The sequence below is a fragment of the Ruditapes philippinarum genome, unplaced genomic scaffold, assembly GCF_026571515.1.
Source record: "Ruditapes philippinarum isolate M1 unplaced genomic scaffold, ASM2657151v2 ctg4183_1_1_1_1, whole genome shotgun sequence".
In the NCBI taxonomy this organism is placed as follows: Eukaryota; Metazoa; Mollusca; class Bivalvia; order Venerida; family Veneridae; genus Ruditapes; species Ruditapes philippinarum.
The window spans coordinates 92,684-236,862 of NW_026860215.1; the positions used below are offsets into that span (position 1 = coordinate 92,684).

Here is a 144,179-nt window from a genome sequence, read left to right on the forward strand (position 1 = left end):
TTGTGAAATCTTAACGCTCTTGATAACCTGACCCACGTGGGTCAAGTTAGGAAACCACAATTTCACTCTTTATATGGATAAAAGTTTTGTTCATTTGACAGCCAAGTGTATTTACAGAATAATGAATAAAAATTTTAAAACTAAGAAATGAAAATTTTGCCTGTGTCTCCCTTTGAAGCTTTCAATAAGAAAATTAAGCATTAGCCAATAATGATCTAGAACATATTAAAACCCTCTCTATTATATTAACTGCTCAATACATCAAAGAGAGAACCTTTAATATCATGACAGATTACGACTTAAATATTCCATAACTTTCCAAATATAGCCTTTCATAGCATTTTTAAAAGTTGGTGGAAAATGATTAATATAAAAATACATATTAATGGCATTTTGTTTTCAGTTAATCACTCTCATCATGCTTTGTGTTATTTAAGGAATTTTGATACATTTGTTGTCAAAGCTAAAAAGAAAAAAACGACGACGCGAACAAGTATTTATCAGGTAACATTCTTAACGGAATGTGATTCTTTTTATTCTAATTCATGGATGCATTAGAAGTTAATATTATATGACTATGAAGTGAATATCATATCATCTTATTTGTTTGAAATTCCCTTTTCATGAGCATTTTATCTTTCAGAATCATCGACAGAAACGTGTGCATGCATATTCAAAGAATGATGTAATGTGTTGATATAACTGTACTGGTTGAACTGGTTGTAAACAATAAACACTTATCACTCCCTTCTCTTCTTACTCAGACAGGGCTTTATATAATACTGTTATCCAATTTAAAGAAGCTCTTAAAAGAGTGTACGTACAATCCTGTTTGAGATATACATCAAACTAATTGGATTTTGTTGAAATAAATCAACATTTCCTAGTAAAGGTAAGTGTACTTCTCAGTTAATGTTGTTGTTTTGGTTTGGAATATGCCTAGAGGTAGGCTTCGTTTAATATGATTAAAGAATTAAAAATAACGGACATTACTCTCTTGTAAATAGGTATTTCATAAAGGATTGAATAGAACATTTTATTTTTACTATTAAAACAAATAGTTTTGGCATGTCGAGTCTGTGTGGCAACTAAACTTTTTGATAAAAACAATTTTTTTGTTTTTAAAAATAAGTGTTAAGCTTTTACAAATGCTATTTTTATCTGATGCCAAACAAAGTTAATCGTTTTTTTAAAGTGTACACCGAGAATGAATCGTTATTTATACTATATTATAATATTAACCATATCAGTTCAAAACATGTTAGTCCTGTAAGAAAAATTAGCATGCTCAAAATACTATTGTATTGTTAACTTAACATTGAAATATCAATTTAAATCTAATTCTTAAAAGAATACATTAAATGTGCATGAATAAAGTGATATTGATTCAAATTAAATAGCTAAAAGGAATGTATTATTGATGTAAATCGAATAAATGTCAAAATGTTTAAGGTCTAAAAATAAATGCAAGTCAATATTCAATTAATCTTAAATTCATATATAGTAGAATTATACGATTTTTTTCAAACAATAAGTAGCTTAGGTTGGAATATATGGTCGATCACGTCAATTTTATAAATCGATATTGTTTCCGAATGAATAACATTTGGAGGATTAGCACGAAAGAAAAGTCTTTTTCATTCATGCCATGATTCTTATGTGATATTTGACGTAACAATGCAGACTAATCTGTTAAGCTCATGTAATTCATCTAATCTCTGACATTCTGAATGTCGACAACTTATTACTATATCTGATAATAGAGCCAGAAGCAATCAATAGCTAAAATCAAGCAACATGGAAAGCTGAAACTAATCGTTTGGCTTCTGAAAATATCATATACGGCAGCACGCAGAGTTGAGTTTGAGGCATTTTTGATTCGCTTTAAAGAACCATTAAGTGTCAGAAAATGATACTATTTTTATTTCTCAAAACCATTTTTTGTTTTTCTTTCTGGTGTTCTGTCACAGTTTGGTAAAATAACTTACAGCTAAACCAATTTTTTTTGCGAATTTAGTGCACTTTCGTACACTGTTATTTAAAATCACATGCAACGTTGTTTACTTCATATGGATGTCAAAGTACACCGTTGGTTTCATTTTAGAACTGCCTATTACAAATTTAATCTCATTATTTACTTCTACCTTGTGATAAGCGTCTACGATGTTCAAAATCAATTATTGAGACAGAAAATGTTCGCTCACTTTTCATGACAATTAACCTACACATTTTGCGGGCTTAATGTGCCTTTAAATTGTTTTGTCTAAACTTATCAAAACATTGAATTTGACTTGTAATTGCTTTCGGTCGAATAGTTAAACAGAAAATGGGAGCGAGGAAATAGCATCTTAAATCTTTTTTTACGTTTCTTTTTATGTTATAAAGGAAGACATTCCGATATAAACCAAACGATTTGAAGACGAAAATAATGATACAAAGATAATAAAGACAACTAGTCTTGTCAAATACTATCTATTAACTAATTCGCCGTATAATTGCAATGAACATAACATCTTGATAACTGACTCTGCATTTGAGCATTTTATTACATGATATCCTGCAGACTGATCTTAAAGAAATAATTATATAAACCTTACAATAATATAACAAAATTTATCATTGTTACTTTACGGCCTAATAATCTCCAGCAATCCTTTTATATTTATTTTTTAAAGCTTTGTACGTGTTGCTGTGGTCGTTTTTGTGGGCCCTGTTAAAAGGTTCTGGCCAATAGTGATCACATAATTATAAAGCCTTTTCTATTGCATTAACTGTTCAATCCCAGCTACATCGAAATGCCTCAAACAAAAAACCTTTAATATCTGGGCAGATAATAACTTTAAAACTCCACAAAATTCTAAATATAGCCTTACAAAGGATTTGTAGGATTTGTGGAGACTGATTATGCAATGATAAAAACACAGCTTAGGATATCTTAAGTTATTGTCAGCTTTGTGGTACTTGTAGTAGTTAATTTTTTGTAACAATTTTATGCAGTCTTATATAGTAAGCTAAAACGATAAGTTAAGCAAAGTTAAAACGACACGTACATGTATATATCAAGCAACAGTCTTAACTGAATATGAAATTCTGTTTGTGTACATTGATTCTTCAAATCATCGACATAAATTTGTGCACGCATGTTCAAAGAATGCTCATGTGTCCATATAACTGTACTGGTTGAACAACGAATAATTAACCACTTACTTCTTCTTTTTAAGTCAGACAAGGCTTTATATAATACTGTTATCCAATTTATAGAAGATTTTAAGTGAATAAACTGGCAATCCTAACTTATTGGCTTTTGTTTAAATAAATCAGCATTTCCAAGTACACATAACTTTACAACTTAGTTGTTATTGTTGTTGTTTTGTTTGTTTGGAATATGCCTAAATGATAGGTAAGCTTTGCTAAACACGATTAAATAAAAAACAGAATGGATCATTAGTCAAGAGTCTAGAGTATTTTATGAAGTTTTTAATTTTACATTTTTTTTTGGTTAAAGATGCTATAGTAAAACCAGGCAGTCTGAAGGACAGCTTAATCCGCCCTTCCGCAACAGGCATGGATTTGTCCTTTCTGACATTTAACAGAACAAGAACTTGATGTTGTGCCATGTTAGTATAAGCCTACAGTCTCATGATAGTTATTATTTGTGCCAAGTTATTTAAAATCATCCTTAAAGTCAAAACATTTATAGAGAACATTTAAGCTTGACCTTAGGGGTAGCAACCCAATTATTGCACTTTGCACATTGTCTCATAATGCTAACAAATTCAGCTGTTTAAAAGTTATGGGGCGGACACGAAATGTAGACTTTTTAATATTTTCCTTTAAGTGTGACATTGACCTTGGTGGTAGCAACCCAATTATTGTGCTCTGCACATCGTCTCATGATGGTGATTACATGTGCGTTTTTTTTCTTCAAAAATTGTTCAGCCGTTTAAAAGTTATAGAGAGGCACGAAATGACTTGTAATATTTGACATATCAGTGTGTGCTGACCTTGAGGGAAGCAATCAATTTATTGCGCTTTTCACATTGTTTCATAATGGTGATCATTTGTGCCAAGTTATTTCAAAAACACTTCAGCAGTTTAAAAGTTATGGATCGGATACGAAAGTGTTACGGACGACAGACGGACGAAGGCCATTCCTGTAATTCCCTTCCTGCTATGTGGAAGGGGATTAAAAATTAATTTGGCACATCTCAGGTGAGTTTGTTTAACGACTTCATTATTTTTATAAATAAACCTTTGTCGTAAAGATCTAACCAACAACATTTTTTAGCAGTTGGCAAACCAAATTTTAACATTTTATTTCAATTTTAAAGTGATGGAACACAAAGAAATATGAGTCTTTATACAACAATGTCAGTTTAGAATAAACATGGCATGCTTAAAATTCAAATGCTCAAATAAATCAAATAAGTATCAGTATGATCAATGTTTACGTTTTAAATAATACATGCATGACAATTTTCATTTAATCTCAACTTCATTTATAATAATAAAATGATTTCAGTTATATTAAAATAATATGATATGTTTTGTTCAAACAAAAAGTATCATAGTAGGTTTAAATGACCGGTTGCGTTAATGTCATAAATCGATTCTGTTTTCAAATATATAACATTGGACGATAACCACGAAAGAAAAGTCTGTTCATTTCCTGCCATGATTGTTATGTCATATAGGACTGATCCACGCAGTCTAATATGTTAAGTTAAAATCTGACATTCTAAATGTCGACAACTTACTACTTTATTTTATAAAAGAGCAACACGCAATCAATAGCTAAAATCATGCACCATATATAGCTGAAACTAATCGTTTGGTTTTTGAAAATATCTTATAAAAGCAGCACGCAGAGTTGATTAAAAAAATGCATATGCTTCCAACTGGAAACGTTTATATCAATTTAATTTGATAATAAAGATCTGCAGGTAGAATGGTTCATTAGCGTATTCAAAATGAGAGTCGAATATATTAATGAACTACTAACATGTAAAATTGCCAATATTTAATATAACAAGCTTGTTGATACCTTGTTGGACACCCAACCTTTTATTTTGTAATGTAGTTAAATATTTCTAGTATTTTGAAGTTTTTAAATATACGTCGATGGATCAATATGTAAAACAACATGGTTAAAATAGAGCAACTATTTTACAATTTTTGCTATGTCAACTCCTTCCACAGAAATACATTACTAAAGACGTTTAAATGCCCATTTAGCCCATGAAATGCTTTTATTAATACTATTTCTGACAGGCTTTTTAATTTTGTTGTTCTGTTACAGTTTCACAAAAGTAAAATATATTGCCAATTATCTGAACCATCTTTTGTCACTTTTACCTTTTGTTTATTAGTCAGAAAACTATGTTATTTATATTCTTCTACTTGTTACGACAACTTATTTCACATCTAACGCATCTTTGCTCAAGAGAAAAACATGTAAGATGCTCTAAGCTCAATATCTAAATGGTATAAAACCTTTTTGCCATTTCCTAAGAAAGACAATTTACATTAGTTTCTGTAGCATATGAGACCTTAATCCTATTTCGTAATGCTTCAACATTCTACCTTTTAGGTTTACAATTCAATGACTGACAAATGATCTCCAAAGTTCATTTCTATTCTTTATACGACGCCCTGTTTTTTTAGTCTACTAAAAGGGAAAAAGTAACATGGTGCTTAGTCTTGAAAACCGATGGGTGTTTAAGAACAGTCATTCGTTGCCCTGTCCATTATATATATTCCATTTAAGACCATCAGTTTATCTCAGTATATAAAAATTGCGTAATTTCACATTATGTTTAGTGGATTTTTTTCTCTTTATTACTCTTGGAATAGGTGAACAACTTCGCTTTCCCTTTAATATGAAAAAAAGCCGTTATAGTATTAAATTAGATTTTGAAACCTATCGCAATACGAAAACAAAACACAATTTGAAAAATAAAACGATATGTAACTGAGAGTCATTGCTGTCAGCATCTAAACTTTAAAAGAACTGTTCGCCTAAAGGGCTCACAGAGATGTCAACGTATTGTCAAACAATGGAGAATTAGCACTATAAGGCAAAACAGAATATTCTGAATCCTTTAAATATAATCATGCCATTTTACCAAGTTTCTGTTTTTATCCCCCGACGATAGATCGGGGGATAGTGTTTTGGTGTTGTCCGTCCGTCTTTCCGTCCGTCCGTCCGTCCATTCGTCCGTCCGAATTTCGTTTCCAGACTAGTTGCTGGAATTTAACGAAACGTTATGGGAATCTTCAATACCAAAAGATATGCGCATATCGTCGGCTTGTTCCGGTCCGACTCTTTAACTCAGAGTTATGGCCCTTGATCAGTTATGCAGTATGCATATAGAGTAAAATTTCGTTTCCGGACTAGTTCTCTGCAACTACTGGCTGGAATTCAACGAAACTTGATGGGAATCTTCAATACCAAGAGGAGATGCGCATATCGTCGGCTTGTTCTGGTCCGACACTTTAACTCAGAGTTATGGCCCTTGATTAGTTATGCAGTATGCATATAGAGTAAAAATCGTTTCCGCGCTTCTTCTCTGCAACTACTGGCTGGAATTCAACGAAACTTTATGAAAATCTTCAATATCAAGAGGAGATGCGCATATCGTCGCCTTGTTCCGGTCAGACACTTTAACTCAGAGTTATGGCCCTTGATTAGTTATGCAGTATGCATATAGAGTAAAAATCGTTTCCGCGCTTCTTCTCTGCAACTACTGGCTGGAATTCAACGAAACTTTATGGGAACCTTCAATACCAAGAGGAGATGCGCATATCGTCACCTTGTTCCGGTCAGACACTTTAACTCAGAGTTATGGCCCTTGATTAGGTATGCAGTATGCATATAGAGCAAAAATCATTTTCGCGCTACTTCTCTGCAACAACTGGCTGGAATTCAACAAAACTTTATGGGAACCTTCAATATCAAGAGGAGATGAGCATATCATGACCTTGTTCGGGTCAGACACTTTAACTCAGAGTTATGGCTCTTGATTAGTTATGCAGTATGCATATAGAGCAAAAATCGTTTCCGCGCTACTTCTCTGCAACTACTGGCTGGAATTCAACAAAACTTTATGGGAACCTTCAATACCAAGAGAAGATGCGCATATCATTGCCTTGTTTGGGTCAGACATTTTAACTCAGAGTTATGGCCCTTGATAAGTTATGCAGTATACAACCAGAGCAATAATTGTTTCCGTGCTACTTCTCTGTAACTACTGGCTGGAATTCAAAGACACTTTATGGGATACGAAGAGGAGATGTGCATATAGTCGCCTTGTTCCGGTCAGACACTATAACTCAGATTTATGGCCCTTGATTAGTTATGCCGTTTGCATACATCGCATTGGCATTTCCAGATATTGCTATTTAACATAGAGTTATGGCTCTGTTATTGCCCTGAATATTTATCAAGTTCAAAGAATGTTACTGTTTATGCCATGATCAATATATAAATAAAGCCTTATGTCTTCAGTTGTTGTGTTAGTAATAACCAGTACTCGGCGGGGGATATAAATTCAACGAATTTGCTTGTTGTGTATATTATTGACCGACAAACGAAAGATATATGTTACATTTAGTATTCATTGTAATCCAATTCCTTAGATTTTATGCATCTTTGGCATTAATTTTAAATCAATGATTTATCATTACACTGCTTTAAACTGTTTTTAGCTGAGGAAAAAAAGAAAAATAATTACTAAGTGCGCGTCAGACTGTTCCATTAAATGTCAAGACACCTACATAATCAGTAGTTGCAAATCACTTTCCCAAAGCATTGAAATTTATCGACACATTGAAGTTAAATTTATAGCCTTTAATATTTAAATCACGTCGTCCAAATTAACAAGATAAACATATAACCCTCTTCGTATTATAACAAATATTTTGTAATGGATTTTAATAAACAATCCATGGTCTGGTTACACGGTGGTATTTGTATAATTATGCACCCCCACCCTTCAAAGAAATGGGGGTATATTGCTTTGCATTTGTCTGTCGGTCGGTCTGTAGGTCCGTCGGTACTTAGACCAAATTGTTTCCGAGTGATAATTTAAGAACGCTTAGAACTTAGAACTTCAAACTTGGTATGATGATTGATATGACCAGTAAATGACCCCTTTTAATTTTGGGGTCAAGGGATCAAAGGTCAAAGTCACATTTACATTGAATGTAAAAACGGTTTCTGAGTGATAACTAAAGACAGATTAGGCCTAGAACTTAAAACTTGGTATGGTGATTGCAAATGACCCTCAGATGAACCCTATTTAATTTGGGGTTAAGGGGCCTAAGGTCAAGGTCACATTGACCTTGTACGTAAAAACGGTTTCCGAGCCTAAAGAACGCTTAGGCCTGGGAACTTCAAATTAAGAATGATGATTGATCATGACAAGCCAAAGACCCCTATTGATTTTGGGGTCAATGATTCAAAGGTCAAGGTCACATTAACCTTGTAGGTAAAAAAAGGTTTCAGAGCAATAACCTAAGAAATCTTAGGCCTAGGAACTTCAAACTTTGTATGATGATTGTTCATGACCAGCAAATGACCCCTATTGATTTTGGGGTCAAAGGTCAAGGTCACATTGACCTTGTAGGAAAAAACAGTTTCTAACCAATGACTAAGGAATGCTTAGGCCTAGGAACCTCAAACTTGGTATGATGATTTTCCATGACCAGCAGATGACACCTATTGATTTTGGGGTCAATTGGTCAAAGGTCATGGTCACATTGATCTTGTAGGTAAAAACGGTTTCCGATAAATAACTAAAGAACGCTTAGGCCTAGGAACTTCAAACTTGGATTGATGATTTGTCATGATCAGGAAATGACCCCTACTGATTTTAAGGTCCTTGTAAGCAAAAACAGTTTCTCTAACCAATGACTAAAGAATGCGTAGGTCTAGGAACCTCAAACTTGGTATGATTATAATCCATGACCAGCAGATGACCCCTATCGATTGTTGGATCAATGGGTCAAAGGTCAATGTCACATTGATCTTGAAGGGAAAAACGGTTTCCGATCAATAACCAAAGAACGCTTAGGCCTAGGACCGTAAACTTGGTACGATGATTGTTCATGACCAGCAGATGACCCCTACTGATTTTAAGGTCAAAGGTCAAGGACACATTGACCTTGTAGGTTAAAACGGTTTCTGATAAATAACTTGACAACCCATAGGCTGTTGGCCCTCAAACTTGGTAGGTGCATTGAACTTGACCAGTAGATGACCCTATTGATGTTGGGATCAAGAGGTCAAAGATCAAGGTTGCATTGACCTTGAAGGTAAAAACAGTTTCCGATCAATAACTTGACAAGCTATGGGCTGTTGAGCATATGAGCTATGAGCATAACCATTTGTAGGTGGATTGGTCTTGGCAAGTAGATGACTCCTATAAATTTTGAGGTCAGGGGTTCAAAGAAAAAGGTTGCATTGTCCTTGCATTTCAAAATGGGTTTCTATCAATAACTGGACAACCCATGTACCCTTGACTTTCAAGCTTTACAGATACATTGCTTTTGGCCAGAAGACGATCTCAATGGATTTTTGGCGTTAAGGAGTCAGAGGTCAAGATCACTTTGACCTTACAAGTAACAATTCTTTCTGATCAATATACTAACTCATGGGCCCTTTACCTTCAAACTTCACAGGTGCATTGGTCTTGGCCAGTAGATAACCCCTATTGATTTAAGGGTCAAACGTTAATGTCATATTGACCTTGTATGTAAACACTGTTTTTGACAAATAACTCAACAACTCAAATTGCCTTGATTGATATTTTTTATTAAAGTAAAAATCCTTTTGGTATACATTTCAAGGTTTTATGTAATATAACAACTTGGCTGTCATTAATAAGGTCTACATGATTCATAAATTTTATGCATATATTATTTGTTAAGATCTGTAATAACATTGCCATAAAATTGCTGCACGCAACCTTTGCGGTCACAATTACCTAGTGACAAGTCATGACCAGTACTTAACTCTTATTGATTTCTGGTCACTATGTCAAAAGTCAGTCATAATAACCTGACTAATTGGCTGCTGATAGTGGGAATACATGTTTTACAAACATATCTTGTTTTAAAATAGGTTTTAAATAATTTTATTCACCTTCTTTTCTCCAATGCTTTATTATACCAAATAAGCAATAGAAATGAATTTTTTTTCATTATAAAACAAAATATGAAACGGTTACGCATTATAAATATATAACCTAAATAGGGGAAAAAACTTAAAATCGTAATACCGATTTTAATTTTTAATATACTCAAAATCAATTTTTATGATGATTTATTTTAAAAGTTAACAATGACCGCGACAATAACAAAAAATACAGCAATAAAAAACACATTGTCATTCTAAGAAAGTATTTAAATCATAGTAAATAAAAAACAATCTATAAGCATATATCTTAATCGTCTTTTTGTGCACTATTTATAACCCTCCTAATATTTTTATATATTCGAGTACAAAGTGGTACGCTTTACAGAACTGTCGGTAACATTACAAGTTGCACATAATGGCATTTTGTCAGTAAATGTCTGACAAGTTTTGACAGGTTTGCACCAATAAGGAAGTAAAAACGAAATGTTAAACATAAAGTTAAATTACACTTGTGATAAAAACATACCCTCCTTCTGAATAAATACTGTTTTTGTCTAGAAATAGATTTAAGTCCTGAGGCGGTTCTTTTACTTTTCCATTAAATTGCCTTTCAACAACACTGAAATGTCATTTACATGTGCAGGGTTTGGTAAATAATTTAAGAAACTATATTTTGTTTCCATTATACATTCGTTTAATGTTCTCTTTTGAAATACAAAATAACTTAAAGATTCTGTATGTGGTAATTGAGGTTGTTATTACATTTAACTGAAGTCTTATATATGTATATAATTATGCTAAAAACAATTTTCAAACATCTAAGAATATGTTAAATATGTACAGCAAATATTTTTGCACATTATTTGCAATCATTTAAAAACATGCATTCATTTCTTATTAAAACATTTGACTTAGACTTTATATGAAATAAATTTCTAATAACCTCCCTTTATTCTCATGAAATGTTAAATTCGGTAATATCTTTAAAAATAATGCTTTTTGGAACTTACAATATTGATAAATCTTAATTTGAGCATCATATTTATGATATTAAACCATACAAAAATGTGTAACAGGATCGATCTTTAAAAAAACTAAATGCCGTAGAATGTATGTCGATAAACGTTTTCATAAAGCTTTCTCTTCTAATTCTCTGGATTTGTGTAATACGCATGCAGTGCATTTGACTTTAACGTTTAGATTGTTTACAAATTCCTTGTCAATTTATAAACTTTACACTGCATGACTACCTACTTCGTGCGAGTAATTAAAGCTTAACTGACTCTGAAGCGCAATGTTATGAAACTAACTATAATTATGTTTTATTTGAATCAGATATGAAAAAGATATTAGTTACTGTGTAAATTTGATAACTTTACACAATATTTTATATATTTTGCATATGATCGTACATTGATATACATTGTGTGATATGAAAATAGATTTTGTTATCAAACATATATACTTAATATATAGGAAGTTTTGATTTTTAATCATTCACATTAATCTTGTCAATATCTACAAACTAACAATTGACATTTTTTTATATTGGTCGTTAAAGCTGCTCATTAGATATACATGACTTAACAAACATCGTGAATGACATAATGTGTCTATAGTGCTTTTAAAATTAGAATACAAATGAGGTACAAATGTATTTTGATTTTGTAGAGATTTTTATTCTTTCGAAAATATAATGAGAACAGTTGTAGTCACTTGGATTTTGTTTAACCACTCAATATCAAATCAACGAATATGCGCATTATCTTAGTGTAGTTACATTCCCATGCTAAGAACTCATTATTACAAAGCCTTACAACGAGGCAATGTACATGCTAAAATCATATTACATTGTTCTGAAGTTACTAAACTCTAACCAAATAAATAGTTGTGTTATACAAGCATAATGTTCTTATTACCTGCAGTGTTTATTGCCCTTTGTATTTTATCTAGCAACTTGTTAAGTCAATATAAAATAATTTCTAAGATACTCTGTCCCGCCTGTCTGGCACATGTAGATCCGCCCGAAGTTTGTTGTATAAAAATGCGTATCAAAATTTGAATAATTATTGTTCAATAATATCTTTCAATCACAGAAACCATTGCATTATTTGTAATGTGCAAATGTATTGTTTCATTTTACAATGAATGCTGCTATGTAACTTTCGACCGATTTATCATAAAAGCACTCGCTGTTCTGATAGCTGATTGGCTAATGATCTAGCAATTACTTTAGTGACAAAATGTACAATTTTGTTTGGCTCACTTCTACATGTGTAAATGTCCCTCCTTTATTTAAGCATGACCAAACTAAATATGTCATATTAAAGTGACATTATGCCCATCCAAGGGTATATAGTGAGTGAACGGGTGAAGATCAAAATAAGTTTTCATTTTGCAATAATTCCTTTTAATTTAATAATTAAGTTTGCATAAACAATAAATAACGCACAGATCCAAACGAAATTTCTGTAAATGTCCATTAGAATTTACCTATAGCGCTTAGTTTATAAAAAAGAGTGGGACAGTCTTTTTATATTTTAGGCAGATTTTTAATTTTATCCTTAACATTTTCCAATATCAAACACTATTTTGACAGTCAATCTTTTGAAATATAAAGTCAAATCAGCTCATCTTGACTATGAAAATATGAGCATAATGTCACTATAATAAGTCAGTTGCATAATAACACGATATTTTTCAATGGAGATCTTTAAATAAAAGTTTAAATTGATCGAAAATGAAACATAAAATGTTTGGATTTATTTTGTTTGTTGAACTTAATTATAAATTGTAAGATTGGTGGGACAACAGAAATATTCGGCCAATAAACAGAATAGACGAATGCAAAGTACCAATACCGAAAGTATACAAGGTAATACAAGGTGATACACTAGGGATATCACAGTCTTTCTGCTGGGCATTTTTGTAAAATGTGCGGACAGGTAAATTGTCTCGGACAATAAAGTTTAAACTTTGTTATATAATACATTCTTCTTCCAATATAATTTCAGTGCCTAATATAATAGTTAAATATGACAACATTTATTTCTATTGAAAATAAGTTTCCTGGTGCGAGTTTTTTTAATCAAGCTTTTGCATGAAAAAAAATATTAAAACTGCAAAAGTATGACTTCTAATTTGGTTTTTAATCTTTATACTTTAAATACATTGGCCTTTATTTCTAAACCTTTGTAATAAGGTCGAAATTTTAGTATATTTTAATTGAAGAAAATAATGCCTTAGCCTCAAGCAGCGCATCAAGCAGTAATATCACGATCCAAAATGATTTTTTTTGATAATTATACATTATTTCCGATAGAACAAAATTGTATATTTATTGTAATTTCAAGTTTGTTGTATTTGAATATCTTTTAGATCAGCGGCTTATGTTACATGAAAAATTAACTCATGTTATGACCTCATTACGCTACTGTTACAAATATAACAAAATTTGTTCCTAAATATAAATCAAGACATGTGTTTTACTCTAAGTCCCTTACTTGTTGATGAGCAAACAAAATGTATCTGTTGTAAAAATAATGTATTACCAATCACAAACAAGATCACATGCAAAATAAAAAAAAACCCTTTTTTTTAATTATAATCAATTTATCTTTTTTTCTTTCACGTGATAAAACAATATCCAGGACACACCTAATCTTATAAAATATGTTAATTTATATGAAGGCGTTAGGCTTTCCAATTGATTCACTAGACATAATAAATCAATCGTTGTCTTAATCTTTTCAGTAGCTTTTACAGTAGCTGAAGAATTGTAAGTGTAAAAAAAATGTTTTTCCTACCAGTTAGTCAAATCAAAGTGGTATTTTCTTAATGCAATACTTCTGTCTATAAGCCTATCCTGCCTGAATATCATATTGGTCTGCAGCATCCGCTTATGATATTCTTAATTTCTTAAACAGCTTATTCAAATGTCATTATATATAAAGCTGAAATACGTGCACGACCATTTGTTTTGAAATTGTTCCGTTTTGTATAACTGCGATTTTTGGATACATACAAGTACAAAATTAACAAATCATTATCAAAAAAAAATTGCAAATGAAAAATGCAAATTTTACATCTAGCTATTGAAATAATTAAAACATGACAATGCATAAATTTTACGTTCTTGTAATGTAAAGCTATGGAGAAAAGGGCGATTCTTAACTTAATTCTCTGCTTTTTATTGTTCGTCATATAAAAACATTCAATTGTATCTATATTAACAACAATGTTTAAGCATTAAAACAATATTCAAGTTTCCTTAATGTAAGACTGTACTTAATTTGTCAAAAGCAATAATAAAACATCTTTACCTAGTTAATTACGATTTCAAAAATCTCTTTTCAATAAATATTGTCAAGTTTGTATCGTATGTGACGACACGATTTTGCAAGAGAGCAATCTAGGTGTTTTACCTCAGAGGCGAATGTGGAAAATGATCTTTGTTTATTTGTTGATGTATAAAAGATACATGGTTATGCTTAGAGTCAGCAAAAGAAAACATAATAAAAGTCTTGTTGATAAGTCAATATGCAAATGGTTTGCCAAATATTGTCGACTTTATTTTTTGCAACACGATTTATAATTATTGCATAAAATTTTTGTTAGTTATAACCGGCTAAAGTTAGATAACACACTTTCTCTATAATTTAGCATGAGTGTACATTTAAAAACAATTAGGTAACTGTTACAATGGGAAGTCACACAAAATTTAATTTGTGTCAAAATTACATAGAGGTACCTCTTAGTTCTGTCTTCTTGCTCTTTTTCTAATCATTATTATGTTTGTGCCTCTGTCCACATGCACTTTATGCTGATTGTTACCCTCTACTGGCACTAAATTCTGATTGTTATGTCTTTTTGCTTCAGTCTACTTACAGTTTACGCTGATCGTTATATGTCTTTTCCACTGTCTAATTGCACTTTATGCTAAGTGTTTTGTGTTTTTGTTTCTGTTGCACTTTACGATGGTTGTTATGTGTTTTCCCCCTGTCTACTTACAGTTGACGCTGACTGTTATGTGTTTTTCCTTAACTGTACTAGCACTAAATGCTGATTGTTATGTGTTTTTGCCTCTGTCTAATTGCACTTAACGCTGATCGTTATATCTTCATGCTTATATTTACTTTCACTTTACGCTGATTGTCATGTGTTTTTCCTTCTATTTAATTTCAATTGACGCTAACGTTATGTGATTTTGCTTCTATCTACTTGCACGTAACGCTGATCCTATTGTGTGTTTGGTTTGTTTTTGATAATTTCTTACTCATATGAGTAATGAGAGCACATTACAAATATACAAATATGTTTTGAGGCATTCTTGATTTGTTTTAAAGACCCATTAAGTATCAGAAAATGATTTTTAAAACAATTTTTATGTTTTTCTTTCTGGTGTCATGTCACAATTGGTAAAAGGCCATATAGCTGAACCGATTTTGTTTTGAGAGTTTAGTGCTCTTTCGTACACTGTGGTTTGAAATCATTTTAGAACTGTCTTTGACAAATTAAATCACATTTTCTTCTACCTTTTGATAAGCATCTAGCATGTTCAAAATCAATTATTAAAACAGAACACAGCACATGTTCGCCCACTTTTCATGACAATCAACGTATACATTTGGCGGGCGTAATGTGCCTTTAAATTGCTTTGTCTAGACTTATCAAAACATTGAATTAGATTTGTAATTGCTTTCGGTTGAATTGTTAAACAGGAAATGGGAGGGAGGAAAAATCATCTTTCATCTTTATTTACGCTTCTTTTTACGTTATAAAAGAAGACATTCCGATAAAAACCAAATTATTTGAAGGACGAAAATCTTGTTACAAAGATATTAAAGACAACAGGTGTCTAGTTAAATAATACCTATAAACTAATTCGTCGTATAATTACAATGAACATCTTGGTAACCGGCTGTGCTTTTGAGCCTGTTTATTAGTAATATACTGCAGACCGATCTTACAAAAATAATTTTTACCATGTAAAATTCACAAAAATTATCATTGCAACTGTTCGGCCTAATATCTCTAGCAATTCTTTTATCTTTTAGTTTTTATAATTTTGTGTTACTGTAGCTGTTTGTTGTGTGTCCTGTTACAGGTTAAGCATTGTCCAATAATGATCTAGAACATATAAAAAAACATATCTCTTATATTACCTGTTCAATACCTAAAAGAGGTAATCTTTAATACCATGGCAAATTAAGACTTAAAAGTTCCACAACTTTCCAAATATAGTCTTACAAAGGATTTCTAAAGTTGGTGGAGACTGACTTATATAAAAAGTACAAATCAATGGCATGTTGTTTTCAGTTGATCACTTTGATCATGTTTTGTGTTATTTAAGGTCCTTTTTGTTACAATTATGATACACTTGTTGTAAAAGCAATGAATGAATAAATAAATTAATAAACAACAAAAAAAAGTAAATAAATAAAAAAAGTAAACAAAAAATAAACACGGTGCGTACATGTATTTATCAGGTAACATTCTTAACGGAAAGTGATTCTTTTGATTCTAAGTCATGGATGCATAAGAAATTAATATTGTATGACAATGAAGTGAATATCATATCATCTTATTTGTTTAAAATTCCTTATTAATGGGCATTGCATCTTCAAATCATTGACATTAGTGTATGCATGCATAGTCAAAGAATGATAAAATGTGTTTACTATATGTAGATATAACTGTACTGGTTGAACTGGTTGTAAACGATAAACAATTAACCACTTCCTGTTTTGTAAGTAAGACAAGGCTTTGATATCGAATTTATGAAACTCAGACAGGGCTTTATATAATAATGTTATCCAATTTATAGAAGCTCTTAAAAGAGTGTACTTACAATCCTTTTGAGATATATATCAAACTAATTGGCTTTTGTTTAAATAAATCAGCATTTCCAAGTTAATATAATAATGCTACTCAGTTAATGTTGTTGTTGTTTTGGTTTGGTTGGTTTAAACATATTTATTTTTATGTCAAATTACTATTATACACATCAAACACGAAAGTTGTACAAAATAGTGATAAAGTGTTTTGAACTAGAAGCTCAAAGCTTATTGTAATTCTCTCTGTATACCCAGAGGATAGGTAGACTGAGATAAACATGATTAAATCAAAAACAAGAATGGATCATTAGAAACTAGTAAGTAGGTATTTCATGTAGTAAAACACATACTTTTGGCACGTCTCAGGTGAGTTTGTGTGACGATTTTAATTATTTAAATAAATAAACCTTTGCCTTAAACAATCAATGTAAAGGTCTAACTTACAACATTTTTAGCAGTTGGCAAATAAATTGAAACATGTTGCTTAAGTTTTAAAGTGATAGAAAACAAAAATGAATCGTTATACAACAGTATCAGTTTGTAGTTAGCCTTGTTATAAAAACGACATGCTCAAAATATTGTTATTATAATATTAACTGAAAGATATAAACTGAAATATTCTGCATGTATAAAGTGATATAAATTCTTATTGAATTCGGAATAAATGAAATAAATCGAGTAAATATCAGTTTGTTTAACGTCTTAAAATACATTAAAGTCAATATTCAATTATTCGTTCATTTACAATATAATAATAATATGATTTTATTCACAGCATAAAGTATGCTTTTCTTTTCAATCAAAATGTTTGAAATAAATAGTCGGTAACGTCAGTTTAATAATCGATATTGTGTTTAGATAAATAACATTGGACGGATTACCACGAAAGAAAGGTCTGTATCATTTCATGCCATTATTGTTATGTGATATTCGACTAATCTATGCAGACTAATCTGTTAAGCGCATTTCAATCATTTAATCTCTGACATTCTAAATGTCGACAACTTATTGCTTTATCAGATAAAAGAGCAATAAGCAATCAATAGCTAAAATCATGCACCATATATAGCTGAAACTAATCGTTTGGTTTTTTAAAATACCTTATAAGGTTGTACGCAGAATTGATTAAGAAAATACATATGCTTTGAACTGGAAACGTATATAGCAATTTTATTTGGTTATAAAAATTTGTAGTAAGAATGGTTCATTAGTATATTAAATAATGAACTGCGTACATGTAAAATGGCCAATATTTACTATAAGAAGCTTGTTGATATTATTCTTTGGCACCCGACCTTTCATCATGTCATGCAATTAAATATCACTAGTCTATTGAAGTAGATGGGTCGATATGATTGTAATAAAATTTGGTCAAAATAGAGAAAATATTTTACAATTTGCTATGTCAACCCCTTCTTCAGAAATACAATATAAAAGACGTTTAAAGGCCCATTTAGCCCCATATATGCTTTTATTTATTTTTTTGACAGGCTTTTCAATTTTGTTTTTCTGTTACAATTTCACAAAAGTTAAATATTTGGCCAATTATCTGAACCATCTTTTGCATCTATTACCCTTGGCCGTGTGAAAACTATTTTATTTATGTTCTGCTACTTGTTATGACAATTAAATCCACATCTAAGGAGAAAAATATTTAAGATGCTCTAAGCTCAATTTTTAATGGTATAAAACCCTTTTTTTCCCTTTTCTAAGAAAGATAAATTACGTTCGTTTCTGAGTCATATGAGACTTGAATCCAATTTCGTAATGCTTCAACATGCTTTCCTTTAGGTTTACACTTAATGACTGATAAAATTGCCGTCCCATGTCTATTTCTATTCTTTATACGACGATCTGCAATATTTTCTTATTCACAGTCTACTTAAAAGGAAAAGGTAACAGGTTGCCTAGTCTTGAAAACCGATGGGTGTTTAAGAACAGTTATTCGTTGCCCTGTCCTTTATATATATTCCATTTAAAACCATCACTTTATCTATACAAGAATTGTAATTTCACCTTATGTTTGATTGATTTTTTCCTTTACTCCAGGAACAGGTAAACAACTCCGCTTTCCCTTAAATATAAAAAAAGCCGTAAAAGTTTTCAATTAGATTTTGAAAATTATCACAATACGAAAACAAAATACAATTAAAAAATACAACGATATGTAACTGAGAGTCATTGCTGTGAGCATCTAAAATTTAAAAGAAATGTTCGCCTAAAGGGCTCACAAAGATAAAGATTATGAAGGCATTTTATTCATTTTGTACCAGGAACATTCACAATAGAATTATCAAACAATGGAGAATTTTCTGTTCTGTTCTTAATGAATCCTTTAAATATAATCATGCCATTTTGGGCGTCCTTATGAGTTTCTCTTTTGACTATATTGTACCAACGAAATGTATGTTACATATAGTATTCACTGTTTTCAAATTTGTTAGGTTTAATGCATGTTATTATTACCTAAAACATTGCTTGAACATTAATTTTAAATCACTGATTAATTATTACACTGCTTTCAATTGTTTTAATTGAGGGAAAAAGAAACATAATTACTAAGTGCGTGCCAGCGTGTTCAATTAAATGTCAAGACACCTACATAATCAGCATTTGCAAATCACTTTCTGAAAGCATTGAAGAGAAATCTATTGACACATTGAAGTCAAATGTATAGCCTTTGATATTTAAGTCAAATTGTACAAAATAATCAGTTAAAACGCATTTCCTCCTACGTTATATAATATTTGAATAGTTTAAGTTTTTATTCACTTCTTTCTCAAATGCTTTATTATACCGATTTAGCAATAGAAATGAATAATTTGTTTACATAAAAAAAAATATGAAACGATTCCTCATTAGAAATATATAGAGGATATTTGTTTGTTTGTGTGTAAGATGAAATTTTATTTCATCGAGTGGGCTTTAAAAACAGTATTCTCACGAGTGGCGTAGCCACGAGTGAGAATACTGTTTTTAAAGTTCACGAGATGAAATAAAATTACATCTTACACAACAAACAAACAAATTTTCTTTTTATTTTATGCTTAAAAACAAGTTAAAACGAAATTTCCATAATATTAACGTTAATATTAAAATCTGTTTTCCCCATTGAGAGCCCCATTTAGTCGGAATTTCTCATTAAAAACAAGAAGTCTTGAGCTGAAAAATAAGTCCGACAATCGACGTTAAATGACGGTAATATTATTCATTTTATTAAAAAAATATGAATGTTTGCTTGTTTTAATAATAAAAACAAACAATTCTTGTAGGAGAAAAAGTTCAACCATCCATCCATATTTCTGTTACATACTGCGAATTTATATTAGACCTGGCTTTGTAAAATGTAAGCGGCAGCCATTTTTTAAAGTTGTGTATTTCACGGGAGGAAAATAATTGTGTTTGATTCAGAGGAATATCATTTGGATTTGTTAGTCATACACCTTTTTAAAAGAAAGAAAACTTATTTGAGGATTGCAAAAGACAAAAAATAAGTGTTGACGATGTGAAAACATTCAAAAAAGCAGCTATGAAAATGGAAAACTTGGAAGCTGTCTCAAGAACGCTGGGTTGTTTTAACTTGTTCTTGGAGTGATGGCTGTCATTGTTTTTCAATTTTTCATAAAGCATACGACATTATTGCTCGTAGGATACTTTAATATGCCCAAATGTCATCAAGAGCAGTTTTGCATGTGGAAGGAATGTATTTTTCAGACTGTAAAAATGAAAACAAAAAAATTTAGAGACGAAATTTGGTGATTGGAATTTGATTGAATAGATGTAATTTTTGTTCTTTTTATTACTTTTGACATTTAAGTTATTTAACAATTTCAGCTTTGCTTTTTCTTTAAACAGCCTGACATTGTCAGAATTGTCAGCAAAAATAAAATTGAGGTACCACATGGGGAAAATCTTAAAAAAGTAGTTTCGTCATTGAAAAGTGTGAAATTATATTTTGATAATTTTCACTGTGAAATTATCAAATATAATTTTCTCGGATAAATCAGTAATCCACTGAAAAGCATAAAATAAATAACCTAAATAAGGGAAAACATGGAATCGTAATATCAATTTCAATTATTAATTAATTCTAACCAATTGTAATGATAATATTTTCATAAGTTATCAAAGACAGCGACAGTAAAGAAAAACGCAACAATTAGAAACATGTTGTCTTTATTATTAAGTATTTAAATCATGTTAGTACATGAAAACAATCTATGAGCATTTTTCTTGATACTTTTTTAAATTATTCCGCTTAACATAACTGTCGGTATCAGTTAAATCTGAATTGCACATGCTGTTTTTTTGTCAGTAAATTTCTGACAAGTTTTGACAGGTTTTCACCTATAAGGAAGCAAGCACAATACGAAATGTTTAAACACGAATTTGATATAAACTGGTGATAAAAAAACAATCACACTCCTTCTGAATCTTATGCAATTTTTGTCTAGAAATAGATTTACGTCTTCGAGCGGTTCTGTTACTTTTCCATTAAATTGCCTTTCAACAACACTGAATTGCCATTTACATGTGCAGGGGTGGTAAATTATTCAAGAAGCTTTTTCCATTATATATTCGTCTAATGTTCTCTTTTGAAAATTGCACAAAATAAATTAAAATAAATAAATGCCGTAGAATGTCTGTCGATAAACGTTTTCATAAAGCTTTCTCTTCTAACTCTGAGGATCTTTGTTTATTAATACGAATTCAGTGCCTTTGACTTTAACCTTTAAATATATTACTGCTTCTTTATACAATTATAAACTTTACAATGCATGACGATCTACTTCGTGCGAGTAATTAATGCATAATCGACTCTGAAGCGCAACTTTTATAAAACTTATTATTATTATGTTTTATTTGATCTGAAAAAGATATTTAAGTAACTGTGTAGATTTGATAACTTTACAAAATATTTTATATATTTTTGCATATTTGCGTACATTGATTTACATTGTGTGAATTGATAATAGTACCTTTTTGTCTGTAAAGATTTATAGTATCAATTCTTTTGTTTTTAATCTTAATACTTTACAATACATTGGCCTTTTTAATTTTTTTATAATAAGGTTGAAACTTTAGTAGTTTTTAATGGAAGAAAACAATGTCTTAGCTTCAAGCAGCACATCAAACAACAACATCACGATCCAAAATGATTTTTCTGATAATTATACATTATTTCCGATAGAACAAAATTGTAGTTTCATTGCAATTTGACGTTTGTTGTATTTGAAAATATTTTGGACCAGCGGCGGCTTATGTTTCATGAATAATCAACTTATTTTATGACCTCGTTCTGAAACTGTTACAATTATAACACAATATGTTCCTGCTATAATAATTTGCTTCAATGCAAATTCAAATTATCTTGTTGTTAACTCTCAGTTCCTCACTTGTTGGTGAGCGAATAAAATGGATCTTTGTATCAAAATGTATTACAAATCACAAACAAGATGACACTTCACTAATTATGTGCAAAATTTGACTGACCTTTCGAGAGTTATCAGGAAACGCCTACTATTTAACAGTCATGACCAGGCTTTTACTAAAAAAACGTATTTAGACAAACTGTAGACATCCTATGTGACTATCACAAATGCCTTGGTGTTATTTATATTATCTTTTCCTTTCACTTGATAAAACGCTATCAAAGAAAAACACATTTTTATCTTATAAATTGTCTGCATTTATCCGTAGGCGTTTGTCTTTTAAGTTGATTCACTAACCATTATAAATCATTGATGATCTTTTACAGTAGCTAAAGACATGCAAGTGTAAAATTGTGTCTTTTCTACCAGCCAGTCCAATCAAATTGGTATTTTCTTTATGTAAAAAAACAAAAACAAAGTATTTGCGGAAATACTTCTGTCTATAAGCCTATCCTCTCTGGTTTGCAGCATCACCTCACGATATACTTAATATGTGAAACAACTTATTAAGGTGTCATCATATATATAGCTTAAATACATGCACGAACGTTTGTTTGGAATTGGTTTCGTCTGGTAAGACTGCGATTTTAGGATAAATTGAAATACAACACATCATTATATAAGGTTAATTGCAACTGATATTATGCAACTTTCACCAAGTCCGCAATTTTCATGTAGTTTTATTGTGATCAATGCTTCCGAGGGATCGCCCTTTTTCCAGATTTGTTTACACCTAGCCAACAGCACAATTTCAATAACACAAACGTATCATGCTTTTACTTGACTGTAGTGTAAAGCTATCGAGATAACGAGGATTGTTAAACCAACATTTTGTTTTTAATTATCTACATTTTTGCTCTTATTTTCTTTCAGATAATTTTTTAAACGATTTAACAAGAATTCAGTTTTCATTAATGTAGTCAACACTGTTTTTCATTTTTGTTTTAAAAGCAAGAATTTCAAACTTTTAAAATTTTTTAAAAAAACAAAACAATCGGCAAAAAACTATCATCCCCAATAAAAGAAAACAGGGAACCCCCAAAGGGGGAAAAAAAAATGTAAATCCCAATTTTTTAGAATCCGTATGCAAATGGTAGAAACAGTTTTTGTTTTTTTTCTTTTTGGAGTGAAAATTTGTCTATTCATTAATGAAGATTCTTTCATTAGATCTTTCTAATTTTTTACAGTTTCTTTATGTGGAAAAAAATCTTTTAAAATTTTAGATCTTTAACAACCAACTTTTTTAAAACTGTGGGTGGGAAATTTTTAAAATTCCCCTGGGGCCAAATGCAATAATAATAAAGAATAAAATAATAATAAAATTAAACAAATAATTAAAAAGAAAAGGTTTGATATACTCAGATATCTTGTTGCAATCTGGACTGCCTTATAAGTTCAGTCTTAAAAATGTACAGGATGTTTCATGTTCTTGTTATATCCAAAATTCCACAATCAATCAAAGTATATAATGCCATTCATGAACTATATATGACATGAAAAGTATGGTTTTCTTATTAAATATTTCTATGTTTCAACATTAATTACAGCTAATTTAAAATTGACATAAAAGTAAACAACGAATAGTTTTTTTTTTAAATTAATATCATTATATTACTAACAAATTTAGGATAAAAAACATGGAAATGTGTCATACAACTGTTAACAGTTTGCTTAAAATATTATTTAATCTTTAATCATATGTTAAATACTTCGAGTGTAATTGGCATTATTTTAAAAAAATGATTTTTAAAGGAAAGGAAAAGGTCGAGATTGAGGTATAACGCCGCTTCATTGATATCCGAAAGCCCCTTTAGGTTCGAAGTATGTGATTGTAGCACCTTTAACCATCTATTCAGGTTCGAAAAAAAGGAAAAAACATTAATTAAAAATATTTTAACTACTCGTATTAATTTGATTCTAAAATAAAACAACATTTTGGGTGAATTATGTTTTATTCTCCCAAAATGCCACAGGGAAACATGATATTATTAGAATGCAAGATTTGTTTATACATGTATATAGTTAAGTGTTGCCCAAATCATTACCATTGCCAATCGCATTTATGTAAAACGTTTGCAGGTTCTTGTAGAAAATTGTCAATCGAATAACTTAAAAAAAAGGAAGGAATTTTTAATTACCTTATTCTTTTTTGAAGTAAATTTTAAAAAAATTTTATTAAAAACGGGCGAAAAAAGAAATTAAATACAGATTTTTTTGATTTGTGAAAAAACTAAAAAGATATTCCAATACCTTTTAAAGAAAAACAAAAAGTTTTTGAACCCAAAAATTTAAAAGCTCATTTTATATCATCCAGAACTCTATTTTACTTTAAAGAATATTTTTAAAAGCATATCCAAACGTTACATGTCTTTTCTTATTTCAATATTTGTTGATATACTTATGGACAATTTGCTCATTGTAGACTAATCCACTTTAACCATTTTTTTTGTATTTATTAGTATTTATTTCGTTCGGCTTCTTTCTAACGTGACAGAAAGGAAAATGATTACAGTTAAAGCCTGTGTGCTAGACAGTTTCATTTATATATAGCAGCAAGAGAATGTTATTAAAGCAGCATTAGTAATTTCCCTCCTACTTCTTTTTTTGAAAGCACTAATAATTTACTTTTAGCCATTTGGTACTTCAGTAAAACATTATCAGAGAAAGAATTGTGTCACTTCCTTCTTGGTTATAAACAAAACGTTTTCTACTGAATTCTATAAATACAACATGTTTGGCATAACAATGTCCATATCTCATACAATGAATGCATTAAAAAAAATTAGCCTACATTAAAAAACATTTTTAAGAGGGAAAAGTGTAAAAGTCGAAATTTTCAATTTTTTGGTTTTAAAAAAGATTTCAATTTTTCTGAAAAAATTGGGTTTTAAAAAATTTTCCCCTAAAAAATGCTTTATACCCCAAAACCCCCACTTTTTTCACTTAAAATGGGTGTAGAATAGCACAAAAAAAGAGGAGGGTTTAAGAATTTTTGAAAAATTTAAAAAAGGGGATTTCAAAAAAAATGCAGTTTTAAAACAGTAGAAAAATGATATTGTTTTCATAAAACTAAATTTAAATTTAAATTTTTTTTTCCCCGATTTTATTTAAACGGTTTGACTTTTTACTTTAAAGTGTTTTGCATAGTTTCATTGTGAAAATTTTAAAATTTTTAAAATTTAAAACCCGAGCTGCGGCCATGACCAATTTCCCGGGCAAAAAAGTCCCTTTTTTATCCAAACCCAAATTTTTAGTTTTAAACTATTAAAATAAAAGGCCCCGCCCGGGAAAATAAATTTTGTGAGCAAAAAATACTTGTCCTTTAAATTTTTTTCAAAAAAATCTCAAAAAATACGATTTTTAGGGGGATATTTTCCCATTTGTATTGTTTTCGACTTTGGTTTAATTTTAAATTTAAAAATACCTGTTTCGGTTGTTTGGTATAATAAAACAGCATTAATTCATTATTTAAAAGTTTGAACTTATTCAAAAAAAAGGGATATAAAAAATGTTTAAATTTTTTCCCCCTGGTTTATGCGGAAATAAACCAAAAATTTTACAAATATTAAAGATACGATTTACCTTTTAAATACAATTCAAATCAAGTTTAAACCACTGATAGTTTGATTTATTAAAATTGGATATTAATCTGTCTAAAATATAACCTACAGTAACAAATTAATCAACATGTATAATAACAGCTCATTAAACCTTTAAGTCGTTGTAAACAAGCTTTTTGCGGCTTTATTACATGATGGTTAATTAAGAGAGCAAGGATGTTATGTATTTAATGAGCTTATGTGTTTAAATAGCACGGATACTTTTAATTACAAATAAAGCAAGAGGTGTCCGTAAGCAAGCGCGCCTTACTATAATAAGTTATTAAACATGGAACCAGAGCAGACTTAAAGGGTTATTACATACTTTTTGTAAAACAATACTTGATTTTGAAAAAAAAAATTAATACATCTTTTGCATATATCAGTTTAAAGCGTATAAATCTATAACTTATGAAATATTTTAATAAAATTTATCAACAGTAAAATTATATTGGTTCCATTATTATATGATAGATTCTCAAAAATGTTATAACATAGAATGTCTCTGTTATTTAATACACACGAATAACGTACGTAAACAGAAATAAAATGTTCCGGAACAAAATATTATTTTGCTATTTTAAGTAGGGTTTTATCCGTTTAGCATTGATTTTGTGCATGCGCATTTCGCTTTTAAGGCAATCAATGACCATATTTATTTCATACAAGCATGTTGGGAGAATACTTCTTTAAAATTAAAACAATAATTTTTGCATCAGATATATAGCTTTATACACTTTAAGTACGACATTAACTCCGTCGAGTAAATACGTTAATGTATATTCTGTATTTTATTTAAAATGCCTGTCTGTGCTTCTCGCACAAATGTACACTTACCCTTATCAAAATTTTCAAAGCAATTCCTATAAGGGTTTGGAAATAAATAAGGTGATATAAATAAGCGTACATTTATGTTAAAAAAAGAGAGAAATTCTTTGTCAAAATTCTATGGTTATGCCCTTTTGCCTTAGAGAGGATATCGTGGTCACAAACAAGTATTAAAAGTTTCAAAGCACTATGTCAAATGGTACATTAAAATGAAGCGTGGTACAGGCCACATTATTTAGCACTAAGTTGTTGAAATGGACATAATGTCGTAATACGGAGTTGTGTCCACTTGCCTGGGATTAATGATTATAGTTAACAAATGCTTTACATTTTAAAAGCAATTACTTTAGCGGATGTAAAAAGAAGTTGGGAGGAACGAAAAGGAAACTTCACTAAAGGTGTGACGAAGAAGCCCATACCGTCGTCGAACCCCGATACATAGTTCATCTCTCTCTCTCTGTGTTACATAAATATGGTAGTCGAGCAAATGCATTTCATAGATTTTAATTATTAAACGTTATGTACCATGTTGATTCTGTAAGATTACTACCTAAGTTATATATAAATTTTGCCATTTTAGCAGTTGTCTACGAGATGAATATTATTATTTATGCTCTAATTCAATTCTTTCAACCGAGCATAAATCATTTACAAGCTTAAGCCCTTCAACTTACATATACTACACTACAACAAAACAAATAAACAATTTATATTCAATTGGCTAAGAGCGATTGTTCCAGCGTCGAATTTTAAAGTACGGGACAAATAACGCTATTAACTGAAACGAAACTGAATTACAATCCTAGATTTTTAGAAACGCTGAGAATCGAATTAATATCCTCAGACACATAACCGTCCTTCGCATGCTCACTATTTTTTTTTTCATCCCCCGTGCTTTTTAATAAGTCTATCACATACATTATTAACAGCGTTTTAAACTGCGAGTCCCATAATCATTAGCGTTTATGCCTACTTCGACAAGCATCTCACGTAACAGTTCCCTAACTCGAGTATAAGATAAGCAACCTCATTTCTTCAATCTAAAAGAGTTAGTTTTCTTACATGAAGGTAAAGACCGAAAAACATGCTCTTCACTATCGTTTGATAAATCAGCATTTGAAAAATAAAGTTGTAATGTTGTATATGGACATGTAACAACAGTTGATTTTGAAATAACAACTGAAGAACCACGACTTAACTGATCAGTTTTACTAGACCGTATGTACAATACATGTATTAAGTATGCGGATGCGCAGGCTGGTCTGAGTCCATGCTGGTCGCAAACCCATTATGTTGGTTTTGTCGTGACGCGGCTCAATTATCATCATTGAATGTAATAACATCAGTACATCTTAAATTTAACAGTTCTCCGATCCTCAAAATCCTGAAAACCCTATGATTATAATTGAAACTGATCTTAAATGATATAAAGAACAATCATCTTTGTCATGTAATAAAAACATATCTCCAATAATTTCTGCAAAAATAGGTTGTTTTTTTTTTCGTTTTTTTTTTTGCACATAAGCATATGTCCTGACCCTTCCGGTCATACTTGGGCCCTTCCGGCCATACTTAGGCCCTTCCGGCCAGACTTAGGCCCCTCCGGCCAGACTTAGGCCCTTCCGGCCAGACTTTGGTCCTTCCGACCGTCTACCCATGAAACTTAATAGTCCTTCCGGTAATACTTGATTACAAATTTAACGTGATAATTATTTTAATGATCTGGAATCAAGTTTGACTGCCAAAACAAATCCCTTTAACTTTCTAGAACCAAAAAGAGTTCTTTTGTTTTTACCATGAACATTTATTTTTCTGTTGCAAAAGTCTAAGACATCCTTAACATAGTTTTTCCCTGTAAAACTGTTATCTTCAAATAATATAGGCCAGTAATCAGCGGACAGCCACCTTAGTACAATCAGAACACCCATAGCTTTACACTCTTTCACGTGTTTAATTGTTTTGCAGACTCAACTGACTAAACTAAACTTACCATTTATGAACCTTCTGTTCGCTTTCTTTGCTTCATTGCGCTGTTTGATAATGGACGCAGCTGCTTTCTCAGCCTTTTTAATTCTCTTTAAATCCTCATCATCGCTGGCTAAATCGTCTTGCTCATATTCGTGTACAGTCAACCAACTACTAGGTGACTTGTCTGCCAGTTTTATCAGTTTATTGCGACGTTCAATCTTTTTCTTAGCAGTCTCACACAACTCGAGCGCCTCACTGTGTTCCCCTGAGTCAATCAGTCCGCTAATTTGAACAATTCAATCCAACAGCTCACAGTTATGATCCAACTGTATCTGATTCCCTTTGTTTTTCAAAACAGTGGATTTTTGAGTTTTGGCAACACTTCCTTTGCATATCTCTTTCTTAAAAGCTGCAAACTTAGCATCAAAATACGATTTTATGTCATATAAACTGTCCGAGTTCATTCTTGAATTTAAATGAAAAGTTAAGATAAAACTCGTCTGAACAGCCGAAAAGCAAATCCTCGAATGATTATTTTACACACCTCTAGTACATATACATGTATCATACTTTTCACGTGCACATCCCCGCCAAAATCAAACACAGGCGACAATCATAACCCAGCTCAACCATGTACGCGGTAAGTTGCCTGGCAACGTGTGTAAATACATATATAGATTTAATTTATATATTAAACTCTAAGTACAGTTATAAATGTAGTTGCTTCAAATTAAATGTTCTTATACTGTATTAGCAAGAAGTCATTGTATTTAAAGGTTTTGGCTGTCAAAAAAAGTATTGTTACACCATTTAACGCTAACGGCTAATGGATAAACAACATTAAATGTTAAAAAACATAATAATTATATTTTTATTTTGAGTGCGTTGTGTTATAATAATATAAAGTGTATTCAGTTCAGTTCATGATCAATTGCGGTACATTGTAATCACGAAGAATATTCAGACACACAATTGCGTTTTAAGAGAAGATTTTAAAAGCTAGTATATACAGAAGGCTGTTCCATTTGCTGTTAAACTGTCGATATTTTTTTTTGTTAATATGTTGAAAATGATTAAGTTTGAAAACCGCAAAAACGGTCCGCATTTTTTTTATGGAATTCTCGACATCTGGAAATCCGGGACAAGCCGGAATTATTCAAAACACAAAATATATGCATATTTAAAGGGAGGGTATAAGAACAGCGAGTACATTAGTTTGAAATGTCAGGTATATTGTGTCTACAAAGAAAGTACTTAGAGATACCTAGAGCTTTTAAGACCATGTCTACAAAGCAAATTGATAATTTCCTGGTAAATTTCTATATTAATTCACAAAACAGTTGTATCAACCGTAATACACTTCCAGTAGGGCTATTTATTTATATTATTGGTTATGTAGATATTAAGGTCAATGGATTTAAACTTCCTCACTAACGTAATAATTGTCACCATGTTATTCGATAATAATAGCCATTACAATTAGTTCCTTTCACATCTGTTTAATATAATAAACAATTAAATATGTGAAAAGAGGTTTTTGTTAATATCATGATAAAAACGTTATAACTACAAGAAGGTAAACGTATGTGGATTATATAATTAACTACTAACAGCTGATATTTAATAGTATATGGTTTTGTAAAAAACTGAAATTCACGATTTACCTTTAAAACGATGTTTTACATTTCAATACTGGCCTTTAGCGCAAAATGCTCTGACAATTCATATTAAACATAGAGGATATTAAATGAGTGTAGGTTTAATACTAATTTTTTTCAACGAGTTCAATAAATTTAGTATTAAACCTACACTTATTTAATATTTTAGCCATCACATATATAAAATAAGAATGGAAAATTGTTATACAGTCATTTTTGCATGTGTTAGTCTATAGTGTAACGCTAATACATGTATAAGCGCACTTTAACGCTATGTTTATATATAACGCAAATGGCGTTACGTCAAAGTGTTATTACACCAGTGTAATATCGTTTTTATTACACTCCTGCGCCGCTGTTTATGTGATGAATAATTATATTATTTTGACTTGTTCAGCCTTATAGTAATGGTAAAAGTATGTTACCGATCACTCACCGTAGAACCGGTTTTAGCTGAATTCAACATTTCAACAATAAAGAGATGAAATTTTGAACGTATAAACATCCGAAGATGTTTTCAGACCAACTAACCACGATTTTGTTATTATTTCAAATTGATATCATGATGGTGGATATATTAAAGAATATTTAATGCAACCTTGGCTAAGTGAATACTAATAACTTATACGTAACTAAACTGATTAAAACAAATGGTTGAGTGTAAAATCATAGAAAAAAGATACATGTTTTAGTTCCTACCTAAGTATTAATTTATTTATTCTATTATTACATAATATATATTTATTTCAAAGTAGGCATACAGTGTATCTGCATTCCGTCTTGTATGTATTTCATTCTTTTTAATTGTAGGTAGTTTTGTATCATTATTTTGTTCATAAGATTCATAATTTGATTCCAGATAAATAAGTAGAAAAAAATGTCGGACGTAAAAAACAACTAAGCCAACAACAACCTTGACATTAATAATATCATTAAAATTTTCCTTACACATGTTTAAGATATATTTGTAGCCCTTAAAGAAATTAATAATCATGTCAATACAAATGTCGTCATATCTTTCTTAATTGCATTCATATTATGTTTAATCTCATTAAAATAGCTCAAATACTGCCAAATTAATTACGTGAACTAACACTATACAGAGAAAGGATTACAATAAAAAATATCAGCGTACTTTTATTCTTGCTTTTGGTTTTAATATAATATTATTAATTGTCTAATCTCATCAGTCTTACATAATAAGCTCATCTAATTATCTTAATCCTCAACATTTCTAAAATCCTTGTAAAAAGCTGCATCAGGCAGTCGATTGATTTATAAGACACTAATGAAAGAAGCTGCTATCATTATGAGGCACCCTGCAGAGCAGAAATTATAATCATCTTCGTCTTGAAATAAGTACAGACCTAAACTACACTGCGATATTTGATGATGATTACTAGAAATATGTTAGTAACACAAGCTTGCATGCTGACTTAAGAAGTGGTCTTAGTGGTTTAAGTAGACTTTCCTGAACATCTTCATATTGTTATGATAAAAAATGATATCGCCTGTCCTCAAGTACTTTAATGTATGATTATTCAGCTCATTTTTCTTTGATATATGTTGAATATTCTGGCATATTGTAGAGAAAACATAAAAAGAACTACTACTATTTGATGTAAAAATGACCTGATTTCACTGTAGTATAATAATATCAAGTGTCTTTATTACAATTATTACAGAATATCAATATTACAATGATTTCATGGAAAATTAGTTGCAACAGAACGATAATGAAAACCAAGGCAGTGTCCGTCCTATTTTCCGGTTGTACTCATAATGTCATTGCATTAAATGTCATTTCATTAATCTAGATTTACTTTTTATATTACTTAAGCTCTCGGCATTTCCAAAGTCAATTCGTCAATTTCTTTTGGTTACTTCAACAGAACCAATGAAGCAAAAGGCAAATTAAAATCCTAAAAATTGATTTGGTAATAATGCACTGCATATAGCTGAAAACAAAGAAGCCAGAAATGTACTATTGCGATCAAAATTCGAAAGTGATTATGGTAGCTGAATTGTCCCATGTCGTATATCTAATTTACGGAGCGCCCAGCGAAAACACGACAATACAACTAATACATATTTCGTATTTAGTGAAATTAAATAAGACACCTTTGATACCTAGTTTAATTTTCAGTACGCGACTCTACTTTGACAATATTTTCAGACTTGTTAGAATGTTCTATTTGGATAAATCAATATATAATTTTTGACATTTTTCTTCGGGATAATTTTCACAGATGCATTAATTGATATGAGTGATAAAATTTTAAACAGAAAGATACCAATAAAGTAAATTTCTTAACACAATTCCATAAAAAGTAGCTTTATATTATATGAGGGATGATCACTGCACCGATTAAATCAATATATAACCTTAGTTTGTTTTAATTTTACTTCAAACACATGAAGAAGCACAACTCAAATTTTCAGATATAATATCAAGTAATTATATTAAAAGCTTACTACTAGTATAGCACTCAAACATTTTGTGCCTGAAAGAATTCATGCATCTCAGGTCTTCCTCTCTAATTAAAGCTGAAACAATAGCGTGACCTTTACAGTATTTCGGCGGAAATCCAAACAGCAAAAAGGGTTGATTATGCTGTGCATTAGCAATTCAGGTGGGATAGGACAAAATTTAATGCCTTTGTACTTTTTTAGAAGTTATGACAAAGGAAACTGATTAATAATAAGCTACTTACGATGTCTGTCTCATTATAAACCCACAATGATCAGTTCTTAACAGCACAGGTTAACCAGTTTGTCTGTTCTATGAAAAGGTTCTTGTCAATTAATTATTTGATAAATATATTAGAAAAGCTTTATCGGGAATTTCCCTCAAAGGTTAAAGATACAATTTCAACATGGATAAACATGTGAAACCACCATTGTCGTGCATATGACAAGCAAAAAATCATATTTTCTTTACATATTTATGATTTTCTTACTCTTATAATATTCACCTAGGAATTAAATAAAAACAACCTCATCATTCGGGTAAGGTATATTGAGAAGGACAACGGTTTGACTTTCGGCAAAATATACGGGAAAGGACTTAACTAAAAATGATGAAAAACCTTGGAATTACCCAAAAACTAGTTTTTCCATGTTAACACGTGCCCTTACACCTAATTTTGGTGAAAAATTGTTGTTTTTTGAAATTCTTTATTTTTCTTATTAACCTTTTATCCCATAAGCATATTGCGATAAATGACCGTTTTCATTGAAAAGCCTCCTGTAACAAGTTCAAACTGCTATGAAACTATGAAAAATGCTTCAATACTGATGAAACTTGACATAAATGTTGACTAGACTATAGCCACACAATATTATGATCAATGTGTAAACGCTTTAACTTTAATAATGGAATTGAAACATATATGAGCGTGCCCGTAAGACAGCTATAAACTTCATCAATATACTTATATTGGTTCTTCATATCAAGTGATGCGATGGATTTGTTTATTACTTACAGCAGCATGCATCCAGATTTATGCGCATTATCCTGAAAAAAAAATAAATAACCGCCTCCGTGGTCGAGGTGTTAGAGTCGATGACTTCTAATCCATTTACCTCTCTGGCGTGGGTTCGATCCCCGGGAGATGCTTTGGTAGTTTAGCGCGGAGGAAGGTAGTCTAGTACTGGTGTAACGATGGGCCGATGGTTAAAAAACTACCCGCCTTTATAACTGAAATACTGTTAGGAAAAGGCGTAAAATGAAACGAACAAACGAACTGAAAAAATAAAATGTATCTATAAGTAAAATATTGTCAAGTGAACAAAGTAAGTTATTTATACATTGAAAAAGACACTTTAAATCAACTAAGTGTACCAAACAATAAAGTTAGAATATGCAAAAAACAGTCCCTTATGCGTTAGTCCCGCACTTGATATATGATGATCAGTACTGCAAAGTCAGTCGTAAATTACATAATGTTTATAACATGTAAAGTTATTTCTGAAATGTTAATATGCTTACTTTTCGTAAAATCTTTTTTAATGTAGATTTTTTTAAAAACCTTTATCTCCTCTGGAGGCATGCATATTAAGGGATTTATTTTTAAAGGGATTTGGTTTAAAACATTTCTGTACCGTTTACAAAACCTATTGACGTATTCTGCTTTGTGTTGTTTATAATACAAATAGCATTTGCCTTTATCATGGTATGTCTAATTCAGCAACATTTTGATGATGTATAACGTCAATATTTACTAGCTTGTTTGAAATACCAATAGTTAAAAATAACCAGATGGGCTTACCGGCTTAGACTGTTAGGATTAGTCAAAAGGCGAATTATTATCATGGCAGGAAATGAACAAAAATAAGTCTCAATCTTTACAATGTGTTCCTTTTACTATGACCTTTAATAAAATCTACGAGACACTGATGAAACTATTTATAAATCAAGTAAAATTACGTTGACATTTCTTTCATGCACAATAATTATCTTTATTCGTGTTACTTCTTTTAACGATAACACTAGTTTTTATGAAAAGCACGTGACATTGATCGAACTATTAACATGTAGAAATCAGACAAAACAAAATGTAATGCTGATTATTATGATAGACATCTTCACTTCAATAAATCTTTCAGACCTCAGGCAGACACGTTTTCTGTATTTCAATCTCTTTAAAAATTAAAAGCGAAATAAAGCGAAATAAATCATTTCAAATATTAGAATCAAAGAACAAAAAAAATAAATAAACTTTACAATATTAGACAGTTCAGGGCGTCAGGACGAGAATGCACGTTTCGTGATAATTGCAAATGCAGACAATTCTTATTGTTTATTCTCGTCCTGACGCCCTGAACTGTTTAATATTGTAAGTTCTTTTTTTTTTGTTCTTTGATTCTCATATTTGAAAGAGATGATTTTAAGAAATTTAAAACGATTTGCCATTTAGATAACTTGTATCAATAACGGTTGTGTAAAGTGTCTTAAAGTTTTTAATTTAAAAGTAACGTTTAGTTTTCTCATACACAAATCAGTTTAAAATAAATGAGATAATATAGTTCATGCTCCTCCTAATGCTCTGAAATTTTTTGTTTTATAATATATTTGATCATCAGACTGTCTTATTTATTAAGTTACAATAAGTACAAATCTGCTTCATTTGGCATAGTAATATTCGCTTGAAGTTACTACTATCACTGACGGTAATTTGTGTCTGTAATACAAAATAAATAGGATTGTTATTTATTACATGTTTTGCAGTAGATTACTGAATTATAACGGTTAATTATATTCTGATAATTTCACAGTAATGATTACCAAATATAATTTCACAGTAGCCGAACTATATTTGGCGTAAAAATAAAATATTTATCATTAATGAATGTTTTTTTCAGCGGAAATGTAGTCAATCATAATAAAAAATGTACGTGATAACTGTAGTTCGTAAATATTTACGAACGTTGTGCTGAAAAACATCTAAAATCTAAAAATAATCATGGAATTATATTTTGCTTCAACATTGTGACGTCATAATTTGATGACGTCATGAAGTTAAGAGCGTGACGTAACGCGGCAAAAATCAGTAAAATGGTGTAAAAATCGTTAAAAAATCATGAAATAAACAGAAAATTTGTTTGTTTTACATGTAAGATCAAATAATATTTCACTCGTGAACCCCAGCTATAATATTTTCACTCGTGGCTACGCCACTCGTGGAAAATAGTGCATCTGGTGTTCACTCGGTGAAATATTTTTCGATCTTACACTGAAACAAACAAATATCCTCTATTAAATTAAGTATGGCGAAAAATATCTTCAGGGAATGTCTATACAGGACAGGAAAAGATAAATCATAAATGTAATTATAGTCGTAGTAAAAACAGTTTGTATAGCTGTCTTGGGTTAATTTGTTGAATTAAAATACATAATAACAAATATACTCGTATATAAAGTTTTAAGATTTTATAATTTATTTTTCAGAATTAATTTGTATGATGTAAAGTGTAAATATGTCTATTTATTTTCCTCATGTTTCAGCACCAAACTAATAGGCATGAATAAGAAAATATGTGTTTAAAACATTGAACATAGTACTATAATTAAAAACTGGAAATGAAATATATCTTGTAAAGTAATAACAAGACACTTTACATGATTTTACATACACTGTTATTATATCTTATCATAGCCTAATATTGTACAAAACACTAATTTATCAATAATTGAAATAGTATGTTTGTATTTATTATTAATTTTATGGCCATATGGCCGTTTTCATGGATAAAATGATATTTCTTTAGTTTTCCGAAAGCAAGAGAGAGAACAAGATGACATTGTTATTTACACAAGGGCTAACGTCTAATATTTTAACGAACAAGTTAGTATTGAGGTGTAATATGTCTCCTTAACAGCGTTAAAAGAACTTAACGGAGATATACTTGACAGGACTTGAAATAATTTCAAGATTATTATTCAATTTGTTATACGTTTAGACCAATAATTGTTGTGTAACACAAAGAAACCATTTTTTATTTCAATTTATGCCCGAACAAGAGTATATTTCTTAATTATCTTTTGCATATCGTTCTGTTTTAAGTACCCTAGTTGATATCTGTACGAAAATTCTGATTTTATATTTCAGTGTATTTTGTACCTAAGTGGACTTCCTTAAAAAGAATTTCAGTCATAAACAAAGTCAACTAACGATCTGTTTATAAGCATTTAAGCCAAATACATGTATATATGTATGTACTTGTAAGTATTAATGACATTATCTTATTTAAAGATATCTAAAAGTAAAATTGTTTATACAGAGAATTTCTAGTTATTTTTAGGCATTAATCGTGTTGTCCAGGAAGTTGATATTTCACTGACCATTAAAGTAATAGCATTATTGAACATTAGAATGAGAGCACTACGGTTCAATTCGTTTCGACTGTTTTATAGACTTTTTAGAGGTTGACATAATGCATGAGGAAAATACATAAATGGCTATTCAATCTCTCAAAAGCTTTTATTTCGCATGTTTTTCTCGGAAGTCGCTTTGAATCCTTTTTTATATTCATGGTTGTCCCTAGTTTTCTTGTCACGTTGTTTGAGTTTGGTCGTCAACAGCAAGCAAGTGAAACTATTATATCTGAAGTAAGGTCATCCATCTTATACCCTGTGGTATACTGTGAAACAAGATCATAGACCCTCTCACGACAATAAAAGGAATCAGATTTGTTATTTAATTGTATATGAAAATGACTGTTTAAAAAAATATCTTCTTATGTGAGAATTCGTAATGTAACCATCACCTATGCAAAATTGAAGTGAAAGGCACTGATTGTATTGCCTTTTTAGGAAGGAAATAATTCATGGGTCACAATCATCGCATGAATAAACTATTTGTATGAAGAACCCTCCTTTGGAAGCATCACGATTTGATTGTTTTCGACTGTTTAATAGTTTAATAAAATACATGACCAGGAAACTATCACTTTGTTTTGCAGTAATGGTTTTTATATTTTTAAGGAATGATAAAATGTTTTGTGTGAAACAGTTCGTCTGTCAATTAAAGCTTGAACAGTTTTCTCATACTTGAGCAATGTTAGGAAAGGGTTGCGCCATACAATTGCCTTGATGTCTCAGGATTTAATCACATTATGTTATGTTTTACTTTATAATGAAAATCATATCTCCGACCATTAGAACTTTAAATGCACATTATGATTTAGAAATCAATATTTTTTTAATTCTTTAAAAAAGGTCAAATATGTGTTAAATAAAACTTCAATAATGTATTTACAATATGTTAGATGTTAAACAATAGAAGAAGCAGGAATGGATGTGCAGTTATGTGTTTTAAAGATAACAAAATGTAAACAAAGTAGTATTTTGACTTCCATACAAAATATCATTTTAATAGCCAAAGAACAAAAAAGCAAAGGAAAGTTCATCTATATGAACCATGATTAACCTTTAAGGAAACTGTACCAAGATACCAAGAATAAAAGGGTTTTATGAGAATTATAACATCTTGGGCTTAATTAAATGGGCCTTTAAATCATTAGATGACAAAAATATTTTTTTTCCAAAAATGAAAGTTTTCAGTGTATATTTGTATCAATAATGACATTTCATATAATTTCAATATTTACTTTTTCATGCGTATCTCACAAAAAAATGTGTTTAAGCACTAAATGCATCAATATTTATTAAGTTTTCTCTTTCTAGATTGTTTTTGTTCCAAATTAAGCGTTAACTTAACGGAATTATGCAATTGTTAACCTTGCTGGCATGTGGTTTAACAGAAAAGCATGCCTTTGTCTTTTGTATGTTTGTATGTATGTCAGAAAATATCACAAATTTATCATGGGTATGCTATACTATGTATGACAATGCTAAATCTATAGCTTTTGCTTCAGCAGTAAAAATTGATGCATTATCTGGTAACCTCATACTAGATGTAAATTTATTTTCAAACACAGCCGCACCTACTTTGCAACCTTCTTTTGAACCGTCTGTATAAATATGTATAAAATCTTCATGTTCTCCCTTAATTGCTAGAAACTACTCTTTGAAATGTTCAGGTGAATTTGATGACATTTTTTTATATTTGAAAGGTTAATATTTATTTTTGGGGAATTATAAGTCTAATGTGGAATATCCTCATCGTCATTTTGAAGGATACTGTCTAAATAAATTTTAAGTTTATCTAAATCATCTTTTAAACGAGGGCCTAATGGTTTAATTTCTTTTGGTTTGTTAACAAATGTTTCAGTATAACTTGGTTTGAAAATAAAATTTTTAGCTGGATTTTTGCTATTAGATGAAGCTCTAGTTGCATATTGAAGTGATAGCTTTTTTCGACGAAGATGAAGCGATGGTTCCCTAGCTTCCGCATATAGACTTTTTGCAAAGCTTAACGTAAACCCTGGTGATGTATGGTATTTAGCATTTGAAGATATGAATTTCTTGCAGACCCACATACTACAGAACCATTATAATGTAATTTTGATCGGGTAAGACTTCGTTACGTTCATTGAACGCCGCCTTTCCTTGTTGATCTTATTTATCATATTTTGTATAATTTCAGTAGTGTGGAAGAATTGATCCCCAAATTGTACTTGATAAAACCTTTAGTAAGTTTAAAGCTTTTAGGCATTTAGTTTTCAAATGTTTGATATGTGGTATAAGATAAAGTTTTTTATCAAATATAATTCCTTAAACTTGGCGTCATCAACTACTGGAATTTAAGAACCAGATATGTAAAGTTCATGGTCATTGTCGAGTTTCCGCAATCGACAAAAATGAACACATTGAGGTTTTGACTTTTAAACCATTTTCTATTGCCCACTTTTGAATTTTATCTAAATTTTGTTGAAGTTGCCTTTCAATTGTTCTCATACTTTTAGATCGATAGCAGATAAGAAAATCGTCTACATATAGAGAACAATCTATGCCTGGTGTAAGAGCGCTAGCACAATATTTTGTTTATTTGAAGGCCAAAAAGTGTAACAGAAGGTATGCTTCCTTGAGGAACACCTTGTTCTTGTTGGTGGTCCTCAGAAAAAGTTGAACCAAGTCTTACTTTAAAGTGCCTATCGTTTAGAAATCCAGAAATGGAAAGAGGAAGTCTGCCTTTAAGTCCAGCATCCTTTAGATCTCTTAGGATACCATATTTGCAAGTAATATCGTAAGCTTTCTCAAGATCGAAGAAAAAAATTGATACCAGGTGTTGTTTATTTACAAAGGCTTCTCTAATAAAAGTTTCAAGTTGTACAAGATGATCGTTTGTACTTCGCTGTTTACGAAAGCCTGACTGCAAAATAGTGATAATTCCATTATTTTCTAGATACCAAACTAATCGATTATTTATCATTCTCTCGAATGTTTTGCAGAGGCAACTTGTTAGTGAAATTGGACGATAGAATGTAGGGTCAGTTGAATATTTTCCAGGTTTAGGGATAGGAATAACCAACGCATTTTTCCAAGTGTTGGGAAATTTACCAGATACCCAAATTTTGTTAAAAATTTCGAGAAGCAAGTCAACAGATTGGGGTGGTAAATGTTTAAGAAACTGGTAGTAAATTTCGTCTGGGCCTGCAGCACTATCTTTTGCAGTTTTGATTGAATAAATTAAGTCATCAATAGAGAAAAGGAAATTATAGTCTTCATCGTTTGTTGAAGTAAAATTAATATGCTCTTTCTCAGCTTTACATTTATGTTGTTGAAATTCATTTGAATAATTGTTTGAAGAGGAGTTCTTTTCAAAAGTTTTAGCCACATTTTCTGCAATATCCGTTTTTGTTTTGGCATATTGGCCATCACCAGTTTTTAAGTGAACAGTAGGACTCTTTTTATACTTACCACTTACTTTTCGTACTGCATCCCAGACTTTCCTAATAGGAGTATTTGAATAATAATTGAAACATATGATTCATCACGTTACATATTCACTGCGGTATACCGTACCCCGGATATTGCTCGATATTATGAGGACTTTCATCCCATTTCGCGACTTTGAACGAGGAAAGAAGGTAAGTTCAGTGACGATATTTAGTCATTTTGAATTGGTTTGATATAAATTTTATTGAAAAACAAATACTTCGATAATTTCTCTAGTTACTGAAAACCCAAAAATGTTGAGAAATAGCTTTGAAATGAAATTAGGAGGTAAAATTCGCCTCTTTGCTCACGTGATAAATGAGCTCGGATCAGTCAAATTTGATGTTTTTGAGCATATACTTGTTTAAAAGAAAAACTTGGATCGAGTGAAATGTGATAATGATGATAATATTTATGTTGTAAATGTTCAATCAACAATAGAACCTCAGATGACAGTGTATTTTCAGAATAAATACACATGTCAGTGTACCGAGTATTGCGTTGGAGTTGCCCGCCGGTGTCACGAGTATTGCTTTTTAGTGTAACGAGTATTGGTTATCAATATAGAGTAAATGCATGTAGTAAATACAGAGTATTTACCACATTTAATCTTAAATATTTCTTATCGTGTATACTTATTTACACTATATGTGCAGAATATGCATAGTGCAGAGGTACTTTACTGGAAACATCTGCGAATAATCCAAATTTTCATTCCTGCTCCTGAAAAATCTCAGTCGAACGAACTCAGCAATTTTCTGTGTTTACAGTTCTCGTTGATATCGCAGGATCAACCTTTCCAGAATTTGTTAAGTAATTATTGCATATCTTACTTTAAAAGTAAAAAAATGCATCCAAAGTGCATTAATGCTGCCTTAGGATTGTCAATATTAGACGGTATTGAGCAAGTGTGCCTACTATGCAAAAGTAATTTTCGGTCATTTGCACCTGCACTCTAGCAACGGCAAATCGTCTGCACGTGAAATTTGGTTACGTCATTAGCAATGAGTTACAGTATGTACTGCCGAGCGGGTACAGCTAAAAAAAAACGAATAATAGATTTTGATAAGATTATGATAAAGGGCAGCAGATGCAATAAAAAGGTTATGTTCCAGGACTTAGTTCCTTATAACCTTTTACCTTATAAAGGCGTGTTTTGAAGGCTTTACACCCCACCCCTTTGAGGCCTCAAATAGTGTAAAACATGCGCTATTTAGGCCCCAAACACTGTTTTTTGTTTGAGAAATGTTGTTCAAAAGAGGGATCACTTTTTTCGGCGCCCCACCCCAATTAAAAAGGTACACCAAGGGGGTGGCCACGGGGGGATGTGCCCCTTCTGTTTTGGGGTTTGAAGTGGGGCAGTAGCCCTCTAATCGTGGAGAAGATTAGGGGCTTGGGGGGAGGGGCTTAAATGGCCTCAGGTCGATTTAAAGGTACCGTGCAATCAACGCCGAAAAGCCTTAGACTTTATCTCAATCAATTGAGAAGTTGCTGCACCTTGAAATCAGTTTTGATGGAAAAAAACAACGCAAAAAGAGATTTTTGGCAATTTTGAGTCGTCCACCCGTTGCCATGGTAACTGGAAATTTAAAATTAAGCATGCTATTCTACAGGCTATGGTCCAGCCAAAATTTGTGCCCAGTTTGACCAGTATTGAAGCATTTTTTATAGTTTCATAGCAGTTTAAACTTGTAACAGGAGGCTTAATTCAATGAAAACAGCCATTTTTCGCAATAATTATATTCATGCAGTAAAAGGTTAAGACAATACCGGCATGCTTGGAAGGCATAAGCCCTCGGGCCAATATTTTACTAAGTGTGTCGATATGTTTCTTAAGGCAAACTTGCCCTGTAAAACCGTATTATTAATGTCAGTCATCTAAATATGTTTTTTTTATTCTTCTTCTTTTCAGAGATAAGTCTCATTGATCACAGTTTCTTGAGACATGTATATTAAAGATTTTTATCGTCAATTTTAATGGTTCTTCCTGCGCCCGACTCTGCACACATTTTAACTTTATTTCATCCATAGTGTGATTTTCACTCAAACGGGAAATTAAATCGTATTTGCCCGTAGAAAAAGAACTGTAATGACACAAAACATGCATTGTTGCATCTGAAATATTTGAATAAATATCATATAAACAGTTTATTATCAGCAAAATAAAATGGAATCGATAAACAGACGTAAAAATTAGACAAAAATATCGATTTTCCATACTAATAGTGCTCATTCTGTTTTGCAATACACTGTACACTAAAGTTGGGCTATCTTGCAATACTCTGTACACTTAAAATCAATACTCGGTACACTTTCTTGTATCTTTTTTTGGTCTGTATCTTTTTGTACTTTCACACTTTTTGCCTGAAATTTGGACAAAGCATTCTTGGATTGTGAATAAAAAAATTGCTCGATTCAATTTTTTTATATATTGATAATATAATTATTTCTAACGATTCTACAGTATCACGGTCAGTATTTTCTAGTGAGCAGCGGATTGTTTAGGGGTAGTTTAATCATTTTTTCAAATACCTGTAATACTTTTATGTCTTTTAGAGCTACAAAAATACCTCTACATATATAAAACCCGTTGAGATAAATGAAATAGCCATTAGTTTGGAAAATATCGTCGCTGAACTTACCTTTGTTCCCCGTTTAAAGTCGCGAAATGGGATGAAAGTCCTCCTAATATCGAGCAATATCCGGGGTACGGTATACCGCAGTGATATTTGGGTTTCGGCCGTCAACGACTATTTCAAGCTTCTATATTCATAGTGAGGGCAACCTGTTTTCATTTGTTAACTGTGAATCAAGACCATAAAAGACACAAGACAGTAAACGACAATTAAAGGTCTAAATATCGTTTCCATTGCGAAACCGTCTCTGATGAGCATTCGTAATGTATCCATCACCTATGACATTTATGTATTATCACACAAAAGTAATATGCACTGATTGTGTTAACTTTGATACTTTAAAGTAGGACAAAAATCATGTTAATCAGTACGGAAATACTTTATTGGCCATCAATATTTTATCGAGACAATATTTGAACTGAAGCATTAAGGTTCTGAAGCATTAAGGTTTTATTTTTATTGTTTTTCCGACTGTACTGATAAGTTGATAAAGAAATTATCAAATAGTTTTGCAGTAAGATCGTTAATGCTACCATAGATTGTTTAATTATTTGACCGTAGACGCAATTCACCTTGCATTTAAATTGTCAATAGTTTTCCATTTTTGACATCAATACCGCAGCCATGTGATTGCTTCATATGGTTTCATTAATGCTTGTGAGCTTTAATCAAATTCAGTCAGATCCTGCTTTTTTCGCCATAACTAAAAAAATCATTTTATTTATCTTCCCTACAGCAATTTAAAATTGGTTATTGACTCATCTACGAACAAAAAGGTGTTCTTTAGTGCATTCATGTAGTAAAGAAAATGGAAGTATTCCACATTTTTTTATTTTTTTTTTTTTTTTTTTTTTTTTTTTTTTTTTTTTTTTTTTTTTTTTTTTTTGTGTTTTTTAATTTTTTTTTTTTATTTTTTTTTTTTTTTTTTTTTTTTTTTTTTTTTTTTTAAAGTTTTTTTTTTTTTTTTTTTTTTTTTTTTTTTGTTTTTTTTTTTTTTTTTTTATTTTTTTTTTTTTTAACACAGCGATTATCGACGTCGGTTAAATATTCATTTAAATTCAAATAATTATGTTAACTTAATGTTAATAGTACAACATTTGACTTAACAGTAGTGCGAATGGTAACATATTTGTTCGTATTACATATTCATCATTTGTCGTAATTGCTATGTTTTCAAAATTTAACTCATGGTAATAATTAATGTTTTAACAAGGTAATTCCTTTTTATTATATGATCTAAATATAACTGCAATCTCATTGGTCCAAACAGTATTCAACAGAACTTTGTATAAAATCATATTCACTGGGTGAAGTATTATATTCACTGGCTGAATTGGATTTTCCCTGTCCAAAAATAGATTGGCACTCATATTCAATAACCATACACCGTAGACTGTTAATTACTCGTGCTCATAATTAATTGTTGCGTTTTGACATATTTCCCGTTTAAAATATCATTACTTTACTATCATACTTAAAGGCTAAACCACACTTTAAATACTTTTGTTTGAACAGCCTTCGCGTAGTCGTTGCACGTGCGTCTTTTTTCCCGCGCTTCAACGAGGCAAAAGTTGTACATGTATAAAAGGTTGTACTTTTATGTGATATTTTTTTAATTTAAGCCTATTTATATAATAAAACGAGTATTGACTAGTGAGCCATTGCATATGATGTCAATATGCCATCTGCCTGTGAATATCACAATATATTCAATGCCTCACTAGTCAATAATTGTATACTATCACAACAAAAGTTAAAGATTTACTATGCTCATCTTTGAGTTAAATATTTTTTTCAAACGAATTTAATGAAATCTATGAAATTCTTACTGAAAATGTCTTATTTAGAAATGAATAAACTATGTATTGGAAACTGTGTTCCCTATCACAGGTCAAGTAAAAGTGGCCTTTTCTTTAAAAAAGAAACTGCCAGTTTTTTGGGTTTTTTAATGACAATATATACATTTATATTCATATTGTGACTACCTATAGTGTAACGAGTTTAACATATAACATATCTTCTTTGTGTTAAGTCAATAACATGTTTATTTTATATTTATAAAGAGACTATGACGCAATTTTCTTTATTTTCTAATATCAAATTTAAGCATAGTATATCTTTAAATAAATTACGGCGCAGTCTAGTATAAACGCGTTTAATTATTTCTATTATTATTATTTTATTATTATTATTATTATTATTATTATTATTATTATTATTATTATTATTATTATTATAGTTAGACATTTATAATTGATAAGTTTTAACACTAATAATGACTATGGTACAAATTTAATCATGTTAATGGTGTTTTGTCTTTTTTCATTTTAGAAAAAAATGTCATTCTTTATGTCAGTACTGTTTTTGCAGATTCATCTGTCTGTGTTAGCTTTCGTCGATTTGTACACAGATTTACTGTAATAACAACACATAATTTAAGGAAATACGATGTATCTATTATATCAAACCTTCTTTACTTTCATGTTACAAAAAGCCTGTATACCTTTACACCATATTTGATTTCCTATTTGTACTGGCTATTTTAATAACATGTCTGATATTTAATGATATTATGCTTATTAGGTTATCTCCTATATCATCTAAGTGAATGAACTGTCACAAGTCTCGGTGCTTATAAGGCATGATATTAAAAGACACATTAGAGAACTCGGAATAGAAAAAAGAAAGTGAAAAAATTTGTTTTTTTTACTACAACCATAGCATATCCCTCAACGCCAAAGAGAACATAAGTATTGAACCACTTTTTTATTGATTGCATGTGCACATTTCTTTCGAGAACCACATTTAAAAATAATTTTACAAGTGACAACATAATATTTCTATTAATAGATTATCGCTGTTAGGCCAGTCTGATAAAACTCTCTGTAGCAAACGCAGACAATAGTTTGTCAAAACAGTGCCAGTATGATCCCATTTATATGGTATTGTTCGTATATTTTTTATATTATTATTAAACTAACTGTAGAATTGTTTTGTTTATAATATGATAAGCAAATTATTAAATATAAATCTAAAGTTATAAGGCAGATAAAGTTCAAATATCAGCATAAGTAAGAATATCGCTAATATAAATAACCTAAATTTCTTATATGAAATAACAGTTTTTAATGTTGCTAAGACGAGGTAATAGTCACTGATAGCATCTGAATCAAGCTCTTGGGACACCTTAATTTTTTAGTTCATTGATCGATACCATTAACACCAATTAACTAAAATTAACTAAAATTGAAACCGTATTTTGTAGTGCTGTTCATCAGACTGTTCATAATCCAAAATGACGTTTTAATATATAATATAAGCGATATTTTTCTTATTATTTCGAGACTGTATGTTCGATTTTATTGGCTTCTCCCTAAAAGCAAACTTGTTCCTGACATTTACATTCCATTCGTGCACTTAGTATTTGTTTTGCATACAGAACATAACAGAACATAAAGAGTTTGCTCGAATCATGCCATCTAAGTTGAACGTGCTTCGAGACAAGCTCAGCTGAAAGTTCAATAGAAGACCCATTATGCACAAAATAGAGAAAAACAGAATCCCTAACGAAAGCCCAACACGGCAAAATTGAAATGTTACAGGCCAGGTTTGATTGAGTCTGTTCATTGACGGTACTGGAAAGTGCAAGTTACCGCCACGCCCCCTAGCACTGGCTTAGGCAGAATTCAACATTTAAACACGAAAAATGGTGAAATTTTGAATTGATGTGTTCATACGGCGGTTATCATGGAACCTTCAATGTGACACAGTAGACTCGCTTTACGTTTAATTTCTAAAAAAAGCTTTTATTTTTTCCAGTTGCGTGATTTAAAGGGGCAACAAAATAGGTTCGAATAATTGGAGTCTATGTATCTCTTAGCTCCAGCAGGGGAGGTGGTTTTGACCCCTGATGTTGCTCTATGGTTTTAACACTGAGGTTAGCTACATTAATTCCATAATGACTTAAATTGTGTTCTTGCGCCCTGACAGAAAATAAAACGGATAAAGTTTAGTTTTGGGATCCTGTTCTTTTTTTGTAAAAAGTACGCATTGGCAATTACTTTAACTAGCTTTTGTTTCTGTTGCATTTTGGCAATAAGTATAGTTATAACGATTTAACATTTTTTTATGAAAGTCAAAATACTTACTCTGTTTACATTTTGCTTCTTTAAAGAATATTCCATTTTCATTTTAACAACTGAGCGCTACTTTCGTCGTGTTAGAAGCATCATATTCTTAAAACCAGTAATTAAACGTTATAAAACTCACGTTTGACTTTCTAATGAAGAAATATGTCGTTTCCGAGACATAATATGCCTCAAAGTTAAATGTAAGATTTTATGAGATTTCAGAATATTGGATACTGTTTCAACCCGGTGCTACGGTCATAATTTAATGTTTTGATTCTTTTTTGACAGATACTAATATGTCTATTTATTTTAGCCGTATTTAAACTGACTTCAAATAAAATAATTTATCACCCTTATACCAAATTATTTATGGTTAAAGAACATCATTAAATTCAATAAATATTACTGTTCTATATAAGGAAAATAGATTGAAAGATGAAATAGATGACCATCGTGATAGAATTGTTTACGTTTAAATGCGGGTTTAAACGGTAATAAACTGGCAAAAAAAGTTAGTACTCGATTAAATGTCTTTTATATTATCTAGACACACTAAATGGAGCATTAAATTATAAATAAGGAATACCACTGCCATTGCATTGACTTTAATGACCGTTAAATCGTTTGATAGTTACCGTTAAGGAAATAATAAATTGATATTGCAGACAATGTTTTGAAAACCTGTAGGGATTCGTTTAATGTATGTCGTTCTATTAATGAGTTTCGTGATAAATTCATTTCATAAACATTAATGTCTACACAATGACGCAAATAATGTGACGTAATCGTAAGCTCGGCTCAAATGTGTGTGTAAATTTGTTTTTAGTGAAAACCTTGGCCGGCAAGTCATGAAAAAAACACAAGAGAATCTTATGTGTAACACCAAATTAGGGTATATTTTTATAACTAAGACTTATTTCTATTTTGAATTAAAATTTGATTAATTCTCCTGAGAATCAGCATTGCTAATAAACCATTAAATGTACTATAGTAAATTTAAAAGTGCTTATACCACATGAGTTTTTGTAACATTCGTGGTCAGAAAATCAAATCAAATATCAGTACATGTATGCCAACAAAATAACTGATATTACATGTATTAAACGAATCTTTTAACAACTTAATAGCGGTACGTTTTACAGAAGATACAAAGTGAAAATTGCTACTTCAAGTAGAATAATATCTAGAAAATGCAGAAAAAGACAACAACAGAAAAAAAACAACAAAAGAAACAAAAGAAGAAGCAGCAAATGTACATACGTATCCAATACATTATTAGCAAACAAAATATCCTATAATTATAGCATGTTTTGTCTGTTTGAAAATGATTGATTTTTTTAGATGTTTGCTTATTGGTTTGTGTATTATAAGTGAAAGGTGCGCAATCCTTCAATTGAAGGATGACAACAAATCTTGATGATTTCCCTTTCTGTGTGTACTTTTTAGATTCTTTCTGAATTTTGTAAACGGAAAACACAAACAAGAAAAACAGATGCAATCTTGAACTTTAAACAATTGTAGGTTTCATAATGTTATGTAACAATTGTGATATAATAGTTACTTACCTAATCATTAGCCTAAGGTATCATGCCATAATAGTTCTTGGTTCACCTTTTGTTGTTTTGAGGACTTTAAAGGATGTTTGACATTACAAATAAAGGTCACCACATAAAATTAAAATTTCCCTAAAGATATTCATACAAAGTACAATGGCCTCTGACCTCCCTTTTGTAATGAACATGTTCGGTATAAACAACATGTATGTCTCAGTACCGATGAATATCCATGAATAAAATTCATGAAATTTCTTCTAAACGGTTTGTGAGTTTCTATTTACTATCATGTTTTTTTCCAAGGATATGGAATTACATAATTGATAATTAATGTGATACAAAGAGAAAAGACTGTTAATGAATTTGCTTCGGTATTTTTTTAGAAATCTTGTTTTGAGGTTTAGCCAGACGTGCTTTTTTAAATTGTATTTTATCCCTGACCTTAGAAAAATAATGTTGTTTTTTTTTCATGTAAAATCTTATTTATAAAATGAAAAGGCATTTTTCTGCACTATCAATCATTTAAAATAATAATTATAACTAATTTTTTATAATGTTATAACCATATTTTTCTTTAAATAAATGATATTTTAAAATGCAAGCTCGTATATTTGTAATATTTTAAGTTCGATTATGATAATTTTCCTAACTTAATGTAACTTTTTTAAATATCTCTATTTTACACATTAAACATATATAAAATTTTATAATAAAATTATTGTACTCTTTTACAAAACATATGTAATATTTTATGAATAATGCCTATATGATTTTTTCCACTTTTAAAGTTTTTAATGAAATAGGTGAATCTTGAACTAGTATCTAATGAACCTTATTGAATGGTTGCATGCATGCTTTATCAATTATTTTAAATCTATGTATACTTATATAAAATGTCATATTTGTAGAGTTAACAAACAAGAATAATCTAATAATAAAACAGATTATTCAAGGATTTGTACAAATTGACTTCGGGAACTGTCTTAAGAGACTATTTTTTCCGACATAGACAAATGTAATATAAAATAACAGTCCTTATATAAATTGAGATTCTAACTGTCTGGCGTAAATAAACCGTGATATTAAAACTGACGAGGAAGTAGAATCTTATAAGTAAAATAAATTAGAAAATGTAACAAGTATTGATTTTCAAAATTCAATTTGAACACATAGATCCATATGTCCTTATACACACACGTTTAATAGGCAATCACTTTCAAGTCCTAGAACCAATTATGATTCCTATTTTAAAAACAGTGCCAAATGTTTGGTATCTAAACGGAGAATATACGTAGGGACTTTCTGTAATGTGTATGATAATTTAACAGTAGCATGTCTTCTGATCTGATTTGTAAGTATTCTATTTGAGTGACCGAATAATTACACGTAGGTCAAATATTGCATTTGCAACAGTGTCGGCAACATGTCAGTATGCACATATGTTCAGTCTGAAAAATAAACGATTCTATACTGTTCGGTTATTTACTTATAATGTCATCATGATCATTGAAATTAATATATAATTATTTATTTTTTTAAATAAACATTCGACAAATTTGTTAACAAAGTCCAGCAGCATAATATTTATAATGATTTGCGCCACTTTGATAAGCGTGTATATTATCCTGTCAGCTCTAACAAAATTGGATTGATTCAGGAACCGGAATATATGCGTCTGATCTCTAATGACAATAAGTACTCTTCATAGGTTGTCTAAAAAGATATATAATCATATTCAAGATCCAGATGTACTATTAACACACTGTAGTTCTATACAAAGTTGTTAAACCAGAACAAAATGGCCATGGTTGTCTTTTTTTCGCTCACCTTATTTGCTTAAGTCTAATTAAACGTATATATTCCTACAAAATGATACAAAAGTGAGTTCTTTGCATGCATTTTCACATAATGTCCCGGTTTTGACCCAGGGTTACATAGTGAGCGAATTTTGACATAAGTTTACCTGTAAAGATCTTGTCACAAGTTTGATTTTATTCTTTTATTTAAATTATCTGTTTCCACCTAAGATGACCTAAAGTCTATCTTGAACAATATATTTAATTTAGTGAGATTTACATTTTCGAAAAGGTTAATGTAGATCAACTTTCAATATTATCTCCTCTAGATTATTAACATATTTTATCTATTTTTTTTAATTTTAATTTTTTATTTTTATTTATTTTGTTATCTCTGTAGATCACTTTTTTGCCCCAAGATGGAGCCAGTGTAAAAGTCATCCGATATTTCATTGAGATAAATGCTTGGAAGAGATTGATAAAGATCAACTATACAATGGTGGCCATGTATGTGTTAACAAAAGTTTTCTTCCATCAATAAATCTAGTAATTGTTGTACTGAAAAAATCTTATTGTCGATAATGTTGATATCAACATTATAATTATTACAAAGTAAGAAATAGTTTTAAAGCAATATAATTGCGACCTTTTAACTGTTGACAAGATTTTAACACAAATAAAATGTAAACACGTTATTTTTGATATATTTGACGTTTTGATAAGGTTAGATGAAGATCATTCAAAACATTGATACACCAAAATGGTCCCTGAAGAATTTATTCAAAACATCACAAACTTAAAAATAACCAGTTTGTCAAAGACCGAAGATGATCATCAATTAGCACCTCTAAAGGTTTATGGTTTCTCTTCTCTCTCTCCTCTCTTTGATTTATCTGGTAACCTAGGATTCATTTTTGATGAACATCAAATAGAAACTGAGACCTTTTGAGTGTCAAACAAGGTTTTTCTTTGTTTTAATATATTGACCTTATTTTGACCAATGTAAAATAGTGTCTTATTGTTCTGAAATATCATTAGTTGGAGCAAACTAGCAACAACAAATTGAGACCTTTAGAAAGTTATCAATGTTTTCTTTATATTTTTAGTGTTATTTAGGTAATTATTGAACGTAGTGACCTAGTTTTATGCAAAAGATGAAAGTTATTCTGAACGTTCTGATTTATTATTGAAATAAACATTCTGTCAAAGCTTGGACAAAAACTGAATATCATATAAAAGAAGAATAAATGTTCAATAAAAGTCAAAATAAATTTGTTTCCTTTGGATTGTTAATGAAGTTTTTTTATCTTTGATCTAATCTCGTGACAAGTTTTACGACCCGAGATATTCAAACTGATCCAAGGGATTATTACTTAAATCAATGTTCTTAAAAATGTTGACGAAAGTCCAATACAAATGTGATGTTATATGAGTAGTAATCAATGAAGCTAAATCTGACATTTCAGTTTAAAATATGGACATAAACTAAAATCTAAGATAGTTAATTTGAATGAAAGACATATTAGACTAATGTATTAAACCTCAACAGGGAAATCTATATTCCCAAGAAAATGAAATACTCCTGTAATTCTTATTATCGTTGATACTTCATTGCAGTCGTTAAAAAAGCTTTAGAGAAAAAAATATATAGTCCGAAGAAAACGAAATACTCCTATAATTCTTATTATCGTTGCTACTTCATTGCAGTCGTTAAAAAAAGCTTAATAGTAAGAAGGATAAATCTCATAGCAATTGCGTGCCTTACTGGCACATGCGGTGATTTATTTTTAATATCCAGTGATAATATAATATTTTTCTCAGTGTGAATGACCATGCGGATTATTTTTAAAAGCTGATATGATTCCACCCAAATATTAATCGCTGTGATATTCATCGATTAAACATAAAAAGTATATGCGAGCATGACCTTTGACGTAAGGAGCTGAAAATTGCACGCTTCAGATTGCCTTATAATGATGACCATTTGCGATGTATTTTTTCTCAGGGAAAGTATTATTTACAACAAGTTTCAATACGAGTATACATGTACATTCCTTACACGCATAATATTTTCCATTTAGTTAATATTTTTAGCTACACAAATGTTCTTTTCAGGTCTGTTTTAGGTTTATTTTATATATATATTCCGGCTTTTGGAACACAAAATCTAGCTGTATTTGTAGTGATCTCACAGCTCTGTGCTGAGGAAAGTTTATGACGCAATGGCGATGTCAAAACTAACTCTCAAAATCAATGAACAAGGTATGCTGCTATGTACACCTAAATTTTAAATATACTATCATGTACATTTCAGTGAATCAGACTGAGTGAAATAACCAATAACTCAGAATTAAAAACAAAATAAAAGACACCAAAAACTTAGGTTGATTTTCAAGTCTCATTTTCACAAGAAAGAGGAGATACTTCTGGCGTTCCATAGTTAGCATTGACTTTCTTAGATAAATGGTTACTTTGAAAGATTTAATATTCCCACTGGCATCCATGCCTAATTGAACTGATGTAGGACACTTAATAATTGGTTGTGTCACCATTCATATTGCCGTGACAATAAATGCAATTAGCTTTCTTGTTTGTGTGCAGAGTGTGTTGTTTTATGTCACAAACTAGGTGAATGAACCGAACACAATACCATTACTTGTCATTATCTTAATAGGGATATTTCAATGCAACAATATAGACGACAGCTTGGAGTAAAACAACAACGAGAACGCGTCAAAGATCCGAGATAAACATTTGTCTTTCAGATTCCTTCACCCTTCACACCTTCATCAGAATCAAAATTCCTTTTTCAAGCGAGTATCGCGGTTGCCATATTGTTAAGTTTGCATTTCGCCCGTTTCAATAAAAATTGCGAACACTTTACGTCTTGTCCCTGCCCTTTCCTTTGTCAAAAATAAAACAAAAGGATTATTCATGAACTCAAATTCCTCTGCCTACATGGCGATTTATTTCATACTATCGGTTAGTGACCTTGATCGGTCGGCAGTGTTTTCTACTTTAAACGAATTTCGAAAATTAAATTAGAGAGGGTATTAATCAAGCAGTATTTGATGTACTGAAGAACAAATTGGAATATGTTCACTGTTATTTGGTTTTCTTCCCTAAAAAAAAGATAGCTTACAAGAGCGTTAACCGATTGGTTTAAAGAACTATGTCATGTTGTTCATAGAATGATGCACAAGGGTATCTTAAAATGTTTATTAATTTGAGAGATTCATGGTGTGACACCTTATAAAATGTCAGGAAAATACGTCCCTGTGTGGGTTTTCTAAGGGGAAAAATAACGTGAATAAAATTTAATATATATTACAATTCATTTATAGCGACAAAAAATGTAAATGTAACCGTTTGAAGGAGATTATTTGCTTAGGAAAAGAATGATCTGTTACTTTGCTGACTATAACTGCTTTCACTTTATTTTAAGTTGTACGGTAGTTAATATGTAGACATTTCAAAGATGGTGGACTGCCAAAGTAGTAAAAGTGGATGTCTCACTTTATCATCTGTAACATTTTTCTTGAAAATGTCTTATTTTAATGCATATAGCAACATCTGCATAAATACACGCTGGGACTTGTACTAAATATTGACAAAATAAAAAACTGAATCGAAGATCTCGTACTGCTTTCAGTTATCATTTGTTAGATAGTTTTATGTTTTCGATCAAATTTGTTTACTGTAACAATGGTACATTTGCGGATGTTTCTGTGTGCGTTAAATTTACTACTATAATTGTTAATTATTACCAGATATTATTATGTATATGAAACGTGAAAGTTCTGTATAAAACTATTTTAGATATTTTCGGAATGACATACTATTATGCGGCCTATATAAGGGAGGAAAATCAAAACTTGGATGTCTGCTACTTATTATTCCAATTATCTTTTCTTCATCGGCTTTGGAGAGAAAGTGAAATTGTATGTTTCCTTAAAACCGCGGATTTGTTCGATTTAACTTAAATCTTATAGACTTCACATACTTCTCAACTGTTCTTTCTTTATTTTCACTGATCATGATTTGCATTATGATGTTCAATTTGAAACACATAATTGCTTTCTCTTGTTACTGACTGATGAGGACGTGTCCTTGTTTATTTTTCTTTTATTCTCTTTTTTCTTAAATTAACATGTCTAGTTATATGTGTTTTAAGGTTTTACTATACATTTTTACTATACACAAAAAAATATAAGAAAAATCAATGACCCCTGGGGCAGGGCAAATGTCAACCCAAGGGCCCCTTATTTGAACAAACTTGGTAAACACCCATTAGAAGATGTTTCATGCTAAATATCTTAGCTCTAGCTCTTTGGAGTTTTTAAAAGAAGATTTTTTAAGTTTTTACTATAATACACATATAGGGAAAAACAATGACCCCTGGGGCGGAACAAGTTTTTACCCAAGGGCTTTTATTTAAACAAACTTCGTAGACACCCATTAGAAGATGGTTCAGGCTTTATATCTAAGCTCTAGCTATTTTGTTTTTTCTTTACAAGAAGATTTTTAAAGTTTTTACTGTATACAAATTAGGAAAATCAATGACCCCCTGGGGCGGGACCAATTTTTACCCCAGGACTTTTATTTGAACAAACTTGGTAGACATCCACTAAAAATGTTTCATGCTTAATATCTAAGCTCTAGCTATTTAAGGCTTTTAAAAGAAGAATGAATTTTTAAGTTTTTACTATATACAAATATTTTTAAGGAAAATCTAAGGGCATCTGTTTGAACAAATTTGGTAGACAATGGCTAGATGATGTTTCATGCTAAATAGTTAAGCTCTAGCTCTTACGGTTTTCTAAAAGAAGATACTTTAAGTTTTTTCTTTCGGTTGCCATGTCAACCAGAGTTCTGCTTAAAATTAAAGTTTTCAAAAATTAAATTTGGCTACCAAAGGAACATTTCTGTGGAGTTTGGATGAAATTGGTTTAGCGGTTTATGAGGAGATGTCGTTTAAAGTAAAAGTTTACGGACGGACGGACAACGGACGAAAAGCAATCACAAAAGCTCACCATGTCACTTTGTGACAGGACAGGTGAGCTAAAAAAGGAAAACAATTAAATGACAAATTACAAGAGAAAATAAAGAATATATACTAGAAAAAAACACTATTCCTAGTAATAAGAAGACAACAACAACAACTAAGAGGAAATAATACTTCATTCACTTGAAAGCTATGCTATTGTAATTGGCCAACCATTAATAAATTTATATCAATTATGCAATCTTCGCGAAAGAAAATAATTGTTAATTTAGCTAAGTTTATCTATTGTGCTATGTATAAGAGAACATCAAACAGTTGATTTTATGAATGTAGGTATTTGTTTCTATATTAATATATTCTTTATTTTCTTCTGTGACTCATACTGACATTTTGATATTTTGTAGTAGTTATGTGAACTGTTTACCATACTTTTCTTATGTTATGTAAATATGTTATAACCGCCACGGTAACTTGGCGATGAACATGTATTTGTTTTTGCCAATAAAATATTTGACTTGACTTGACTTGGCTATTAAGATCATACATTTATCTTCGAGTTTAAAAAATGAAGGCATATACCGTCAATATTAGTGGCCACTATTCGTTTGTTATCAAAGGCAGTAAAACATGGACACATCAGCAGAAAAAGATCACTTTAAACAGACGTCAATTCTTTTAAATTTTTAACTAGTCAATGATTTAACGAATACTTTGATTTGATAAAATGTGATAAGTCAATAATTTTAGTTTTAATTGGAGTCTAATTAAAATATTACATGCATTTAATTTGGGACTTAGTGTTCAGTGAAGAACAATCTATAAAATACTTTAATAAAATGACTTGCGTCTAGATGAATGGAACTCGATAAAACGGACTGTTTGCTTAGAGTACGATCAGTATTCATTTCATATATAATAGATACTTGAAATGGAATGCAACAATAGACCGAAAAAGATAACAAATACATGATAACTGACAATCATTATTAAGGTTACATTACTATTTATAAATAAATAAACAATGAATGTAGACCGTCAAACGTAGAGGTACGGCCTTATTGTTGGTATATATTTTTATATTGAAAACTCAACTTGTACTCTTTCGTGTTTTGCTTACTGTCATCATTTATAAAAATACACGAGAATCATTAGAGCTCAGACAACGCATGTATTATAATATGTCAATGTAGACTGTTTCTTTTTTTTAATAATTTTGAAAATGCATTCATGCGATCATGTTATCATGGACTTTAAGTATTCAAATATATTGTAAATACATTAAATCATTATAACCCGCCATTACTGTACAGTTGAATCCCGTTCCGATATCATATATGACCAACAAAGAAGGTAAAGTGATAAAATCTCTGACCATGAAGAAAGCAGGCACTGAACGTATGGCATCAAATAGCGTAGCATTTATTTATTCTAGACTGTGTTACTGTGTGTTTTTTTTAAATAATTTTTGTTACTCATGTATGTTTATATAAAGAAATTATCTTAATTAAATAACATGATTTCCATAATTTAAAATGAATCACATATTGAAATACTTTTTACATTTAACAAATAACCTATTATTAGTAAATCAATTTTAATAATTCTAGCCCGAAGTTTCCTGGGAAGAAAGCTTTATAGCCGTTAATTCGAATCCAAATAAACAAACTACTTCTTGAGTACAAAGCCGGTCAACGTTAAGCTATTCTCATTAGACATTCTAGCGGTATTCTTTAATAAGATTCCTTTATTTTAATCAATGAAATGTAGTGTCAAACCTCATGTCTAACTTTTTCAGAGAATTTTGTTTTGATGTAATTAACAAAAATGGTTGAAGCTATTGTTTCAAATAATTATACTGTACTTTTCTATAATTGATTGTATAACAAACATATAATTAAGTAACCATAATTATGTCTTGACCTAAACTGAATATTTAATTGAATTTAAGTGTATATTTTAAACCAATATATGTACGTTCATTAAGGTTTTATTTTAGAGAAAGAAACTTATCTATATTCAATGGAGAACAAATATAACAATTGCTATAACATTCAAGATCATAAAATGTTCTAGTTAGGTGTTCTGATATGTAAATATCAAACAATTCGAAACATATCAACGTTTTAACGTAAAAACATCAGTGTCTCTTATATCACAAAAAGTTAATTCAGAAAAAAAGTTATTAAAATTGTTGTTTTTAACCTCTGTATTCAAATTTAACAAGAACACAATAGAGCTATTAAAAAGGATAATATTTGTGCCGGGTTTTTGCATTACATAACTGTCAAAAGAAACGTGTATCCAGCAAAAGTAAGGAATAACACTTAACGGAATGATCTAGATATAACTCATACTGTGGAACAAACCGCAAGCACTGGGTAAAATTTAGGGAAACCTGTCAGAAATTGAACAAACGCCAACACACTGAAAAGTGTTTCTAAATTTCAAATTTTACCATTTCATGTTTAAATGTTGTAATCTGCTTTTGACGGTGCTGCGGATGTGGACAGTAGTTTGCACTTGACAGTACAGTCCATAGCCAGATTCAATCAAACCTAGCCTGCAACATTTTCAATTTTGCCATTATTGGCTTTCTTTAGTGATTCATTCTTTTCTATTTAACCGTGTTTTTTTCACTAATAAACACCTTTTGTTTTAAAAGAAACACTGCAATTTTGCACAAAGTATCATCAACTCAATAAACAGTTTTTTCTGTGTATAATTTACATATCAATCATGTACTGCACATTGTGCATTATGTTGTATTACAATTTGATTTATAATCAGTTCTTGTTTATGTAAGTAATTTGCTATGTTGTATAATTTAAATTTTGAAAAGTATTAGCTTTATTTCAAGACACAATATCAATAACAAACAAAAGAAAACATAACGATTTAGACCACTTTGTACAAACACCGATTTTTTGCCCAAATAAATGAAAAAGTACCACACCTACACATGCAAGTAGACAATCCATTCATAGGATCTATTCAACGCTTGTGTTGTGTAATTTAAGACGTTCAGCGATCGCCAAAGTAAGTTGTTTAGGATATACATTAGCTGAAACAGCATCTACGATTAGTATTAAATGATTTTTTAGATAAATGATAAGTCTGTGTTTATCCCACGCCAACATAGAAATCCATCTGTCTAGAATGGAGAATTTATACAGTTATTATTAAATTAACCTTTTTTTTAAGGATCAGTTATTTCACAAATTTCCATACGTATTCTGCTTGCAATAACGGTTAAGGCATTTTGCTTTACAGATGAAAGGTTAATCGTTTTCGTTTGGTCTGGACACTGTAATGAAAATGTTATTGAATAAGTATCTGTTAGTATTAAATTGCCAATGAGCTTAACCTGTCTAATTCAAATGTTTAGCTAAATGCGGTACAAAAACAATTTACAATAACCATTTATCTAACAAAAGAGCAAATATCAACATTTTCTTATATAAAATATATTTTATGTATATCATAATATAATATATATTTTCTTTATAAAAAAAACTTGTAGAAACAAACACGAGCTCCGTTATCTAATGTCAAGATTTAATGTTAACAATTTTGTCAAATTGACCCAAAATATCCGCCTTTCTGAAAGAAATAGTCGAACAGGTTTTGTCCAAACGTTATGAGTTGCACAAATCATTGAAAATATCAAATGTTTTCATTAATACTATCAACACTATTCAATGCATTGGTAATATTATTATTATTACCTTCGCTGTTCGTCACGATAAGATACATACCATTTGATATTTGAAATTGACTTTTGAATATAATTCAAATATCGCGAGTGTAAAATTTATTGAAAAGAAAATCTAATTTCCGATTTAATTCATTTTACTTTATCTGTATAATCTATGGAAAATATTTGGCAGCATATTCATGAAGGAATATAAAGCTTTGGATGCTCTGCATTGATTTGTATAATATCTTTCGGAGCCTATTATTTGAAACATTAAAGTGGATCTTAGATAACACGTTGGTTTGTTGACGTTCAAATTCTAAATTCTGTTTGATTTTGTATAGACTCTTTATTGAACGATTTTTGTTGGTTTGTTGACGATCAAATTCTCAATTCTGTATGATTTTGTATATTAGACTCTTTATTGAATGATTTTTTGTTATGTTTAATTTACATCTACACGGTATGCAATGGTCATTTGATGATTTTCAAGAACTCAGAAATGAAATGATCCACGGTCCTTGTCGGAACTTATGGCGAGGAGAGACACGTGGTTCTATCAAATGACTGTATAAAAATAAAACTTATGAGAATTTATCAAGTAATATGATGTCAGCTCTTGGCTACGTATATCATAGATCTAATAGACGATTCGATTGATATGATATAATAACGTGTATTTCATCTGGTAATATCAGCAAATGCAATATAAATGAGACCCGATGAAAAAATTGTAGTCTGTTGTTGAATTTCTTTTTAATTGTCCGCTAGTTCTAGTAAAATTAAACTAAAATGTAGGTAAAATATTATCTCATTTTACGTAATGTTTCTGACTAATGACAATATGGTGTTTGTGTTTTATTTTTTATATCAACAATTATTAATTTATTAAGTTATAACTATGTTATATTGCTGTAACAAAACACAATACCATCACATGTCAAATATATCTGATATGTATGCTGATTAATTTCCCGAATGGCAAATAAACAAACTCTTTAGCCTTATGAACAATTTCTCTCTAAATTCACAATTTCCTCCAAACCGTTACATGTAGCATGCTCAAGCAATATCTTGTTAATGCAAAGAATAGTTAAAAATTGCACTAGTGCCAGAGGAAAGTAACATTCCTGCTATGTTTAATTGTTTCTCCGAATTGCAGGCAAAAGAAAGAAAAATGATAGAGAAAATGTATCCTGAAAGTAGATTGTACAGATGTTTGATTTCAGTGAAGGAGAAAAATACAATGTGTTCTTACACTTAAAAGCTAACATCAAAAATAGGTGGTAGAAAATCAATCATAATGGTTTTGATTATAAGTTCATTTTCACCAATCTGGAAATAATGAGCAGCAATATTGTTTTGAAGCACACCTTTATTCCGTTTATCGAAATGAACGAATTCTTTCCTAGTTTAAATTAATGGCAATCCAAAACTGTAATTTAAAACCTTTTCTGCTAATTCTCCTTAATATTATTACTTGTGCTAATTGTCACTGAATATTATTGTCTTTCAATAACAAACAAAGCCTTTTTCCACAATATTACAACACGATTTGTTTAATATTGAAACTGCTTGTCTATGATGTCCATTGTGGAGAAAAACTTAAGTATTAAGAACTTACCTTTATAAAGGCATCAGAAACGATTTTTCTATCTTCAAGAATCAGGGGGTCGAACGTATAGCGGTGCGATACTCCTTTAAGCGAGGTGAATTCATGCGATACGCCCTTATGGCGGACGGGAGCGAAAACGAAAGTGGGTATGAGCATGTTTTTTTTCCAAATATTTGTTGTCTTTTGTAATTTTTTGAAGAATAGCATTGTGCATGCTGATCAGAACTTATAATTGTGCATGATTGCCAAGATAAAATACTAAATTTTATAGAATTGAGGAAGTTATTGAGGTATTTGTTGCTACAAATTCAACCGTCAACCTGATATGCACATGCAAACGAATAATGTATCAGTCGTTTTAAAACGAGATATTCGATTAGTTTAAGTCCCAACATGTATATTTTTGAAAACAAAACGATATACAAGAGTAGTTTTCCATATCTATCCGAAAATATATAAAATATTTCCAGTTTTCTCACTGTACGCCTAATATTTGGTCCGATAAACCAATTGTACGCACAAATATTGGTATGTTTTTATGTAGCAACTTCCTCATTACAGTACATCATATTCAATTTTGATGAAATATCAAGTTTTGAGTTTGTATGTTAATCATATGACAACCACAGTGTCAATTAAAACAACAGTGTCAATTAATGTATTATACTATGATATAGTTAATTTAAATATTCTTTTCTCACAAAGGTTAATCATTAAAATGAGATAAGTTATGCACAGAAATTTGAAATTCTATCAAGTAATCAATAGTCACGATATTATTCGTTTTGTTTCTTCCGTTTTTTTTTTTTTGCAATGGAACTTGAAATTTATATAAAAAAAAGATACTGGTTTGATTTCCTCTATGGATTGGATGTTATATATTATATACAGAGCACATCATTGTATTTCAGATATTCTGATGTTTGTCATTAGCTCTGTCACTTTGAATATATAACTATACTACTCCATAACCAGTGTAAACCAAACAGCTTTGTGTATTTGCTTATGAAAGCATTCATACTTTTAGTGATTTAACATATCTGCCAGTGGTTTTACTTTTAAAACTAGGCTTTCTCTGCAACATTTAATGTATAGCATTACCCCTCACTTTTTTGTAAATATTCATTTCCACAGGGAGTTACTCTTATTGTTAAAGCAAGTGTACCAAGAGATTTATACTGTTACAGGCCAACAGCACTTTTTAACAGTATACAATCATGACAAGTGTTTTATTATGTAAATAAAAGTTTTATAGATTACAATACTGTTCGGGAAATAAAATAAATAACACACAAGCGTTTGTGAGTAACAGTAAAAATATCAACCCTCCTAAAGATACTGTATCCCTCGGCTAACACCTTGGCTAACAGTATTTTCCTTGGGATGATATTTTAACTGTAACCCACAAAACCATGTATTATTTATATACTACTCCATAAGCAGTGTGACTCAATTTTATATTATATACTCAAAAGCTTTTTCTTTATTTGCACATGTGTCAGCATTTGTACTTGTGGTACTTTACCTATCTGACAGTAGTTTTGTTTGTTAATCAATTTGTTTTAATTGCTCTGCGACATTTACAACTGTGTATTTGCACATGTGAGCATCAGCTGTTCCTAAGAAAGACACTGAGCTGTTTGGTGTCCAATGACTGACTGAATTTTGAAATTGTAGTTTTGTGTTTTTTCCTGACAGGCCACAATTATGTGCACTACAAAAATAGCCTGTTCCAAACAACATTTTAGAAAAGAATTTCACCACCTAAAGATTTTTACCACCTGGTTCTCAGTCTCTATCTCAAGAACAGCAGTGAAATGTACTTTCATTGTATTTTATAGGTTGTTTGAAATGTTTAATTCTATTTATAATATGAAAAAAATCAGTTTGACAGCAGCATGTACAAAAGATCTTAGAACCTCATGAAGTAAAACAGCCCTTATATCACATATTAACTGCTATTTTTCTGAAATGTTCTGCTTTGAAAGTGAGTTAATTTATACAAGATTTCTTGATTGGTTTCTTAAATTCATTCTTACATATTTTGGTTAAATTCCTACGTTTTATCTAAAATCTTAGAGTAAAGGTTAATTTTTTTTAACTCCTAATTATCACAGGATAATTATTATTAATTATTCAAATTAAGTTCAAAAACTTATATAGATGGTTATACAAAACTTTTATTTCAAGCAAATCTTTAAGGAAAGAAGAAGATTTCAGAATTCCGGAAACGGGCAAATATATGGTAGATATCTTAGTACAATCATAGGAAAACATACAAAACGTACAGTTATTTTATCGCACCAAAATTCAGCGTACACTTAAATATTTTGACCAGTAAGCGTCTATGTATATCGGAGCACAGAGGTACTTGCTATGCAACTCAATTATGATTACTCTTATAGAATAAAGAAGAAAAAGAAATTAACTATATTAATATAAGCTTGCATTAAGCGATTTTATTCACCGACCTTAAATAAGTTGCCGTCAGTTTACCTTCAATAACTTTTTTAGTTATGAATTAAGGCCTCTGTAATTTTGATGAAATGTGTGTCGGTCCTATCTCCACATCCTCAATACAAAATATGCAATTGTAATCGAAGATTTATGAAATACTTAATAAAAAACACTTACTCTGACGTATGTTTACACGGGTAAATCCGCCATTAGGGCGTATCGCATGAAATCACCTCGCTTAAAGGAGTATCGCACCGCTATACGTTCGACCCCCTGAGAATAGTAAGAAAAAATGGTTAAGAACATGTTGAATAATTATCACCTGAGCAAAAAATGACATCATTTGTCATAAAAGTAGCAAAATATAAACAAACAAGTATTTTTGACTGCCATACAAAATACTAAATCACTCTGTGTTAATTGCCAAAGGTAACAGAGGCACAAGATGGTTTGCGTAATTGGTAAATAGGTAACTTTTCAGAAAATAATAGGACATCAAAAAAGAGGAAATTTGTCAGAAATAAAACAAAAATACAAAATCAATGCTGAGGCATACTGGGCCTTAAAAGTTACAATGAATTATGTTATTTAAGTGCACTCATTTTATTGGTTTTTATTGAACAGAATCAATATTATCAAAAATGAACAAAATATACTCTCACGTGCAAACATTTTAACAACATGTAATTGATTTGTTACGTCAAAGAATGTATTAATATAAATTCGCCAACACAATAATTCAAACACCAATTATATCTACTATCTATAAGGATAAGTTTTGTTGCTAGAAGTTAGAAGTATAGGGGGAATTTATTGAAATAAATCATTTTAATGATATCAATTCCGTTTTGTTCCATGATCGTATATTACTATATTTCAGAAATAAGAACAAATATTTTTTCCATGAAATACAGCACAAACTGTTAGGCTTTATTTGATTTATTAATCGGCAAAATATCCACTATCTTATATTAGGACACGATGCTGTTACAGCAGCACCACCTTTAATAAAATTACTGAGTACCACTGGAAATATTAGTTTTTATCCTTTCTTTTATCCGTTAAATGTTTCCAAATTTCTTTCACTTAGGAATTTTTAAAGTATATCATCCTTGTTTTTATAAGTGCTTATCTAAATTCAATAAGATTTTTAATGTTACATATTTATACTGTCTCGCCATAAATCAACTTAATCAACATACGCGAACGTTGACATCTGACATTCACTATCTATCTGTTATATGTCATCTTATGGCCTTATTCGATAATTAAGGAATATATGTAAAACTATACTATGACAATATTGAAGAGATGTACAAAGATTTATAAAACTGATTCGATCTACAATATGTGATAAGAACATGAGATATAAAATTGTTGAGACCGTCCGCATTATCTCATTTATCTCAACGAAAAGTGCAAATTCAGTAATCTATTTTGAAGTTTTCTTTTCTTACGACCCTCACTCTTATTTCAAATTGTTATTTGTGATAAACTATTCACGTACACTTTATATATAACTTCATGTACACATGTCAAGTAAATAATGCTATGTATGCTGACTAATTTCCCAAATGGCAAATAAACAAAATCTTGTGAACAATTTCTCTCTAATTACACAGTTTCCACAAAACTGTTAGCATGCTCAAGCAATATTAAGTGAATACAATGAATACTAGTAGTTAAAAATTCCACAAGAGTCAGAGGAAAGTAACATTCCTGCTATTTGTAATTGTTTTTACAGAATTGCAGGGACAAAATAATAAAAATACAAAACTGTTAGTGAAGCTGGAAATATTTTAAACTTATTCTCCTCATTATTATTTTGTGCAAATTGCTACTGAATGATCGTCTTTCAATAATAAACAATTTTTCCCCACAATATTGCAACACGAAATTTTTGTTTCAATTAAGTCCATTGTGGGAAAAAACTAAAGTCTTAAGAACTTATCTTTATATAGGCCATCGGAGACGAATTTTCTTTCTTCTTTAGAAATGACAAACAAGACAAAAATGGTTTAAAGCGTGTTAAATGTTTATTACCTGAGCAAAAAGTGAAATCATTTGTAATAAAAGTATCAACATGTAAACAAAGAAGTATTTTGACTTCTATACAAAAGACTTAATCACTCTGTGTTAATTGCCAAGGGTAACAGAGACACAGGATGGTTCAGGTAATTGGCCAATGATAAACTTTTCAGATTATTTTTTTAACTATAACAGGACATCAAAATTAGGAAAGTTGTCAGAAATAAAACAAAAATACAAAAGCATTGCTGAGGCATATTGGCTTTTAAATGGTTTTTCTTTGTATCATGTTAATTTATGTGCACTCATTGTTTTGATTTGTATTGGACCAATCAATATTAGCAAAATGAACAAAAAATACACTGATCATGTGCAATCTTTTAAACTATTTGATTTGTTAGGTCAAAGACTGTATTAATATAAATTCGCCAACACAATAATTCAAACACAGATTAAATCTAGAAATCTAAGGGATAAGTTTTGTTGTAAATATCAAGAAGAGTATAAGGGAAATTTATGGTAATAAATCTTTTTTATGACATCAATTTCGTATTGTTCTATCGTATATTACTATGTTCCAGTAATTTGAACACATTTTCTTCCATGAAGTATGATGAAATCTATATACAGCACAAACTTTAAGGTAATTTGTCATGCTTTATTTGATGTATTATTCGGCAAAATATCCAATATCATATATTAAGATAGGATGCAGTTACAGACGCACCACCTTTAATACAATTACTGAGTCATACAGGGCAAATAGTTTTAATTATGTCTCAAATGTTTATAGATAAGATATGTAATTGATTTCGTTACATGTTTCCATATTGCTTTCATTGAGGAATTTTTGAAGTAATATATATATATATATTAATATATTTACAAAAAATGAAAACAAGTGCCGGAAAAAAGTCACATATAAACAAAACAAAAAACACAGTCCATGAGTTCACTTATTTAATTATTTGCCAACCGGTTTCTCTTATGATTTGCCCTGATGATCATAAGAGAAACCGGTTGGCAAATAATTAAATAAGTGATCGATAATTTAGGAACATATGTAAGAAATGTAAAATGACAATATTGAAGAGATGTACAAAGATCCATCGAGCTGATTTGAGCTACAATATGTGAAATGAACACGAGATATATTCTTGAGACCGTCCGCATTATCTCATTTATTTCAACGAAAACGTTACTAGTCAGTAAAGTATTCTTGTTTTCTTTTAATATTATTGCAATCGGTATGTTATTTTTATTAATATACTGCAGCCCTAACGCTTTTTTTTCAAATTGTTATGCATGATAAATTAATCACACAATGTTTATATATTTATATAGGCAATTTGATTTAAGCATTTATTTGCAATTATCATTTGGGCATTTTCATATTAATTTCGAGTATTATATTTTCAATTAGAGCTCATTATGTACGCTGTGAATGAATATAAGGCTTAAAACGGCAAAGGACAAGCTACTGTATAAAGATAATAGCTGATTTAGCAATTGAATAATGTATACCCTAAAAAATGCAGTGTCCGGACAAGGCAGGCAAGATACATTTTTTATATGTAATGGCTGTAATATTCTACAAAGAATAAAACGTATATAATAAGGGATTTGTCACAATAATTGATATTTTCAGGAGAGGTTAGATTTATAGTTACTGTAGAAATGTCCAAGAACAGACTGAATGATTCGACAGTTAACTTGGAGCAAACAAAGAAGTATCATTCAGCATAGAAAACTCATTATGATAACACATTAACAGATATATGGTGACTGCTGCCGCACCTGCTGTCTATCGTAATGAGTGAGTGCACAACTATCTCGATCACTTTACATCTCCATACATACAACACCAACAGCGAATACTTTGTATGTTTTTGTCACCCGGATGATTGTGCCTGCAAGATAGTCTAGTGAAATGGTAGCTATATTTATTTAAAATTGTTTTTGTCATCATTTTTCATTTTTTTTTTATTTATTTATTTATTTATCTATCGAAACTTAAATAACGTAGCGAACGTCAAACCCATAAACAATATTGTGTTCGTTACTTTATTAATAATAAGAACTGACAATATCTTAAAGCAAAATTCAACATGATATCTAAACCTGTCGTAGCTGATTTATATGTTTAATACCACTGGATAATGATTTTGGCAATCTTTCGCAATTCCAATAAAGAGTACGTATATAATGTTTATTAAAAACAAAATTAGCAGTTAATGTTTGTGTGGTAAAATGAAGTGAATAAATCTTAGGAAAAAAGACAATAGTAAGTGGCGCCCTTACTGTGCAATAAATCTCCAAGAATCCCCCCCCCCCAACACACATATACACACAAAGACAAAACAAATACACACATGAAATAGTTTCTCTTTGTCCAGCGAATAGTAATCAACACTTTCTGTGATTAATTATTTTACACATTCATAACAATTTAAAGACAAATTATGCCTCGGAAATTTACAGTTTTTAAATTTAATGTCAAACATTAATTAAATAATTCTTTAAAAAGTTGTGAATCAATATAACCAAATCGCTTTCGTATTTACTCATCTACATTTCATGAGGCTACTTTAGGAAATATTTAGAATTGTCTTACATTATCAAATGAGACCATAAGATGAATTATGGATACATCACAAAATGTGAATGTCAACGTTCTTTAAATTATTTTGATTTATCACCAGACGAATTACGCACATCATAGTTAATATCTTAATAACATTTAGGTTTTGCAGTGGTAAATCATTTTGTTATGCTTGAAAAGACTAATCTTAACATAATTATGAAAAACTAAACATTGCCACATTTTTATATTTGAAAAAAAAAACAAACAAAAAAACGATTAGGTGTAGTATGTAGTATTTTTGTGTAAACTATCCTTTTATTTGCATTAAAATATTTTATGTAAGCAGTATAGTTTTAACAATTTAAAATAATTTATTCTTTTTTTTGTGAAGTATTATTATATTGTAATACATTTTGACATAATTTCAATGTTTTGATTTAATAAAAAACAACAACAAATAGTACAATAGTAAACAAACAAAAACACACACACATATTTACGATCTGTCTTTTTAGTTCGAATAAATATTTATCTTAAAGAACATTTTGTCGTCATTGAATTTCAAAGCAGTTTAATATTTTGTGAACAATATACAAGTTTGTAATTAAATGTCACAATCTAAAACGGCTTATATTAAGTGTTTTCGATGAATATGATCAATACATGTGCAGGAAATGACAAACATACATTATTAATCTTAAAGGCGTTTCGAGCTTCGCACCCCAAGTGTCTGTTTAAATTTAGATTTGAATATTGATACTTCAATTTATTGTTTCTTAACAAAAACTTATGTATCTACGGATTAAACCTGCCTGCATGCCTCCAAATGAGCCAAAACATTTTCAAGAAAACAAAATTTCAGAAGCATATACAAAGATTTTAAGAAATGTAAAACTTTTCATAATTCAAGTAATAATGTACATGTTGTATACGATTAATGGCTGATTTTGTAGTATTTATCGCCTATTCGTGTTCGTGCTGCGAGACTAACGCAATAAGGGCTATTTTTTGTAAAATTGACCTGTTTTTGGTAATTTACATTGATCATAAATGTCTTAGCAAATTGTTATTTACTTTCTTTGTTCGTAGCAAACATAAAAGCCATACACAATATTGTGTTCGTTACTTTAGTAATATTAAGAACTGACAACATCTTATAGCTATTTAAACCTGTCGTAGCTGATTTATATATTTAATACCGCTGGATAATGATTTTGGCAGACGTTTGCAATTCCTATAATGAAAAGTATATGGTGTTTATTAAAAACACAATTAGCAGTTAACGTTTGTCTGGTAATAATAAAGCGAATAAATCTTTGGGAAAATACATATTAGTAAGCGACGCCCGTACTGTGCAACACATATCCATGAATTGCCCTCCCCCCAAAACACACAAAACAACAACAACATATAAATAGTAACTCTTTGTCCCGCTAATAGTAATATAGTTACACCGTCTGTGTTTAAGCATTTACAAATTTATCACGATTTAAAGACAAGTGTTTGCCTCAGAAATTTACAGTTTTTAAATTCTTAAGAATTAGATAATTATTTAAAATAGATTTATAGCATTTAAGATGTTTAACAACTTAAGAAAGTAAGGCTGGACGTACAGTAATGTGTCACAAAGGTAGCACAGTAGTATTTTGACATCCATACAAGATACTTATTCACTATAACTATACCAAACACAGTATAAAAGTATAAAACGTTCATGAAAAACAGTCAAGTTATTTCGTAGAAACTGTAATAAGATACCAAAACTTAAAAGGTTTTAAGAAATAAGATTGAAGGCGTTTCTGGAGCATTAAGGCCCTTTAACATAAGAAAACAGTAAAGAATAGTATACATAATGTTTGTCATATTCTCAAAGAAATAAATATAAAACTAGATTGAATCAATAATACTTACTTAATAAGTGCTGACAAGCCATATAGGGTTTGAGAACTGAGATGATGCGGTCGGTCTCAATAAAATATGGTTCGTGTTCCTATTATATAATACAGTAAGAAATATTGTTATGAATCAATACAATGGAATCCCTTTGGTATTGTCATAACTAATTTTCATACAGATATTTTAGGAAATATTAAGAACTGTCTTACATTATCAAAATAGGCCAAGATGAAATATGGATACAGCAAAAAAATGTGAAATGTCAATGTTCCTTTATTAAATTATTTGATTTATCACCATACGAACTACATATATCATATCTAATATCGTGATTAAAAGTAGGTTTTGCTCTGATACATTGTCTAGGTATGCTTGAAAATACTAATGATCTTAAAATAACCATGACATACCAAACACTGACACATTTTTATCTTTCAAAAGTCGACCGTTACATGAAACAACAATTTAAAACAAAAAGAATATCGAGTACTTAGTGTAACTTTGAATTAAAAATATATTATGTAAGCGGTACTCTTTTATCAATTTGAACTTATTTCTACGATATTTAACTGTCTGATATTATCATCATATTCTGAAGACCTAATTATTCGGCATTCAAAGTAAACATATTAAGTATTTTTCTAATCAAGTACTCCTGCATTTTTTGCGTGGCCTATGATCATATTTTCAAGAAATAATTTTTTTTAATGTAATTGATTAATGAAACATATTATTCACAAATATATATACCACTGACATAACGCCTTTGTTGTAGACATATATATTACTCAAACGATTTTGCGATTGCGTTAGTTAAAAATATACCAATAATGTTGCAACGGGACGCCCTTATGATTTTTAAGCTAAATTATTCGAGCTTAAAATAGTTATTGACTATGACATTTTCGAAGATAAATTTCATTTAATGCTATATTTTTCATTTGTTTACTATGCGAGATGATTATATTCAAAAAATAATTCTTATATGTCATACGATGATTTATAATTTGGGTAAAGTGAGTTTGTGTTGTTAGCAATTAATATGTGGCAATAAGTTTGTATTCTGTCACAAGTCACGATAATACATACATTTATTGTCTTATTGTATCTTATATTTAGTGAATACAATCAGTTTAAGAATAAAAAGAAAATACTTTTACATTAATGTGTTGAAATAAAAGCATAATAATTATACTTATTAAAAACTATTTGTAATGAAAACTGTTTATCAGGAACTCAAAACGTTAAACAAAACATAGCATGGACGCTTTGATATATTTTGTATGAAGTACATTGTTATAAATAGAGATACAGAGAGATTTGATAAAACTAGTCTATTCCATTAGGACTCAATATTTATATTAAAAGATGATCAAGAGTAACTTTCACGTATATAATATTGAATATTTTGTGCCGTGATACTCGTTAATCTACTAAATCACACAAAACAACGCTACATTTTCTGCTATAGTATATATATATAATAAATATATATAGTATATATATATATATATTAAATATAATATTTATATATATATTTCAAGTAAAAAAGATTTACTAGCAACAGCGTAAGACATGTTATTAAGATAATACAGAAGGGATGTTGTAAAAAAGATTTATTACAATATAGTTTCCCCTGTGTAGAAGATATTAAGAACAAAACCTATTCTTAAAATCGAAAAAAAACATTATCTCAGTTTAGTTAATATTTGGCGAAACTGTATTGTAGATAAGCAAACGGACTAAGAGGAAAAGGTTGCACATTTGCTCATGTTGTTAATATCCACGTTGACCTTTAAAAAATTATGAAATGATTGAACTCGAGTGAGAATTTAATAAGATGTTATATATTAAATGCTCATTATGCCTCATAAACGAATATATTTTTCCTTCTTCGTTAGAGTGGGCAAAGATGAGTTTTAAAACATTTAAGTAACGGTTTAAGATCATGTTGGAAGTCTTTCTCCCAGTGAAAGTAGCGCACAATATGTACTTTTTTGTTATAAAAGTAGCAAAAAATGTAAGCTCAGTATTGTTTTGACTTCCATGCAATGTACTAAATCACTATGATTGTATTAGTTGCTAAAAAGCAACATAAGGAAATAATGGTTAAGAAAATTAGATAACAGTGTTATTTTGTTTATTAAATTGGCAAGTATCAAATAATGTATTATTTATGATTAAAGAGTGCATTTTAACAATTTTTAAAGATAAAGTCTTTCTTTATTTTTGAAGTCGATCGTTCAAGAGCATTTAAGCACATTATCATCGTAATGAGTAGGAAATATTATAAATTGTTTCAAGCTTAATGTTCATTATCAAAAAATGTACCCTATTGTTTAAATAAGATAAGTGTGTGTCTGATTTGACAAACACACTGAAGGCGTTTTTCAAAATAATATTGTTGACTATTACATTCACTTTGTGACATTGAAAAAAAAAAAACAACCAAAATCAAATTGAACAGAAAGAATGTCCATTTCCCTGACGCTGTTTGGATGCAATAATTTAACATTTTGAACAATGTTTTCCTTTGACTGTTATCATCAAACAGGTAAACAATATTCTCTCTCGATCCTGTATAATCTCTCATCTGTTTTTCTTATTTTGTGAAAACAATAAAAATGCCGGAAGTTCATTTGGTACTTAATACATACGATGTGAAATAATATTTGATGTAATGCTAAAAGGAGATAATTTTTATTAGTTTGATGAAGCAAGTTCTAAGCACGTCTAGAATAGTAGGTCCCGAAGCTTGCGTGGCATAACAAATGGTTGTCAAAACTGTTAAAACAATCGAAATATAATAACAACTTTTAGATGTATTTTGTCTACAGTTTGAGATTTTGTCTATATTGAGATCTTTTGCAGGATGTTTGATGTGATGTTGCAGTGGCATTTTGAAATATATCAACAAACACGAACATTTCAGAACAGAAGAATAAGAGTTATTTTACAACCCAGTATGTTTTGATTTGTTTAGTTTTCTCCTCTGAAATTACTTCTTTACAAAATGACAAGGACCGAAAATAAGGCTGTGGTTAAGAGGGAGTTAGCTTTAATTTCTTGCAAATAATTAACACAACAAAATGAAAAGAAAAACAATTATATATAATGATATATTATAATGTTTGATTTTATTAACCTATCAATTCCATACTGATTATACGGTCAATGCACAGAATATATCAATATTCGATAGATGGTCGGTAAATTCCGTAAGATGTACGCAGTAAGATTTGGTTAAATTCATCTAGTTTCTATGAATTAGTTACACTGACCGTTAGCGCAATAGGGTAAACTCCGTGTGTATAATATCTAAATGCCTTACGTGTTGTAAGATCGAGACAGCGTATGTCCAGTATTTTTTCTTATTCATAAGTATTTTCAACATTTTTTTAAGTTATGGTTGTTCCGTTTTTAATATGTTTTGCACTTTTTTGTAAATACTATACATTTGTTATACATAAATGTATAGTATTAACAAAAATTTTAAGAATTTATACTGAATATCATTCCGATTTAAATCAATAAATGTAATTATACAATACAAAATGTGACAATTCAGTGTTTCTTTGTTGGTTCATATCCGTGTAGACAAATTGCAAGCGCTTGACCATTTTCATTAAAATATACTTAAAAATAAAGAAAAAAGTAAGTCTAAAAAGAGTGTCAAATAAGGGCCCGAACCTCGGACCCCTCATGCATTAGGTAATCACTTAACCGACTGTGCTATTGCAGATGTTACAAGAACCTACATTAATCTAGTGGGACTTTTCCAAACGTAAGTGATATACTCTATATTAATTATCGTAAAATAAACGGACAAAACCGAAGTGGGATCGAATATTTAAATGAGTGCTATAATGTATTCATAATTGACAGGTTAATAAAATCAGACTATATAAACAATCTACATTGTTTTATTTATTTTGTTGCTAAAGAAATAATCGTGTATTTCATGAAAATATTAAATAACCATGAACTTTTTATATTATTTATTACCTTAGATAGATATTCATTTATGTAGGTGCCTTAAGAAAATATAAAACTAACGACGACGTCGCAATTCAAACAAACATGTATTCTGACAGAGCGGTCACCAGTACGTTTTCGTCGGACCACTAAAATAAAGAGGTGGCTTATGGCGAGGAAAAGGATAAAATGCGTAATAATTAAGTTGTTCTCCACCTGTTTTCAGCACATCTACCTAAAAATTGTGTTATTTATTAATACGAATTCCGTCTTCGCCTTTTTAACATTTTACTATTGACTGTGTTATAAGATGACAAAGAGGACACAGTACGTCCGACCTCATAGCATAATAGTGACCAAGTCAGACACTAACATTCAACGGACCTCAATGTGAGCTTTTTGCGCGTTGCCTGATCATTCACTATTGCATATATCATTTATACAATACTGCATTGAATGATGAAATTCAGTTTTTTAAACTGCTACTTTGTATTTATTTCAATTTAATTTATAAATAATTAATAAATAATAAATATAAGTATTCATCGGCTTAACTTTGTGTTCATTGCGGTATTACGTACTTTTATTTTACCTTCAAAATTGACGTTTTCATAAACATCAATAAATCATCTGTAATATATTTTTTTAACTTTGAAGTAAATATGCAACAGATTTACGTTCAAAATTGTATAAAAATACGATGTCATCTCGAAGCTGTCAAGTAAAATTATAGAACAATTCAATTACCAACAAATCTTAACAGCTGAATAAAGATTCAACAATATTGGTTTTCGTCCTGAAAAAATATCTTTTGTCTTAGACGATATATACGTAAATATCATAAAATCCTATTAATATCTTGAATTGTGCCTTAACTGATTGTGTTATTATAAAACGTACTGGTATTTTTGACATATTTTAGGTGATTTATCATTTTAGGAAATGCTGTAGTCGCATAGTCAAAAGAGATTTCACGTAAATCCGTATTGAAAATATATTGTTATTTATAAGAACCTACTTTAAGCAAGAATAATACACAAAGATCTTATACTGCGGGCTTTATATTTTACACTGTGCGCTCAAAATTATATAATATTAAATGTAAGGGGAGTAGAGTTTAATTTAAGGGTGTGTTGTATCATTGTTTGGATATATTTCTGTTGAACAGTGATCAGAGTTAAATCGTGCAATTATCCGTAAGTGCACAGTGCGTTAACTGGTGTACAGGTATTAGGTATCTGCACGCCAGTAAGCGCACTGTCTGTCGGGGATAAAAACATCAATGCAGCATCATTTAATGAAAATATTTCTTTAATAAATTCCTATCTGAATATAAGTGTGTCAAAATGTCATTTTTTTAAATGCCGCTTTGAACGTCTTGAAAGCTATTACTGTTCCACAACATTACTATCGTATATTATTTTGTTAACACGTACTGGTCTTTATAAAGTTATTGGATGATCAAACGTCTTTGTTGTCTTTGTTATTTTCCAAAAAAAGTTGTCGATGATATTGATGTTGTCGTCGTCATTGTTGTTTGTATTATTATCAGCTGTTATTCCCCATTGATCTAAAGTAGAGTTCCGAAAATAATGATATAATCGGTATAGTCGTCTGGCTTGGTCATCTTTTGTTTCTATGGTGGATGCATTTTGCCATGTTGTGGATGCCAGACATAAACATGACAAAGTAATTACGTCATAATATGTGAACGGCGACATCTCATTACGACAAAGAGTTTTCGTCTGGCACGCCACGGAGCGAAAGTACGACAAAGCTCAAAGCTCCATATGATTCGCAAAGGTTTATAGTTAAAAGACACATTTTACATAAAATCATAAGAAATGTCAAATATGTGTTTCATATATTTGTTTCAATAAGAAATTTTGAACATTTTAGATGTTTAACAACTGAAGAATGTAGCGCTGCATATGCAGTAATGTGTGGTAGCATTGTGTAAACAATGTAGTACTTTGACTTCTATGCAAAATTCTTATTCACTTTAATAAGATCAATTGCTAACAGAGCAAAAGAAGCTAAAGATATTAGCTCATTCATGTCGCAGAAAAGCAATTTGTTGGGAAACTTCAAAAATAATGTTTATGAGAAGCACGAAATTATATCATGTCCGAGGCAAAGGTTGGCTTAAAACCGACTAGATACAAATATGTACTTTGAAATTAAGTGTTTAATTATCGTAAAATAAACTTGCTGAACCAAAGTGAGGTTATATATTTAAATGGGTGCCATAATGCATGCATACTCGACAAGTCAACAAAATCAAACAATACCTTGTCAACTCTTTTGTTGGTATGTCGTTCCTCCTTTGGTTGGACAAAATGGCGTTTTTTTGTTGTCCAATTTGTGTCATCTATCATAACGTTTGAAAGCATTTTTGAAGTTTCTGATTTATCTTTTGATGATATCATAATTTATTCTTAGATAGAAAAAAAGACGCCTGGCTCTGCAATACATTATACATGAAAGTTTTGTGTTTGGGTTAACTCAACTGATTATGACACAACTAAACAGGAACATATACCGTGATAATATAAAACATAAAATCGTTATTCATATGGCATATTAATTTGTTTATGTTTTATTTGAAACAATCACTAATTTCAAATTGATATGTATTTCTGGCTTGTATTGTATTGTATTGTAATGGCTCACAAAATGTACCATTTTATTTGGGAAGGGAGATGTCTTGGTTTGATAAAGTTGTAAAGAATCACGCAAAACCCTTCAATTAATTGAAAGGCGCGCAATTGACAACTTCTTTACATTATCATTATCTTTTAAAGTAGAACAGCATTTTTAGTTTATCACTGCAATGATTTTATAAATATATTCTTGTTTCTTACCTTACCACCCCTCCATCTATCGAAAACTAGAAGAGAGATTATCCAATTTCATTTAACTTGGATATTGGTATTTTAATGTATGTTGTTTTTTGTATCACATTGAAATTTACCTGCATTAGCTTCCTTTTGTTTTCTTTATATTTTTGCATATTATGATTTTGTAGTCAAGATGCATCAACTTAACATTTATGTATATCAGGCTACTAACTTGAATTAAAGGTTCGTAAAATTCTTTTCAAAGACGTAGCCCTACATCAGAAGGTAGGAAAGCACAGGTTTCCACTATGTTTCTTGTTGTCCAACTGTGTGTCATCTATCATAACATATAATTGTTTTCTATATGAAAGCATATTTAAAGTTTTAAGTAAATTATTTGGTTATATCATAATCTATTCTTATACAATAAAGACGTCTGGAAATAAGCACAATTTAAGATTATTTGAAAGACTAAAGATGTACATGTAGATGACTTTGAAATACCTTAATGCTGGTATTATAGAACTATATAATATTAGTTTTTATAATGATACCGTTAAATCGTTTTAAGAGGTTTACATGAAATTTTAAAAAAAGCACCGAATTGGCAATTATGCAACATAACATGTAATCTACAATGCTTTATGCCTCTGTCAAAGAAAAAAAACACCTTTCGCTGAAATCTTTTATTTGGTATATAAACAAAACGCGTTTTGTTGTTGGTTCTCTTTATTAATAAGAGGTTAATTTAGTAGAATTTTACAAATCTATGCAGACTGTGTTTGACTTTCTCCTGCAATAAATAAAGGATTGGTAACCGTAGCAATATTGTAAAATGACGCTGTATTAAGAGACAATGAGGTGTCAAGTTTGACTGTAAAATAAATGTTTCTCCTTCTCCATATAGCATTCATTCTTAATATGTTATTATTCAGTTGAAACCAGTTCGAGGTGACAAGTGAATAGAGTTCTCGATTAAGAGTGCATTGTCAGTTCCAGTGAATATTAACACTACTATTTTTATTTGAACACCCCTATAATGTATTTTAAGTTATTTTCCCATCTGTTTTGTACGACAGTAACTATTCTATGTATCTTTGGATTTATTATTTTAATATTTTCTTTCTGCAAATCACGATCGAACGGTAAAACGAATGGAAAGAATTCCAATGGCCGTCAACTTATAATCAAGGTGTTTAAATGTATGTCATTTGAATATAGTTGTTGTTGAATTGTGGTGTGTTTTGTTAGCACTAAATGACGAACCTATCACACATGTTGGGCTCGAAACAATATCACGAAAAAAACAACAACATGACTTCAATTTGTAAGAGAATGGTTGTAAGCAACACATAATATTATGAAAAAATATTTTTTGATTACAATTCAATAGATTTTGAGTAATTCGCTTTTTATTATTTCGGTTGTTCCTCATATGCAAACAAAGAGTAAATCAGAAAACTGCTGTGCTTCTCTTGAAGTTAATTAGACCCCAGTGAATTTTTTTTTTGAAATATATTGTGAATCTTAACACCTTTTCTGTGGATATTTCCAAATTATATTTAAAAAAAAACAACATTTTCCTGTAAAAATGTCGACTACTGCTTAAGCCAATGATTTGGGTCTTGGTAGAGACATGTAGCTTGCATTAAGACTAGCGTCATGAATTTTATCTGCAATGTTTCTTTTTTTTTCTGAGTAACAATTAAAATATCACGCAGGAGGCATGAGTCAAGGATAAAAGTTTTACAAAGGATGACACATTTTTGTAGTGTTGTACACAATGATCACCAGGTTTTTACCCTTTAATGTATGTTTAGTGTCAACTGATGAATTATTTAAAAGTCCTCCTTTGTCGGCAAATGATTTGCGGCAGACAATGAGTTGCAATTTTGTATCATGATTTTTTCACCCGGATGATTGCGTGCACTGTTGAACCTAAGGATTTATAAGGAGCTCAAAGGAGTCTAGAATATCAACAACTAAATTATCATGATCCTCCTAACACTGAGTATGACCAATCATAGTGAACGTTGCAAAATTAAAATAGACATTGAATCCATAAAAAAAAATATTTTTCAAATGTACCACTTGGACAGATTGAACTGTTAAAAGAATATTGCTTCCTATGTAACAGTACGCAATTCCTAGTCACAATGCACAGTACATTTGCATTAACAGCACGAATACCCCCCCCCGGAAGACATAAGGATATGATTTATGTTAATCATTTAAGGCATGTTGTAAAATTAAACTACTACTATTGTATGGTAATTCAGTTAACGTAGTTACCGGCCACATGGCTAATTCTTGTTTAATTTATTCATCTTTAACCGGTTAATGCCTTTTAGTAAACGTTATTAATCAAAATTTGTGCTGTTAGTTATGTTAATTGGAAGATATTGCTTCTTCTTGTTAAGGCATATTGCAACCACAAAATGTGATGCCAATATTCCAAAGCATGAACTAAGTGTTAAACATCTGTTCAATAGAAGCGGCGCTTTATGATTTGGTTTAACGTTTGAACTAAGCAATACTGTGTAAAAAACAAAATGGTCATACTTTTGCAATTATAAAAAAGGGTTTGTTCGTTCCTGTCATTTAGATACAACAATTCGATAATGATACCAGTTGTCAGCCCATTTAACATTCTAGCATTTTTATTTCCTTAAAAATCTTTTGTGACGGGCTTTAAAGTTACAATATAAAATTTGAGTAAAGTTTGGTAATTTAAGTAGCAGACTTAAGTCATTTTGTAAGTAACAGACTTATATTCTTATGAATATATGTACTTTATGTAATATCGTTTCCTACGCGACTTACCTATGTTATGCACAATTATTACTGTTTTATACTCAATATACTAAAACATAATGTTAAGCCATCATGGTTTATTATTCAAAATAGATTCGTTATTTTATGTTTATTACATGTTAATATCGGATATGCAATGTATTTATTATAAATACAAAATAGATAAATACAGAATCCCTAAAGAAAGCCCAACACGGCAAAATTGAAAATGTTGCAGGCTCGGTTTGATTGAGCCTGTTCATGGACGGTACTGGAAAATGCAATTTACCGTCCACGCCCCCTAGCACCGGCTTAAGCAGAATTCAACATTTAAACATGAAATAGTAAAATTTTGAATTTAGAAACATCCGCAGATGTGTTCATACGGCGGTTATCATGGAACCTTCAATGTGACACTTCCGTGCCATTCCATGAAAAGCGGCGTATGGTCCCCAAGTAATAAAAAGCGTGTGCCCTAAACGAGAAAACAATGGGCGGAACTAAATAAAATGGAATTTTGAAAGGGGATCAGAGGTTATGAAGCCTGCGTATCACAGATAAGACGTCAAAAGACAAATTTAAAAAGCAGGCAACATATCCTAAGGGTGATTCAACATTATTCAAGTAGGAATATTGGAACCACCCAACTAGAAAATGCCGAAAAGTTGAAACTAAAAATACCACAAGCACAACAATAATGTCGTGCTGAACGATCTTTAAGGATCGTAAATATAACATCATTGATTAAATGTACGGGGAGACTTTTAATGTCTCGTGACTCTCATGCTTATTAAATATTTATGATTTTGCAATATATGTTTGTAACTGTCTAGACAATGTTATTGTTGCTAACAATTTTTCGTGTCATAAAATATTTAGTTGTCATGAAGTAATTAATTACGAGATACCTATTGTTGTTTATCATCATGCGCTAATCGTTTTTACCTATTTTACTTTTATAGCATGATAATTAATTTCCATATATAAATTTTGTTCAAAATGCGGGTAAAAGAATTTCAAATAGCCAAGATAATTTCACAAAAGGTTGCTTTTTAAGAATACAAACATCAAGCATCTAAAGTTCGAAAATTTATTTGTCAATACACCAACTTTAAGTTAAGATATATTTAATGTTGTGTATACCCAGGAAGCATAAAGAAGAACTTAACAGTTTTTATATCTGTTATCCAAAATTAATTTAACAATAACGCTCAAGCCGGTGCTAGGGGGCGTGAGGGATGTTGCACTTATTCATTATCCCTCATGTATAGACCTAATCTAACTGAGTCTGCAATTAAATGTTATTTTGTCGTGATTAATGCTTCCGAGGGATCACTTTGTTTCAAGATTTTTATACTTCACAATAGCAGGTGTCAAGTGCTGTGTGGCAGCTGTAAAAAAGTGGCCCGTACTTCACTTTAGTGTTGTTATATTTGTCTTGTCCTTCGGGGTCATTTATCATGCCAGCACTATTAAGTGTTGATAATTTAGTACCGCTCAAACCGGTACAAGGGTGGGTGTGGAATGTTGCACTTATTCATTATCCCTCATGTACAGACTCTATCAAACCGAGTTTCCAGATTTTTAAATGAAATGTTTATATGGATAAACTACTCACACAATACACATGTATATTAAAACTCAAATGTGAACACACTGCAGATCCTGTTTAGGTATACCACTCTTAACTTTATTTAGCACAAAACAAAAACACAGTTTTGCAATGGAAAAGGCGTACGTTCATTGAACGCCGCCTTTCCTTGATGATCTTGTTTTTTCATATTTTACGATTGTTTTATTATGTTAGTAGTGTGCACAAGTACATGTTAGTGTTAAACTTCGTTTTCATACATACAAATATACATTTTTATATGACAAACTTTATTTCTCTTGTTTACTAACGTATCGTGAATATCGTTAAATACTATATGAACAAATGTATGGTAAGTCAGGGTTAAACAATCAGCCCATTGTAAGGAATATTTGAAGGTTCTGGAAAACTGTTCCCAGCATACCAGGGTTAATTCCTACAATAAACCCAATTATTTTTGCATGACTGTAACTTAAAATTCTTTATATAAAATATGTTTTATGTCTTATGTTTTCGATTTATTACATAAATATTTATTGCAAAGCCATAAACAACTGGCTGAAATACAATTTGCGAATTTGAATAAAATGGTCCTTCTCAACCGAAACCGGGCGTAAAACTGATTTTTTCGAGGAATTTACCGCCAAAAACCACATGACCACTCAATGATCACGTGATATACGCATCAGTGATACGCGCACTAGTTTATGTGTGACATAACGCTGAGACATTCGTTGTGCGGCTATACTACGTAACGCGCGGAACTGAAAAATCTGTTCGAGTAAACTTATATTTAATCTTAAACATATATATTTGTATTACGTTTGTTTATATTAAAATAAGTACCGAAAGTTTATTCTGTTTATATACTAAATGGTAATAACTACTAGAAAAATCGGAAAGAGTGTTTACTTTTCATTCTTTCCAAATATAGAATAGCAAATACAGGAGTTCAAGGCTCTTAACGTGTCTTATATGATGTTGACATATCCCTAATGTTTATGATTATAATAGTAGTACGATTGAACCGTTCATATTATTAACAATGTATGGATAGTGAATAGGCCCCGTCTGCATTGCATTGACTGGTTGCTACCATATGGTTGTCGTGCTTTATAATATATATTTATATAAAGGTTATTGCTTGGGTGTAGATTATGTTATTTCAAATACGCGTCTGTACTGTGACATTCAAACTGATGCGCTTTTACGCTATGTTTTGTCTATTTCAAAAACCGCCATGATGTTTTTTCTTTTCTTTTTTCTTACTTGGACATGGAATAAAAGAATCATACTAGTATGTAAACTGTAATACAAGTTTGCAATATTGCTGCAAACTCGGGCTCTTATTGTGTTCTCTTAAAGATTCCAATGCACAATGAATAATAGATAAATAAAAAAATAAAACTAAAACTTCCAGACGATGCAATTAATAACATAGCAAGAGATTATGTTGCAAAACAAAGAGGGAGTTGTTTTTGCACGAATTAAATTAACTTTAAGCTTAAACTACTGTGCTGTTATACTAAAGAATCTGTACAAAACGAGTAAGTACACACGTTTTGTCTTATGGTAATATTACTCTGAAATCAATACAGATATGGTAATTAGATAAGACTTGAGAAATTATCGACGGGTTTATTGCAAAATTTGCAAATCATTTATTATGAATTGACATTTACTTTGATATGATTTATGGGCTTGTTGATGTTTTGTTTTTATATTTATTAGATATCGCCCACGCTTGGATATGCTAACAGTCAAATTTCCATTTCTATGAGCAATATATTCTTAATTTTGTGCCAGATAGAGTATGGGTTTGTTTTATTGAGATTCCGTGAAGTATTTGGATAAACTGTGGTGAACCGGAACAAACGGGGAGACCGCCACTGCTACATAAAACCGCGGCTCACCGGCTTTCACTTGGAGGAAGCCCAGAACCGTGTTATATCGGCTTGTCACCGGAAATCGTCAGGGAACTACCGGGCTGTATGGTTATCAATGTTCACACGACAAAGACCCAGTGATGACAAGATATCGCCATGATAAAAACAGGCAAAGCTACGGAAGAGCCAGAGTACATTGCGGTTATTTGCGACAACGCTCCGGTTGGAGCCGGTAATGTTCCGGTTATGCAGATAACAGGCAATTTAAAGAACAGGTTTATATACTCTTGAAGTGATACTTTGGATCAGGAACACGATGATAGATTATTTGTTAAATGAGAGTAGGACAAATCTTCAGCTGATGCATTTTCAGCTTCAGGTACGTCAAACCTCTGTAGGCGTTGTAGACACAGTTTTTCCACATTTCTTTCCCTTTCCTTTGGGTGGCAACTCTGCTGTCTTTTAACAAAAACGACTGATGATAACGCGGGGCTTTAAAACATTCAGACAGCATTATAAGTAATACATTGCTAATTTAAAAGAGATATCTGCTTTAGTCGTTTCACGTATAAAAAGCAGTTTTCCCTTTTTCTTCTAATAGTTTCTTGTACAGATATGAAATGCATACATTTCACATCGTATCTATAAACAAATTTAGCTATAGTTTTCGCGTTATCATCTCAGCTTTTAAAAAGTACATACAAAATCTCTGTTGAGTTTTAACACATACATCAGGTTTAACTAGCGGGCATAGTTTATGAAATACTAGAGAATATGCAATCAATTCGCCTTATATATGCTATAAACCGACTCATGGCTATTTCTCATTATCGCCCACGTAAGCTATATTTCATTGATACATTTTTATTCTCTTGGCATTCCATGTCTGCTTTAAGATTAAATATCCAAAAGGATTATTTTAAATAAAATGACGGGTATGTATAAAATTAAATTAAGTTTGTTTCGGTCATTTTGTTTAACAAATATAACTCTGTTTGCAAGTGAACTTAATAGCTATTGCCGATTATATCAAATATAAAGCTAGTTACATGTGCACAAGAGTAATAATAGAATAATAATTATATAATAATAGTACTTTATGGATTTTACAGACTACCAAACAGAAGTATGGTATAATTTGGGAAACGTATCGATAGACATGAGGGCAGCTGATTTTGATTTATCTTTAGCTTCATATGCAATGCAATTATCATTTTCCTCTAAGTTTGCCAATAGTTAATGAATACATTGATTGAAAACAATTATCGCCATAGACGATCTTTCAGCGTTAGAGAAATGGTATTGTTTTTTTTTTGTTGTTTTTTTATTTTGTGATTTTTTTTCTGTTCAGGAAATTCATTTCAAGAGTATGAATAAGTATCACCTGACTCTGTACCGTAATTATGCTGGCTAGCCACGGTTGTTTTGCAAAAGTCTTTTTAAGTATTCTGTATTAAGTATGCTTCAATTCACTGGAAGTTACTATAATTGCTGCGCACTGAAAGGATTTTATCATACATTAGCAAGGTAACGTGCGTTGGACGATTCGAGATTAACAAATAATATGCTTAAGTTAATAAATGATGTAAATTAGTACAGTATATTAATTTTCTCTTATTGACCAAATGTCTCCAAATTGAATCTGCTTTAAGTTAACTGACACGCCGACACATCTATAAATCTCTTTATTTCCTCTCATAGTACATGTTAATACAGTAATTATTAGGATGATAATTTCGCTCGTTGAACAGTGTCTGTTTAAACATATATTTCTGTTTTACCAGGCATTTGAGTTATAACATAACACAATAGTTTCTGCAGAATGTGTACATTTAAGAATGGCATGCACTTACTTAGAAACAGAAGCTGCATTACCTATGTCAAAATACACATGACATAACGGATTTAATATGATATAGGTATGGACAATACCAAATTGAATAGACGTTAAAGCGAAAAATACAAACAAATCTTTATTGATATTTTACACATTACATAAGTTAAAAGTAATAGGCCCATTTATGTTTTCTTTGATACTTTGGAATCAATTTTTTATTAATTGCAACAATTATCATAATAGAAATACCATATCAGGTACATTACCTCATTATAAAAGCTTTTCTTAAAATGTTCAACGTATAGTTTGTTTTTACATTAATTAAAATTATTATTAAAATAATAATAATTAATAAAATACGCACATTCCATGCAATTCAACATACATAATATCTTGTATCGGTTTTCACAGACACCTAAAAGTAATTGCCAGGAAATTGATAGCTGATTTTGATATTTATCTGTAGTTTTACCTTGAATGCAATAATCATTTTCACCAACCCTGCCAATTTGTAAAGAATAGATTATATACAAAACAATCGGCATCAGAGACGATCTTTCAGCATTGGAGAAATTGTATTGTTTTACAAGAAATTCTTATTTATTGTAAGCTTTAATTCAAAGGTAGTAGCTTTTGCTGCATGCACAGAGAGTTACAGTATGCAAAAGCATTTAACAAATTGTAAGAAATAAACTGTTTCATATGCTTTTTTCTGTGGTTCTGCTAACATACGTATTTGATAGCCTAGCATAATATTGTTTAATAATGAAAGGGCGGTACCACCTATTTTAACAAACTGCTATATGAATTGTAGAATAGCCAAACCTTAATCTGTTACAAACCGAAATACTATGGCAAGACCTGTCAAGTCTATGTTTTGTGTGTCAGCCTATAAGGCAGATATAAATAAACATTGTGTCACTTTGACCATATACATGTAATTATGTTCTAGAATTTCTAAAATTTAAGGTGACATTTTGCTCATTGTGTCACTATAAGGTTGAGCTGCATCAGCTATAATAAGTTAACTTTTATAATGATTGGTAATAAAACAATATAAAAACGGCTTTTAAGCTATAAAAGGACTAATTACTTAATGCATTCCGATATTAATTATTCAAGCAAAGAAGAATATAAAATCGGACAAAGTCATGCCCAAGTGTAAAGTTATTTTGACTCTTACCTGTACACTTAAGATTTAATCTTTATAAAACATTATGCCAATCTACTAACTTATATATGACAGAGTTTATCAAAAGGCGCATATCTTAACGTTTATTCGTGATCATTTTATTCTAAAGTAAGATCTTTTAGTAAATTCAATAAACGAGGATTGATGTATGCATTTATCAAATATTTGACCATTAGACAAAATATTCAAATACTACATGTTCAATACTAGGATGGGATTAGCCAATATTTCATAATATGTGTATACAAAATTATTTAATCATAAAAATCATTGCTGATGCTATAACCAATACTTTTAACAGTGCATTTCTATTTAACTGTTTAACATAGTTTTCGCGTTAAAATTTACTATAAGTAAGACTAAAAAGCACAATAGTATGTTTTTGAGACTAATTGATATTATTCTTTGTCCCTATCATTTAGTCCAAAGCTATGAAAAGTATACACGTTACAGGGCAAGCAAGTCTCTGTGAAGGTAATCTTTTAATTTAAAGGTGTCATCTTGTTTGTACACGGAATATGTGAAACAACATAAAAGCTTGGCAAATAATCCCATTTTAAACTTTAATCGGGTATCGGTGCTCAATGTTTATTGTACATCTGTTTCTATGGAACGCAATAGCTGCCTCATGTTGTTTCATTTCGTTTTATTTTTCCCTAAAAGCGTCTTATTATGTGTAATAGAAGTGTTGGCTTGCCAACATTTTATGGGAATCTGTCTTAACGAAGTCTTTTTAGGTCAAATATTCATTTTATCTTGTCAAAACGTAGTGCTGACTTGTCTAAACACTGTCTTATTATTTCAAAACGTCATGTTGTCATGTGCAAATCCGGTGTTAACATGCCGAATGGAAGTCTTAATATGTTTAACATGCACGCCATCTTTTCGAATTAAGATTTCATTATGTCTGAACAAAGACTTGTTTAAGTTTTGTGTTGAATTGTCTTGAAATTTTCTTATCATGTGAAACAGTAGTGTTATCTTGTCGGAAGTTGGTGTCATCTTGTCCAAATGTGATCCTGGTATGTTATGACACTGTTGTATTATGTTATACTGTCGTTTTGTCTTGTCCAAATGTGATATTGACTTGTCTAAATACCGTCACATTTTGTCAGACTGGCATGTCATTGTGTTCAAATTCGGTGTTATCTTGCTTAATGAATGTCTTTTATGTCAAAATAGCATGCTGTCTTGTCCATCTGTGGTGGTAATTTGTCTAGAAATTGTCCTTTTATGTGAAACAGTAGTGTTATCTTGTCGGAACTGGGTGACAACTTGTCAAACTCATGTCTTAAGTGATATCTTGTTCAACCGTTATATTGACCTGGCTGAGTGCTGTCCTGTTTTGTCAAACTGTTATGTTGCTTTGTATGAGGTGGTGTTATTCTGTCTTATTGTGCCAAAACATCATGCTGTTTTGTCTAAAACTGTTGTTATCCCGTCTAAAAATATACTTATTATGTGAAATGCCAATAAATTGTGTTTGTTTGTGTAAACGTTATTTAATATGTCAAACAGTATTGTTGACTTGTCGAAAATGGTATTGACATGTCTAAACACTGTCTTATTTTCTCAGATCGCTATGCTATTTTATCAAAACTTTATGTTAACCGGCCTAAACACCGTCTTATTATGTGAAATAATTGTGGTATCTTTACAAATTATGGTTATGAACTGTTAAAACGCTATTTTAATTTGTCAAACTGTCATGCTTTTATGTCCAAATGCAGATTCAACTTGTCTATCTTCGTCTTACTATGTCAAATAGTTATATAGTCTTGTCGAAACGTGGTGATGACTTGTCTAAAATTATTATCTTTTTGTCAAAGTGTCATTTTATTTTGTCAAGCTTCGGTGTTATTTTTACTAAACATCGTCCTTTTATGGCGAAGTATCTTTTTTCCTTTTCAAATGTGGTGTTTACTTATTGAAACATTGTATCATTATGTAATACAGTGGCGTTGACTTGCCAGTTTATGACGTTAACATGTCTAAATGCCGTCTCATTATGTCAGATAATCGTGTTATCCTGTCCAGATGTGATGTTGTCAAAATCAAGATATAAATTACAATGTGTATCAGTTTGAATCATTTTTGTTCTTATTGAAATTTGATTGTGTTCAATAGATATTTCAAGCTCTTTATTACTTGATTTTAAAACCGAATCAAATATAGAGCATGCACAACAATATCAAATGAACGTTGCTAGGGATGTTTTTATCCTTAAGTAATTTTTTATCTTTAGATGAAATTTTAACTTACGAGTGGTTTTGTGAAAATGACTTAAGATTTAACTTACGATTATCGTAAGTAAAAAACTTAAGATAAATCGTAAGATTTTTTGTGAAAATGTCTGCAGAGAATAAAAATGTATCGGTAAACTATGTGGATATCAAAATGAAAAGACTTAGGACTAGGTTTATGACATATATCATAATGCGTCATTAAATTTTAATAAAGAATTTTATTTCAAAATTGTGTAATAATAGATCTACATAAATTGTGCCTGCTAGTTTTAACTGATGTATGTGTTTAATAACAATAGAGAGTTTGTATGAACTACTTTATAGCTGAGATGGAGACACGAAATCTAAAACGTTAAATTAAATTCCAAGGTAACTAATTTTTATGTATATCGTAATTCTACCTGAAAGGTATCAAAGAAAAACAGGGAAACTGTTTATTTTACTCTTATACGTCACGCTGGCAGAAAGTTATCACATATGTATGATTATCCGCCTGATAATTATGCAAACTTTGGGTATATTTGGATACATTCAATTTAAAAGAGATGATGTGTATATTAAAGTATGTGAAAAGATGTTTTCGTAAATAAGCACATTTGTTTTATTTGAACTATAATAGCTCAATGTAAAATGCTGTTATATTGATTACAAACAGTGGCTAAACTTTTGAATATGTCTGAAGCTATTTTTAACATTTTACACACATTTATTGTTTCAATACTCAAAGGATGACATTTCTTTAAAATCTTAAAATCACTCAAATTCTTTTCTAGGGTTATGGTTAAGGGTTAGGTGTAGGGTTTGTGTTATGGGTTAGGGCTAGGGTTATGAGTTAGGGTTAGATGTCTAGGGTTATAAAACACGTATTTTACTTATTCTAGAATTTAAAATGTCATTATGCTCATTGATTTTTCGCTGTCAGGTTGAACTGTATAAGTTAAAAACGAGTATCTTAAAACATTGACTTTTATAATTAACCAATGACTGCTTGTTTGACAAACGTTTATGGCTGAATTTAAGGACTGTTAAAATATAAAGCGACTAATGACTAATGCATTTCGAATTTTTTTACAGAAGTTTCTGTTGGTCACGTGAGATATTGATTATTAATGCAATTTGAAAGAAGAATATTATATTGAAAAGAATCATGGTAAATATCAAGTTATTTTACACTTAACATTCAATTTAACTCTTGAAAAGACATTATACCAATCTAAGAGGCGATTAATAGACGTAATATATTAAGTTCTATTTAAAGTGACATTATGCTAATATTTTCTTAGTGAAGTTGTGCTTAAATGACTTTATATTTCAAAAGATTGACTGTCAAAATGGTGTTTGACCAACAGTTGATATTGGAAAATGTTAAGAATAAAATTATAAATCTGCCTAAAACTTAAAAAGACTGCCCACTCTTTTTATAAACTAAACGTTATACGTAAATTCTAATGACATTTACAGAAATTTCATTCGGCTCTGTATATCATTTATTGTTTATGCAAACTGAATTATTAAATTAAAAGGGATTATGGCAAAATGAAAACATATTTTGATCTTTACCCGTTCACTCACTAAATACCATTGGATGGGCATAATGTCACTTTCACTTATATGCGTGATTATTCTATTCAAAAGTCAGATCATTTAGACAATTTAATAAACGAGAGTCGATTTGAAGATATTTTGGTTAAAATGTGTACATAATTGATCATTTCTCCATGCTGTTGCCATACAAAGAAAATTGTATTCTGACATTGATAAATCGCTTTTCGAATTAAACCAGCTGGCATATCAGCCATTTTTTTGCAAAATCAGAATGATCGTATGCATTATTTTATCAAATATAAGAATATTACCTGACAATTTCAAATACATGTTCTCCAATACACTTGTGATTGACTTGACGGATATTCTATAAAATGACGATACAAAATAATTTTGGCATAAAGAATCATTGCTCTTGCTGAAATTTAATATCAACTGTTTAAACTGTAACAATGTGTTGCTAGTTTTTTGCGTTTCAGTTCAAAATAAATAAGACCAGAAAGCATATGTGTTTGAAACTAACTGGTATACACGTAATTAGGCAAGCATGTCTCTGTTAATGGAAGCTGTTAAATTGTTGTCTTATTTGTGCAAAGGCTTCTCGAATAAGAATATTTCATTTCTCTTTCTGGTCTCGATTTTTATGTATATTATTATACATCTGTTCTCGTCGTCTGCATCTGTTGCCACGCTCTAATATCTAATGATATTTTGCAGATGTTGTATTGTGTCAATCTGAATATATTACTTTTACTGTTTTGCCTAGCATTTGAGTTATTATATCAAACGTTCATCTCCAGAATGGGTACTTTTGAGTACGAAATGCAATTACATTCACTTAGTATCTCTCAAACGCAGCTGTACTACTTTTTAAAAACATAAAAATCATCGAAACTATTTAACGTATACTCTGTTTTAAAATAACAATAATTCAAATAAAATACGCAAATTTCGTGTAAATACCTAATATTTTGTATCGTTCACAAAAACTACCAAACAGAAGTAAAATACGCTTTGGAAAATGTAAGAAAGGTATTAGCTAATTTAATTTCGCTTAAGATTCATCTTGAATACGTCTATCTATCACTTTAACTAAGTTGATAATTGTTAAAGAATAGATGGACCTGCACTATACAATTAGCAATTCAGGAACGAACCTTTCTCGGAAGGTACATTGTTGACATATTTTTAGAAGCAAGTTTTGTTATAACTATAATAGCACATGTAACACCGTATCTTTTTGTGTATTATTTTTCTTTCAAGGTATTTATGTTTGTATGTTTTTAAAGTCCATTTTTTTATTTTCCTTTTCATTTTATATTAGGAGCGTCCGTGGCCGATTGGTTATTCGTTAACTTCAACACCTCACTTTTAAATTACTTACCCTCCCCCCCTCCCCCTTACCGCTGTGGTTTGGAATCCTTATAGGGATTCTTTTATTTGAGAAAGCTATCTAGCTATCCTAAGGAGCGTCGGTTGTTAAAGCTGGACAGTCATCATATGACCCTTGCAAGTTTGGTGCGAGAGGCCCCGACCCTGACCCCATCCCCAACAAACCCACACCTCCCTCAAAAATAGTTTAAAAAAAGAATGAAATAAAAAAACAATTTTAAAATAATAAAGTGACATATTGCTGCAGTTTGATCTGAAATGGAATATATATTTCAAAAGATTGAATGTGGTGATGCTCAAACAATAATTCATAATTACAAATGTTAGGTTGAACTATAGCTACAGACTAAACCATAAAAAAGATTGCCACATTGTTTCGTTTATTCGAACATAACTTTTTAATCTATCGTGGGAAAGTGTATGAGATCTATCTACCAAAAAGTTTCATGTTGATATCACTTTATTAAGTTATAGTTTCAGAGTTATGTCCCGGACAAAGTTCGAAATGTAACAATGAACAAAAAGCAGTAACTCTAAATATAGGCAATGTAGAGTACGGTTCCTTTGCACAGCATTTCTACCCAATGTGATCTAGCAGCCTACAAAGGTTATTATTGACACCTCTTATGGATTGAGAGTTATGTCCCGGACAAAGTTAAAAGTGTAAAAGGGCAAAACCTCCAAAAGTAAGCAAGGCAGAGTGCACTGCACATCTACCTTACTAGATTTATCTACCTACAAAATTACAAAGACGGCCGGAGGGACGGACAAAGCAACGACTATATGCTTACCCTTCGGGGAGCATAATGAGAATGGTTTACAGTTAAAAAGTGACAGTTGTCACTGAAGCGCCTAATGTATAACGCTACCATTAATTATATGCGCTTTAACGCTATGTTTGTATATAACACAAATGTCGTTATTACACTAGCGAAATATTGTTTTTTCATATGGCTTTATTTTAGCCTTGCGCCGTGGTTACAATAATGTAATATGATGAATTAATAATTGTGGTATGTTGTAAAAATAACTCTTAACGTAATTTTCAAAAAGAACGTTACGTCACAAGATGTTTAACTTCACGTTGGAAATAAAAAGTCGTCATTTTCGGAGATATGTTAAAATATGAATTGGTATGGAGATAGGGATTTTTTTCGGTATTGATTTTCAAGAGCTAAGGAATTGAATACATTTTATTTTATCTTCAAAATTGACTATTTATATCGATTGCAAAATGTATAAATGGGCAACTTATAGACGCAACTTCCGTATTTGATGTTTTGTTTTTGTTTGATTCATTTTACGCATTTTCCCAACTTTATTTCAGTCATAAAGGCGGGTAGTTTCCTAACCATCGTTCTTGGAGAGTTACACCAGTACTAGACTACCTTCCTCCGCGCTAAACTACCAAAGCATCTCCCGGGGATCGAACCAACGCCAGAGAGGTAACTTGATTAGAAGTCATCGACTCTAACCCCTCAACCACTGAGGCGGTTTAATTTTATGTAAAGCTCTATAGTTGATATATGTAATAAAATATCTGTTTAAAAAGTGTACATAACTGATCACTTCAACATGCGGTTGTTATGCAATGTTACGAAATAGTAATCGTAAATTGTATTATGACATTGATAAATTGCTTTTCGAATGAAACGCCAAGTTTATCAGCTGTTTCTTGCGAAGTCAGATTGATTGCTTGCATTCGTCAAATATTTAAATACAGACTTAATTTTTCAAGCCTCAAGAAGCTACTTTACAAAATACACCATTACATATACAGTGCAGCTAATCGCGTAATCATTACGCGTGCATCTATCAAACCTGTTTAGTGTTAACTTATTTCAAATAAATGTTTCTGAGTGTTTTATTTGAAACAAATAATTTTTCGAATTACTATACCCGACAGTCGAATAGATGTCTACGAAAGCGCAGACGGGACACTCCGATTATATTTTAATTTCTATCTCGTAGCCACGAGAGATATGACTCAGAAAAAAGTTATCTCGTTCCCATATGATATTACTCAGAAAATAATTGCTATCTCGTGGCCTCGAGTTATATTTTTCAGAAAAAATCGCACTTTTTGTTTTTTGAGTTATATCTCGTGGGAACGAGATAGCGATTTATTTTTTTTTTTTTTTTTTTTTTTTTTTTTTTTTACGTTATTTCTCGTGAGAAAGAGATAAGGAGTTTTTTCTTAGTTGTATCTCGTTGGAACGAGATAGCATTTTGTTTCTCGATCTTTTTTTCTGAGTAACAACTCTTGGCCACGACATAGGGATTTGTTTATGATTTATTTTTCTCTGAGTTTACTCTCGAGATAGCATTTTTTCTGAGTTATATCTCATGGCCACAATATATGAAAATAAAATAAAATCTGAATGTCCCTCTTTGCCTCCGTAGATGTCTCTTTAGATTTTGATTCTCTATCTTCATATAAATAATCTCATTTACTAATATGGGCAATATTATATATCTTCGATACATACAGATTATGGTCAATCATGAACAAATTTCCCGTGTCCATCATGTACAGAAGACATTGCAAAACAATTTACGTCAGATACTTATGGCCACTTTTATATATCCCTTAAACACTTAAAATATTTCAATTTTAAAATTCAACGCCTATTCAAATTACATGTTATTCATGTCATTTATCAAAATACAAATGTATGTTAATTTCTAAAACCGGATCGCGTTTCATTTATTAAAGCTTACATAAATGATCACATTTCATTTGCACATTACAGTACATTAGATAACTTACAGATCACTGACATATTGCTCCATCCTTTTAGGGGGCGTCCGTGGCTGAGTGGTTAAGGTCGTTGACTTCAAACCACTTGCCACTCGCCGCTGTCGGTTCGAATCCCGAAAAGGACTTTGGATTCTTTCATGTGAGGAAGCTATCCAGCTAGCTTGCGGAACGTCGGTGGTCCTACTCAGGTGCCCGTTCGTGCCTGAAAAAAATGCACGGAGGGGCACTTGAAGTCTTCCTCCACCAGTAAAGCTGGAACGTCGCAAAATGACCTATACTGTGTCGGTGTGACGTCAAACCCAAGTAAAATTTGCACTATCCTTATGCTGAAGATCACAAAATACATATGTATACGACAACCAGATTTAAGTGCTTATTGACTAGTAAATATCTTTATACGAAACTCCATTAAAATTGTCGTATCATACCACTGGCCCCGTTGTAATACTTTATTTTAACGATTCCTTAGCATGAAAATGTAATTACACTTAGATAATGCACATATTCTTGGTCTTTAATGGCTAGACAAGATCCAAGGATGTACACCTGTTTTCATTATATTTAAAAAAAGAATTAAGATCTCTAGTGTACAAAATATATTTATATAAAGTTGGTGTTAATAATGCTGAATGTAATAACCTTAACAATTTTATTGGTATAATTATAGTGTACAGATGATATTGATTGAGTCGTATAATTATTTCAATATAGTGTTGCAGATCCCGGAACATATATGGTGTCTAAGATTGTTATCAAACTTAAAGTATACATTTGTTTACAAAATAACAGAGAAACAATAATATACAATGAATGTTAATACATTATTAATGTAAATACTAATATACTAACATAATTAGTTATTGTATTCAAGTCAAAAAAGTAACGGAGCAATCGTAGAATTGTACTAGAACTTCGACCGTGACTGGTCACTCAATCCCATTAGAGGTAAGTATCAATCTAAAAGTCTTCATTTTAACCCAAAAAATTATCAATTTCCTCAACTTCCTTGGGACTGGGTGCGTTTTCTGCTTTACTTCCAAACAGTTCTTCTACGACATGCTTTCGAAAGGAAAATATGCACCTTTTATCGACTTTCGTTGGTTTTGACGTGCACAAACTTATGGAGATTCCAACAATAAGTGCAGTAATGAATCCGATAAAAGAAAACATAATATAAGAAACACTATATATTTTCTCTAACAGAGAACTGTCCGAGATTACATCTGCTTGCGACGTTGATGTTGTGATATTTCCACCAAGGGTTATGTAAGTTGCGTTTTCTGTAGATTTCGCAATTGAAATAGACAGGTTATAACTTGATTCTTCTTCAAAAATATGACATTGATCAGTAGGTCCAGATGGTAAAAAGGGATAGGCAGGTAGATCAGAGGTCATTCCACCAATATTTATCCATAAAGAAACAATCATTCCACAAACTGCCCCTATACACACACCCTTTGTTGTCGCACGTTTGAACATCGCTGATAATACAAATATAGCACATACTGGACCGTCCAAACAGCCAACAAGACTAGCGAAAACTTCTGTCACAGACCCTGGAATCTGTGATAATGCAAAGGCCAGCGCCATTGAAACAAGGCCATACATTAAAACGATAATTTTAGATATTTTCGTTGCTCTGTATGGATGCATACCCGGAAATTTCACTTTGATAATGTCTTCGTATGTCACTGCAGACAGACTACTCAGACAAGATGACAGGGTACTAAGTGCTGCACTTGATAAGGATGCAATGAATAGACCAGACAATCCAGGTTGGTGTTGGAAAAGTTCAAGAACAGTAAATGGAAGGATTTCGTTTACATTTGACACTATTCCTGCACCCAGGATATCACAACGCTTTGAAACGTAATATGCAAATATCGTTGCGCCTTCAAGAGCAGCCATGACCATAAATAAAGAATAGAATGGCATTGTAATCAAATACAAATTACGAGCAGTCTTAACTGTCGGAGTAGTGTACACTCTTTGCATGGCTGGCTGCATGTAACAAACATACAACATTATACTAAATGTTCCAAAACTTACATTCCAAAACTGATATCTTATCGTTGGATCAAGACGAAAGTCTGCAATATCAAGTCTATCATTGGCATATTCGAAGGTTTTTTCGGATCCTCCTGCATCTACACTCGTCTTGACCAAAACCGCTATTATTCCTGTTACCATGATAATAAGCTGGAAAACGTCGGACCAGATAACTGCCTTTATTCCTCCAACTGATGTATATATTGCAGTTACAGTCGTGTAAATTATGATTGTTCCCCAAAAAGGAATACCCATTACAACTTCTAAAGCAATGCACGTGCCAACAGTCACTGAGGCCATGTAAAATACACTGTACACAATGCCTGCCGTTAAAGTAACATATCGCAAAACGTTGTTACCATACCGAAGATTAAAGTATTCATAGACGCTTGTTAGTCTCAAAGGATGAAAAAGTGGTACAATAAATATTGCTGCGAAAGTGTACGCAAAAATTGCACCAATTCCGTAGTATGCTATTCCGATTCCATAAGCATATCCTTCAGCTGGAAATCCAAGTATCATTAAAGACGACTGGAATGTAACTACAAACGAAAGAGCTACCGGCCATGTTCTTGAAGATCTTCCAGCAAGAAAATAGTCCGCGGGCGTGTTTTTCTTTCTATCAAGAACAGCAAAAACTACTCCAATTCCAAATGAAATAATTATTGTGGCAAAGAAAACTAGATAATCCAACGCACCGAAAACACCTGCAGGTTTCATTGTGCACCGTTTGACGTTTAAATAGAAAGTAAAGAGATGCAATGCTTGTTAACAACTAAACAATGTCCTTTCAGTATCTGGTATGAGTAAATGAGCTACAACTGTTTCGAATGACTGAATGGCTGGCTAAATAATTGTAGGTATAGTATTCAAAGTATATGATATTATCTTTACATCCTAAACAATTCGGTTTTAAAATATGATACTAACTGACACACGAATGATACTTTCGCTCATCTTATAAGAAGAATTGTAAATTTGTTTAATAAATGAATCAAAGTACTGAAATACAGATTAACCGGCTAAATAACTCGACAACTTGTGGTAAGTTATAGCGTATTTAATTACGCAACAGGCTTATAATTATAAGAAGTTATATGCAGTCTATACTGTCTTGAAAAAAGTACATTTTTTCAAAGAGATCACGTTTATCAATGAAAATTATCTATCATGACGAAAAATAAAAAATTAACATTTTAAAGCAACTACTTATTTTAACCATGTGATTCTGATCTTTTACACATGAACAGATGAGACAACTCACTTATTTTGTAACATATCAAAACAATTGGCACACAGATTTAACATGACATTTTTCAACAGTGGAAATATGATCAAAAAAGTTGAAAAAATGAGGAAAATATAATCCATAAAAAGACAGACTCAAAACGGTAAAATTTGTATATCTTTCATTACTATTATTTTGTTATTCATTTAGAAGAAGATTGTTATGTATCTTTGTAGCATACTATTATTTCAATTAAAAGGGCAACAACCAGGAGACTACTTCCAATGTCAATGCTATAACATAACCAGCACTCTTGTAATTCTCACCTGAATGATTTTTAAAACATGAAAACTATAACTGTAACACATACTCATTAGAGTCACAATCAAAATATCATAACTAAAATCGGGACATATCACTCGCGCTGGCAGGAGCCAATTAGCAAATTGGCTCCAAAATTATTAAATTGGCTCAAGAAAATCATGATTGGCTCCAACTTACGAAAAGTATAACTTTTGGAATATCAAGTCTAAATTAAGCATTTGCTATTTTAAGAATGGAAAAGTACACATTTGGTTTTCCATTTACAACTTCCGCTTTACCGCTCCTTATCAAAAAACACTGCGACACAGTCTCCTTTTTGTGGGGTCATTGACTGGTCTATATTTGTGACTTCCCTTCCAAGTAAAATATCGATATAAAACAGTAACACAGTCTAATACATTGACCTCATGGTATGTTTACATGTTTATCAGCTGCTAGCCCTGAATTTGCTTATAATATCCATGGCACAGCATCAAGGTCATGGTTTGTTAAAGGTCGAGCAGTACACATTCATAAATTTGACAAGGAGTATATTTGACAATTAGTATTCCTGAAAATAAATTGACCTTACTTCGTACATTACCTCTATCTGGAGCATTCATTTACAAATGGCATACATGGCTGTGAAATGTTTATGGAAAATTCAAGAAGCATACAACATACATTTTAAGGAAACTTACGCTAATTACTGTACTCTTATAATGAATAGTTAGCATTTTTTCCTCTGAATTATGTTTAGTTTAGAACTTTTCAATATTCTTCTCTTCATTCTTCTTACTCTCAAATGTTTCTGTTTTTATAATTTCAGATACAGATAGTCCTCAAACCAAATCTTTGGCATTAACCAAGCAAGCTGAAGCAGCACATTGAAATGTGGTTCTGATGCCACTGTCATGCCACTAACTAAGATTTTATGAAAACATTGCTGACCAAATTAGCCTGGAAAATGTTATTCGTATAGCTAATGAGCTGCAAGCTTTTATGATCAGTTTTAAAGTGATTAAAATGTAGCTACCAAAATAAAGTTGGATATAAATGTAGTGTATGTTTTTTTTCCTAAATATGTCATGCCTTTTTAAGGTGTTCCATAGATGAACTAATGCTATAAATAAGTCTGACAATTGAATTCTGGTTATTTTGCAGTACCTTTGCCTTCTTGAAAATAAAATACAGGCATGCAATTTTCGCCGCGAAAAATTGGCTCAAAGAAAAAATCTGCCAGTGCTAGCCCTGTGTTATGTGCTTATAAAATCCATGGCACAGCATCAATGTCATGGTTTGTTAAAGGTCGAGCAGTACACATTCATGTTTGCTTCGGAAGAGGATAAAGCTGTCCTTCAAAATGCTTAATTGGTCAAAGTTTTACATATATATATATGAATTTCATGAAAATTACTATCCATGTCTATTTGTGTAATACCTTTATATATATAGTAAACGAACTTTTAAAATAAGTGGCCATCTCTTAACGGATGGTGGAAAGTAAGTGGTTTTATTCTCCCGCTAGTTTCCTGGTCAGCGATATATAATCAAATTTCGCGGGTCAGATTGGTCCGATCAAGCACTTTATTTGTCCTGTGATTTGAAGTGGTCATCGAAGTGTGTTGTCAATTAAAGCAGCACACCTCAAGCCTCAAGGTTATGAATATTTTGAAAATGGAATTAAAGCATAATATTGTATACTAAGCAAAAAAAAGCAATTTACAACTCATTATAAAAAAAGAGGTCAAAGTATGCGAGAATTACTCGAATCTTGAATCTTTTCACTTTCGTAAACTCTTAGTACATTTTCCTCAAGTTTGAATTTATTTAAATATTTTCCCTCATCTGGAGGCATGCTGCTTTAAACTAATAAATAACCTTCTTTTTACGGTCATCACTACCTTAATCGAAAAAATCAAACGTTGTATGTTAAAACCGATTAGTTTTGTTGTATTAACAATTCATAACAAAACATAAACATACATACTTATCTTATTTGCATTTTGTATAACAAAATAAATCATTAACAGCATAAGAATTATGAAAATTTAAATATGAAATGAAGCTTGTATACAAAGCAATAATTAATTTTTGTCATAAACAAATATCTTTCATTTACTTTTACCTTCAATTTAAGACTGGTTAAATTTGGTAGAAATAGGTCAAACCTTATTGCATCCACAAGTAGCAAAAAATGACATAGATATGATAAAATGTATACCTATTTTTCGACATTTCTTTTTAAATGATTCTAAAGTTACTAGAATGTGACACACATATATCAGAAGTTAAATCTGATATCTTATAAATTAAATTTAAAAAAAGTTAAAAGTAGCTTTTGTAGAATATGTTAATAAGTTTACAAAATTGCCGCAAAATAATTTTATTAATTTATTCTTTTTCATCACTTTTTATATTATGTTACAGTTTAACAATGCCCGATTTATATCTCGTGAGTTCACATTTTACAAAAGATACGACGCATTTCAGTTATTACAAACAAGTATTTAAATATAAAAAAATATAAACTTCTGGCGTACAAAAACGTTATTTGGTTGTCTGTTATCAGAATAATATCCATAATGTTTATATAGGCCCTTAATTGAAAGGAAAGTTTCCGATTAAGTTGATAGCACAGGTACTTAATAGTCGCTTACTAAGATTTTGTGGAAAACGGAACGTTTATTTCTTTAAATTCGTAATTGTTAAGGGACATAGTCATAATTGTATGAAACACTTACCAAGTTTTAACAGAAAATTTGTGAAAAATAACAGGGATGTACACAGTGGCTTTGTCGGCAGAATATTTTTTTAACTCAAGTTTCACAATAAAGTAATTGATCAAATATTTTAACACTTTAAAATGCTCCATGCAAGAATAAGTAACATATCTACAAGTTAAGATTTGTGAATATTTTTATTTAGAAAATTAAGGTTAATGGGTTGATATGGATATGCTAGTACTATATATCAGAGTTTTGTATTAGATCGGCATCTTTTCAACGTTTTAATTTAACGATAAAATTATTGTGATTTAGTCCGCAATTTTTTTAAGGTGTATATACTTAAATCTTCTATTTAATTGTTTCTATCTAAAGATCAAATAAGCTGTGTGTTTTATGCAAATGTACTCACCATATTGTGTCAACTTGTCGCGACATTACTTATCATTGTAATTTCAATCAACTTTTAAGGTTATAAAAGTTTGTAATACTACATTAAGGTTTACTAGAAAGTTTGCTTAATAATTATATGAACTTTGTTGGTAACGTTAACAAAGAGTATCTTAATATTTAAATTTGGATTGTTTTAAATATGATATTCGAATAACAATACTGATGGTATTGACGATATTCGAATATCAGTTATAATATTTACGACATACGAAAAACAAATTAATGATATACACGATATACGAATAACACCGATGATATTTACGATATTCGAATAGCAATGAAGATACTCATGATTTTCGAATAACAATTATGATATTCACGACATACGAATAGCAACGATATTCGGATAACATCGATGATATTCACGATATTCGAATAATTTATGATATTCATGATATTCGAATTACAATGATATTCACGATATCCGTATAACATGATGATATTCACGAAATTCGAAAACAATGAGAAGATTCACAATGATCGAATAACAATGATGAAAGTAAGAATATTCGAATAACAATGATAGTCATGATATTCGGATAACAATGTTGCGTTTTAGCAAATGATTACATATTCATATACATTGTTATTTTGTTTGTTGATATTTTGAATTTTTATTTATTTCATTTTCAATAGGCTTATAAGCCCATGAGGACAACATATTACAAACACACTATATATGACATGACAGAGTAATGCATGATAATGATAATAATACATCTCTTTTTCAAATATTTGAAATATAGGAGAAGGTTGAAAGTCAATATTAAAAAACTTCTCCAATAGAGGATTACAATTATTCAATACAATACATTATAATATATATTCAATCATGGGAATAATACTCCAATTTTCAGTCAACCTTTATCGAAATCGAAAACAAAAGAGAGAAGGTCAACTCATTGGCTATTCGTTAAACATCATCATCAAAATAACTGTAGATTGTTTCAAATATCATTAATATTATTATTTTCTCTTTGAAACGTTTAGTATTAGATTTTTTATCTTGAAAGGAGTATAAGATGTATTATTTCAAAAGTTTATACATATGGAATTAGCTTATATATCATGTAGTTTCTATCAGCACCAAATGCATTGTTTTATTCTAACATATATGCAATAGCATACTTAAGCGGATGCTTGATGTAATAGTCAGCTTCTAATACTACTATTTATTCAGTTTCTATACGTCAAATGCATTGTCTTATGTTTAACAGGTGATTGTATGATTCAAACTCCCTATTGATATAGGGTCAAAGCATAATTTATCGCATGCTTATAGTCGGCTTTGTGTTATTAACTAATGTATAATTTCAAAATTGGTATAGATCTATAGCAAAACTAAGCGTTACTTTGCTGACAATAGACTTCTTATACTAATGTGGGAATGATAAGTTAACCAAATCTTTTATGTTAAAATGCATATTTCACTTATATAAATGATTACCTTGTTATATTTCTAACCTTGATTCGCTTTTCATTTTCACATAGTACGCGGACTGCGCTGAACCGTGTTACGCGGAAGTACTTATAATATCTCGTTCGGATGGAGGGCGATTTATTAAAGGCGGATATACTTGTTGTACCGTATTATCTTAAATGATACGAAAACGTTATTATTAAAGTTAAGTTTGTTTTAGAATAGGAATATCAAATATCAAACAAAATAGAATGTGACTTTACCTTTTATACCGCTCGTCATTTGGTTAATGAAGCGTTCTTCCTCCATTGTACGTTGAATTTATTATTTATAACTTCAATGACAACAATCCAATGTATGCCATCACTTATGGAAATTAACTTTAAAGGTCAACGCCTTCCTTATTCAGTTGAAACTATCTTATTTCACATTTTGTTGTTAATATAGAATTTGTATCTATTTTACACTGTCTTTTTAAATTCTACTAGATGTAAACTCTATTTTATATGGTTTTTACCTGTTGTTTTACATGATGCGTATGTTAATTGCAAGTGTGTGCTTCTATATGTAGTGTTTTTCCGTAAACTATGCGGTTACAAAATTAACCTGATATTTATAACAGTGATATGTACATCTGAAATTTTTATACAAGTGAACATGTTTGGTGTATTTCAATATGATAAAAATATAATTGACATGATCTTCGATTCAATTAAAGTTATCTAAATATAATTTTCTGAATTATGTTTCAATTGCTTTATCAGTGAGTTGATTCGATACTGATGGCCTAGCTACATTTATTTTACATTTTAAAAGGAATAAATAAATGAACTGTTAAAGTTTTTACTTTGTTTTGTATAGAATATGCATTTAAAAGTGCTGTAATTTTATAGCAGTTATAAATAAAAAATAACAAGAAATATCTTTAAAAAAGATAATCGGCGTAAATTCAGTGCAAAATGTCTCATAGCTTTAGAATATTGTCAAAATTAATGATATTTATACTTTATAACAATAAAAATGTCTAAAGTGAAATACATTTGGTGGTTACAAGTATTATCTATGAGAGTTGTCTAAACTTAGCTGAAACATGTATGCTCCTATAATGTCAACAAATTAGTCATGTTATTATAGATGCTAGAAGCTTTTTTGTCACCGTGACTTTTGACTACTGATTTCAAAGTCAATACCAGATAATAACATTTTGGGCGGGGGTTGTAGAGGGGTATGAGGTGGAGGTACTAGTTAAGCCTACTGGCATGGCTACGTGTCGTACACCTACACAGATTATATTTTTCAATGTACTTAAAATGTGGAATGTAAAATACATGTATAAATGTTGTTCCATATATACAGAAATATATCTATTTATCTTATAATAAGTACTAAACTCAATTTTGTATAACCCATCAATGACACTGATTATCAAGTGAGACAGTTTCAGATTGAGGTAGTCAATTGGGGTGTATTTTGGTAAATTCACTTACCGGGTGTAAACAAACGCCGAATAACTATGAATAAATTAATTTGTTATTATTACGCACAAAACATAGTACTTAAAGTTTTGCGATTCTTTATGATAATGTTGCATTTTAAATATATTAACTTTCGCAATTCATATCAGCTCCGGAGAATCTTTTTGTTGATAAAAAATATCGTTCATTTTCATAGAAAACAGAAAAGCTACGGCAAATAAAGTACGAGTGAGTAGTAATCGAATGTCCAAATAAAGGCTGAAAAACAAAAAGTTGGGTTTGTTGTTAATATTATCAACAAAACAAATTGTACATGAAATCATATGTGCTGTATATTTTTGTATTTTGATATATCTTTGTTTTGGTCATAACGTTGTGATATTTAGTTTACGATTGTATAAATATTTTTAATACAACTTTATTCTTAGAGACAAGTATACTAAAGATTACGAATTTGTCCTTAAATTTCATAACAGCCAGTCTTTCCACCAATGAAAAACACCCTCTTTTAGCTGAAGATTTTGTAACTAACAATTTCATTTGTTACAAATCTAGGTCAAAATCCATTTTAATACAGCTACGCCGAAAAAACAGGCCTCAAAAACGTTATGTATATATCATTAGACAGTTCTAATCTGGTAAAATGTATTCTGTCAGTTCAACAGGACTTAACCTGTTTCAAAAATGCCGCTTCACAGTGAATAGACATTTAACTTAACCAATAACTGTTTAAAAATTTAAAAGTCTTACAGATACAGTAACTTACAGTTACAGTACCAATGTTTTAACGATTTATAAACATTGTAACAACTTTGAGAAATGCTCATCATTTTTATATTTTCTTTTTTTTCCTGTTTAAATAAACCATTTGTTTCACATGTTTACATGTATGTTTAAAATCAAGATTGCTTTGATAAATGCAAGAGCCGAGATTTTTAAAATAATTTATTTAGAATAAAATTTGCCTTAAAGACAACTACTGGTTTGCCAATGTTAAAGCTCACTATTACTTTGATAAATGAGTCCTTACACTACACGTTTTACGCTTAATTTCAGTTTGTGAATATAATATGCGCGATTGGATCAAAAGTACTCGTTAATTATTAAAAATTGTCTACCAGACCGATCTGTTGAATTATTCATTTGCTAGTTTGAGTCGTTAATGTGTGATATATTATTCATATCAGTTTGTTTTCTCGCAAAATTAAGTAGCTTCTGATGCATAGGGGAAAATAGATTGTCTATACTAGACAGAAGTGCTGCTTTTTTAAAATATGATTAGGAATGATTATGATAAAGATATAGAGAGCTGCACTCTTTACCAGACAGTAGAAATAAGAGTTTCTTAGAAATAATGTACTAGGAATCAATGGTTGATGATTGAAATGCTCTTTAAAATTTGTTTGGAAAATCTTAATGGCATTAATAACTTGGAATATGCAAAAAGACCTAAGCAATTAATCATATTTTGAAAACTTTGACATTTCATGTTACTTCCAACGGATAACCCCCCCCCCCCCAAAAAAGTAAATAAATAAAAAAAAAATATAAATAAATCAGACATTTAAAAAATTGTGTAGTACTTTTTAACATATTTATCCACAATTCCATGCATTTATGATAATCCTTGGTCCACCCAAGCACTTGCAAATACGTTTTAAAAATATGTTTTATCTTTAGAGAAATCGTGCAAGGCATCTTTGTTTGTGCTTTTGACACCTTCTTTGTATTTGAGATCTCTTCATATATATTTCATCTTCAATATTTGATGTAACCCGTACATTTGAACGGCACAGCTTGAAGTAATTCCTCTGATTAACTCTAAACTATATCAGATATAGAAAAGGAAGACATTTAAATCGTTGGTATATTACAGTTAGTACACAATATGACAATGACTACATGACATTATGACATCTAGAAAAAATCTTTCACTGTCTAATGAAAAATAGTTTCAAATTTTATGCAAACTTCACATTTTTGTAATAATCCCACAAAGGATTCCAATGTAATGCGTATCGTTTTTTTTACTGTTTATGAAAAGGCAAAAAAAATCGTTTAACCACAATCTACCCATTAATAAATGAATAAATAAATAGCTTTTAAATAAATAAATAAATAAATAAATAATAATGAAATATTAGTTTTTGTCTTACATTATACTTAGCAAGCTTTAGAGTTACCTTTAAGTCTATAACATTTGTAATAGCATCCCATTTCAATGATTAAATCGGCTGAATGTTAAAAAAGTTCCGATTATAAAAATATGACTGTTGTCTATTCTTCGTTCAGGGCTTTGTTCAGGTCAGCTGTACATTACTGTATACAGTTAAACGTGCAATGATCTTTAGTAAACAGTATAACTGTGTGTGTAAGCAGTGAAAAAGAATGAAAATTAGATCTACCAGTATATGGAAAGTTGCCATATACAAATGTCTGTGATTTGGACTTTAAAGATTAATAGGCCTTTGACATTTTCACAGAAATATTCCCACACCGTTAAAAAGTAAAGTAAATCATATTCAAGTCTGTGAACAAGCCTAAACATATAATTTGATATGTTTGTAACTAAAATTATTGGTGAATACATATGTAAAGTTGTCAGTGTTGTGAATATAACAGATCCAAAAGGGGATGGTTTAATATAGCTTTATTGCATTTATAAAAATACGCTCACAATCACAGGCTCAACAATAACTGAAATATAAACATACTAGCCTATGTTAGCGACAGGCGGCTCTGATTGGACAGAACCATTTCAAATCTACTTTATAAAATTAATATTTGATGGTAAACAACAATTTCAATGTGTATGATCAGTCTATGATGGTCCTGAAATATTACTATTTGCTTGACTGGTAAAATTAATAGGATATTATTTGGTTTCATTGGCTCAAAAATAGTCAGACAAAAAACAGCTTTATACTTGGCGCAGCAACCTAAAACCTTTCAATACGTTAAACATTTGCATTTGTTAAACGCAAATAAAAAAAAACAATTTAAAAAAGGGATTGTGTTATCATAAGCTTGAAAGAGGAAGATATCTTGACAAATCAAGTCTGAAACCATATTCAAACTAGGCAAAATGTTGTGATGTTTAGGGGGTTGGTCGTGGGTTAGATTTGGGGTGGCCGTTGGATTGTTTTTTAACGGTAAAATACTGTTATTCTACAATATCAAAAATGATTGTCGTGGCGTAAACTTAAAAGATAAAATATCTTTAAGTTACTATTAAAAGAACATTTTGATATCCGGAAACGTAGTTTGTAAACGCTTGAATACTGTTATATAAAAAGCTAATCTTGTAACATCACAGACCGAGAATATTAAGTATGCAAAATCTTACAACATTTAATGAAAATCAGTTGTTATTTGTTAATGAGTTTGATCTATTTTCGTAACATACCGGTATCATTGACTCTTTTATTGTTTTTTAATATCTTTTTCATTTTAGAATTACACTACTTTGAAGTGCATTTTACTGCCTATGTGTTCGATTTAATCGTTTTCTGAGAAGAAATAAAGTAATAGATCGGTGTCAATTAAAACATGTCTATTTTTTGGAATTACACTAAAATGAACCCCAATTAAATATGGTACTAGCTGATATTCTTAATAATAGAATTGAAACTTTTTGTGAAAGTAATATTAATACACTTGTTACTATATATAGTAGCAAAATTGCCTATGATTTCAACAGATTATGAGTGTCACGTGACCTATTATGAGTTTGCGGCCCGGGGCGAGAACTAGTTATCAGCCTGCAGAACATGTGCACGTGCACAAACTGAAACAATGACGTCATATTTTACGTCATCAAACAGTTAACTGTAAAAGTGAAAGTAGGTTGTCAGCACGAATCGCTTTATTTTTATTATAAGAGCTTAAGCGTATTTAGTACGAACACATTTTTGTTACTATTGAAATTTGAAGAAATAATACGACAAATTCATTCCGAAAAAAGTGAAAATAAAACTTGCTTCTAGATTCTACTGCTTTGAACACACAACGGTAAACATCTCTGTACAGAACAGTAGAAGAGTAGAAAAAATTTCAAGGAATGAACTTCAAAGTCTCTTTGTTTTGATCTTTTTTTTAATGCTACTATGTGTATTAAAGACATTAATACACGGCAGGAGAGGGCCGGAAGGTGATAATCGGCCCGCACAATGAATTATGGACCCGAGGGCTTAATTCATTATTCATTGTGCGGGCCGATTAACACCTTCCGGCCCTCTCCTGCCGTGTATTAACCTCTATATTATATCTGATGCTCAATTCGGTTTTCGAAAAGGGCGTTCTACAATGGATGCTATTTTTATTCTTTTGTTTTTAATCCAAAAATATTTAAATCAAAATTAACGTTTATATGTAGTTTTTGTTGATATGATGAAATGTTTTGATAGTATTTACAGAAACGCATTATGGCTCAAAATGTATAAAATAGGTATCCAAGGTAAAATGTTAAGAATAATTAGAGATATGTACCAAAATGTAAAATCATGTGTTAAGTCATGTTCTAGTTATTCTGATTATTTCAATTATGCCATTGGCCTACGTCAAGGGGAGATAATTTCTCCAATTTTATTTTCTCTCTTTGAAGAGGATTTGGAACTTTATTTGCAAGACAACATTGAAACTGGTTTGACATTTGATGATGTTATATTGATTTTATTATTATTTGCTGATGATACGGCCATCGTGGGCAAGTCACCAATAGAACTTCAAAATAATTTTGATCTTTTATATTCGTATTGTTATACTTGGGGTCTCAAGGTAAATACTACTAAAACTAAAGTAATGGTTTTTAGAAAGCGTGGAGGACTTATACCCACAGAACACTGGACTTACGACGGCCAAATCTTAGATATTGTAAATGATTTTAACTACCTTGTTTCTGTTTTTAACTATACTGGTAATTTCACACTTAAACAGGATCATTTAATAGGGAAAGCATTAAAGGCTCTGAATGTTTTATTTTATAACTGTAAGAAATTTGATTTAAAACCAAAAATATTATGCCAGTTATGTGATGAATTTGTAGGCTCTATTTTAGGATATGGATCTGAAATATGGGGGTACACAAAATCTAAAGAGATAGAAAGAATTCATTTAAAATTTTGCGATTATTAAATGTAAGAACTAATACTTGTTCTGCTGCTGTTTATGGTGAATTAGGAAGATATCCATTATATGTGTCCCGTTATGTTAGAATAATTAAATTTTGGTGCAAGTTGAAAATATCGGATAATATCATTTTAAATACAATGTATAGATTGTAAAAGAGGGTGTAAAAATTGGGTCTCAAATGTGAAGAAGTTGTTATGTGATAATGGTTTTGGTGATATTTTTGATAGTGATAATTATATAGATCCTAAATTGTTTCTTCAAAATTTTAAAAGTAGAGTCATTGATACGTATAAACAAGAATGGGCCAGTATCTTAGATCGAAGTTCTGTTTTATGTAATTACAAACATTTTAAATCGTGTCTTAGTTACGAAAATTATCTTGACATTTTACCACGTAAATTTAGAATGTATTCTTGTCGATTAAGACTATCTGTTCATCCTCTCAAAATACAAACAGGAAGGTATGCCACTAAATTAAAATAACATTTCTCGTGAACAAAGATACTGTCAGTGCTGTAATGTTTTAGATATAGAGGATGAGTATCATTTCATATGTGTGTGTTCAAGTTTTGTAGGTTTACGTAAAAAATATATGTAAAAAGTTACTATTATAACAGACCATCTATGTTTAAATTTACTGAATTATTGTGTATTAACAATAAAAAATATTAATAAATGTTTGCAAAAATTTCAAAGAAGCTTTAAAGCTAAGAAGTTCAATTTTGAACTCTCCATTGTAGTTTATCCTCTCATGAATTTGGTGTTTGTAATTGTTATGTTTATATTTATTATAATGACTCGCCATACATATATTTATGTGTTTATGTTGTATTATATTATTCAATACATGTTAACAAGACTTGTACTTTGTATAAGTGTAGAAAACAAAATTTCTGTTCTGTTCTGTTCTTGACATTTGAATCAATTATGAGAGCTAATAAACTAATTGACAGAAAAACCTGCTTTGCTTTAGTATCCTGTTACAGTATTGCAGTCATTGTCCTATAGAGAACTTGAGGCTTTAAAGCTTACAACACTTTGTACTATTTTTTAAATATGTTAATATTAACTGATACAGTAACATTAATTCCAGAATAGCTTAATTCTATTTGAAATTGTGACATGTAACTATTAATAATACTTTAAAAGAATGAACTCAGTGCAAGAAATGAGACTTTAATCAGTTTATATTAAGTCCTTTCTAACAATTATTCCCTAATAGAGAATTAAGTTATTAATTGTTAAAGCAATTCTTACTCTCAAAAGAAAGAAAGGAAAAAAACTAAGAAAGAAAAGGAAAAGAAAAAATATCACACAGTGTCAAACAGATTTTATTGCTATCAGAGTGCAAATTGTGCGCTTGATAATACGTAATAAACTTACATTTGTTTAAAATTGAGGTAATAGTGCTGAATACACTTTACATCCATATCAGTTGTAAACAAAAATATATTTCGGCAAATTCTACACATGACCAGTTGTTTGTTTTGTGATGATTTGAGGAGATACGCATTGCAATGAAGCAACAAAATTAAGATAAAAATAAAATATCAGAGAAAATATCAAAACTGTCATTTTAATCAGGCAACTGCATGGGTTTTTGCATTGCAAATTTGATTTAAGCGGGCACTAGTAACAGAAATCACTCACGGCAAATATTAATTGTGCATGCGACAACTGAAGGCAAAGATCATGTAAGATTTTTAATTGTTTATATGATGACAGTAAAAAATAATCCAGGACATGTTGTGAGTATGCAATTTCCAAATAATATATAACAAGTCTTAATTTCATTATAATAATTATGCATGCATAAGTTTTGAGGAATTTAGAGAAGGATTTGTTATATTGGCAGTTAATTGACCCCTCCTTTGCACCAATTTACTTATTGTTGCACATTTGGATGCAATAGTTTTTGGATGCCATGGATGCTGCTTTCCAAAAATGGTCTCCCTTTTTGTTCTTTTTTCTTCATACCAGACAACCTGCACTGGCCATAATGGCTGACGTTTAATATATAAGCATACCATAGCAGGTACTTGTAGTATCTTCGTAAAAACATAAAGATTCAATCACAATGAACACCAGACATCCACAATGTCTGACGTTCGATAGATTCAAGTTAGTATAGATTTTAGTATATTCCTAACATTACAAAGTTTCCGGCACAACAAACAACTCTGTAAGTGTCATTTTAAAATCTGTACATGTATATTACTGTTCAATTTAAAGAAGTGTCATTTTGAAATGTATACATTTATATTACTCTTTATTTTAAAAAATATAATCATATCAAACACAGATAAAGCATTATCCAACCATCAATATTGTAATACTATATAATTTAAACGTAGTATTTCGAGCAACGAGCTATATTGAATATATGTGTATCTGAAATTAAATGCAAAGGAAGCAATATATGTAGACAAAAAGCTTCGTTCATTGTACAGTATTTCTGGATAAATGTGTTTAATTGTCTGTTCGGGTGTTGTGTTTCGTTTTTGTTCTTTTTATCTTTCCATAATATGTTAAATGTATAACAAACTCAATACTATTTGTAATGTAATACTATGTATTTTTTGTGAAAAAAATATTGTTTAAACTACCTGCCTGTAATTAAGGTACATTAACAAATGCGTCTTGATGTACCAACAATTTGGATAATAAAAACAATTTCTCTACTTTGACAGTAACTTTAAAAAAATGTTTAAAAAAGTATTTTCCAGTATTAGTAATGAGACCTATTTTTTTTTAATTTACCTACTAATTGATTAGGTTAAACATATAATTTCTTTCCGGAATTTTTATAAAAAAATTAATATTCTATAAGACATCACAGAAGGAATAATCTTGTAAAATCCCACACAGACAAAAGTTGTACTCGTATTTTATATGTCATTGAACTCCACTTAATATATTTTGCAAAATTCATACTTAAACCTAAATAATATACACGTGTAATTGGTTTGTTTAATCTTAGATGTAAAAATATATTAATTTAACAATTTACCGACAGTTACAGTTGTGTTTAGAAATTGTAATGCGTCTTTTATTTAAAGTACATTTAACGTGATGAAAGGATCATAATGATATACGGAATTATATACGATAATGTAAAATGTCTTTAAATATTGCATTAATTACAATTGAGTGACAATCTTGCTTATTCATATTCATAGATTCTGTCATCAGATCTATAACAGTACGATGAAAAGGTATCATCCTATCATTTAAATAAGAAACATGAATAATTTGTTTCCTTAAATAGTTTGTATAACACGATTTTCTGGTGTGAATAAGGTTTTAATAAAAGAAGAATAATTCATTCCTTAAACTAATGTAACTATAATACGTATATCTATACAAAATTTATATATTCAACCATGTCGTTAATTCTGAGTTTTAACTCCGGTGATTTGCCTGATATAGCGGTAAGCTAAGGTTTATTTAAAGTAAATTTTGCCTTTGAAATGATCATTCAATTAGGTTTGAGGTATGCTGTTAAAAACAAGTTGTGCTGAGGCCTCGCTGGGTCCGAGGATATAAATAATTCAATCAACTCATATATGATTGATTTTAGACTGACACAGAATTTACATAGACCATTAGAAATCCTGATGTATTACACTGAGCTCAGAAAAAGTTGTAAAAAGCTAATGAAAAAAAATAAAAAATATCATTCATACATCATTTTTCATTGGAATAAGAAATCATATATTAGGTTGATAGCGATTTATATCAAAACCGTTTTGAATAATTCGGTAGATATGTTTATATCTCCTAACCTCTTGACATAATGTATTGTAGCTACACTTCGTAATGATAGATAATTTATAACAATACATTAAATCGCAGTTTGCAGCAGCCAAATGCGTGGATTCTGCTGCTATAAATTTGAAATAAAACAAGTGATGTAGAATTTCAGATAAAAATCCTTTAATTTGACTATAGTGTAGTACGCATATCTGAAAGATTAACGTTGTGAACTTTTGTACATTGTATTTGAGATTTTTTTTTTTACTTTTTGATATGTTTGAAATTAAATAAATATTGTTAACGTTGAAAAAGAATAACAAGAACATATTGTTTCCTAAAACTTTTGCTCTATTACCAAATTAAAGCATACAAAACCACGAACCACACTAACAACATATTCACAGTTTAATTTTTTTATGCTTCGGCAAATAACATAATGTAATTAAAAGATTTCGTCCAAATGATGGCATGATGAAGATTTGTACAATTGAGCGATTTAATCAATATAATTAAAGAAATTTTGGTTAAAGCAACTCTTCTTCCACAAGATGGTCCACATGTACGATAAAAGTGCGACGTTGCTGTTTTAAATTTGTTATGTTGACTCATTTCGTCCAGGCTTGTTGAACGTCACTTAAACTTTTGTACTGTTTGTGTCTGAACCTTTTGACTAGAAACCATTGTATCCTCGACTTAATGAACAATTCCTTAAAGAAACAGCAATGGTTAAACAGAGGTTAACAATGGAATTAAACCGGTTTATAGGACCGCACTGTGTGTTTGTAAACTAGTTGTTACATGCCATTATTCTTGTAATTAATGGAAAACAAAGACTCGTGGGAGTGGTAATGGTGAACGTTCTTGTATATACCTTGATGATTCGTTCGGTAAAGTTGAGTGTTCTGGTAATTACGGACATTGAACGGTATATATAGTCAATTAAAACCATTTATTGAATTTATTTTATGTAGACTGCGGTACATGTGTCTACATTTTAAGACGGATACATTGTTTAATTTAATATGGATTGACTTTGTTACTACACAGTTTTTTTTTTATTCTTATAGTATCAATTGTACCTGTAAAGATCAATGCGATATTAATATCAGTGAAACATATATGAATTTGCAATTGGTTGTTAACACAGTGTATAGCATGCGTTACAAATATGTACATAATTGTATATACTGTCTGTTTATTTGTATTTGTACAGGTTTTTTATCAGGTTATTTGATTTTCGCGAATATGCGCTTCTTTAAAATGAATCTTATTTCAAAACCTATCTGGTAACGTGATTGTGAACTTTATGTTTATAAAGATCAAATGAAAAACTGGGAATTTTAACACAAGTGAACATGATGGTTGCATTTCATTTTGATTAATAATTATAGGTCAAATCAAAGTTATTAAAAATACATGTAGTATTTACATTAATTTTAGCACATTATTACTGGTATTTTCATTCATCTTTTTTATGTTTATATGCTTTTTTTTTTGAGTTTTTAAGATGTCTTTAAGAGATGTTTTCTATCCAGAGCTTGGCAAATGTGGTTTTATAAAAATTAATCTATTTAGGTGTAAAGAAAGAAAACATTTACCGTGAAATCTCCACTGTATACTACCGTTTACAAAAAGGTGAGCAACGCATTGCGCTTATTTTTTTTCGATAAACGGTATAAGGGTTTTTAAGAAATCGCGTGCTTTTACAGCGAATTAGATGAATCTGTTTACTACTATTGAAGAATTCTGGAGTATTTCTAATTTAGATCTTTGATACATGCAATACAACAATAAAGCAACACCACTTTTAGAAGGCCGCATTGTAAATAAGATGTTGCAATCTGTATATGTCTTACTTTCGGTAAATAAAGTTATTATTATTATTACTATTATTACTTCTTTTCGTTAACTTGTATTTAGCAATTAATAGTTACAATTAAGTACTAAATTATTTCAATCCTTTTCTATTCCTGTTATGTACTATAAAATATTGTTTCACATATTTGTATGCGTGTTTTGCTTTATACTGTTTATTAAATACCAGAGTCATGATAATGTTATTCATTTCTTTCTTTTTCATAAAAATATTTTCGAACATAACCAATATCAAGATAGCTTTCAAATTGGTAAATGGGTCAAAATTTACACGATGTTTCAGGTTATGAATACAAGATGCCCGGTCGGGTCAAATATGCTCATTAATTGTTTTGAATTATCTGCCAGACATATCTGTTGAATTATGTATTTGCTAGTTTTTGGATCGTTTATGTGTGATAGATACCTTTTATCGGTTTGTTTTGTCGCAAAACAAAGTAGCGTCTGAGGCGAACGGGGAAATATTATTCGTAAACAGAAGTGCTGCTTTTGTTAATATTATTACCAAATTTAGAAAAATAGAGTGTGTTACGTTGACTTTTATCTCTTGTTTGTTGAATGTTCAGATTTATATGAAACAGTGTTATAGAAACTATATATTTTTGATGACTAAATATCGCTCTAAAAAGATAATTATCAATTTAAAACTGAGAGAATAACAAATTCCCTTAAGAACGTCTAAAAGGACCAAAATGGACAGTAATGCAGAGTCGGCTTGATTTAGCATGCTCATAAAGAGCAGGCTACCGTCAATACCCCCTAGCACCGGCATAAGCAGAATTCAACAGTAAAACATCAAATGGTAAAATTCTGAATTTATTACACCCGCAAATGTGTTTATATGAAGACCTGTATTAAATCCTATAGTAATAAAATACGCGTGCAATGAAACGAGAACAATGTGCTGATAAAACAAAAACATGCACGCGTTTTTTATGTTAAAAGTCCTTAATATTGTAACATATGCCGCGAAGACTTGCTCTAAGAATATAAAGTAATTTAAAAGTGAAACATTCCATGACAAATGGTCCATGAGCAGTACTTTTAAAACATAATTTGACCCAAGTAATCGACAAGTCCGTGCAGATTATAGCTTTGATCAAACTTGTACAAACGCGCGCAAAAAAATCTTTTAAATATGAGTAATTTTTGAAAAAATAATGCAAGCTTTCTTGATACTTGTTGATGTGACATCTTACTTTCATAAAATCGGTCAATTTTGCTTTTAACTTTAAATAGACTTACACACTCAGAATCATTTTAACAGCTCGGGTTGAAGAAATTCCTCTGATGTAATTATAAACTTAAACCAAGAAAAATATCAACGAAAACAGATTAATGAGAAAACATGAAATGTGTGCAGTTTTTGAAAGAACACTTGATGTCAATGTTTGCATGACATAACAATTTCCAGAAAAATCTTTCACTTTGTTGTGGAACAAGAGAAAGAATCATTCAAACGCATACTGAGGCAATAAAAAATTACAATTTTTTAAGCGCATTGCTCGAAAAAGACGATATTTGTAAACTGGCTTCATGTAGGTTGAACATCATCTAGATGATGTCAAAAGAACAGAAAATAACCTCTTATAATATCGGCCATGGATAAGTCAAATTTATAAAAAAAAAAAGTTTGTACGTCTTATGCCGTTATAATTAAAATAGAAATGAAATTATTGTATAACAGTAATCGAAAAAATGTATTGTCAAAAGTAGTTGTTGTATGAACAGGCTAAATCAAAATTTTTCATTTTGCCATTTTGGTCCGCTTCTCTCTATTTTGATGCATCAATTTAATGACTTTTAAACAGAATATTACACTAAAATCTTTGTTAAATGGGTCTGACGAAAACATCTGGTACACGGAATGAACTACAAAACATCCTTCTTATGGCATTGACATCATAAACGCACATTTGTTTGGTATTTTTTTATGTTTTGTTTTTGCAGAGTAAAATATTTTGATCACTCAATCAGCTAAAATATATGAATCTTGAAATAAAATGATATAAGCGTCCTATGTTGATGTACAACCATTAGACATTAGGCAAAAAATTATATTTTTCATCATTAAATAATGATTATTATTATAACAAAAGAAGTACAAATAGAAAGCATCGGATAAAAATTGTAAGGTAGTATTTGCTTATGAAAAGAAAACACACCAATTTCCACCCTCACTTAGTCTGGTTCAATAGATAATCCGTAGCAGAAGTGGTGCTTTTGTAAACATACCTCTAGGAAGGATAGACAGAAATAAAGGGCGGTTATGTCGATCTTTTTCACTTCTCGTTTTTGTAAGAGATTTGGATGGGATTTGCGAAATACGTTTTTTATATTGTCGCAGATGCATGGGAGATTTAGGTTAAGACAAAAAAGGCGTAAAATTATATGACAAATATTTAATTGGTAGTACTTTTCAAATATTTAATCTAAAAATTCCACACGTCCACTGCAACAAATCTTCGAGGAACATATGAAGAAATCGCGCGAAAGTTGTCTTTATATTTGTATTTGACATGTTGTCTTTCTTTAAATCCGGTTAATATTTAACCCGGATTGAACATTTAACAGATGAACATCTTTACATAAAATGAAATAAATTCCTCAAGGTTATCCCAAACTAAATTAAGCCAAATATCATAAATCACACAGAGAAAAGTGATTACCGTAGAAAACATAAAACGTTGACATTCATTAAGAATACATTGAATGAAAAAGTCTTACTTTATTAAATTATGATATCTAGAAGACATTTTTGACTGTCTCTTGAAAATAAGGATTGACATAATATGCAGACATCATACTTTTGTAGATTTCTAAGTTAAACGTAATTTTTCAAAGACAGTTAATTATAACACTTTTGTCCATTATAAAGTATCATCATTGTTCAACGTTTATTTATATAAAAAATAAAATTGAATAAATAAATAATACATGTATATATATTTATAGAATAATAAATACAAATTAAAGCGAAACAGAAAGAACATTCGCAATCATTATCTGTTAAGGGGTTTGGGACGGTTAAAGACATTGTTTGTTTATTAGAGAAGCCTAATGTTGGAACATCCAAGGCGGGAAATATCAAGTATGTTAGAACTTATAAACATGTTTATTTTTTTATTATTTTACCTACATGTTTTTCCGACCCATTTATTGTCATTTATATTTTCATTTTAGAAAGACATTAAATTGAAATGCGTTTGATTACTTGCTTTTACATTATTAAGAATGTACACGTGGTACTTGCTGTCTAAGAAGTCAAATGTCGATGTCGAGTACTCAATTCCTTAAAGTATGAAGAGGACAAATAAAATTAATGCGGTATTAGCTGCTTTCTTTGATAAGTAAACCAGTAATAAGAGGAACCTAACCGATTACTGTAAAGACTGTTTCGCTTTCTGTAGTTTGGTGCCATATTGCATTTATGTTGTTTTAGAATGTTTCATGTTTGAAGAACGGAAAATCTCAATTCTTTTGTGATAACGAAGAACGTCTTTCTGTTAAAGAGTAAAATAAAACACTTTTATCAAGTTACTCAATGAAACTCCTATTGCCATACTACATTTCCTCATTTTAACAATTATGCCATGATAATAGAAGTCGAGTTCTATATTGTTTTAAGAACTGCTAGCGTGTCTGCTTTACGTCGATTTCACACAATCATACGCCTTTAGTTTACTCATATACCTCGCTATCCTGGATACATTATCAGTAAATGTTGCTATCTTTTTTTCCAGATGTAACCGGCTACTAATCGCACATGATTTTGAATCTGCGCTGAGAGACAATTGATCAACTGATTCAACAAGTGACCTCTGGACTACTGATCCGAAATCCTCCCTAAGAGTCTTTCAGAGCACAGTTATTAATAAGACTGCATACAGAACACCGTGATGATAAGTATCCAACTAAAATCTACTTACAATTAGCAGAATACTTAAAATATTATCCAATCAATGTTCTGAAAAATGATTCGGCAAAATTTCGCCATTAAACATAACGTATTTTTATTTTAAGATGAAATGTTTTTATCTTTAAATGAGAAATTCACTGCAAAACCAGAACAATTCAAACTTTATGTTGTGGGGACAATGTCAAAAATGTATTTTCAATAATAAAAGTGCATAGAATTTGCATTGTAAATTTTGTTGGAGCTTACACGGGTACAGAAAAAATTCAAAGCAAACATAATTTTATTACGCGATAATTAAAACCGAAATTATGTTTAAGAATCGTTAATATTTCGCGATTAGACTATATATTCTTAAAGTATGTTAAACAAGTTCATATATTAAAATTATTTTGATCATGACGGTTAATTAAATAAGAAATGAAACGCCTTAATTTCCGATATATATCTCATGCGTTTGCTGGCATAGTAACATTATTTTTCATCAGCAGACGAAGCATAAAACATTGGACAATTCTATTATGATAATAATATAAATTGTCAATGCATTCTATAACAAAACGTTATGACATTTTAAATTTTGATTTTGTATAAACTGTACTTTGGCATGTAGTTCAATATGTTATGATATGCTATTGTAAGGTTTGAATTTGAACCTTTTTGTATGCATCTCAACTGTACATTCAAACAAACCTATACAGTCATAAGATATGAATGATTGCATATTAAGTATAATATGTTATAGTTTTATAAGATGTGGTAAGTGATTATATAATTATACAATAAAGCCTCTGCAGAGCTACAAACAACATCAATATTTTTGTTTCCAAACGTATATTTTCTTCTATATTTACCATCATGTTGGTCAAGCAACACCTCAAAGCAACAACTAAAATATGTGTCCTCTAAAGGGTATTGTTCTGCAGGGGTTATACTGTAACATCTAAAGTTTACTTTTAATTTATATCACTGACCTTTTTTATTCTTCTTCAACGATAAGTTTATCTTTTTATTTGAATATTATTCGTACATTTGTGAAGTTCCTCAAATGACTTAATAAAAATAAATCACGCAAATGTCCTATATACCATGGAAGTTTTAATCCAACAAAAACATGCTCTGCCTATTTGACGAATACTAGAAATCAGACCTATTGTCTTATATAATCCATTTGACAAGATAAAAGCAATTATATTATGCTGAATTTTAATCAAACATATAATATTGTATACGACATTTTAGAAGAAATTACCACGTAAAAGCCTTCGTAAAAATATGAATATTAATAACACTTGTAATGCATACATTGTACGTAAGTGATCTCCATAAATTTACTTTTTAACGTAATGTTCATGCTTTTTATAAAATACTCTTGCAAAAGCAATATGATGTTAATACAGATATATGGCAATAAATTATGACATCGTCATTTTAGGTTTCTGGGATAAGTCAATATATTTTTAGAATAATTAAAGTAAAAAAATATAAATGCTTCCTTCCGAGCGGGTGCAGAATGTCACCTTCTTTTGCCACTTAACTTTGATTATGTATGACTGCTAATCTTTAGAAAATTTTATTTTGATGCAATTTTAATATCGGCAATTTGTATCATATGTTTGTTTGTTTTAATGGGTTTTACGTCACACCAACACAGTATATGTCATTTGGCGACGTTCAAGCTCTTCTGGTGGAGGAATACCTCAGGTGCCCTTCCGTGCATTATTTCAGGAATAAAAGGGCACCTGAGTAGAACTACCGACGTTTCGTTATTTAGCTTCCTCATATGAAAGAATCCAAAGTCCCTGTCGGAATACGAACCCACAGCGGTGAAGGGCAAGTGGTTTGAAGGCAACAACCTTAACCAATCGGCCACGGACGCCCTAATATCGGCAATTTAATGTGTGTACGATAAATCATGCCGAAGAACAGCAAGCGTTTTCCATAATAACGTAACAGTTGATGGTATACTTCATGTTGATAACATTAATACAATAATACAATTATAGAAAAAGTAACAAAAAATAAACAATAACAAACAGCATCATACTAACACGTTGAAGATATGCTAACACAGTAAACCGATTATTTATTTATTTTTGTTTATATTTTCTTGTATGGTTGACTGTTTGTTTGCTTTACTGTTTGAAGGCGTCTTGAACTGTTTATTTAGTTAAATTATTCTATAAAATCTTCTAAATTGAATGTGTGATTAACGTACTCGTATGGTCATTGAGCTTTGCCATCTTGTCTATGTATTTTTCGCTAGTTCTCACTTTAAATACCGACACTTTATTGCAATACTAAAAGCATTAGTTAATGAGCCACAAGAAAACGGTCATATGCGGCATTGCCTACAAAACATCTCTCTTATGCCATTGACCTTTCAATATCTGATGTTTGTTGCAGAACACTAAATATATAGACCCTGAATGTTCTTATTAGAATTAAAAGTAAAACACGTTCTGCGGATGTGTCTTAAATGAATATCATATTGACCTAGCAACAGCACGTGGTGCCATCCGCTTTTTGAAACAGCACTTTTAAATTTAACTTAACTTATGTTTCGAATGGACTGGAATGTCAAAACGTTATAGTGTATCTATGCAAATAAAATAAGGATAACCCACCTACTACTACTACATGTAATTATAAATATGTTAAATACAAATGCGTGTTCCTTTACTTTTTGTTTTCTTATTTGTTTTATGTTGCTTTTTCTATCTGTGATGTTGCTGTCTTGTTTCTAAACTTTAACGATATGACAAATGGATCTTTATTTAATGATAAACGGAATTAAGTGAAATACTATAAAATTTCTAGAGAATTATTATGATATTATGTCCTGACCAATATTGAGACAGTCATGTTAATTCATATTCATGTCAAAGACTGTGAAAGGTTAAATAAAAGAACGACAAAGAGATATTATTGTATCATGAAAATAAGAAAACGCAAATCGGTTTTTCCTCATTGTTTGTACTAGTGGGAATAATGTTGTAATAGGAGAGGAGCAATTGTACTTGTTACCCTTACATAACGACACACATCTATTCATGCACAATTTAGACACTGACATGAACTGTTACTTCCGAGTTTTTTAGCTGGTGATTCGTCTGACATGGACCGTAAGTTTTCTGTTAAAATGCTTCGGATTTTGTATGTCCACAGGTTTTGCGATTTATTGTTTTAAACTAATTGTCTTCCGTATTCGCTGGTTCCATTTTTATCAGCTAACACTCAGATCTCAGGTATTAGATTGTTAAGAAACCGACAAAGACTGCACATAGACCAATAAAAACACTGGTGTATATGAAAAACTCAGGGGACAAATAGAAGTTTAATAAACTTTAGGCCTTGTTTCAAAATATCACTCACCTCATATTTCATTTGAATTTCAGACATATGGTAGCGATAACCAAGAAAATAGTTTTGAATAATTCGGAATATATGTTAATATCTCTGGATGGAAAGGTTTCTTTGCAGGCACAACACATATGTAGTGATGAAATATTTATTACAATACATAAATAAATGTCATTTGAAGCAAACCAAAATACTGCAATAAACTTGCAGATTAAACGGAAAATAAAGGATGTACAACTTCGGATAGAAATCCTTCAATTCGACGATTTAGTGTATTAAGTTGGAATTGAAAAGCTCGGAGTTACCTCTTTGCTTGTTAATGATATTTTAATATCTGGTTTTGAATAAAATGAACATCCTACAAGATCAACAGAAATATAATGTCTTATATAGATTTCTTAAAAAGGTAGTACATAAATTATAAAGAAATCATGAAAAAATAATTAGAAATAAAATTAAACGAAATATATAAAAGGTATTTTATTGCTGTTCTCGTTGTTTAATCCGGTGCACGTTTTCAACAAACATTCTTATACAGATCACACGTTCTGAAAAGAACGGTCAGTTTCCTTACAAGTTTTTAAACCATTGAAATATAGCATGTACCACACTTGCAAAACAAGAAAACGATTCTGTTTGAATAAGTAGGTCTCTTTATCAGACGGTGTGCCTCGTCCTGTTAGGTGTTCATCTGGGTTCATTGCCAGTGGTCCTGTGTTGGGTGATGCTTTCATTGTATGCCTCCCTTCCGTGTTGATCTTGTTTTTCATTTCATGCACTATGTGCAAGTCGGCATTTCTCAATTTTACAAAGACTGCTGTTTAAATGCTGTTTTTAGATAGGTTGCTAAGAACTTGACCAAGGACACCATTGTATGTAAAAGAAATTAGCGCAAACTTACTTGACACTTTTCAAAGGTTAATACTAATGCAATTTTATTATATTCCACGAAAATGTGACATCATGTAATTTTCACGACATTCAATTGCACAAGGCGTGTTGACGTTTCTATTACTTACATAACTTACGAACGTACGTGACTTAGTATCTACTAAAAGTAGTTATACATTTTAAAGACATGATAATATCATATTGGGTCTTTTACCAGGGTCTCTACACTTACATGATGAACTATCTACCTCCACAATGTGAAATGCTAAATAAGAAATGGTTAAAATTGTAATGATTTTGGCGATAAATAGTACGCCTTTATTATGTTAAATCCTAGTCCAATTCAAATCAACGAATTTAATCACTTGTGTTAAATGAGTATTTATGCTTTCGTACCGTTAAACTTTATAATAATGTAAATGTTAGCAACACAATTTAACTGAATGACCAAATAACTAATAAAATGACACAATCATGTCATAATAACATTTCATTGTCATTAAACATATAACAATGTGTTTCACTTAGAGAGTGTTTGTAAATATTTTTCTTTTAATTTTGGTTGTAGTTGATTTTCTTTCTACATTTTTTTCTGATGAAAACAGCTTGGTTAAGTAGGACTTTTGTTAGTAAAAATATAGCTATGGAATTTATATTCTCTTATACTTCGAAGAGCATAATATACTACGCAGATTCACCCGAGTGATATGTAAAATACGGTCATGTTTGTTCATATTTTGACTATCATTTTGACATGAATAACAGTGAAATGTCAAAGTCTTTTTATTCTCTTTGCTTACATGATTCATATAGCGCAGACGATGTTCCTATCAATTCTTTTGAAATTTCCCTGGGGATGATCTATCGAACTATTAATTGCTTTTGTTTTAAACAATAAATGACATAAATCATCTAAAAAATAAGCATGAAATATTGAATGTTTCCTCCTTAATTACAGACCGAAATAGAAACAAATATCTTGGACCTATTATCAATTACGTAGTCTGCTATCAGTGCATAAACTATTTCTTACACTATTTATATGAATCGCTATACGCATAATATGAAGTCATTGACCTTTAACATTTTGTTTAAACATAAATAAGCCTGTTTAGTATTATCATTTTTGTCCGATCGATCTAACTTTTTTTTTATAATTTACAACTCCTTTAGTATACGTAATATGACTTTTTTAGCCAGCCAAGCGCTTATTTATTTTAATTGAACCGCTTCAACCTGTAAATATTTATTTTAAACATATCTTTAAGGGGCGGTCATGATCAAGGGTATAGATCGCTGAATCCTGACCGCTTGCCTTCTACCGCTGTAGGTTCGAATCCCGCCTATGACTTTGGATGTAAGGAAACTATCCAGCTAGCTTACGAAACATCGGGAACCTATTCAAGCTCACGATCGTGGCTGAAATAATGCACGGATGGAACACATGAGGTCACCTCCATACGTTTAGCTAGAGAGTCTCCATATGACTTGTTCTGTGATATTGCGACGTTAATATGTTTAAAAAACATAGTTGTAAAAAATGAGTTAAACGATCACTTAAACTAGTATTCCATTAATACTTCAGTTTTCTCGAAAGCACACTTTGCGTTGTTTTTTTTTTCGCCTGAAACTTCTACCAAAGTTAAGGAAGTAGATATTTACGACTATCTAATGTAGGGCTTATGTAGGTCAACACGGAAGTATCGGATAAAAACCCTGTTACAATCATTTTTTTTAATATAATATCTAGAGTTACTGTAGATTTGTTTGAGTAACGTGTTTGCTCAGTCGATAAGCTTTTAAATGGAGATAGAATTGTTTGTCAGTCATAACGTAATGTTTCCTTTTCTGTTGCTTGAATCTTTCAAATTTAAATATTTTTATTTTTCCTTACTTAAATTAAATTGAAGGAGTATTTATTTTCTTCTAAAACCCATATAATGTTTAAATAAAGATATAATTCGTTTTAGTTTTAAATTCATTTTATTTCTGTTCCGACTAAATTCATACTTTATCAGTTTTGTGAAATTTAGAAATACTTGTATAACATATGTACATGCATACAAGACCGATATGTCAAAAAAGAAGCATGTCCAACACTAAAAAGCCTTGCTTATAAATTGCAAATAGCCTAAAATTTTCAAAAGTACAGCTAAAATTGTATAAATATAAGGCTTTATAAAGCTTTGAATACAAAGACATCCCCTCCCAAAAAATGTCAAGATACCCTATTTTTTTTTATTTCATGCGAGATTGAAAAGGGGTCAATTTATGACTTCGACATTTGAATGCATACTATCAAAATGTAAAAAATGCAAATAAAGCTAAGGCATTAAACAATCCATTTTCTCTAGATATTATCGAAAAAGAAAACAAAATATAAATATGCAATTGATTTTAACAAATTTATCTCAATCTAAACAAATAACTGATTAACTGAAGGATTGTACAAGTAGTACATTTAATAGTCACTATACTTCACATGTGTTTTTCGTGGGGATTTTCGCGTAAGTTTAAATTATGAACGTTTAAACAAAAAATAAGATCAACTGATTCTGATTTATTTTTTGTGATCACTTATCGCGAATAACTTCTTACGACTCGGATACTGATATACTGTAAAATTGTTTTATTTAGGGAATGCGCTAAAACACGCACTTTTATTACAATGTGAGATTTGTGAGCTTGATTCGTGATTTTGTTTGCCCTCAAATTAGGGTACACATCACCTTAACAACTTTAAAACAAACCGTATTACTGGCATTTAACGAACCTTAATCAAAGCAATGACAATGTACACACAAGTGACAGAAAAACATTTTAAGAACATTGCCATTTAAACATGTGTCAGAACTTTACATTTGTGATCTTTTAAGATTGTATAATATTTTAGAGCACAAAATAAGTTTAAAAAAATAATACATATTTGTTCGTGGGTATTTGCAGTACTCCGGATCTAGGAGTTTTGTTTACTTTGTTTCCTCCACAACAAATAATCTAATACACAGTTTGAAACGGCTCGACTGGTCTAAGACTGGGTTATCTGATTTATGTTATTTATATTTTCTTAATCAATAAGCTATTATATCATTAGTGAACAGACCTTCACCAACGGACGAATAAAGACGTTAAAAAATAATATGCTATAGCCGCGGATGCTATCAAAGTATTCTTGGACGACAGTTTATTCTTAAAGTCAATATGATATTAAAAGACATTTAAAAGCGTAAGCTAGTCGGGTGACAAATATTTTTCCGTTCAAGTTAATTATCCTTTCCACTTTAAAACAAACTATCTTTGTTTGAGCCATGTACTAAAATAACTGCTACTGTAAGAGAATGTGTTCAATTCTGCAACTTCTGAACCAGATATATTTATGCATAATAGCTGACAGTGTTCTGAAGAAAAAAACAATGAAGAAAGAGACAATCATAATGATGTCAGACATTGTTATGGAATTTGCGTAATGTTCTATTTCAGCCATTTTGTGCCAATTCAACCCGATTTTCTAAAGTTTTGCATGCAAGATTTATGTTCATTTCGTATATTTTTTACAATAGAACATAAATTCTATGAAAATGACAATAATGTTAATATAGATTCATATCATCTGTCAAAATGTTATAAATGAACGATGAGAAATGTGTAAATAACTATTAAATGAAAACTCGTTCCGTTCACGTAAAAAAGGGTCTGTACTGAAATAGTTTATTATTAAGGGATTTCACTTAAAGAAACAAAACACACACACAAATAAATAAATAAATAAATAAATTATAAATAAATTAATTAATAAAAAAACAATGTAGGTACTTTTCGTTTAGATAAATCAATTATGTACACAAATTCAGGTAATTCTATTTTCCCATTTTCTCGCCATAATAATTTTCATATATAAGAATGACCAAAATATTTAAGGCGTTCTTTATTTTGTTAGTTACCATAAGCATGGGTCTTAATTCAATGTGAAACAGTTGATCCGTGTAAGATATCCAAACTCTTATGTTTTAAGCTTTTGGTCTGGCTTAAACATGATCGTCCATAGAAGTGTTATATGCGTCGTAGTTGACCAATACTCCAGCAATTTATTAAATGTTTCTGTTTGTGATACACGTACAGAATATCGTTGTATGTGCCAATACCAGATGGCAGCACATTTTTTGGAATACATTTTGACATTAACTTTACATTGATGTAGAAATTTTGAATATGTATAGAAATGCAATCAAAGATCCTCCGTCAAGATTTAACGCTCAGTATGAATTCTAGATAAGAATATATAAAAAGTTTTCAATTCAGAAGTAAAATATCAAAATAAATGAACAAAAAAAAACAACCCCAAAACAAACAAAAACAACATCAACAAAAACAACAATAATTTCAATGTTTGAAATGTATACAGCATCGGGTATGCAAATATAGGTGCTATATGACACATGAATAAGTGTACATACAACATTATTGGAGTTGTGAAAGGTCAAGGCATGTATCAGTTTTAGTTTTATTTCGTATCTTCATTCTACTTATTTTTGACTTTGTTTCAATTTTTGAATATATGATTCATGAATTGTAGTCAGCCCAAACATTCCAGGAAATGCAAACCACATTTTTTAATCGTTTTGAAAAATAAGACTGTCAATGAATGGCCTTTAACAGTGACAAATGAAGATTTAAAAACGACATTAATAAAGAAAATAATGCTTACACATCATTCCAATTGACATAAGATGAATGGCAAATTATGTGTTAATGATAAAGCGATGAACAAAGAAGTTTTGAATATTTATGCAAATAATATTATTTTCTTTGAAGTATTGTGCATCTTGCAGCAATTTCTCACAAATAATGACAATTGAATGTCCTATCAATCACTCATATGCAATGATTTTTCTATCATGCAGATTCGAACAAACCAAACTAATGAAGACAATCCAGGATTCTATTCTTTGAAAGCAAAGCGACAATATTGTATTTTCTATTTCTTCAGTGAGCAAATATAAAACTACTAGAATGTCGATTGGTTGATTTTATTAAGACAACCAACGAAAGTACATATATTATATTTTTGTTTAAGATGCCGTAAAGTATTTATGCAGATTATGTTATTTTCCTTGAAGTGTTGCGCATTGCAAGGCAGCAATATTTCATCAAAAGTGACACATAAATGTCATATCAATGAGTCAAATGCATTGACTTTCTATCATGCAGACTTAAACAAACTTAAGTAACGAAGAAAATTCACGATACAACTGCCTGAAATGGACACTATTGTATTATCATTTCCCTTAGCTAGCAGGAATTAAACGGTATTAGACTGCAGATATACTTGTACAATGCGTTAATATCAAACAATCTTTATTTTAAAATAACTGATAACATGGTGTCAATACACAAAATAGAAATAAGAGACAATGACTTATAACTTGTCTTTATAACGATATTGCAAACTTGTGGGGTTTTTTTGTTGTTGTTGTTGTTTGTCTTTTAATTAAAGGTAGTTTAAGAAAGTACAGTAACTGTTGCCGTTCAAAAATATAATGACCATTAATTAGTTGGCTATTAAAAAGAATCAAATACAACAACAAACGAAAGTCAACAACAACATTGTCAATAACGTGTATTGTACAACATGTATGCATATCACAAGTGTATATATGTATACTTTAGGCAACATTCTCTTTCTTTAATTTAAAATATTTGCTACGCCGGTATTCATTTTGATGTAAGGAAGTGTTTATAGTCACTTATAATAATCACTTTTCAAAATCAATTTATCTATTACTGATGCAAATGCTTTTAACCGACATATTGTCCTCTGTAAACAAAGAGACTATAATTCCATAAAAGCTCTCACAGTTTCTCTTCCTTTCCTTTTTCTGACTTATGAAAAAGATAAGATAGCTCTCTTTAATGTTTTACATATATGGTGAAATATGCCACGAAATGATAATGTAAGGTACAGAAGGGGATGGCTCTTCGACCCCACTGCACCAATTACAGGGAAAATAAATGGGCAACCTATGTTGCTGAAAATTTAAAAAAAAAAGATAAGATAGCTCATTCTTTGTTCTTTGCTTGCTTTACGTATAATATATGTTTGTTTTTTCTTATAAGCTCTCTCTACATGATTGTAACGAAATATATTAAAAACACTGAAACATTCGGATGAAACAAGCCATAGAAGTAATTAACCTTGAGCTCTGATTTAAATCAGATCATAATTTACTAGAAAGTCACATCATCGTAACTAGAGATAAAAAACTTTAATATCACAGTGAAATCCGCACGAAGAGGACAAACGAAATTGCTTAAAGCTATGTTCTCACCGCCGATCAGATCAACTCGATCGTCCCGATCTAATTAATTCCCTGATGAAGCCCGACCAAACTGCATTAGATACACATTCACGACCTCAAGTCGACCATGTTAACGACTTCTTCTCGACGACAACCCGACCAACATCCCGACTTCTTCTCAATCACCTAGACCTATACGCGAATCATACACGATCTCAACTAGACTAACTGGACATTTGCTCGATCGTTGCCAGATTTCCACCCGAACAGATCGGACAATGCTCGAGTAGAAGTCGACATGATGGTGTACAGATCGGGTAAGAGATGTATACCCGATGTATACCCGACCAAACTAGATCGTTACACGACTTATTCTCGATCAACTAGATCTTCTACTCGATCACTATACGATCGCTTCTCGACGTCTTATCTACTCGATCGCTACTCGAATATTTTTGACATGTCAAAAAAATTCGGGTAGGAAGCCCGAGCCATGCCGACCAAGGTAGACCGCTCCGACCAACCCCGATCTCGCGTGCAGACCGAGCTAGACCGGTACCCGATCGCTTCATCGTGCTTGATCGAGTTGATCTGATCGGCGTTGAGAACACAACATAACTGATAAACGCGTCATGAATAGTTATTTGAGACTATTTCTGACTACATCTGAACTTACAAATCAACAAGCATACGCAAAAAAATCAAACAACAGCAACAGCAACAATAGACATTAGTTAAGAACAGTAACCTCTGATTTTCCAGCTTGGTTTTAAAATATCCGTCCGTATTCCAGCAAAACAGTCGGCTTTTTGAGGGTTGGGGGCATTCGTACAATATGGACACATTTCTCACTTCACATGAGACAATTTGCTTATCAATTCACTTGAAATTTCCCAGAAGATGATCTTCAAAAATATTCGTTGTTTTTGTCTAAGGCATTACGACGAGATAAGTCAAGTAACAAAATTACCCTTTATCTTGCTCAATAATGTAACGTCAGATAATAATGTAAGAACTAGTCACGTATTCAATTTTTAATCATTTTGAATTAAGCCAGAAAAATCTGAAACCGTAAAAAAACAAAGTGACAATAAAAATATTGCAAAAGACGTAATATCACGCAAAATGGAAAAGGAAATTGTAACTTCAGTTTTTTTATGTGTAATTATTAAATAATTGAAAAAATAAATATTAATTCTCAGGGGCATTATTGACTGAGAATAATTAGTATGCTAACAAATGTAACTGATTTATTAGACGGTAGACAAGTCAAGTGAATCACCGTAGACATAATAAAATAATATCCAACAAAATTGTTATCCTCACACCGAACCAGCCAGTTTTATTATGAGGCAAGCAAACCAAACCTAGTACCATTCAAATATCAACCTTTCTGTATACCTGTATAAAGAATAGTATAATAGTAAATCCGGGTTTATGTTGAAACTGTAAAAATATAGCAGTGATAAGTTTATTATGTTTAACCAATAAAGACCAAAGACTACGTTTTGATTGGATTGCTAAATAATGTTTTAGGTTATTCATGTTTTTACATATTAAGATATAGAAAATGTAACAATCTATTTTAGCCTCCTTTTGGTATATAGGAATTGAAATAAACGTTGCCTAAACATTAAACTTTATCAAGTCCATATTATTTGTGCGTTTAAATAGTTTACAAATAAGACACAACCTGAGTAGAACATTTCGTTAGCTTAATAACTAAAATCATAAAAGTAAATTAATTTGTTTTTCAGACGCTATTGAATGTATTCCGTGTGTAAAAGAACGTCGTAAAATTTCCATTTTAGTTTTAGATTGACTTAAAAGCGCTTTCTAAATTAATAAATACTCCATGTGGATTTTCTTCCATATATATCCGTATTGATTTTCCTAGATATATAAGTGAGTTATCAAAGTAAAAGTATTATTCATGAAAAATAAAGATTAAATGAACTACTGAATAACAACGTTCAAACACGACTTCAACTTAAAAGGTTTTGTATGATAGCATTCGAGCAAGGTATTTGATAATTCACTTAGCTTTCAACAACAACTTGAAATATGATTAGACAATATGATATCCAACGACAGCTTGTGTCATTTTATGATGATTTGAGAAAAAAGAGGAAAGAGAATACTGTGCAACTGGTAACTAAAAATTCATAAGGTCTGGCGATTTATGTAGCACTATTTCATATACTTTATCAGTACAAAAAAGAAAGAGATTTTACTGATGCAAAAATATCTAACAATAAAATTTTTATGCACTATTTTAAATGATTGTTATCATCTTATTTCTTCTTTTTTTCTTTACCTTAGTGACAAAAAAACTGAGTGGAATGGCTAAATATAATACAAAATATATATAAAACATACAATATAACGCGGAAGAATACTTTAATTAATCTCCATCATTTTGTCTTGCCGTCATGTTTGAATTAAAATAATACCTGTCTGAGTGGGGTAATTTAGCTAAATAACACCTTTTTCATGTGAAGTAGTTATCCAGCTAGTTTACAGAATAGCTCTGTAGGTGCCCGATCGTGTCTGAAAGAAAATAGAGGGACACCTGAGGAATTTTGAGACAAATAAAGCCAGCGAGTCGCTATATCACATCTACTGTGTTACTGAGACAACCAAAACATACGACGTCAATGGTCACTTTAAGAGCATCAAACCCGAAACCGGTATTTAATTACCTGAGTTAAACCAATGAGATTTATAAATGAACAATAAAAAGAAGGACAATGTGCGAACAATTAACTCAGTATTGACCCTCTATTACTACATAAAAGCATTTTTAAGAAATTTCTATTTTGTGCCATATTCTACTGATGATGAATGTATGTAATTGTATAATAAAGAAACAGATCTTCTTTACAAATTATAAAATCCAGTTGACTGTGCATTTTGTATTTTTATAGTAATAAATTTTGATTCTAGCTAGGTCTTTGACAACTCAATTAATTTTCAATTACAACTTGAAATGTTAATAGAGCATGTAATAGCCAACGAAAGCTTGTGTCTTTTTATAAAAAAAATGAGAAAAAGAGGGGAAAAGAACTATGCAAATAGGCACCAACTTAAAGTTTGAAAAGTCTGTTGATTTATATAGAAGTATGTATACTTTAACAGTACAACAAGAAATATACCAAATTCCAATAGGACTTAAATTTGTCACTACACACAAAAGTTTTGTTTGATATTTCTTTTTCCGTCCCTATTATGCTTTTGTTCTATGTAAATAAAAAACGTATCAAAAGAACTATTTTTTTTACATTTCTATTTATCTATTTTAAATCAAACAATGTATTTTATTTTGAAAATTTATTCATCATACATAACCAGCAGAATGACCTTATCCTTAGCATGAAATTCAAAAATGCACATAAATGATCTCATTTTAAAGCATAAAAAACTCATTCAACATGGCTATGATTAAATATGTGATTATCTTACACCAATGTAAACTCTTTGAAATTTTGTCTGCAATTGAACCTCAACTTGTAGAAATATTGATGCAATAATAGCGAACAATAAACAAATGTAAACTTTCTTTAAAATTATTATTTGTTAACAGTACCATAGCGGTATGAGGCTTTTGAGAGGAACGGCGAAATATGAAAATATAGTAAAAACCTGTTACGAATAAAAAAAATCTGCTTGAATAATAGCGTAAAAGATCTGCATCATTTTGTCATACTGTCATGTTAGAATCGCAATAGTACCTGTTTGAGCAGTGTTTATTAGATGCATAACATCTGTATCATTTGAATTAGCTATCCAGTTTAAGAACGGCTTCATCAGTTGCCCGATCGTGTGTGAACGTGCATAGAGGGGCACTAGAGGTCTTTCGCGACCAATAAATCAGAAAGTCGCTATATTCCCTCTACTGTGTTAGTGAGACAACCAAAACCTACGACGTCCATGGTCAATGTCAGAGCATCGAAACCGGTATTTAAAGACCTGATAAAAACTGATGGGATCTTATGTATAATCTCCTATACGAATATAAAGGTTAAAGAACAGAGATATATACAAGCATTCAGAAGTTAATTAATATACTCATGAACATTTTATATGATAAGCCCGTCTTGCAGATAACAAAAGCATTTATCGTGTTATTAAATATATGTTCATGTGCATAGTTAGTATGGAACACCACAATGTAAATCTTGATTGAAATATGCTTCTTACACATTTGCTCTATATTTGCATGTTTTTATTAAAATATAAAAACCTGAAACACGCTGCTGAGATGAAACTTATAATGATAAGTAATATAATTTCAATTGGACACATGACAGAAACAAAAGCTGTACAAATATCGTTGACAAAATATATATTTTTTTTAAATTAATTACGGTTTTATATTTTTATATAGTCGGCGCCTTGTCCGTCTGTCCGTCCGTCCGTCTGTCCGTCCGTTGTCTTGTCCGAAGCATAACTTGAAAACCCTTGGAGATAATTTGTTTAAACTTCATACAGTGGTAGAGGGCATTGAGGGGGAGTGCAGTGTCAAAGAACCATAACTCTATTTTGCCCGGTTTTTGAATTATCTCCCCTGATAGAAAAATCTTGTCCGGGACATAACTCTAAAACTGTAAGAGATATCAACATGAAACTTTGTAGGTGAATATATCTCATTGGATAGATGTGCAGTGCATAAGAACGATAACTCTTTTGTCCTAATTTTGGAGTTATTGCCCTTTGTTAATTTGAACACTTTGAACTTTGTCCGGAGCATAATTCTAAAACTATAAGAGATATCAAAATGAAACATTGTAGGTAGATAGATCTTATTGAGTAGAAGTGCAGTGCAAAAGAACCATAACTCTATTAAGCCTCATTTTTGAATTATCTCCCCTTATAGAAAAATCTTGTCCGGGACATAACTCTAAAACTATAAGAGATATCAACATGAAACTTTGAAGGTGAATACATCTCAATCGGTAGATGTGCAGTGCATAAGAACAATAACTCTTTTTGTCCTAATTTTGGAGTTATTGCCCTTTGTTAATTTTAACACTTTGAACGGAACATAACTCTTAAACCATAAGCGATATCAAAATGAAACATTGTAGGTAGATAGATCTCATTGAGTAGAAGTGCAGTGCAAAAGAACCATAACTCTGTTAAGCCTCATTTTTGAATTATTTCCCCTTTTAGAAAAATCTTGTCCAGGACATAGCTGTAAAACTATAAGAGATATCAACATGAAACTTTGTAGGTAGATATATCTCAATGGGTAGATGTGCGTGCACAAAAATCATAACTCTGCATTGCCTAATTCTGGAGTTATTGCCCTTTGTTTGTATTTACTTTTTGAAGTTGTCCGGGATATAACTTTGAAAATGTAAGAGATATCAACAAGAAACTTTGTAGGTTGATAGGTCACATTGATTAGAAGTGCAATGCAAAGAACAGTAACTTTTCCATTCCTAAGTTTGAAATTATTGCACTTTGAACTTTTCCACGGACATAACTCTGAAACTACAAGAGGTGTGCTTTCCTGTGTCAAAAACCTATTCGGGGAGCATCACCAGGCTCTTGTTTGAAACTATGTTTGATAAATTTCGTTATATGTGGTGTTAAATTATTTTTGTTTTTGTTTTTATCTATAAATCAAGATTTAACATTCACAGGACTGCTTTTTTAATTTATTTCTTTTCATTTTGCCTTTTTTTGTATTATCTTTATATGCACGTGATTAAGTTAATTCGTTTAAATGAAATATTTTTTTTTTACAGTGAACGCGTAGTTAGGAATTTCGATTTCACAATAATATCAAAAATAGAATATACACAAACATTTCCTACTAAATACCAAGAATCACTAAATGAATATCCAATATGACCAACATGTTCTAAATAAAGGAATGTCTTTGAGAATGTCCAATAAAATTTCGAAAAGCATTTTCTTTAAAAAGCACATTTGTAAAATATGATAAACAAGATCAACAAGGAAAGGCGGCGTTCAATGAACACAACCCCACACGAGGCAGCAACAAGAAAACATTACGAATTTTACACGGAAGTTGTTCCTCTAAATGCAGAAACTGTAAAAATGGAAGTCACTAGACTATCATTAATATATGTTCAATTAACGATTTCAGAAAGACAATCCTGCGGCGAATAATAGGAATGTGTCTCCAGTTTGTGAATATGCAATAATGAAATATGTATTTAATAATTAAGATATGAGAACCCGTCTCTAACATTCCAAGTTACTCGTACTAGATGACAGTCTGTAGATGTAACATTGTTAACTGAGAAAAAAAGTAGAACGTTACCCTAAAGGATTCTCAAAGATATGAACTTAACAATAACAAGACCTTGTGCTTTGTCATAGGAAAATTATCAAGCCAGAAAATGACAGAAAAATATCAAATCAGTGATTTGATAAATAGACTTTGACCTGTTTTTATGACGTGAATCAACCACTCATATTGTTATCATATATAAAAAGAAACGTGTGGTAGAAGGACATATGGACAGTGTCTTATTACTTTGTCTGGAAAAGAATTTAGATAAAATAGCTTAATCTATCTAATTCATTCATCATTAATTTAAAAAGACAAAGTTAACAATTCAAAATGATGTTTTCTGCTGCAGGTATCTTAGTAATTTAAGGGTAGACCCTTTTGCTTCCTGAAATGCATTCAGTTTTTTACTTTTAGGTAACTTTATATCTATTCAAATTTTCAAGATTGTGTTAACATTAACAATGCGTTATCTTCGACGTGTCTGTACGTACTGACCTTTCTTACCTACATTGCAATTGCCTATAAATTCTAAATTACTGAAACAAATGAACTTCTGCTTGAGTAAAACTCTATTTTAAGATGAGTTTCAAAAATATTTTGTCCATAAATTAAAGCTATTGATAATCTTAATTGCTTTAACCGTTCATTCTCTTGCACCCAATACCCGTTACCTTATATGTATCCGTCCCTCTCTGTGAATCAAAAACAGCCTGCGGGTGATATGCATACATTTCTAAGCAGTTTGCTGATTGAATGAAATAGATTTGATCTTATATTGGGTTTTCTAAGCAGGAGAATCTTGTAGGAAGAGATGTGGTATCGTTTATTAGACAGCCTACCAGTTTGAAAGCTTCATTCATACTATTCTTAACAGCGTTGCATTGGATATATAGGAATTAATTTTAATATATCAATTTAATGGTATTTTTTAAAACTATGTGTATTGGAATCATGTTTTACACTTTTACAATGATTGCTTGAAAATTAGGCGAAACAATGACTTTTGTTTGTAAATAAATATAATTGCTAACTACAGTAAAATATCACTATGTGTAATTTAATTTTGAAACTGTTACAATGTTTTGTTATTTTAAACAAGGATTAAAATTTTCTCAAGGTGACTGTAAAGTACGAACATTTAAATGAAATATGGCCATTTATTAAGTTATATATACGCTTGGAAAAGAGTATTTGAAACTAATGATAACAACATTTATGCATCTATAAGTGTTTATCATTTACGGAAGTTATATAAAACTACTTTTGACGAACAAGGTTTGTAAAAACATTTTTAATCATTTTTGAAATGTACACTCTGATATTTATACTACTATTTTATTGCTTAAAGTTTTGAAACAAGAACAAACATAATTTGCACATTGAAATGATTTAAATAGATAGTGTATCAATCTCAATGGAATAAATAATATTTTGTTTGAGAGCGTGTTTGTAAATCACGAGAATACGGAATAATTCAATCTTATCACAAACATTTGAATTATTTTGTTGAAAAAAGTGTTTGTTTGTTTGTTCAAATTACAATTGTGGTACGGAAAAAAATAAATAAGGTACCTTCCCCTTGGTGTTTAAAATGGCTGAACAATAAAACGTAACAACTAAGTTAAATTCGTCGGGTGGATAACATGTAGAGCTAATTATTCTACAATACTAGTAAAATAATAATATTTAATTCAAAAGTATATATCACTTTTAAACTATATATAATACAACGAATGTTTATTCATGCACTACGTAAAGCACGACCGATGTTTCAGTAAATAGTGTCTTGTATTAGAGTAAAATACGGTTTACAAATCATGCAAAACACAAGGAGTTCTATAGATGTCTAAAAATAAAACAATGATAGATATATGCATCAGCAGATGAAGAATTTATAATGCCGCCCCTCATTGACACGTTAAAGTAGTAACTTATAATACCTAATAAGACCTAATAAATCTTCTCGAAATACATAAATCCAGGAGGGAGAATAATTTGATACCATCTTTAAATAAGCCGAATTGAAATGCATTATACCGTAATCAATGTTCGAACCGTTCCTGTTTTCTACTTTTAACTAATATCTTATTAATCTGTTTGAGATAATAACTATTTACCTCAATGACAATAGCTTAAAATCAGAAGCATTCAGATGGCAGGTGTGCCCATAACATGACAGTACGATATAGTTTAGTTAAATATCACCTGGAAACATGTATAAACTTATCTGCTTCGCATTTCCGACAATTATCAATCTTATGCCGTTCATCTGTAATATTTTTAGCTTTAATTACATTTCTAGCATTGATAATTAAGTGAAACATCTTGTTAATACACATGATAATAAATTTACTTTTGTTTTATATACTATCTAGTTACATAAGTTTATATAATATTTATCCAAAGATGGCAACAAAAAATAAATACAAAGCGAGCTTTACAGAATGCAGCCCGGCATAAATCAGCTATGTCGTCAAACCACCGAATTCTAAGTTGCGTTTTACTATTTCGTGTTTCGCAAAAACAGAACAGTAATCAATACAGGTACATTGTCGCCAAACTCTTTTATATAACCGAGTAAAATGTGTTCCGAAATCATGCCGCTCTTTTTACTTCGAAACAACTCACCGAGTATTCAAAATTAGAATTTATCCGAAGAAATAGATGATAACAAAACTATTCTGCCTAAACAAATCTTCCCAAACTGCAAACAGTCCTGTTATAATGAATACATGAATTTTAATGTTCGATGTCGTATCAAACATATATGTTATTTAGTTGAAAGATTTCTCAAAATAACATTTTAATTTTATTTTCTGATTCATTGGCGTAAATAAAGTGTATTTGTATCATAGTTTGGGGACCTTTCTGTTGAAAATGTGTCAGAGTTAAATTGTATACATATACATGAACAGTGCGTTAACGGGAGTGCAGGTATTAGTTACCCGCACTCCAGAGCATGCTCTTTGATTGGTTCATTTTTGCTGGGGTTTACATATAGTGGCGGCAGAGAGAGTGGAAGCGACAGAAATATCATATTCAGATGCTCGTTTATTGGTTACTTGTTTTCTGGGGTTTCATATTGTGACAACAGGGAACGTGTTTTTATGTTTGACTATGATACAAAAAAGAAAGAACATCAAAACACTCGACAATCTGATTTATACTCGGGGGCTACGCCTCCTCGTACAACTCAGATAGCCTCGTGTTTCGATGCTCTTTCTATTACTTATTTTACCGTCTATTAACACAATATGATCGTTTCGCACCGATTTTGATAGAATAAAATACTGTTTATAGTTTTGTTATAATGTTTCATACTGATAAATAACTTTTCAAACAACTTAGCTTGAGGACAACTATTGCTCTATGCTTATGTTTTTTTACGCAGAGGATGGTGGTTCTTATCTAAATATGTGCATTTTTATATACATTTAAACATTTTTTCACATGAAAGAAACAATTAAATCAAAATTCAATCAATTTGTTTTCCCTATTTCAGTATACCACCATACAAACAGAATGGCTTGTTTGAACGGTACGAATGAGTCTTGCAGTGTCGGTGCAAACATTTCCTATTACAACGGTAATTTTGTACACATGTTCTGCTGTATAACTTAAAGGGTATACCTAATTATGGGGTGTAAAGAGCAAATATAAACATTAAACTCTTTTGTTTATTATCGTAAAGTCAGTGGTGTTATTCAACAAACATTAATATTGATTTAAACAAAATAAATGTTTCGGAACAAAAAAATAACAACTGCTTTTGTGTATGATCATTTTATCCGCTGGGCAGTGATTGCTTGCACGCACCATTCGCTCTTTTTAAATACATAGATATAGTTCTTCGATAAAGATTTTTGGACATTTCTTATTGCACATTTCAAAATTATTTTGTAAACTGCAGCTGTAGGCAGGAGATATATTTAAACTATACACTTTTAAAAATACGCTAGCAAAATGAATAATAATTATAATATTTTGAAACTTTATGCTCCTTTTTGTTTTTTCCGATTCGTGATTTGAAGCCGGAGCTTGAAATCGGTTGCAATAATTTTAATTACGAAATTTGTGTTATTTTTTATATATTTTTATTTTCATATTTCAGATATGGAAGGTCCATTAATATCCGAGTGGGGATTCTGGGTAAAATTTATATCAACACCAATTGTTGTTTTCGTGGGAGTAATTGGTAACAGCTTATCAATTATGGTGATGAAAACAAAGCCTTTGCGTCAAAAGTCATATTCTCATTTTTTATGTGCTCTTGCAGTGTTTGACACAATGTCACTGATCATCCGCCAGGTGGAATGTGTAGATGAATACTTTGTATCACACAAAGCTAAACCTGGGATATTTCAAAATTTTGATGACTCTAGTTGTAAATTATACAATTATATGTCACATGTCATCACAATGATGAGTTCGTGGCTTGTTGTTTTTATGGCTCTTGAAAGGCTGATAGCTGTGTGTTTTCCATTCAAAAATGCAGCAATTCGTAAGCAAACAGGAGCCCTTACTGCAATTGTTATTCTGATAATTGTTGTTCTTTTCAGCCAGTCATTCCGTTTTATTATGATTGAACATCTTGTATATGATCCCTACTTCAACATATGGGACTGTCTAGCTGGCGAGGATTATCTTGCACTGTATACAAGTCTTGACGTGTATTTCTTTCAGTGGGGTCTGATTTTTGTGATACCGTTGATCTTAATAATCACGTGTAACAGTATGGTGATTTACCAAATATTTAAAGTAAAGAAAGCTGTAAGCAAAGATGAAAGAAGTCTAACACGAAGGGAGGGCGGCGGTAGAGGGAGAAAAAATCGAAGCACAGTGATGCTGTTGACAGTGACCTTCACATATATATTGACACTCCTGCCATTGTTTACACTCAGTATGGTCATGGATTTGACAATTAAATTTGGAAATATGGACACAGTAAGAAATGTATACCTTACATTGACGCCATATATTGACGTCTGTGCCGCGATTTCGTTATTGAATTATGCTGTAAACTTTTTCATTTATGTTTTATCTGGGAAACGGTTTCGATGTGAACTTGAACGACTTATAAGAAAGCGAAATACTAGTGTTAAAAGAACGTTTACTGCAAGAAGTACACGGGAGGAGTTATTCCGAATGTAGGTAGCTAGAAGAGTCTGCTATCTTATTTGTGAGATATGACAAATTTGTGTATACGACATAATTGATTAACTGAACACGAAAACAATCAATTTATCGCAGAAAGTATATACACTTTTGTGAAATTCCATTTAATGTTGAGAGGAATTGATTCAAAAGCTAATGACATTAAATGTTTTATAGTTATAAGTATATGATCAATAACGTCTTGGTTTTCGAGTATTATGCAAATAGTGTACTATGACCTTATTTCAAATTAGAATAAAGTTTCCTTATACATGCATGCATATTTTTTGTAAATATCAAAAAAATCAAAATTGAGAGGTCAAATTGTTCTGTATTAAAAAAAAAGACAATAGAAGAATAATTTATTACTTGTTTCGCTCTATTCAAAATGTCAATTTATTTTTTGGCTTTTAAGCTTTTTGTTGAAATCAATAATAATGTGTTTTAAATTGTTATGTTTTAATGGCATGAATAACAATAAAAATAATTATAATAATAATGAAATAAAATACAAGAAATTGTAATCAATTGTCAATCATTTTCCTACATTTTAGACTTTTGTGACATTATATGAATGAATAATTTTATTGAACAAAAGGCAAATGTCTGTGAGTACATATAAGAAACAGCTTCGTAACTGCTTTTAAATCTCTCAAAAACCTCCCAACGCATTAACAAAAATAAAAAAAAAATAATAAACGTTACTGGGGAAATGTTACGAGGCAGGAAATAATCAATAGCATGTCAGCTTAATACGTGTATACGTATATACACCCCAGCAAAGCTATTCAAAATAGGAAGACAAATTTAAATAACTGTTACCTTCCATTTTGATTAAGTTCAACTGTAATATACGATGTCGTACTTTGGCAAGTTAAATGACAACTATTGACATGCAATACTTTGTCCGATACGTCTTGTATCGCACTCCTATATTTTTATAGATAAAGAAACGAGATTTTACATTCCCGAATGAAACATTTGGGGCTATTCAACCTTAAGTTGTCGCATGCATAACTTTATCCTTGGGAGGATCAAGGTGTAAAAAACATTATTTACCTTCACTGGCGCATGTTTCTTTCGGGAAGTGTAGCTTATTTATTGTACCAGTGACTATAGTGAGAGTTCTTCAATAAAATGTTATATGTCGCAATTTATCTATTTACAAAAGCAGTGCCCTCAACTACTTTCAGCGTGGATAATATAGAGTTTTTTTAGATATAAACGGACCGTAGTTCTGTCAAAATCTACATTAGAGTTATGGGCCTTGGACTGTGACCTCCTATGAATCTCTAGCTATAGAGATATCAACATGCACGAAAATAGTTAACCACAGTGTGGCGACGACACCGACGCCTGGGTGACTACAATAGCTCTCCCTATTCTTTAAGAAGTCTAGTTACAACAAGAGATTCAGTCAATCTTAAATGTTAACAAGTGATAATTTAACTGTCTCAAACAGGAGACCATAAAAACGGTCGAACAATAAAAAACATGACATTCACTGGCCCACAGCCCTACCAAAATAAGTAAATAAAAACTGCGTTAAGAAGGTGGATAAGAAACCTACCAAGTTTGAGGTCCAAAACGTTATTCATATAACAGCGGGAAAATAAAAGGTAATTGTCTTTACCTTACAAAATACATGTATGAAAGTGCATAACTTTTTGGCCTCTTTGGTTTCAATCTTTGCTGTGCAGAACGTGGAATGAGAAAGCAGCAACCAATACTATAGACGGCGTGCTCGTCCGTAATTCATGAAATTTATAACTTTTCTGTTTATTAATTAACTGAAAAAAAGTTCAATTAATTGATTTTTTGTTTGTTTCCAAATGCATGTAAGGAATATTATATTGCAGTAGCAGGAAGTACAGTATTGTTTAACGTGATGAGCATTCTAGAACTTGACGACAAATCACTGAGAATAAACAACGTAGCGGTGAAAAGTATACAAATGCAATTTCTTGCATACTCAATGCAAATGCAGATATTCGTCTACGGAAAGTAAACATGTTTAGTGATTCTTTAATTCTCTTTAATGTATTAACAGATAATCACGTGAGCACGCGTCGATGTTCATGAGCAAATAAACTGCTTACTGCAATGTCGGCACAGGTAATCTTGCTATCAAAACAGACCTGTCAAAATCAGTGAAATTGCACTAGCACGTGTAAAGGTTGACCACACATTATCCGATGAACAAATAATAAAACGATGTATTACCGAATTAGACGACTTATATTTTGTGCACTGTTTAATGGATACCGGACTTGTTACTTTATACTTCACAACAGCAGGTGTCAGTGATGTGTGGCAGCTGTAAAAAGGTGCCCGTACTTCACATCAGTGTTTTTTTATTTTTCACCTCCGTCGGGATCATTGATACCAAAACTTTTAATTCTTAAAAATTGAGTACCACTCAAGCCGGTGCTAGGGGCATTGGGAATGATGCATTTCTTTCATTATGCCTCATGTAAATCAAACCGAGTCTGCAATTTTCATGTAATGTTGTTGTGATTATTGCCTCCGAAGGAAAATACATTACTCCTAATCTTGCTGGCACTGATTTAAAAAAAGCATTATCTCCTATATCAGCAAATGGTATTCATCGAAAATATAAGCATCAACCCTGTATTATAAGAACTGTAAAGAAGAAAAAGCGTTTCATTAGAATGAAGTACCGTACAAATGATTTCTAAATAAAAATAATGCTTTTGATGCTTTCCGTCAGCGTGATCAAAAACGTTGGTTTGTGTGTGTTTGTATATTATTGTTATAAGGTAAAAAAAAGTCTAAAGTGTTTAAAACTCTGATATCGAGACTAGGAACATTGCTACATTTTTCATGATTACACCTGATGAAAATATAAATATAAGAATTAGAAAAATATGTAAAATCAAATCTTACATTAACTTCAATATCAAATGATAATTACCACGATTTTCTTTTATCCGGTTTTCTCTACGTTCATAGTGTTTAATTGTTCGACGCAGATAAGCATTAAGCGTTGTATTCATCATTTCGTAAACAAGTCTAAGCCTTGATGCCTTTTGGACCAAAACACTGTTTATTGTTATACTCCAATTACTTCAATGATTGGAGACGTTTATATCATTAAAAAAAAACATAATTCATTACAAACATTTAATATTACCTAATTTATATTACAAATTCGTGTTTCATAAATCATAACTTAAACAAGAACTTTTTTAAATTAGTACATTTATGTTTTTTGAAATATATTTATTCAAATTGCTCATACTGCTTTTGATTAAGGAAATTCCCCTCGTTTTATAGTTTGTTGACCTAACATTTTATTAGATTTTTTCCCGACGAAATAACCATTTTTGTTATTGTACATTGAACACTTGTTTCACGTTCCCTCGCTGTAAATTGACACATGAGAAGAACATTTATTTTATCACTGTTATAACGTAAAAGCTATAAAATTTAAGAGCGTTGTTTAATTATGCTTTTTATGTAATTCTATTTGAAGTATTAAAATAATGGTTCCGATCTTATTTATTATAAGAGTTTATCGTGTTTAAAGTTTGTCCTTAAGCTAGATCAATTTACTTTCTCAGAAGGACATGTTAAGATAACATGACAACATCACACTTTTA

General features: G+C 30.6%; 2 protein-coding genes across 2 annotated transcripts; one reads left to right on the top strand and one right to left on the bottom strand.

Moving 5' to 3' along the window:
* Window positions 1-28,800: 28,800 nt before the first annotated feature.
* LOC132759270 (sodium-coupled monocarboxylate transporter 2-like) lies at window positions 28,801-97,022 on the bottom strand. The gene is made up of 2 exons (XM_060751010.1): window positions 95,455-97,022; window positions 28,801-29,083 (listed from the first exon to the last, which is right to left on the bottom strand). Exons 1-2 carry the CDS (start codon window positions 97,020-97,022, stop codon window positions 28,801-28,803), a joined length of 1,851 nt encoding a protein of 616 aa, XP_060606993.1.
* A 39,204-nt stretch (window positions 97,023-136,226) lies between these two features.
* On the top strand, window positions 136,227-140,931 carry LOC132759273 (probable G-protein coupled receptor 139). The gene is made up of 3 exons (XM_060751015.1): window positions 136,227-136,677; window positions 138,905-138,988; window positions 139,514-140,931. Exons 1-3 carry the CDS (start codon window positions 136,545-136,547, stop codon window positions 140,551-140,553), a joined length of 1,257 nt encoding a protein of 418 aa, XP_060606998.1. The 5' UTR covers window positions 136,227-136,544; the 3' UTR covers window positions 140,554-140,931.
* The last annotated feature ends 3,248 nt before the right edge of the window (window positions 140,932-144,179 follow it).

What these genes read in the sequence shown, in the direction of transcription:
- LOC132759270 (XM_060751010.1), bottom strand. Translation starts at nt 97,022, where the DNA reads ATGAAACCTGCAGGTGTTTTCGGTGCGTTGGATTATCTAGTTTTCTTT. An exon ending in GTAATCTCGGACAGTTCTCT is followed by an intron (nt 29,084 to 95,454) that starts GTTAGAGAAAAT and finishes TGTTCAAATTAG; the next exon opens with CGGACTGATTGACTCAGGGG.
- LOC132759273 (XM_060751015.1), top strand. Translation starts at nt 136,545, where the DNA reads ATGAAATATGGCCATTTATTAAGTTATATATACGCTTGGAAAAGAGTA. An exon ending in AACTACTTTTGACGAACAAG is followed by an intron (nt 136,678 to 138,904) that starts GTTTGTAAAAAC and finishes TCCCTATTTCAG; the next exon opens with TATACCACCATACAAACAGA. An exon ending in AAACATTTCCTATTACAACG is followed by an intron (nt 138,989 to 139,513) that starts GTAATTTTGTAC and finishes TTCATATTTCAG; the next exon opens with ATATGGAAGGTCCATTAATA.